The sequence below is a fragment of the Gymnodraco acuticeps genome, unplaced genomic scaffold, assembly GCF_902827175.1.
Source record: "Gymnodraco acuticeps unplaced genomic scaffold, fGymAcu1.1, whole genome shotgun sequence".
In the NCBI taxonomy this organism is placed as follows: Eukaryota; Metazoa; Chordata; class Actinopteri; order Perciformes; family Bathydraconidae; genus Gymnodraco; species Gymnodraco acuticeps.
In genome coordinates, this window is record NW_022990021.1 from 4,225,542 (window position 1) to 4,338,626 (window position 113,085).

Genomic DNA, 113,085 nt, shown 5'->3' on the forward strand with positions numbered 1-113,085 from the left:
AACATTAAAATCACTATGCTGTAACTATTTTGCTCTAGGCAACTCAAGGGCTTAGATAATGTGATTACTATATGAATAATGGTCCAAAATAACATAAAATGCATAGGGTTTTTTGTTAAGTAACATACTTTCGTCGCCGGCCAGCCGATACATGCAGCGCATTAATGGCGCGTTTCCACTGCAGCGGGTAGCTCGCTTTAAGCGTGCCGAGCCGTGCGGGGCCCGTTTTTGGTTGCGCTTCCACTTAGTTTTGACCCGGGGCTACTTTTTCACCTTTTTTCTGGCCCGACTAAATCGTGGTTCTAGGGCCAGGAACAACCAGGCTGAGTCGGGCTGAGTATGCTAAACTAGAGAGAGAATCGCTGGCAAGGGGGCTACAACTACAACAAGATGAACCTATTTGACCATGATTTAATTGTAATACACGTTTCAAAATGATGCCGAAGTAACAACATACTGATACCGGTTAGTAAAAACCATGAATTAATGCTTTGACAAGTCTGCAGACAGACGGCAGGCGAAAAACCCTTTTAAAATGCGTGTTTTCTAAATGGAGCTTGGCTAAGCTAACGTTATATATGCTCCGACCGTCCACACTCACAACAACGGCCTATACAGACATAAATAAACCAGTGACTGTATTCGCCATGACACAGGCAGTCTGTGGTTTGTACTTGTTTAAATGTTGTCTAGTTTCTGAACAGATATGAAGAGCTGTGCTCTGAGTGCTAAGAGCTAACGGCTGTGTTGTTTTTTGGGGCGCTCATTGAACATGACGTCACGGCTCCGCCTACACTGCGTTACTATAGTAACTACCCCAGTTCCTAAACTGTAATGGAAGCGCAGCATTAAAGTGAGCCGGGCCTTAAGGCCTAACCAAACCGAGCGAGGCCTGCAGTGGAAACGCGCCATAAAGTGGGCCTGTCTGTCAATTAATCCCCGGGCCACTTTTTCCCCCCCAGTCCGCCCCTGCGTCCGGCCGTCAGCGAACCGAGCCGGTCGCCAGCGGGCCATTGACGACCGGGCTTGGTTCGCTGACGGCCGGCACCGCCCTTTATTTATTTAACTGTGTTTAAACTGCATCATGTAAGTTGCGCTGACAGGCGACAGAGGTCCACAGCTTCCCCGCAGCGAGGCTGCCCCCGCCCTCCAGTTGACAGTTCACGAGTGCCCCCCCGTTGACAGTTCACGAACGTCGGCACACTACTCAGATTTTTTTTTTTAAATGGCACTTCATATCAAAAAGGTTGCCGACCCATGGTATAGTTTAATGTGGACCAGGAACACCTCTTTCCATCCTGCTTCAAACAGGGCCTGGTCACACCTCTTTTTAAGACCCAGAGAGGAATGGGCAAAAAGCTGAGCTTAATTTCATTGGCTACTTACCAAACATAAGCACTAACCGTGTAAATGACAAATGAGTCAGTCAAAAACGTTGATCTTAAACTAGCAAGAGAGAGGTGTAAGAGAAGAAGAAGTGTTTAACTGTAAAATATGGTTCTCTAAATGCAAATGTAGCTGGTTGCGGTGTGGTTAAAACACAAAAACGATGTAGCTATGTTTTAAGGTTGACTGATAAGGGCTTGAATAGTCATCATTACGTTTGGGATAAATTGTCTATAAAAACATGTCACACCCACGTCCAACTGGCTCCCTCATTGTAAAAATGCATCACTTAAAAATGTAGCCACTTATTGTGTGGATGTTCAATTAATGTTAATTGGTGATGTTGATTGAAGCAATCCATGCCTCATGTTGAAGGAAAATGTCTCAAAGACAGTCTAGGCCAGGGGTGTCCAAACTACGGCTCGGGGTCCAAATGCAGCCCGCAGACCATTTTGAATCGGCCCTCAGCAAATTCTAAAAATATAGTGTAATATGGCCCAAAAAGGATGTGCCTGTCTTATATTGCACTTCTTAAATATATATGTAAATATATATTACACAGTAGTATTCATGTGTTAATAAGCCCACTTTTCAAATAAATTCAGTCAATTATTAAAGTTTGAAACATTTTCTAACACATCTTAGTTGATAAAGAAAAAGGCTCAATAACTTATATACCAAACAAGCTTGAAATATACCCTTCATATTTCCCCTTATAAGCAAACTGAGGGATGAGCTGCCAACAAAATAAATGAAACCCTATGGAGCAGTGGCAGTTCTAGACCAATTTGACTGGGGGGGCCACTGGGGGGCCAGTTATTTTCTGAGGGGGGCACAATAAATGCAGGACGAAAAAGAGAACTAGACAGTATGAAGGAATTGCGCATAAGAAAACAATGCAATACAGTTATTGGTATTTGTTTCAGTACACTTATTTATTTCAGATAGATCTTATAGTTATTACTGTTAGCTTCAGCTTAAGTTATAGTGCAATGTTTGCACTAACACCATATTTATATAAAAATAAAGGCAATGAACAGTTACATCTCTACTTTACATAAGGGTGTCTGCACAATCTCACATTACAGCAACAAAATCCTGCGGTTTTTGGTGAACCGAGTACCAGAAAATATACATTTAAAAAAAAAAAACGTTTCATTGTTAGGGGGGCCACAGGGGGGTCAGAGGTCAGTGTTAGGGGGCACTGAAGGCCACTTCACACATCAGACAAATGAACATCTGAAGAGCTACCTGTGGGACTTTCTACTCAACAAATTGTCTCTGAATGTCTTTTTAACCTCTAAAAAGGCCTATCCAAACCACATGAAGTTGGATCGTACGTATCACCTCTCTTACCATTCAAATGTCGAAGGGTCATTTTAACAGTCCCCCTGGATTTTCCCTAGATTGTGTTTCCATAAACACACAGTAATGTCACTACAGTTGTGTTGGGGTTATCTTTCTCTCAGATACCATTGTGTTTTTTGTTTCTATCTTGGAAAAAGTCACACATAGAACCCTGCTCTAACACTCTTTTATTTATTTTGGTTAATTCAATCCAATAATCACTTTTGCAAAGGTTCCTTTTACTGTACATTATAATTATTTACATTGCAATTATACAGTACATTTCCTAATAAAACGTAGAAGTGTCCAGGAGGCCTAATTAAACTAGCTGTGAGTAATGCCAACTAAACTACGATTATGCAACTTTTGGATCTAGGGCTGCTAACAACTCTCATTGTAGAAGTCTTTAAAAGTTGTAATCTAGCTTACTCATGCTGGCTTCTGTTCAATATTTAACCTTGCTCCATTTCCTGGCTCATTTCCAGATTCTTAACAATGGCATGGCATTGCACAATCCTGCCGAGCATGGGAAAATCCCAGACACGTCCTACACTAGTTAAAAGGAGTGAGACGTGAAGATTCAGTCACACTCTCAGTCACACTCTCACTGGATTCCTCCAGAACAGAACTGAATAAGCACTCCAACTGTAGGAAACTATGGCAAGCGGTAAAGTGTGTTTCATGGCAACTCTGTGCTCCCTGGTCATCCTGTCAACCTTTATCGGCAGCACACAGTCAGGTGAGTTCTACAGATCAAGCTACAGATAATACATGTGCAGTTTTTTTGTGTAATATCTGGCAAGTGTAGATGCATTTATAAAAGGATAAGGAAGCAAGTTCTGTAATTTATTTAGCTTGTGTTACATGAAGTACCTGCAAATCCTAAAGCTCTGAAAACAGGCATATTTACCATTATATGTTTCAGGGTAAAATCAAGGTTAATAAGCTAATTATTAAACCAGAAAAATGTTATAATGTATTTTTGTTCACAATGTGTTTGCAGCGAGCTGCTGCCTGAGTTACACCAGTCGTCGATTGCCATGCCAACGGCTGCTCGACTACACCGTCCAGACCATTAACACGTCCTGTGACATCAACGCTATTATGTGAGTAAATGATTAAATCTCTTTTCAGACTACAATTCTGCACTTCAGTAGTAACTGCAGAACAGGGAGCAAGTCAGTGTATAAACTTTATTATTAATTCATCTGCAGACATGTTTCTAAATTGAATTATCCCTATGACATTATACTACATACCAAGGTGATGTGTCAAATAACGTAACATATTTAATTGCTTTCTTGAGTTAATGGTTGGCTTGTTTGCTTTATGACCTAAAAATATTTTTTTATTTCATCTAATAATCAGTTAATTGACAAATCATTGTGGCCCTACTTAGAAATAGTGACAGTGGACCTAAGTTAAAAAAGTTTGGGTGTCCGACATTTTTTTTGAAAAGGAGATGATAGGAAGATATAAACAAGCAAACACTCCGGAGAGTGGGATTTTAAATGGTATATCTTATATCTTTTTTTTCATTAAACATATCCTTCTGTCAGAAGAGCAATGTATTTTAGATTCAAACTGCAGTTAACATGGTCATTGATTTTGCTTTCTTTATTAATTATTTTGACCACTAAACAACCTAACAGTATGTGTTAAGATTATTGACCTTGTTCAAAATGTGCTTTATTGAAGACAGAAGCGAGTTAAACAGTTTAAGCAAATACATCCTGGTTATTTAAGGTCACACATTAGAGGGCAGGCCCCGGACGTGACTTAACAAAGCATTAGCGGGTTAGCTTCTGAATCCCAAGTGCACCGACTTCTCGCTTGTCTTTCCAGTCCAGTTAGATGACTCAAAATCAATCATTATGTGCTGCAGGATTCGCCCCCATATGTAACTTTTGCAATATGTAGAGTATAGAGACACTAACAGGTTAATACACAACCTAGAAAGGACCTGTTTTTCTGGTGAACTGCATTCATGCTTCTCGTGTTTGATGAAGTCTTCACTTTTTTCCACAGATTCCACCTCCCAGGAAGGTTTGTGTGTGCAGACCCTTCAAGCATCCGCACTCAGAGACAGATGAAATGTGTGGAGTGAGTATACTCATTTGTCTCTAACTTCAATAAGTACTCTTCCGAATATTGAACTAAAATAATATTGTGTTTTCATTGTTCTCTGCAGTGAAAGGAGGAAGAAGAAAGGAGGAAGAATATCCGTGAGATCATAGCAAACCGAACCTGAGGCCATGACACATGAGCTGTATACGAAAGTTACTGTATGAAGGATATAACTAATATTTAAAAGCCTTCGTACACCGAAGTACCCTGATAGGGATTATCATGTCATTTTGTTAAATTATTATATTACATCTTATTATATAAGATTGTGTGTTTTATAAACAGGTAGTAACTGATCATCATTGGAGAAGTATATTTTTGTAAAGACATTTTAGTAAAAAGGAATTGAGAGTAAAAGTTTGAATTGTAATTTATATTGTCAAAGGATTAATAAAAACAGAGATGTTTAATAATGCATTTGTCTGAGTTTCATAACATTCAGCATATCCACATGTTACATACCACCCTTTTTAATAAAAACTATTATTATATCTGCTGCACATTCTAAATGTTATCCTAGTTTACAGTGTTAAATGAGTAAACCAAAGGTCAGCATTTTAAATCAAGATGAGCACAAATGCAGTAGACATATTATAACAGTAGATAAATCACAATGACAAGAGAATAGAGTTGAAAAATCAGTTTTCTGATAATTAATAAAGTAAATAGGCATAAACGATAAAAACTCATTTGAAATATAAGATTTAAAAAATGTTTTTAATAGAATAGCTTTAAAATCATCTTATTCCACACTGTTTGATTGTATCATATTTGTTCTACACATTGTTCTAGCTCTTCATTAATATTTAATTCAACAATATCCTAGAGTTTCGCACAATTAAAGGGCACTTATTATGCAAAATCCACGTTTTCATGTATTTTATACACAAACATGTGTCCCCTTTGTGTAAAGATATTCTGAATGCTTCAGGAAAAAAGATTCCCTCAGTCTTTGTCCTGATATATTTGCATAAAAACCTTTCTGAAAATGAGATGATCAGATTTTGCCCACTTTATGATTTCATCATAACGATTGTTTGGCTTGTGTAACTATTAGCCAATAACGGTAACACCCCCCCACCTTATCATCTGGATCTCATCTAATCTAATCTTAACTTCATCTAAAGTAAAAGACAGAGAATCAGCACTTTTGAAACAGGGCTGAAACAGAGGGGTTTATGGGATGCTACCCTGCATGATGCGTTTGGTATTTCGAGCCAAACACTTCAGAGACATGTTTTGAATATATCAGAGACCCATAATATATTGATGAAAAACAGTATATTAGGGGACCTTTAACATTTCCCATAATTTGAAGTCTACAGTTTTTGTATCTCTTGAAACTTTAGGAGAAGTAAAGTCCTGTAGGTTTGAATAAAGCTTGACTGTAAAACATGCATTTTTAAGCGTTATGGGATGAACAAAAACGTAGAAAAGTAGAGAGCTCATTTTGTGCTAACTGCTTTTAAGATAAAATCAAAGAAGTTAAAATAAAGGTTTAAATTCAAAATATACATTATTACAAGAGACAGTTTTTCAAGTGTTGCGGAAAACTGTCAAAGAGTGAAATCAAACTGTGGCATCCTAAAAGATGATCATAATCATGACTATCTGTTCACTGCCCCATTCTAGAAGTGAAAGGTAGGGCTCACCTGCTTATGGAAAAAACACATTTCACTCATACCTAGTCATAACTTGGTCTTCCAGTTTGTGTGTATGGAAACTATTGAAATTCATTTCCATTTCAGTTAAACCAGTAAGAGCAGCTGATCCACAGTAGTTGGTAGGTAAATGTAATCCCAGAAACCTTCTTCTGGTATACTTTGTTACATTTTTGAAAAAAACAACACATTCCAATACGACTCCAAATATCACATAAAGAGGATTGTATTTCCTTTCCATCATGGTTTGTCCCCCACAGTGAGGAGTAATCTGTCCTCGTTGATATCTTCTCTGTTCTTCAGAGCCTGGTAGAGTTTCACCCAGAACAGCTCGGAATGCTCTTCAGCTTGAGGCCAGCTCAGGTAGGTCTGCCTCTTCAGCAGCTTCCTTATGCGGTGGTAAGCAGACAGCTGAGAGGTGGGAATATCCTCCAGAAACACCAGAACCAGCACGTCCTTCTGCTCATCAAACAGGCGGAAACTACACAGAGGAAACAGACGGATGGAACAAATGTATTGTAATAACCTTTTAATACAAATGTTATGTCAGTAACATATCAGACATTTCTAAAATTTCATTTCATAAAAAGATGAATCAAAAGCAATTATTTTTGATTCTTTCAAAGTTTCAGACTTGGTTTAGGTTTAAGATTATGACACTGTTCATGGTAAACATGGTGTTTGAAATTATGTTTTTCTTGCAGAGATTTGAATGTTTCTGTCATTTTAATAGAGACCCCAACAGTAAGGGAGGCTTTGGACTGCCATGTGTCTTAGCTCAGATACGTTTAGAGTCAGCTTGCATGTTACCTGGCCACCTGGATCTCTCTGGAGCACCATTCACTCTCAAGATATTTGCGACTGATGACACAGATTGTCTTCCTGCTTCCATAAATGGCATCTGTTATGTTGTCAATAATGGGTTTACCTGAGGTAGAGTAAAGGAAAATATTAGTAGATAATAACATAGACATTCACCTGATTAGTTCCTCGGATGGTGTAGTTAAAAAAGTACTATAGTGACACCTTCTGGGGAAAAGATACAGTACAAAACTACTGCAAAAATGATCTGCCACTTAAGATACCGTGTCATGGAAATACAATTCTATTAACCAAATGTATGAACCTATTTTTATTTATTTTTTTGAATTCTCAAACATCTTTTTGGCCAATTCTGACAGCTCTTCTTGTTTTTAGTAATTGTTGCCCCTTCTGCCTTTCTGTTCCTCCCCAATCCCCTGCATCTCTATTGCAATACCCCACCCTTCTCCCAGAAACCCCACGACTTTCCTACTCTTATAATAGTTTTCTACACAACCATGTCTCATTTACCAATCAATCTGTCAGAACACATACAGTACCAGCCCCCATGTTACCCAGTCAGTTGCCAGATTAGCAATGTTGCTCTTTGCCCTTTTTTCGAAATAAAGACCCCTGAAACCGATCCTTAATCTGAACACTGCCATAATTCTCGACAAACCACCTGATAGAATAACATTGCCATTCCAAAATAATTAACTAGCATGGCTAAAATATTAGTTTAGTGCCTGGTGCAAAACGCAGTCTCACCTGGCTCGAAGTCTCGATGGTGCAGACACAATTTGAAGCCCTGCTCTTCTTCCAGTTTTGGCACCAGCTCTTTGATGACCCATGGCTCATCATGGGTGTTGTAGGAGATGAAGGCGTCATACTGATTTGGAGCGTTCTTGTTTTTATACTTTGTTTCAAAGAGCAAAGCCAGGAAGATGTAGTAGGCGTAGGCCAGTTGCCACCTCAGGAAATGGTAGGTGAAGGTCACCACCATAAACAGGAGTATGCTACATGTGGTGGTGATAAAGTAGATGAATTCAATGTCCACTGTGCAGGAACGTACGTCTAGGTCCAACAGTTTCTTACCTTTAAGGCCTTTTGGATAGTTGCACTCAAAGTTGGAGGCGTCAACCACTTGTGTTTGCGGGTCATTAACTGCCCATTGGCCAAACCAGACATTATCACAGTCACAGGTGAAACTATTGGCCTCAAGATCAATGTAAGCGAGAGCCGGTAGGGACTTTATAACTTCCATAGTGATAACTGAATATTCATTATGTGTTGCCTGTAGAAACTCCAGGTTTGTAAGGTTGGCATCAATAAGGAAATCTAGAGACCCAAGACTTGTTCTAGATATGTAGAGGCTTTTAAGGTTGCCAATTTGGAAAAACAGATCCGGAGAAAGATATTTTAGGTCATTTGAGCTAATGTCAAGTGTTTGCAGTTTAGGCGTGTAATTAAACATGTCTTTGTGGAAATGCAGAAGTTGCATGTTCCTTGCACTGAAATACGAAAGGTTAATCAAACCTTTCAGAAAGTTGCGAGGCAGATGAGACTTCAACCTTCTGCGTTGCGATGGCATAGCCAGTGTCTCCAGATCAGACAGCTGAGAAAATGGTGGATCATGCAGATCTTTATCGTTGGGGTATCGAATGTGATTCTCCCTTAAATCCAATCTTTTCAAATGTATTAGATCATTGAAAGCAAGTTCGAATGTATATTCTTTTAAACTATTTAATTGCAGCTGAATAACAGCTAGATCCGTCAATCCGATGAAGGAGCCATTTGCAAGTTTCTTTATTTGATTGTCATGTAATGACAAATTCTTGAGGGATTGCAAGCCATTAAAATCCCCTCGCTGAATGGCGCAGAGTTTATTTGCATTCAAATGCAGTTGTGTAAGATTTGGTAAGAACTCTGTGAAAGCATCTCCTAAATTGTAGATGTAGTTTTCCTCTAGCTTTAAAACTTGCAATCCTATTAAATCCTTGAAAACACATTTTTGTAGAGCTGAAATTTGATTCTGATGAAGGTAAAGCTCTCTGAGCCCTGTCAGATTGGTGAAATCGTCACACTCAAGTCTGCTGATGTTATTCCTTTTGAAAGACAGCTTTTCAAGTCTTGGTAGATTGCTAGTGGCAGCTGGAACAGAAAAAAGCTTATTTTGACTCAGATCTAAGATCCTTAAACCTTGAAGATATGTGAAGGCCTTGTCTGAAATTTTTCGTATTCCATTATGTGATAAATCTAACTCTTTTACATTAATACACCCCTGGAACAAATTTGACCCGATAAAAAAGAGGTTGTTACGTTGGAGTTGGAGTTTGGACACTGTTGGGATGGTGCAGGACATATTGATTAGTTTTGTACGGTTTGATCGTTTCATAGCATTCATCGTCAGAGAGGTCAGTGAGAAGTTGAAGAGCTCTTGTATTGTTTTCCTGTTCTCAGGAGTAATTTGAAGCCCACTTATATCAAGAGTGGACACTTGACTAAGAAAAGTCTTACCAACTTCCCATATCAGCGGTTGTTTTTTATAAGTGCAGCCGATGTTCAACAATTTAAGGTTTGGAAAAACATCTGCAGTGATACTAAAGACTGAAAAGCGATTCTGAGACAAATGAAGTTGTGTAAGTTTTAGAGAGCGGTTTGTCATTTCCCATGACTTGAAAGTGGGTAAATTGTTGTCTTCAACTGACAGCATCTGTAAATTTGGCAGATTCTGTATTACTGAATTCAATGTTGTTATGTGATGCAGTTTGTTTCTGGAGATTTCCAAAAGCGTTAAGCTTGTTAAGGACCTAAACGAGGTGGATGACACCGCTTTAATTTTATTATTATTCATTCTGAGCTCTGTGAGATTGCTCAGACCTTCAAAAAGATAATCTCCAAGTTGAACAAGTTGATTATGATTTAGATTCAAAGTTTTGAGGGAAATCAGATTTCTGAAAGCGCCTGTGTCGATCTGAGAAATAGTGTTCCGTTGAAGCTCTAAATGCATCAAAACAGATAGATTTTTTAAATCTGACACTTGCAATTTTGGAATTTTGTTCCTAGACAAGTCCAAACCTTTCACGGTTGCGGGAATTCCTCGAGGGACAGATTTTAGTTTTAGTTCATTCGTGGAACATATGGCAGTATTATTAGTGATTCGGCATGACTTAACTGAAAATCCTGTGACTGGAGCAACAATACTACTGATATTCAGCAAAAATAAAAAATAACTTAGTTTGAACCACTTGGGTCCTGGTTTTGACATTGATCTGTCCTCTTTTACTCTAGCACCCATTTTTTTATTTTTGCAAAAAACAAAAAAATGTCTATTGTCCACCTGGTGAAAAAGTCAGCAGAATGTGATCCTGGAAATTCCAAAACAAAAAAAGGACATCAAAAACAGAAACAAACAACAAATAATCCAAATTCAAACACTCATACTCCACATAAATGATCACCACAAATAGGTGCAGTACGATAACTGGACATCTGAACTCCGAGAGTTCACTTCGTCTTATAAATGTTCTAGCAGAAATAGTTTCTGATACTCACTGTGATTCACAAAGAAGAGCTGATTAATAACTGATGACGTAGCCACAGATTCTTCTACTAAAATGAACGTCCTTTGTTAAAATGAAATGTTCCTCTCAAATAAAAAGAGTAGAAATGTTATCCTTTACCATGCAATAGACTGTGTACAGGACAAACATGTTCATCTCCAGCAGAAACTCCTTTCCTCTGACTCTTCCCTGTCCTCTTTTGTAGGAATCACACAAGGAAGTGAGAGTGGAAGGAAGTGCGGCTGTTTTTTCAAAGGCATCCTAAATTATATATGTACAGTATTTCATGCCCCTGAGCTTTTTTTGGAAAATCAGAAATGTGTTTTGAAGAGTTGTCTTTTTCTCAAGAATTACATTGTGTTAATGATGTGTAATATGCGCATCTCTGCTTGTCTAGCGGACATCTATCAGTGGATGTCTGATCATCACCTCAAGCTGAACCTTGACAAGACTGAACTGCTTTTCCTTCCGGGAAAAGATTGTCCCACTCTTGACCTGACAATCAACATCGGCACCTCTGTTGTTTCCCCGACTCAGACTGCAAGGAATCTGGGTGTGATCCTAGATAACAACCTGTCCTTCACTGAAAACATCGCTGCTACAACCCGTTGCTGCAGATACACGCTTTACAACATCAGGAGGATACGTCCCCAGCTGACCCAGAAAACAACGCAGGTTCTGGTCCAGGCTCTCGTCATCTCACGCCTAGACTACTGCAACTCCCTCCTGGCTGGTCTACCTGCATGTGCCATCCGACCTCTGCAGCTCATCCAGAATGCAGCGGCTCGTCTGGTCTTCAACCTTCCTAAATGTTCCCACACCACTCCGCTCCTCCGCTCCCTTCACTGGTTTCCGGTAACTGCTAGAATCCATTTCAAGACAATGGTACTTGCATACCATGCTGCGAATGGATCTGGCCCTTCCTACATCCAGGACATGGTTAAACTGTACAACCCAGCACGTGCACTCCGCTCTGCATCGGCCAAACGGCTCGCTGCACCCTCACTGCGAGGGGGACCCAAGTCAGCAAAAACATGTGGGTTTGCTATCCTGGCTCCAAAATGGTGGAATGAGCTCCCCATTGACATCAGGACAGCAGATAGCTTGCACATCTTCCGGCGCAGACTGAAAACTCATCTCTTTCGACTCCGCTTCGAGCGATAGAATTACTAACAAAGAACTACTAACAGAGCACTTATATACTAATAAAGGACTGGAGTAGCACTTGAAATGTTTTAGCTCTATGAAACCTGATGTACTTATATGATTCTGTTTTCTTCAAGGTTGTATCTTCCTGGTCGAATGTACTTATTGTAAGTCGCTTTGGATAAAAGCGTCAGCTAAATGCAATGTAATGTAATGTAATATAATGTATGTAAACACATTTCTTAGAGAACCTTAAATGCACATTAGTTCTAATTTCTCTATTCCCTTTTTTACTTCTTATTTTATGTATCATGCACTTTTGGTGGGATACACTTCTTCTATTCAAACAATGAAGGGCCTAAACCGAGTGTGAGAAAATCCAACTGAGGAATCACACTTCCTCTTGATGCTGCTTCGTAAATTAGTACCTTCCTCAGCATTGGAAAGTATTGATTGTTGAGAAACTTCACTGCTCAAATTCATTAAAACAAAATGAGGAAGAGATGTTGTGCATTAATAAACAAAGGTGCTGTAGAGGGAGACTATGGATGGAGAGTCGTATAGTGTTATGCCTTCTCAGTTAGCACACAGAAAGGATTCAGTTTTCCATCCTCTTTGTCTAGTTTCGTTAAAGCCCCCTGTCACACTGTCTACTAAAATGAACGTCCTTTGTTAAAATGAAATGTTCCTCTCAAATAAAAAGAGTAGAAATGTTATCCTTTACCATGCAATAGACTGTGTATAGGACAAACATGTTCATCTCCAGCAGAAACTCCTTTCCTCTGACTCTTCCCTGTCCTCTTTTGTAGGAATCACACAAGGAAGTGAGAGTGGAAGGAAGTGCGGCTGTTTTTTCAAAGGCATCCTAAATTATATATGTACAGTATTTCATGCCCCTGAGCTTTTTTTGGAAAATCAGAAATGTGTTTTGAAGAGTTGTCTTTTTCTCAAGAATTACATTGTGTTAATGATGTGTAATATGCGCATCTCTGCTTGTCTAGCGGACATCTATCAGTGGATGTCTGCTCATCACCTCAAGCTCAACCTTGACAAGACTGAACTGCTTTTCCTTCCGGGAAAAGATTGTCCCACTCTTGACCTGACAATCAACATCGGCACCTCTGTTGTTTCCCCGACTCAGACTGCAAGGAATCTGGGTGTGATCCTAGATAACAACCTGTCCTTCACTGAAAACATCGCTGCTACAACCCGTTGCTGCAGATACACGCTTTACAACATCAGGAGGATACGTCCCCAGCTGACCCAGAAAACAACGCAGGTTCTGGTCCAGGCTCTCGTCATCTCACGCCTAGACTACTGCAACTCCCTCCTGGCTGGTCTACCTGCATGTGCCATCCGACCCTCTGCAGCTCATCCAGAATGCAGCGGCTCGTCTGGTCTTCAACCTTCCTAAATGTTCCCACACCACTCCGCTCCTCCGCTCCCTTCACTGGTTTCCGGTAACTGCTAGAATCCATTTCAAGACAATGGTACTTGCATACCATGCTGCGAATGGATCTGGCCCTTCCTACATCCAGGACATGGTTAAACTGTACAACCCAGCACGTGCACTCCGCTCTGCATCGGCCAAACGGCTCGCTGCACCCTCACTGCGAGGGGGACCCAAGTCAGCAAAAACATGTGGGTTTGCTATCCTGGCTCCAAAATGGTGGAATGAGCTCCCCATTGACATCAGGACAGCAGATAGCTTGCACATCTTCCGGCGCAGACTGAAAACTCATCTCTTTCGACTCCGCTTCGAGCGATAGAATTACTAACAAAGAACTACTAACAGAGCACTTATATACTAATAAAGGACTGGAGTAGCACTTGAAATGTTTTAGCTCTATGAAACCTGATGTACTTATATGATTCTGTTTTCTTCAAGGTTGTATCTTCCTGGTCGAATGTACTTATTGTAAGTCGCTTTGGATAAAAGCGTCAGCTAAATGCAATGTAATGTAATGTAATATAATGTATGTAAACACATTTCTTAGAGAACCTTAAATGCACATTAGTTCTAATTTCTCTATTCCCTTTTTTTACTTCTTATTTTATGTATCATGCACTTTTGGTGGGATACACTTCTTCTATTCAAACAATGAAGGGCCTAAACCGAGTGTGAGAAAATCCAACTGAGGAATCACACTTCCTCTTGATGCTGCTTCGTAAATTAGTACCTTCCTCAGCATTGGAAAGTATTGATTGTTGAGAAACTTCACTGCTCAAATTCATTAAAACAAAATGAGGAAGAGATGTTGTGCATTAATAAACAAAGGTGCTGTAGAGGGAGACTATGGATGGAGAGTCGTATAGTGTTATGCCTTCTCAGTTAGCACACAGAAAGGATTCAGTTTTCCATCCTCTTTGTCTAGTTTCGTTAAAGCCCCCTGTCACACTGTCTACTAAAATGAACGTCCTTTGTTAAAATGAAATGTTCCTCTCAAATAAAAAGAGTAGAAATGTTATCCTTTACCATGCAATAGACTGTGTATAGGACAAACATGTTCATCTCCAGCAGAAACTCCTTTCCTCTGACTCTTCCCTGTCCTCTTTTGTAGGAATCACACAAGGAAGTGAGAGTGGAAGGAAGTGCGGCTGTTTTTTCAAAGGCATCCTAAATTATATATGTACAGTATTTCATGCCCCTGAGCTTTTTTTGGAAAATCAGAAATGTGTTTTGAAGAGTTGTCTTTTTCTCAAGAATTACATTGTGTTAATGATGTGTAATATGCGCATCTCTGCTTGTCTAGCGGACATCTATCAGTGGATGTCTGCTCATCACCTCAAGCTCAACCTTGACAAGACTGAACTGCTTTTCCTTCCGGGAAAAGATTGTCCCACTCTTGACCTGACAATCAACATCGGCACCTCTGTTGTTTCCCCGACTCAGACTGCAAGGAATCTGGGTGTGATCCTAGATAACAACCTGTCCTTCACTGAAAACATCGCTGCTACAACCCGTTGCTGCAGATACACGCTTTACAACATCAGGAGGATACGTCCCCAGCTGACCCAGAAAAACAACGCAGGTTTCTGGTCCAGGCTCTCGTCATCTCACGCCTAGACTACTGCAACTCCCTCCTGGCTGGTCTACCTGCATGTGCCATCCGACCTCTGCAGCTCATCCAGAATGCAGCGGCTCGTCTGGTCTTCAACCTTCCTAAATGTTCCCACACCACTCCGCTCCTCCGCTCCCTTCACTGGTTTCCGGTAACTGCTAGAATCCATTTCAAGACAATGGTACTTGCTTACCATGCTGCGAATGGATCTGGCCCTTCCTACATCCAGGACATGGTTAAACTGTACACCCCAGCACGTGCACTCCGTTCTGCATCGGCCAAACGGCTCGCTGCACCCTCACTGCGAGGGGGACCCAAGTCAGCAAAAACATGTGGGTTTGCTATCCTGGCTCCAAAATGGTGGAATGAGCTCCCCATTGAAATCAGGACAGCAGATAGCTTGCACATCTTCCGGCGCAAACTGAAAACTCATCTCTTTCGACTCCACTTCGAGCGATAGAATTACTAACAAAGAACTACTAACAGAGCACTTATATACTAATAAAGGACTGGCCAGTTGAGTAGCACTTGAAATGTTTTAGCTCTATGAAACCTGATGTACTTATATGATTCTGTTTTCTTCAAGGTTGTATCTTCCTGGTCGAATGTACTTATTGTATGTCGCTTTGGATAAAAGCGTCAGCTAAATGCAATGTAATGTAATGTAATATAATGTATGTAAACACATTTCTTAGAGAACCTTAAATGCACATTAGTTCTAATTTCTCTATTCCCTTTTTTACTTCTTATTTTATGTATCATGCACTTTTGGTGGGATACACTTCTTCTATTCAAACAATGAAGGGCCTAAACCGAGTGTGAGAAAATCCAACTGAGGAATCACACTTCCTCTTGATGCTGCTTCGTAAATTAGTAACTTCCTCAGCATTGGAAAGTATTGATTGTTGAGAAACTTCACTGCTCAAATTCATTAAAACAAAATGAGGAAGAGATGTTGTGCATTAATAAACAAAGGTGCTGTAGAGGGAGACTATGGATGGAGAGTCGTATAGTGTTATGCCTTCTCAGTTAGCACACAGAAAGGATTCAGTTTTCCATCCTCTTTGTCTAGTTTCGTTAAAGCCCCTGTCACACTGTCCCGAAATTGACACCCGATGGACACACGATAAAGGAAATGTTCTAATTCGGCTGTGATCGTAGCAACATCGGGCCATTCGTGAGGGCATCTTAAGCCATCGTATGACCGCCGGTGGTGTTTCTCAGGCTCCGGCAGCAACTTCGTGAGCGGCAACTTCGTAAGTCACTGTGAGGGCATCTTGTCAAGTCGTGTCATCTTCGTGTTATCATCGGTGCATTCGCCCTCACTCTGATCGGGGCGAATGCCCGATGGCACCGATGATAACAAGATGCCCTCACGATGGCCTTACGAAGGGCAAAATTGACACACGAATTCAACACGAAAATGAACCTTCGCAAGATTCTTCGGCTATTTTTTGGCATGCCAAAGATTTTGCCACCGCTCACGAAGTTGCTGCCGGAGCCTGAGAAACTCCACCGGCGGTCATACGAAGGCTTAAGATGCCCTCACGAATGGCCCGATGTTGCTACGATCAGAGCCGAATTTGAACTTTTCCTTTATCATGTGTCCATCGGGTTGTTTTATTGCACAACAAAATCATGTAAACATATTATGTAAATAACCCAATTTGTGTTCTGTGAAACTGAAAAGGATATAATATATTATTTTGAAGGCGAGTTGACAGGAAGTTGTTGTTGCTATGGAAACAACAACATGACGGAGAAAACGTAATATCTTCTACATATAAAGACGGAGAAAGTAAAGAACAAAGTCTGAAAATATCAGTACAGTATCATAGTAGGCTACTATAACATAATTGTTTTTGTTACTTTCGTTGCAGTTGTATGTCTTATGTAAATGTTGCCTTCGTGTGGTGTTCGGGGCCATCTTCGTGCGAAATTCACAATTCCATATTTGTGTGTCCATCGGGTGTCAATTTCGGGACAGTGTGACAGGGGCTTAAGGCAAGACTTCTTCTTTAACCTGCATGCAGCACTTTTTCCCGTAATACGTTTCTGCTTATTGAGGAATTTATATACCACTTAAATACCTCACATCTGTTTCAGCAAGACCTCTGCTCATGTTCAAACATTCTTCACATACCCGACATATGCATGTACAGTACAACATATCCCACATTTTTCTGAGATTTCAAAATTACTCTGAATGTTTTTAAGGCACGTCTGCACGAGATGCTTTCTGACACTATGGGTGTTTGTAAGTGTTGGTAAATATGATGTCCTCTATTGTTTGTTTTTATGTTGTTTTTATGTTTCATGTGGAACTAAATTGATGCAGGTCTCCCTTGTAAAAGAGATCCGTGATCTCAAGGGACCTATCGGTCTAAATAAAGGTTTGAAATGAAATGAAATGAAAAATCAATTTATATGTTTCAGAAAAAAATCTCAATATTATGACACACTCAATGAGGAAACGTTTTTTTGATGTAGCCTTCCCTGCTGTCCATCACATGATTTAGACTGAGCCACATTCACGGAAATCACTGTGCTGATCTGAATTGAGTTGGAAACTGAATCTAAGTAAAGCTGCTTTCTCATGATATGCAAATTGCTCTTTGCTCACTGCCTCTCAATCTCAATCTTTATTTATTCATAGCACATTTAAAACAACCTTCAGTTGAACAAAGTGCTGTACAGGCAATAACTACAATATAAAATAACACAATGGGAGTACAATAATAAAACAATAATTAAAAACATGATAAAAAGCACAATAACTAGAAACATATAAAAACACATACAAATGTAAAAATGTAATGTTCAACTAGTATTAAACGCCAGTGCAAAGAGGTGAGTTTTTAGCTGAGATTTAAAAAGTTCAATAGACTCAGCAGTCCAGATATGTACTGGAAGGCTGTTCCACAGTCTGGGAGCTGCTACACTGAAAGCCCTGTCACCTGTCCTAGCATGTGCTGCTACATACCCATTACATACGTAGTTTAAAAGTACAGAGGCCAGTATTTTTTTATGTTTTCATCTTAGATGGGAGAAAGACTAATAGGATTGAGCAGCGCAGGATGGACCCAAGTGCAGAGTTCAATGTTCAAACCGAAAATAACCATCATTCAAGGCGACTGGATGTGCAAAACAGACAATAACTCTCTTTTTTCATCTTAGATGGGAGAAAGACTCTCCACAAGGTGATATATGTAAACATTGTAGGACTGAATCAAATACAGTGGGTCACATGTGCCACACAGCGTGTTTATTTATCATTTTTTTCCTCTTTTGTGAGGTGATCAAATCGGTTGGGGTTTGTAATAGACGGTTGTGCAGTAGCTCAATAGAGTTGCTAGCCACCATCTTGGAACAGTGCTTTGCTCTTTCATGTCTCACTGCCCTCATATGACAGTTACAGACATCTTTCAATAGGTAGGTCTACAGTATAATACTTACTGATTATCATGAGCAAACTTAACACAAAATACAACGAAGGGAATTGTTGTGCATTTTTTGCAGGTAAATGACAAAAACATATTTTGAGTTGCGGTTTGTTATTGAGACATTTCACAGCAAAACAGCCCTAATGGCAAGTTTATTTATATAGCACCTTTCAGCACACGGCAATTCAAAGTGCTTTACAAAATAAAAGACATTTAAGAATAAATACAGCAGAAACACATAATAAAATGGCATTTAAAAGCAGGCATTAAAAAGCAAAGATAATAAAATAAACACAACATGTATAGAATACATGAATAAAAGCCATACTGCAGTGTGGATATAAACAGCTCACTCAAATGCAGCGGCAAAAAGATACGTTTTTAGTATGGATTTAAAAGTATTAAGAGTTGCAGCAGACCTGCAGGATTCAGGATGTTTGTTCCAGATAGTCGGGGCATAATAGCTAAACGCTGCTTCTCCATGTTTAGTTCTTACTCTTGGAACAGAGAGCAGACCCGTCCCAGAGGACCTGAGACTCCTGGATGGTTCATAGTTTTGCAGGAGATCGTTAATATAATTTGTTCCTAAACCATTCAGTGCTTTAAAAACCAGCAGCAGTACTTTAAAATCAATTATTTGACGGTCTGGAAGCCAGTGTAAAGACTTCAGAATTGGACTGATGTGATCCACTCTTTTAGTGTTAGTAAGGACTCGAGCAGCAGCGTTCTGAATCAGCTGCAGCTTTCTAATGGATTTTTTAGTGAGACCTGTGAAGACACCATTACAGTAGTCGAGTCTGCTGAAAATAAAAGCAAGCTTTTCCAAAATCCTGCTGTGACATTAGTCTTTTAATCCTAGATATGTTCTTAAGGTGGTAGTATGCAGACTCAGTGGCGGCTCCAGGGTATGGCTGGGGTAGGCTACAGCCATACTGTTACGACCCGCGCTCTACTCCGTGGTAGTGGCTCGTGGGGAGACTCGCAACATAAAATAATACACGCAAAAACCCAGTACTTGTTAATGAGAGTTTATTAGAAATCAGCCGTTTACTCACACAAGTGGAAGGGTAACAAAAGGAGGTCTGGAGGACTGGCCAAAAGGAACAAACAGACGGAGGGAACACGAGCCAGCCACACCATGAGCCGTAGGACCCAGAGCTTCCCCCCTAACCAGAAATCAAACATAAACCCTATGGGAAGCAAAATAAAGCTGCGAAAACTGGACTACCAGGTCCTCCGGGCTAAACATAAATACATCTGCAAAAATACAGCCTAAAGCTCAAAATGGCAAAGAGATAATGTAGGGAGAGAGTGTCTCCTGGCGTTAGGATAGGCGAGACCTCCTTCTCCTCCAGTCTCTCCTTATAACACGGCTGAGTGGAATTAGAAACACCTGGGCAGAGGCGGAGCCAGGGGTAGACCAGGTGCAGCAGGGAGACCGAAAAGACAACAAGGGGGGGAGCAACTTGGTAACATCCCCACCATGAGTTAGTGATTTTTTTTTTTAAACAAAACAATCACAACAATCAACTTTGAGTTGACAGGCGCGCTCACGGCTACGTTTGTCTTTAACGACCACTCAGTCCACACACCGAATATAAGCGTGACAATGCATAAAAATACTCAATTGCATCAATCTTTGACTTGTGTTACGCATCCTCCTCAAAAACACAAGGGGGTTGTGATCGGTAAGAACAGTGACAGGAATGTTTGATGACCCAACGTATACCTCAAAGTGGTTTAAAGCCAGAACCATAGCCAGTGCTTCCTTTTCGATGGTGGAACACACCCACTGGTGGCAATTGAATGTCTTGGAGCAGTATAACATAGGGTGCTCCACTTCACGATCAGTTCCACTACGTCTGCACGCTGCGCATCAGGCAAGTGTGCTAAATGAGACTCAATATTCACCAGAATCTTTGAGTTTCGCAGCCTCCCTCATCCCGCTCCGCAATGATCGGAGCCTCCGAGGTGACAGGGGTGTCACTTTCAGCACTGGACAGCGCCACCACACAGGCAGCGGCAGGTTTATTAACACCCAGGGGGCAAGCAAGCTGATTACGTGCCACAGGCACAGCACCGAGGCTTACCGTACCCGATTTCCCACCCTCACGCCACGGTGGATGGTCCCTAATCGGTCTGTCCAATTCCCTAGCCCTACAACTGTCAGACAGATCAACATCGCTAACGTCAACTCCACACTTGGACAGCTTAACGAGCACTCTGCCACCAGCTAAATCATTCCCCAAGATCAAATCTACCCCCTCAATGGGAACCCCGACAATTACCGGACCTGTGACTAGATCTGACTCAAGGTGAATATTATGCAAGGGCGAACCCACATACTGCATACCAAACCCCCTCACAAGAACACCAGAACCCACAGCTGCTGTATCCCTCAAAATGGTTACTGGAACCCTGTTGTTCTTCCCCGGTAAAGACACCATTCCCTCCATGAGAAACGGAGCAAAAACGTCCAGTTCTGACTTAAGAGATCCTGGCTTTGGCTTCTTCTCATCCCGCAAAGCATAACAATTAGCCACAATATGACCCTTTTTCTGGCAGAAGAAACACACTGGGCTATCCTTAGGACCCCAATTCACCTCCCTCGGCTTTTCCTCCGCACTTCTTGACATGCTGGCCCAGGTCGCGATTTATTGACAAAGGAAAAAGTGGGTCCCGAGGCCTGACCAGCTGAGAACCACTGCTCTAGAGACTTTACTGTCAGGATTATTATGTCATGTCACGTTTCTATGTCTAGGTGTGGGTGTTTTTCCGTTCTCATTGTCATGTTTTCCTCCCTGTATATTGTCTGGTCTCTTTTCCCTGTGTTTTCATGTCTGTCGTTAGTTTCCCTGGTGTGTCTAATTTCCTGATTGTTTTCACCTGTCACTTCTTGTGTGTCTCCTGTGCTCATCAGTGTCATCCCCGCCCCTGATTGTTCCCACCTGTGTCTACTGTAGTTACCCTGTGTTTAAATTCCCCTGTCTCCCAGTGTTCAGTGTCAGTTCGTCTTGTCTATTGTCATGGTAAGGTCTATGCTCCTGGTACTCATGAAAGGTTTTTGATTCCTCACTGCGTGAGCGCCTTCATTTTTTGTTCTCTGTTTTTTGTCATCTCAACTAGAGTTTTGGTGGTTACCTTTTTGTTCATTTTTGCCAGTCATGGAAAAATAAAGTATCTTACAATACTTTACCTCTGTCTCCCTGTCTGCAATTGGGTCCAACATCCTAAGTGCCTGAGATCGTAACATTTACCCCCTTCGACGAGCACCATCGATCAAACAGAATCCCCCCAGACCCTCCTGCAGGGGTTGGGTTTTCAGCATGTCAACTTTTTCACCTGTGGGGAAATTGCAGGATTGGCTCCAGGTCACCCTTTTTATTCACTACAAGACAAATGTGCCTTTTTATTTCATACAGTTACATTTGGATTGAGACAGAGGAATAATCTAAACCTCACGCGTGGCGTTTCACTGTCAAGGGGGGCGATATAGCGTGTATGTAATTACATTGCAAATACTGACTTGAGCCCCACCACTGTATGCAAGGCTGTCCCTGGCCAACATGAGGCCCCACGCAAAGTTATATGATGAGGCCCTCTGTTTCGCAAGCGTCGACGGGGCGGGGGGGCGTTTGCTAGTGGAGCCTTGCAGCGGCGAAACCGTGCCGTGCCACACTAATTGCGCCGCATAAGCGCATAGGTGCGCCGCATTTTCGGCTCAGTTGAGGCACCCTCCGCAAGATGAGGCCCCCTCCGCAAGGTGAGGCCCCCTCCGCAAGGTGAGGCCCCACGCAGTCTGCATGATCGGCCTGTGGGGAGGGACGGCCCTGACTGTATGGGTTAGCCCTACCATAGATTACCCAACAAAAATCCTCTGGAGCCGCCACTGTGCAGACTTAATAACTGTTGTAATATGACTGTTAAAATTCAGGTCTGAGTCCATCACTACACCTAGATTTCTTGCTTTATTTGTTGTTTTGAAGTCTGCCGATTGAAGCTCTGCAGTGACTTTTATTCATTCCTCCTTTGCTCCAAAAACAATAATCTCAGTTTTATTTTGGTTAAATTGGAGAAAGTTCCTACTCATCCAGTCATTGATGTGCTCAATGCACTTACTCAGTGTTGTAATTGGAGAATAGTCTCCTGGTGAAATTGTTATATACATTTGGGTGTCATCTGCATAGCTATGATAACTTAGGTCTGTCTTTTTCATTATTTGAACCAGTGGTATATAGATATTAAAAAGCAGAGGGTGAAAAGTCAGGAGGTTTTATATTTACCTTAGCAAAGCAAAACATAACAACGTTTTTAATGTACAGTTCAGCCGCAACTGATTAAAAGTTTTTTTTCCACCTCTTAAAAAATAAAACTGTCATACTACTTATAGTGTGCCAATTACAACGGTGGGAAAAAAAATGAAAATATGACACCATTTCCCAAGTCTCTGCAGTGCTAAAGAGTAGAGCCTGAAGTGCTGTTTCTCACTATGTAACCAACATCAACAACATCTGTCACCAGCAGAGGTCTCTATAGGGAAGGGAAACTGTAGCCATCCTCATTCTGACACTGCTTCATGGCATCTGTGCATTCATCTACCTGCTTATATGAGGGTCTCCCAGGTAAATTATTCAGAAATACCATTCATGAATTAATGACTCATGTAGCTCAGGCAATGCATCCTTACTGATTTAATTACATTAATAATGTTTAAATCACTTTGATTATATGATCAATTTACTAAAATATCTTCGCTTGACAACCAACTGGCAAACAATAATAATACGTGAACAAATACTTTACAGGAAACATTTCTGCTGTAACGGAAAAATAAAACGAAACTACTTTTGAAAAAAACATCATATTAAGTTTTAATGGAAATAATAGGTGCAACTCAGTGTTATTGCTGTGAACTGCCTAATAGAGTTATGTGAAATGTAATGACCTAATACATTTAATTAAAGTCAATGTTTCTGTTTTTTTCAGTGTTCTCATCTACTTTTTGACTTTCGCTCAAAAAATGAAGACCAAATACTTAAAACATTATCTAACAAGACTACTCTACAGCCACACTAGTGGATTTAAGAGGCTGTAATTCTCAGCATATACTGTACCTTCACTTGATGGTACAGTGCGGCTTTATTTCCAGAAAGCCATAGCAGAAATGTCAGCAACTTATTCAGACCATGGAACAAAGTGAGTTATATACTATACTGTAATCCTTTCCATGCTTTATACTCTGAGTTATCACAGTACACAGCTCAGCAGGTGGTCTCTCACTCTCCTTTTTGCTTCAACCCACTTAACCATTCTGCTTCAGCATATGATGTGAAATCACTTTACCAATATGCAAATGTGATAAAGACGTGTGGATCTACGGCTTGCTACGTATATTTAAATTATGTTGGCAATACTGCTTGTATATTACCCCAACTGGCTAGATAATGGCTGCTTTGCACAGCTCTCATTCTATGGTTAACGATGTGCCTATCCATGGTGTTTTTGCACAAGCATAACGCATTGTCCAGCGTTAAAAGCAGTGTTGAGGCAATTCCTTAATCATGGATTTTCTCTGAGGATTGTATTAAGAAATGTTACCTTAATGTTTAGATATTTAAATAATGATACCACTATAGGAAAATGTGGGAATCCAGGCTTATCCTTCATTGTCTGGGGACCATGCATGACTTTACTCCTTTCAAGTAGAGCGTGAAATGTAGATTTCAGGTATTAGGTAAATACCATAACAGACTTTCTGATACAGTGAACACTTAAATAAGTAATATGTCAACAATATTAGACTGCTTTAGTTAATATTTTGAATCACTTGAATCTGCAGCTGGCTGCCACCAGCTTTATACTGCGGTTCAGCTCATTGTTTAGCTGTTCAGTAACTTAACTGTTTCACTCTCACCACTAGTGTCAGGAGTCATAAGGTGTACAAAGGAGAATATCACACTTATCAGTTGGACAAACACCGGTTGAAATTATGATAATGTAGCTCTCTACCTGCTGGATGTGTCCCATGGGCAAATCTTGCTAAAATAATAGCCATATAAATTTGCTACCACTGCCCTCAAGTGGACAAAAGGAAATGGTTTAAAGCAGTGTTTCTCCAACTTTTTCATACCAAGGACCACATAACCAATAAAAAAAAACACTCACGGACCACCTAACTCCACAAATATCCAAAATCACATCGTTTTTCTAGAACAGATTACAAATCGCCTGAAAATGGTACAAACAAGTGCCAACATGTGTGATGAAGGTGTTGCGCTGGGCTATATCATGCAATTGAAAGTGAAACTTAAGCTCGCTCCATTGCGGAGATATTTCTGCAAAACTCAAATGTATTTATTTATTTCAAATGTGAAATGTTACCAATACACTCACGGACCACTAGGGGGTGCTCACGGACCACCAGTGGTCCGCGGACCACACTTTGAGAAGCACTGGAAAGGTACAGAGAAATGGAGGCATCAAGTTTTGCAACAGAAGCAGTCCCTATATCAGGGGTGGGGAACCTCCGGCCCCTGGGCCGTATACGGCCCGCGAGACCATTTGGTGTGGCCCTCGATGTAATTTATAAACACACGCAAAAAGTTAAAGAAATCTAGACCGCAAAATAATTAAACAAGTGAGTGCCTGTTTTTCCTGGCCAAGGTCAGGGTCCTTGAACACAACACAAGCCTAACGTGTCATCACCATGTTCACCTGGTATATGTGTCGTCTGACAGGGGTGTAGTTCGGGGAGTACCAGAACGCAGCTCCGCTCCGGCACTTCCAAAAATTGCAGTACCCATAAGGAGCCGTACACATGCTGCAGTTTTTGCGTGGCTGTGTCTTAGTTGTAAGCCCAGTGGCGATCTGTCATACTGATCATACAGTCAATAACTTTGTTGTTATTAGCATCTGGTTAGCTAGCTATGCTAACGAATATAAGAAGCTTTTTCTACAACCAGTGAGGTAAAGGCACATATTTATATGATCATTATAGTTATAAAAAAATAAGAGAATAAATTAAACAGGTATAAAATACTATATGACAGTAAAAAAAGTTGTTATTAATAAACAAGAATACAGTTTAAAAGGAGAGTGATTTGTAAAATATCCATAAAGAAAAAGAAAATCTGCTTACAGTTATGTTTCATCTGGATGTTGAGAGATGTATCCATAGATCTAATGTTGCTCTCAAAGTGCACCAGATTGATGCTTTTAACTTCAACATTTAAAAACAAATCTTCCCGGGAGCATGCCCCCGGACCCCCCTAGAGGAGGTTAGGTCCCCCCCACTTAAATCATGTTCACATGGATAGGAAACTAAATACATTTGCACACATCTTGTGTCCATATCTTTCTGTTTTGGTGGTCATGCCACAACTGTGCACGTGCATGCATGCGCGAGTCATGGTAAAATATCTGGATTAAGAGGTTGCTTTTTCTTTGCACAGAATGAAAGAAAGGTGAAATGAGTGGGCTGTGATTTTAGTATTTTTAAGCAGAGGTCAATAATTTGTACGGCCCTCGGAGGATGTTGAAAACATTGAAATGGCCCTTGAGAGGAAAAAGGTTCCCCACCCCTGCCCTATATGTATACACACACACACACGCGCACACACGCACACACGCACACACACACACATCTTTATATTTTGTATCTTTTTCATACACTCACGGCCTGAAACATCTTCTGAGAATATATTTCCTACATCTGCATGATTGTATCGCTCGAGCGGGAACTGTGCGCGCGAAGCCACCCACGGGGCGCGTGCATGGTTTAATCATATCTATAAAGAGGGAGAGCGAGAGAGGGAGAGTTGCTGAGTCCGTTGTGACTTATCTATCCTACTCTGCTGCTGTAGGTAACGGACCGGCTGCGCACACACCTACACACACTCCTCTCTCTATGTCACACACACTCATTCGCATACATACTACGAGGCGAACGGTTTGGCGCACTGTGAATGCGGGAAGAAAAGAGGGGACGAGACACATGTCAGACCGTATCGAGCAGGGGAATGTAGCCTACCGGAGTCCGCTGCACACACGCCCGGACTGTCCCGCACTGAGGGCTGCGCCGCGTTAACGGGACACGACTCCGGGCTGAGCGACGGGCGGGAGGATCACACCGGGATAGTGTTATTAGGGTGTCACCTGACTGCGGAGGGAGTGAGGCAGAAGGGCGGGAGGGTGCCCGGCTGACAGAGCTTTGTTTTGGTTTAACATCATCGCTTGGGCGCAACGGAGAGTCGGCGCAAAGTTTTCCTCAATGGCGCTGGTGATGGAACCGGTGAGCAAATGGAGCACAAGTCAGGTGGTGGACTGGATGAAAGGTAGGCTACAGAAAGAAACACTCGCTTGCCTTTAAGCATTCATTATCAAGTATAAACGACACACCTGTAAGAAGGACGTGTGTGTGTGTGTGTGTGTGTGTGTATGTGTATGTGTATGCGTGTGTACATGAATCATCCTGGCACCTGATGATCAGTGATGTAATGTGTGAGTGACAGGAGGAAAACCGGCCAAACTTCACAGGAGCAGGGGCGGGAAAAGGATATTGGAAGGGGAGGTGGTCCAAATTTAGGAAATAAGTAAAGCGAATAGCTTATAATGGACAGATTATGAGACCGGGCCCCTGGATACAGCCTAATAAGGCCTCCTATCGCTCCTATAGGAACAAGTGTTTACCATAAAATATCTAAATATGGCGGTCTGCCATAGTCTAACTTGACCATGCCACAGTTTCATAATGAACCAAAATGATATTTTTATTTCTAAACTGGGGCTCTGGCTGGCCCTTGGGTGGGTACATTTCCTCTGCAGCAATGTAGCACGACCGACTCTAATTTGGCTTTAAAGCCCATGAGCCCTCGCTCAGACCTCACCGCTTTCCAGGGCCCTGGACTCACTGACCTCTCTGTTTCCCTAAGGTGAGAGACGGGTTCCCAGTACATTGAAAAATCGTAAAAATTGAAAGAAAGGGCTACCAAAATGATAAAATGTTATAAAACATCAAGGGAAAAAATTAAATGTGGTGACAATCAAGCAATTGTCCCTTTAGGTCTGATATTTTGCTTGTTCATATTTGTATTTATATGTTAGTACTCTACATGCAGTGGCAATAACACACCGTCTTCCCCAAGGGACCTGCCAGAGTAAAAACCAAACTTTCAATCAGATTTATTATCCAACCTAATTTATTTTAAGTGAATAGCTCAGTTATAGTGATGCCAACACTTTTAGTACAAGCTCTACTAAAAAGTTATGTTAGGTTTGACATAAAAGGGACTATGTGAAGGTCATGCAGCAGTTTATAACGAGGTCTGTCTATAGGCTTACTTATTTTGGGGGCAGACAATAGTGCCAACATTTAACAGGGCTCTTATCAGGACATCATCATCTCAACCACATCTTTATTTTAACACAACGCTAAGATGCCTCACAGATCTTATCACAAAACCCAGCCTGATCAAAAGTCCCACACTCAACCTAAACTGAGAAAATGACTAATAATATGACTAATATTAGACATCATTGTTATTCATCATGTCTGTTTATTGCATAAAAAGCAGGTCAGGGATTTTATTGACTCACACATCGTGATAGAGATTTATTTACATGATGTTCTATTTCTCAGAGCCTCTTCGTTGGATGGGTTATCGGTTGGTCATGTGTATATGACATGTGTTTATGTCTGACCTGTCTCTATGTATGTGTGTGTATGTGTGTGGTGTATGTGTCTATGTGTGTGGGGGTGGATGGTGAGTTGTTGGTCTCAGACCGTCTGTGCAGAACAGCTGACAGACACACACCCACCCGCTCTGAACAGAAGGCTCCACCCGGGTCCTACATTTGCGCTCGCACACACCCGCAACACCAAACACACACGTGTGGCATGCTTCAGTATGGTATTTGGTTCATGTTGGGTCTCTTGGGTGTGTCTGTCGCGACAGAGGGGAACATGATATATGATATCTCTGTGTGTGTAAAAAAAATGCACAGATCACAACTGCACCCAGGCATTTGGGGCCAAAAGGTCTGCACGTTTTTGATTATGCGTCAATGTTGCATTAGCAAATCTGAAGCCAAAACAAAAAGCGAATGGTACAGATCAAGAGTAATATGCTATATTCTATATGAAATTACAAATGTTGATCCACATCCTGTTTTACATTTTTCACACAAAAACAATTTATTTCCTCACTTCCCTTGCACAAATGTATTCCCCAGGCATTACCAGGATTATCTAAATTGCCCCTCATGGGACTTTTCCTCTGGTATGGCTTGTTGGCTCGAGGCTGTCTTGAAAAGTCCTGTGTTGAAGGTGGCATGACAGCACCCTTGCAGTTTCCTGGAGATGTGGACTTGTGCTTGCCACTCTCTCTCCCTGCTGTTAGGGTTTTGGCTTCCTGGCGTGTCTCTGAACCAGGTGGTTTTTTCAGTTTGTCAGCGTTTATGATATACAGGGAAAAAGTATGTGAACCCTTTGGAACTTCCTGGTAGGGATGTCCCGATCACCTTTTTTTGCTCCCGATCCGATTCTGATCATTTGATTTTGACAATCTGCCGATACTGATTTTTCCCGATCCGATCTTTATGCAATGCATTAAGAGAAAAAAAAGGTAACGGATAACGGCTGGTCATCCAACGTGATGAATTCAGTTATCTTGGCTGTTGTTTTTTTGGCCTTTTCACTGTTCTGGGGCAGTTTCTCTTTCCTTTAATACGCCTCAGGTGGCGTATTAGATTGGTCGTGTTGAACGTAGCTCTTTTCTTTCCACCAAGCGGAACCTCCGCCTTACAAACATTGCATCTGGCTGTTACACTGCCTTCGCTTTCAATTTTATAATACTTCCAAACTCCTGACATTTTCTCTGTCCCGACTCCTGAGTCACCAGCTGAACGTAGCCTCTCGATAGCTTACTGCTACTATTAGACACTGCGCCCACTCTGTTGCCAGATTTGAGAGAAATAAGCACTATGAAAACAAGCCCAAAAGAAGCAACACATACATGATTTTGTGTAATTTTAAACCAAAACTAAGGCCTCAGGATGACTTTAAGACGTGAACATGGTCATTTTTGTTTTGTAACATTAAATAAAATTATTAAAAAAAATAATAAAAAATAAATAAAAAGATTCCCGATCCCCTATTTTTTTCTCCCGATTCCGATCTTTTGAAAATCACATGATCGGCTCCGATCACGTGATCGGATCGGGACATCTCTACTTCCTGGTTTTATGCATGAATTGGTCATTAAATGTGATCTGATATTCATCCAAGTCACAATTATAGACAAACACAATAACACACAAACATTTAAAATATTTCATGTATTTATTGATAACACCCATTGAACATTCACATCCCCGATAGAATTCCAGTGCATTTCTATCGTGATATGGTGGCTCTCTGACTGAACCACTTTTTTTTCTTTTTAAGCCATACTATATTACATTTACTTCAATATGGGTCATTGTCCTTCTGCACCACCCAACTTCCGTTTCTCAGTAGGATCCTGAAGAATTCTTAATAAACCAGATGAACAGAGGCTTCTTCTGTAATGTTTTGCTATGATAATAATAATAATAATAATAATAATAATACATTTAATTTATAACGCACTTCATATCTGAGTTCAGATCCCGAAGTGCTACAAGCATTTGGCATGGAACAAAAATAAAAACAGTACACAACACGGTATAATGAATACAAAGCAGTAAAAAACAAACCAACTAAATAAATAAATAAAAGTGCAGTAATAAATAAGATAAAAGTTCTAGGAAAAGGCTCTATTGAACAGATGGACACCATGACTGAGTTTTGCTTATAGGAGAATCATGAACTGAGATGTTAACTGGTTCCAATGATACCTACAAACCTTTAGCTGCTACTCTCAAGTACTTTTTTTTACCTCATTGTCTTCTTTCCATTATACCTTTGGAGTCATCTTTGCTGGGCGCCCACTTCGAGGGAGACTAGCCACAGTACTACATTTTCTCGAAAATGTGACTTAACTGGGAACTGATTAATAACAAAACTCTTGGAGATTAGTCGGAAACCAGCTTTATGTAAATCAACAGTTCTCAATTAGCTTTTTATTAAGTCTAGGGGTTCACTATACTTTTTCCAACCTACACTGTGAATGATTTATTCAAAATGGACAAGACAAAAAATCCAATAACTGTTGTTTGGTGCTAAGCAAGTTGCATGTAGTGGATTTATGAAAACTATATTTCAACCACATGTTGCATATGGACAGAGCGTTGAGAAAAAGCAGCGTGACTATTTGGCTGGAGCCCCCAAACAATTAGCTTCAAGAGACTGTAGCAATTAAAAAAAAACTCAAACATTTCTTAAATACGCCCAAAATGTGAAGCTAAAGAGGCAAACCAGGAAAGTAAGGAGAGAAACACACAGTAAAACAATGCATTTACAGTCACCAAAAGCCTCCCATTTTTTTCAATAGAGTAAATCACTAGCTTTTTTCCCCCCATGCAAAATCAACCAAGATGACTGGGATTTAAACTTGCATAATTAACTCACTTTTGACAGCCACCGGGGTTCTTTCATCTTGCATTTAAATTCCATGTACACAGTAAATGCTAGTCTTCCTTTGATTGTTTTTGGAGCCTAATGTGCTCTGAACAGATGACACAACACTACAGCGCCAGATATTTTTGATAACTTCCAAACATCCCAGAAGCAGGGACGTGAACAGGTACGGGCTATTGTTGCCCGGGCAACGGCCCGTTTGGCCTTTTCGGCTGACCTGCCCCTCTGGAGAGAGCGAGAGTTTATTTTTCTTTTTTCTGTTGTGGCCGAATCAACATGATAAGCCCACAATTAGTATTGTAGCGTCTCGCTGCGGGAAACACACTTTGTCAGCGCTGTCATCTGCCGGTGCGTTAAGACCACCTCAGTGTCGGATTTTGGAAACTTGATTTTGAGTTGTCTCATGGCAGTTAGGGTATAAGGGACAACCCTGGGGACTTTACTTCCTCTTGATACCGTCGGTTATTTACAAAAAAACACCTAAATATAGCCTACTTGTTGTTGTTGTGCTTCTGTCTTTCTGTGTCTTCTCATCTGTAAACACCCTCAACGCACCGCTCGCTCTCTTTTCTTGATCGCCCTCTCACGGGTGAACAGTTCAATGTCCCGCTTCATTGTAGGATTTCTGCCATGTCTCTACTTCAGTTTGACCATCTCTGTTACTAAGTTATGGAATACTAAATAACTAAGTAATTAGATACCTCACCGTCACTGCGCTCATAAAGAATGATAATAATAAGAATAATGCGTATTGAACGGGTTTCATTAATTAGTGAGTTTATTTAAGCTAATTAGTTAGAGGCCCTATTTTATCAGTATGTCTGCACAGAAATGGTCAAACTACATTAGAACAGAATTGTCCCCATTTTAACTTTAATAGTTACTAACATTAGATATTTTAATGAGACATGGACCGCAAAACATTTTTAAAATCAAGTCACCGAATGCAAGTACTCGCCTTAGCTTATTTTGTTATGAGATGTGAATCACTGTTCAATTTAGTTGATGTAATAATCGTTTGGTTTCTTTTACATTAAAAACAAGTTACCATTTTCAAAAGGTCTTGTGTTTTTTTCGGGGGGAAGCCCTTTTTCCAGTTTAGAGCAATAGCCCCTCCAAATGTCTGTGCACGTCTCTGCCCAGAAGTCATAGCAAAATCTAGTTTTATTAGATGACTGTTGTTGTGTGTGTGTGTGTGTGTGTGTGTGTGTGTGTGTGTGTGTGTGTGTGTGTGTGTGTGTGTGTGTGTGTGTGTGTGAGAGGGTGTGTGAGAGGGTGTTTGTGGGAGTTTGGCTCACCTGCTGTTGTGAAAAGTGTGCCTTTGTGGGAGTTAAGTGTGTGAGTCAGCTGTGAATCACACTTTTTCTGTGCCAGTCAAAAATATGAACTCACATACTGTACATACAGAGATGTGAGTGCATTATTGTACATATTAGGCACCATTTCACAACAAACAAAGACAGATATTTTATTGAACTTGTAATTCTAGAAAAACCTGGGTGGGTACATTGTAGCATTTAGACAGAAAAGTGACTCTCAACAAGGGGAGGTCTTAATAATAATAATAATAATATATTAATTTTATATAGCGCTTTTCTGGACCCAAAGACGCTTTACATTTGGGAGGGGGGGGTATACAAACAAAAAAACAAAAACAAAAACAGAGACAAAGCCAAAAAGAAACAAAACACAACAGAAAAGCAGTCAGGAGGAAGTTGATTAAGAGGGGGGGGGCTTTATAGATAAAGAGTTGAAGAGGTGGGTTTTGAGGCGGGACTGGAACAGGGTGAGGGACTCAGACTCACGGAGGTCTTGGGGGAGTGAGTTCCAGAGCTTGAGTTCCAGAGTCTTGTTCCCCTTCTCCAGTTGTCAAGGGTTACAGATAATTAAAGTATGATTGGAGTTGTAGTGTTGAGCAGAGATGCCAAGAGAACCCACGTTTTGGTACCAAGTTATTACACAATTCTGAAAACGTCACGGTGGTTTCTGTTAGAGCTGTGCAATTAATCGTATTTTAATCGCGATTACGATTATGGCTTGCGACGATTATGAAAACAGCATAATTGACAAAATACGATTATTTTGCTGGGTGCGCTTTCACCCCTCCCTAAAAGCCCACTCGGCCACGTGGGAGTGACATGTGTTGTGAGTGTTCAGCGCGAGCGAAAATGTCAGAACAAGAGCAGCAACTCGTTAAAAAGAAGGGTAAAACTATTTCCACTATTTGCAAGTACTTTGCCATTACATTCCACATCGCTAAAGATATGTGCCCAGTTAGCACTGTTAGCAACCAGGGCTTTAAGCAACTTGTCAACACGTTGGACAAGCGTTACGCGATGCCGTCTCGGTATTATTTCAGCAGGTCTGTGCTGCCTGCACTATATGACAAATGCCGTGGGGAAGTTGAGAGAGATGTGGCTTCAGCTGACTACTTTGCGACCACAACGGACCTATGGTCTAGCCCAGGGGTGCCCAACCAGTCGATCGCGAGATGTGTCTAAAAATAGAATAACAATATTCTGTTTTATCGTTAATGTCCTGTAACATAATCTTCCTGTGCCAGAATAATGCACTTGAACGCATCAAAGCTTTGTGATTGGCCGGCGTCACCCCATATGTCGGGGCGTGGCTGAGGGTCTTCAGTACAGGTGGCAATATCCTCACCTGCCTGTGCTCATCTCTGAAACCAGACCATGTAAACAGGCTGGTGTTTCTTGCAAAAAATCTTTAAGAGATGACATGAACAGCCCTACCAGCATTTGCCATGGTGGCCTAAACATTTTTATTTGGTCTTAAATTGTAGTTCAACATTTATTTCCTGTTACTTCTGGACCATGACGGTTGGCCAGCCTTCAACGTTTAACTGAGTGGAATATGTTGAATATGTTTTACCAAAATGTTGGCTATATGTTAAGGAGTTTTCAGTAGGTTGTGACAGTGCACTGCATCATATTTGATTTAATTTAGTCTAATTTATTTTTATTTATCATATTAATAATATATGTTTAGTATGGTTTTGGAAGTGCGCTCCAACATATTTGTTGATCTTGTTTATTGGTAAAATATTATTTGTTTTAAAGTTCAATAAATGTTCAATGAATAATCGTCAAAATAATCGTGATATCAATTATTGACCCAAATAATCGTGATTATGATTTTTGCCATAATCGCACAGCCCTAGTTTCTGTAGTACTGAAGATACAGTAGCTATTGGAAGCTTGAGACAGACAAAAAAGCTTGAATAAATACAGTAGGAAAAACATGTTTTCATTTTTCTTTTTTTACCGTGCATCAAATTGAATATCGTGATATCCCTAGTGTTGACACTGTAAAGAAAAAAACAGTTGGTCAGCAAGGAGAGAAGTTGAAGAGTAAGCTAAAAGTAAAAAGCAAACAGTCCTTAAAAAATAGCTACTTAATTGGTCAATAAAAGTTAGCTTAAAGGTAAATGGTTGAAATATTAAGTTGTAATGGATTAACAGTGGAAAAAGTTATCTGAAGGTGTTTTTGAAAAATCAACAAACATTTATGGTAAGTTAATAAAATAATGTAGAAATATATTAACAGTTGAAACTTTTTAGTTAGCTTAAAGTAATTAATTAACAAAATATGTTTTTTTACAGTAAAGCATATATGGTAGAAATGGTTAGGTACGAAATAAAGGGTTAAAATAGCTCAACTTAATGGATAAAAGGCTAAAAGCTTCAACTAAAATTAACTTATTGAATAGATAGTAAAATAGCTTAAATCAATACATACTGCAGTTGATGATGTGGTACTTGAGTTCTTATGAAAGGGCTCATTTGACAAAAAAGCAGTGAACAGTAACACAGGAATCTTATACTGCATCATTATGCTGTATGTATATATCAGCTGTGTAGCACTGTCAGTTTCTGTCTCACTCTGCGTGGGTGTGTACGTGCCCGCTGATGTCGCTCACAATTGGACTCATCAGTATTCAGGGAATTCACGCTCTCCCTCACTGCCAGTGATAAGCGATGCTGATTATCAGTGAACTTTTGCTACAGTGTACATCCCCCCTTCTGCTTCCCTGCCTCGCTCTGCTCTCTCAGCTATAGTAACACTCTGCCTGTGAGAGCCAACATTGTTTTAATCATTTTCAAGTCTTTTTTTCTGAACCCACCGCCATTAACACTCATTAACAGTAACACACACATGATGACAGGGAAAAAGTGCTCAGACACCAAAGTTGTTTGAAGGTATGAGCAGCAAGGTGTAGTTTTCAGAGTTGTATATTGTGTTATGGGTTATCTAATATAATGATCGTTGAATATAAGCCGCATTTTAATATTGTAGCTGATTCATTTTGAGCTAGATTTAATTATTTATCATACTGGTGGGTAGTTTGAAAGTGCATTATTGATTATTTTGGCCTCTTTGTGGGCAGGGAAAAAAACAACATGTTATCACCTTTTAAGTTGTTATTGGAAACTCACTGTTAACGGGAGGCATCTTGTTAATGGGTTTTTAAGGTGCTACAGGCATATTTATAATCTTTATTTAGATTCAGGCCAGCTGTTTACCCCTATATTCAGACTTTAAGCTTAGCTACACTAATTGCCTCCTGCCTTAAAACACACAGATAATATATACAAATATTTTACTCTGAACAAGTGTGCAGTAGAAGTGTCAATTAACCTTAAGTGTATCTCAAGTGACCTTCACCCAGCATTAACCTGTTAAACCCCTGGGTTTTTTTTCACGACGGTTTTCCTCTTCACACCGCAGCGGAGCAGCCTCTTAGCTCCGGAATCCGGTTCGTTTCAAGCACCAACAAATTGTCCGGCCAGAGCAAAAACACCACATACGTCACGCTTACGTTGAGGCGGGGGCAGGGGCAGGGGCAGAGACAGATCAACTCCTGAACAACAACAAAAAGCCCACGTTTTATCCAGTTTGTACACAACGATGGAGAAACTTAACAAGAGTTTCAGTGTTTCTGCCATAGACTGTATAAATAAAGGTTTCTGCTCATGGTGAAGCAACGTGTCTGCGTGTTAAGGTGGAACCTGAGAATTCACGTTGATCACCTCTTATTATTACATGGCTTAGTTGAATACTCGATTCTGATTGGTCAATTCAGAACACGTGACACGTTGTTAATACCGAACAGACAGACCGCTGTCAAGGACTTATTGACCGTTGTTAAGGACGCTCACATCTTCAGAAAGAAGTCCGGTCGATTTAACTGTATACCGTTGGGCCGAAAAGCAAACTGCATGCAGTTTGCTTTTCGAACTGGGACATGAAAAACAGCGGAGAATTAACGGGGCAGAAACCCTCCTTTTTACGCAGCGGTCCAGACATAGACATCAAACGGCGACACATATTCAGTTGTCAGTTACTTTGGCATTAGGGCAGGGATATCTAGATACTTTCCAAGGTTTGACATAATTAATTGTGTTACTTTTAAAGCAAGGAGCGATGTTTTCAAATCTGTAATCAAAAAGCTCCTCAAAAACGCAAGCAGTTCCTACCGTTGGCTTTTCAAACTGAAGACAAGATACGCTCTAACTGTTTTTCAAATGTAACAGTTTGAAAAGCAAGCAAACTGTCTGATTGTCTTTAGTTTTCCGCTGTCGTGTGATAGCAACATGGAGGATTTTAACATTAATTTTAATATATTTGGAGAGTACAGTAATTTGGAGTAATGGTTAGTGGCTGATGAGTCCCCAGTGAAGAAAAGAAAAAGACAAGAGGGACAAGAAAACAGCGGAGAAGTAACGGGCAGAAACCCTCCTTTTTACGCAGCGGTCCAGACATAGACATCAAACGGCGACACATATTCAGTGTGCAGTTCCTTTGGCATTAGGGCAGGGATATCTAGATATTTTCCAAGGTTTGACTTAATGAATTGTGCTACTTTTAAAGCAAGCAGCGATGTTTTCAAATATGTAATAAAAAAGCTCCTCAAAAACGCTATCGAAGCACTTCCTGCCGTTGACACGTTAGTTCAAACGGTAACAACGGACTATTTTTCTTAGCGGATGCATGTCAATTTAAATCAATACAACTATTTTTTAAATCAATAAAATAATTTTCTAAATCCATAAAAGCATTTCAATTAATATTGGGATTCATAATGTTACTTTGTTGAGAATGTGGCCATGTAATAAGCGGGATAATGTGCAGCAACTTGGTAATTATGGGGAAAAGAACACCTTCAAGCCGATCTAGATCCCTCCACTTCGCGTCGGGCTCCTGATCAGCCTGTCGGTGTTCTTTTCCCCATAATGACCGCGTTGCTGCACATTATCCCTTACTTATAACTCAATATAAATCTATAAAACTATAAATATTAAACTTTACTTCACGTGTTCATTTGAGAACAGCTGTTACATACCTGGGTGAAGGTTACAGTTCATTTAAATGAAAGATACAACGTTACTCCACACTCATGGTTCAGTCCACCTTAAGAAATAAGACCGACCTCAGAAGCAGTTGTGTTTTAAAAAAACCTTTATTGACACGAGTACACTTTTTTATAAGAATGTAGTCTAAACCACAGAAATGACTCCGGAAAAGCTGCAGATAGAGCCATAAGAAATGAATGCAACTGATTTCATCCGCGCGGTTTGGCTTTATGAAGCAGGCACGCAAACGGTTACGTCATGACGCAAACGATGACGCAACGACGCATTACCAGTCGGACTCTGGGCGGTGTGAAAAGAGCCAGAGCTAAACCGAAGAACTGGTTCTGAACCTGAAAAGCTCTAGCACGGAGCTTGAACCGGAAATGGAATTGGTGTGAATGAGGTAACTGTGTCTCAGGGGATCTTAATATTTAAGAACCTATTAATGTGTTATACCAGATTAACGGAAATAATCTCAGCTAACTGACGATACAAACCATTTTTACCAAAACAAAACACAAGTCTCATAAGAAGCATCTAAATGACCCCTTTGCGAAAAATGCTAACGGACATTGGCACAGAACTCAAGATAAAAGTACCCTTATTACTTATCGTAGCTGCACATACAAGATATCCGATTAAAGCTGAGGTTCCACAGATTATTTAGGTATATAGTATCATCACTGAGTGATCCGGACTCGCGACAGGGGAAGCAAATACAGACATCACAACACGTACCTTTACGGAGCTTCTAGGGAGATCGTCTCACCGTAGCTGTCAATCTGATCAAAAATACGTGTTCAATCGCATTAAAACGAGAAAAAACGCGGCTGAATCGGTTATACCATAGGTTTTTAACGTCTCTGTATACAAAAATGATTTAATTTATGATCCATAATTCCATTTTAATGTAAACATCGGAGAGCGGAAATGTTAGCTGCTAATGGTAGCCACCAGAGTGGCTGCTGCTTCCGGTCTAGGTTATGCGGCGGCCTCACACACACACACACACACACACTACCAAATAAGGACTATGTGGGAGTTCCCCTCGATTCCATTGGCTCTAACGGTCAGAAAGAAATGTCACATGTCAAAATCCAGCAAGGGGGGCCAGAGATATGGAAAATCCACCCAAATGGCCCCAGAAGAGGTTTTTTTTTTGCTAAATCTGTCTAAAAAGGTCAAATATCACTTGTTTTTCATCAATCTTGATACAGGGTACTTATATGTTGTACTTTGGATTCCTAAATATTTTAGTCTAGTAACCCATCATCCAAGGTTAGTTTTCACTATAAGTAAAACATATTTTTTGGACGGACACTATCATTTACAGTTTTTTTACCATGTTCAATCTGAATTTTCTTTCAAATAAAAAACATCTATATTGAATCTGACTTTTCTACATCCAACTCACAGGTTTATCATTACTTTGAGAAAAAAGATTATTAATTTAACCCTTTTAGAAGGGAAGATATGGTCATTTGTTCTGGGAATGTCATTTTCGAGCCTGAAACCTGAAAAACAGGCTCAGGGTTTAACAGGTTAAAGCCACACAAATCTCATCTGATCTGTTTGATGTCTTTATTCTTATTATGGTCTTGCATGCTTGTCAGTGGGAGCTGTGAGCCAAGTTATCACACATCAACTTGAAGTGTTCGGGGGTCCAGATAGTGGAATCAATTTGTCTAGATTCCATCAAAAATGAGATAATGGTTGAAAGAAGAAGGCTTATATTCAAATCGGATTGCTAGTAGGCCATCACATCTTTGTTTAGTTTTTGAAAATATAATGGATATTAGGTTCCAACTTGTTTTGAATTCAGATGTGGTAGCTGTGGAGGGGGAGGAAGCAATAGGAGGGTGCGGAAAGTGACAAATGCTGTTTGCTCGTCGATGGAATGTGTGTGTGTGTGTGTGTGAAATAGTTTGCATGCAATTTAGCAGCTGGCTTATGAGTATTTTTTCTCTTCCTCCTTTTCGCCTTCTTTTTTCTCTCTCCTTTTTTCTACCATATATTTCTTTCCACATCTTTGTAAGTGTTGTGATATATGGGTTTATTATAAAGCAGTGACTTGAAGCGGGGGAAATCAATGCTCATCCCTCAGAGGTATGTGTGAGTTTGGAGTGTGTATGTTTGCCAGTTGGCTGTTTGTTAAGAGGTTAGAAGCTAGATACATTCATTGTTTTGGAGCCAGGGGCTGCAGTTCAGCTGCTCTGTCTTGCTCTGCTTTCCTTTGACTCAGCAAACCCGGTCAGGCCAAAAGAACACACACACATGCACACTAACAATTATCAAAGCACGCACCCACCCACTTACACGCTCACACACTTGCAGATCTAAAGAGACTGTCCCACTCACAACACAGACATTACACAATCCAACAGAGAGTTAAGTCGTTCCTGGATGACTGCCTGATTACCCAACTATTACCTCTTTATTCCACTTTTTTGATTCTTGTTCCAGGTACAAACTTTGTGTTGAGAGCATTAACCTCTTTGGGGAGGGAGAGCCAAGAATGGATGAAACAATTGTTAGTAGGGATCGACCGATATGGCTTTTTCAAGACCGATACCGATTATTAGTAATCAAGGAGACCGATAACCGATATTTGGAACCGATATACATTTGCAGTAAAATCAGAAAATCTTGGTATCAAAATGTAGAATAACACAACTTCTTTGAAATGCCTTTTTATGTTTAATGAACTTTTCAACATCTTAAAACTGGTTTCCTGTCTGTGACCCTGAGTAAAGTAAATGAAGTAAAAATAAAATAAAAACTACTAAAACTTGTTCTGAACTTCTGATATTTGAGTCTCACTCATTTAGTAGTCTCAATTCAGCAGCACCAGATTGTGGTGCAGAAAGCAGAGTTGCTGCGAGGCTCCACTAGCAGCCGTCACAGTCCCAGTCGTCCCAGCGAGTCACAGTTTCTCCGCTGCGAGACGTTGGTGATTGGCTAATGGTTACACAAGCCAAAAAAATCGTTATGACATCATAAACCGCTTGCAACTTGTCCAGAACAGCACAGCCAGAGTTCTCACCGGTACAAAAAGGTCCGCACACATAACCCCCATACTTGCAAAACTACACTGGCTCCCGGTCCACTACAGGATCCAGTTTAAGGTTCTGCTCCTCACGTACAAAGCCCTGAATGGACAAAGCCCAAAATACCTCTGTGACCTCATCCATACCTAGACATCTACCCGCTCTCTCCGCTCCAGCCACGCTCCTCTTCTTTACATCCCCCGCACACGTCTCCGAACAATGGGAGACCGAGCCTTCTGCTCATTCGCCCCGCGCCTCTGGAACTCCCTCCCAGATCAGCTGAGATGTGCCCCTTCCACCGAGGTCTTCAAAACCGGCCTTAAGACCCTCTTCTTTCGGCAGGCCTTCCAATAAACTTTGAGCATGGTACACCTGGAGTACTGCCATTTTTGTATCGCTATCACCGACTTTTATTTTTGTACTTTATTTTATTTAATTTAATTAATTTTTTTATTTTTTTATTTATTATTATTATTACAATTATTTGTTTAATCTATCAAAGTGTATTAGTATCCTTTGTTGTTAAGCACTTCGAGATTTGTCTTGGCAGATGAGAAGCGCTATATAAATTAAATGTATTATTATTGTAAGAGAATATTTTAATCTGATCTGTTTATAGAGTCTCTTATTATTCCTTAGAGTCTGTGATACTGCAAACATCTGCTTGTAGTCACTCAAAGACTACTCTGTAGGTTGAGGTCACAGGTCAAACGCTTCTCCTATATCCGTGGGGGGTTTGAGACCTGGCAGCATCTCTTTGAGACAAGCAGACCATTGTCTCGCATCGGTTATTGATTAGGTAAATGGGCCGGCCTCTCCTCGTGTTGGTTAGATGTTTTGTGTCTTTTGGTTCAGAGATCGCTGGTGAAACACGGGACGGTGTGCAACTAAGTGATCTCCCCGGCCGTATGTAATTAATGTACTGTGATCAATAAACTCTCGGTGCTTTTGGCTAACAACGGTTCCAGACTCCTTCATGCTACCTCAACATTGCAACAACAGAAGTTTACCTTCACAATTATTATTATTATTATAAAGTGGGCAAAATCTGATCGGCTCATTTTCAGACAGATTTTTATATAAATGGATCAGAACAAAAAGTGAGGGAATCTTATTTCCTGAAACTTTCAGAATGTCTTTACACAGAGGGGACACATGTTTATGTATAAAATACATGATAAAATGGATTTTGCATAATAGGTGACCTTTAAGACTGCTCTACCCCACGGTCACAGCCTGACTCCAGTAACTCTCTTGTGTATTCCTCTGTAATCCCCTGTCTGTTTCTCTCTGATTGTCCGTTTTGTCGGGGTGGCACCTCTCACTCATATCTTGACACAGTGAATCTCCGCTTGCCCGCATGCCTGCTGTTTTGCTACGCTCACACATGCTGTCTCCATCAGGCTGCCTCTGCCTCACCCAGACTGATTTCTATCTAGTCCCATTCCCTGCAACCTTACACTACACCAGAAGTCTGTGTCCTGCGTTTTGCTTTCCCCTGTTGATTGTAAGAGAGCCAAAACCGCCCATATCTACCCTTATGGCATTTTGATATTGGGTCTCAAACCATATTTTCTGCCTCACACAACAAATATAAAGACAACAAGTGAAGACATAACATGCATTTTTGGCCCTAAGGTATCCATAAAAACAAACTGCATTTTAAACATTTACCTAATCCTATTGTGGGTTTAAACTGGAATCTACAAAACTACAGACAAGCTGAAATGTTTCAAAAACATGACACAGCAGCTGTTTGTATTATCGTCGACACACCAGAATAAGCATCATAAAAATGTGTCTAGCATTTTTCAAGGTAAAACAAACAAACAAACATCTGTCCTCCCTATAGGCTGACGTTGGAGAGGGTAACCACAGCTGAAAAGTAAGAAAGCTGAAATGTGTATCTGAATTGCAGCAATGAAAACTGATATTTGTTTCTGGAGTGCAGCCTAAAACACATCATTTAAAATATGATAGATTAGGTAAAGTCACAGGTCATACAGACTGACAACGTTATGGAATGGAAATCGTATATGATTACAGGCAGTATAGCCGATATAAACACTTTCAACCACAATGTAGCAGTATAATGTTGTTTCAGAAGATGAGTCCATAAAATATATTTAAACACTCCATCGACCTTATTTGATCTTACTTGCTTGTCATCTCGTCCTCTTTAATATTTGCTATTTCTAGATAGTGTGCTTTGGGCTAAACGGAGATGATGTAGGTGTGATGGTGGCAGATTGGCAGTTGAATAAAATCACATGGCAATAAACTGCTTTTGTAGTTGGAATAAGACTAAACCCAAAAAACCCTTGAACAGGTGCAGAGGATTATTTTCTTTTTTTTTTAACTCATCCTATTACGTGATCTCCCCCCACAGAATTGTAGATGTTGTTCCAGGAGAGACAGCCTCTTCAAATGTGCATTCATTGCATAAAAACATTCGTGACAATTTACTTTAATATTACATTACATGTTATTTGTTAGATGCTTTTATCCAAAGTGACTAACATACTCAATGCTGTGGACAATCCCCACAGGAGCAATTTGGGGTGAAGTGTCTTGTCCAGGGATCCACTGCACCATACAGTCCCCTGTCCACCATACAGTCCCCCATAATAAGTATGGCAAATGTGACAAACGTCTTCTACAATTCTTTAATATACACACTGTTCCTGAACATATCATACCTCTCAAGCCTCTATTGGACATGAGGTTGTCAAGAACATGACTCCAGATGAATGCTATGTTCATGGTTTGTGCTGCATAAGCAACAGTTTGCTAACAAGTAAAATCAACTTAAAAAGATCTTAGAGCACAAGTTAATGGTGTAAAATATTTTTTTTCCTGAACCCCAAAATGTGCCAGTTTAGATGATTACAAATGTGTTCCAAAAAAAAGTATTTTTTTGATTCTGTAACAAACTTTCTTGAATTTCTTGAAACAGATTAATTGTCTTTTGAGGTTCAAATATTTGTAAAGCATTTCAAGATTTACAGATTACTTTTTGGACAGAACGACCTGATAAATGTTTTTGCTGTGTATAGTGTATTTTTGTATTCTGTATTTTTCTGTGTACACAGTTTAATCAAAGCAAGATTTTCATCAACAACAAACATCATGTTCTGGTATCAGTACCTTGGAGATGAGAAATATTAATTTATGAATTTTCACTGCGGTCGTGATCTCATTTTGTAGCAGATATGAGTGTATTTATTGTGAGTAACTCTTATAATGTGTGCTCGCTCCAGGTCTGGACGACTGCTTGCAGCAATACGTTGGTGTGTTTGAGCGTGGAGGTGTGTGTGGGGAGAGGCTGCTGAGGATTAGCCATGCCGAACTGGAAGAGATGGGAGTTTCTCGCATCGGACACCAGGAGCTCATTCTGGAGGCCGTCGACCTGCTCTGTGCTCTGGTGAGTTTGTGTCTTTCTTCTGTATTTTCAATGCAATTCTGATCTCAACAGCCATCCTCACTGATTCAGCTGATGGTAATGTGTTCATGTTTTAAGTGAGTTCACAATGTTATACAGTAGATTGCACAAACTAAATCTTCACAATGCTGCTCCAAATCCTTGAGTTGGCACAATCACTTTAAATATTCTTCAAACTAAAGGATTATACATACAATGATGCAAGTGTTGTGTTTGCCAAAATAAAAGATACAACTGAAATTCTGTATGTAAAGAGCTGGAAGTGCAGACATTTACATTCATTGAAAAGTGAACGTCTATGTTTCATATTTCCTGTTGATATTGAATTGCTCTTTTTACTGCACTTTTAGTGTACAGTTTTACTATTATGCTGCTGAGTTTATTGTATTTTTGTAACTCTGGCCCAACATTTTCCTTCGGGATAAATAAAGTCTTATCTTATCTTATACATACAAATAATACCACTCTGTGGAAATACTCTGGTACAAGTAAAACATACCTAAATAGCAGTACAAAATTAATAACATAAAAATGTAATTTAAGTAGCCAAATGTGCAAGTACCAATCTTGCTTTTCAGAATCATTTATATATTATTGTATCATAATTATTGATAAACTATTGTGAACATTTATTTTATGGTGCAGCTGCTAAAGCTAATTATAATCATTCATATACTGTTGGATAGCTTTTTTAATTGCTAAGCATTCTGCAACAGATTCTCTAGATCAAGATGAAGTTCATATTTTTAGTTTTTACCTCAGGCAAATGTATTTTTTTTTTGTATGCTGGATTATTTGTATCCCAATGACTAAAACAATGATATGCCTACCCCAACTTTAACCTATACTAGTACATCATAATTTCCTGGTTGATTATATTGTGTATTAATAATCTAGGTAGTAACTTATTTTATCATATAAATATATATATTAGAAAGTAAAGTAATGTAGTATGTGGAGTAGGGCTGTGCGATTATGGCAAAAATCATAATCACGATTATTTGGGTCAATAATTGATATCACGATTATTTTGACGATTATTCATTGACCATTTATTGAACTTTAAAACAAATAATATTTTACCAATAAACAAGATCAACAAATATGTTGGAGCACACTTCCAAAACCATACTAAACATATATTATTAATACCGAATGAAATAATACCGAGACGGCATCGCGTAACGCTTGTCCAACGCTTGTACAAGTTGCTTAAAGCCCTGGTTGCTAACAGTGCTAACTGGGCACATATCTTTAGCGATGTGAAATGTAATGGCACCTGTAATATCTCTGTGTCTCTGCGAGCTCGTCGCGTAGGCCGTTGCTCTGTACAATGCGTCCTGAATCGATGACTGTGATGATGTGGTGGATGAAGTCAAGCGGGCATCTGCTTTTTGGTCTGCTTTTTGTTGTATTACTGCCCGGTCGTATTGCACTTTGTGGTTGTATTTCAGATGATTAAAGAGATTGGTTGTGTTAGCGTGTGGTGCCAACACAATCTGGTAACAAATCCTGTACTGTACTTTGTTTTGCTCCACGTCGGACTCCTGAAAGCCAAAGTACTTCCAAATAGTGGAAATAGTTGTACCCTTCTTTTTAACGAGTTGCTGCTCTTGTTCTGACATCTTCGCTTGCGCTGAACACTCACAACACATGTCACTCCCACATGGCCGAGTGGGCTTTTAGGGTGGGGCGAAGCGCACCCAGCTAAATAATCGTATTTTGTCAATTATGCTGTTTTCATAATCGTCGCAAGCCATAATCGTAATTGCGATTAAAATACGATTAATTGCACAGCCCTAATGTGGAGTCAGTGGAGATATAATGGAGTATAAGTATAAAGTAGGTTCTAATTGTACTATCTTACATTACTTGAGTAATGTAAGATAATTTATTTTAATCACTATTGTTCAACCCAAAAGTTAAGCTATAATAAGGTCTCGGTAGACTGGATTGGAAGGGAATAGTTGGAAGGGAATAATTGGCAAGTGAGAAACAAAAATGTAAGAAAATATTAATAAACTAAACCCAACTGGAGAACACGTGATAATTGGATTAATTAATACATTTTTAATTAAAATGTCGCCTTGGCTTCTACAAGTGAATCATATATGTGTTGATTGTTGTTTATCATATTTCTGGTTCACTGAATTTGCTGAAACAAACCGTTGATCTAAAGTTGAAAGATATGTTACAAAAAGTAATTTAACAGTCCCATTTCAGTGTCATCATTTCAACTTTAATTTAGGAAATTGTTTATTGAGAATAACTTGAGGAACAATCAAGACATGAATGCCAAGTAACTGAGAGATATGGAGGTCTGGGTTACTAAAAGTAAAAGTTTGTGCCTCGTTCAAATGTTGGTTAGACAAGTAAACAATAGTTCAGTGGCATTACACCCAAATAAGCCAAAAGTGAGAGGTTAACAATGTATGTTAAATAATTGGATACAATTCCTGCAAGTGGATGACAACCTGAATAACTAACACTAGTTAATGTATTCTAAAATGACAACAGTCATCGTGCTGACCTTCTCTGTAACAAATGTGTAATATAAGTCATTATTATGCATCAGACTCCTTAAGAAATGCTGGTAAACATGTTGACGAATAAGAACCTCATTAGTATTCATGGTGATTCAGTGCCTGGAGGTTTAGCTGATCTGTGTGTGTGTGTGTGTGTGTGTGTGTGTGTGTGTGTGTGTGTGTGTGTGTTTGTGTGTGTGTGTGTGTGTGTGTGTGTGTGTGTGTGTGTGTGTGTGTGTGTGTGTGTGTGTGTGTGTGTGTGTGTGTGTGTGTGTGTGTGTGTGTGTGTGTGTGTGTGTAGAACTCAGGTCTGGAGACAGAGAGCGTCAGGACACTGGCTCACAAACTCGGCGCCTCGGCCAAAAACCTGCAGAACTTCATATCCGGCCGCCGCCGCAGCAGCCAATCAGAGAGCAGGTCCTCACGGCGGCTTCCCAACGATCTGCTGACCTCCGTGGTCGACCTCATCACCGCTGCCAAGAGCCTGCTAGCCTGGCTGGACAGGTACAATGCTTATATATTTGCTTTGTTCCTCTTCAACATTCAAAATCCAAGGCTATATTGTCATATGCACAGTAGCTACAGTGTAGATATGGAAATAGAAAAACGTAAGTCCAAGGCTCCTCCAACAATGCAACATGAATATATTTAGGATATAAAAGAAATACAACCAATGAACCAATACAAATAGTGAAAAAAATAACAATAGAAATAAAATAGTGCTTGTAAACAGATATATTAAACATGCAGGGTTTTTGTTATATTACTTTTGTTATGTCAGCAGGATAACTATTTTCAAAGAAGGAATGAGTGTTAAAAAATGTCAGTTGTATGTGATTTCTTTTACTGTGACATGTCAAAATGTATTCCAAAAAAAAGGCGACACAGGTGCTTTAGTGGTTCATTCATTCATTTGTACCCAGATAGAAACAATTGGCGTGTAGCTCAATTTTAATTAGCTGCATTTGTTATACTTGTGTTAATGTAGGATTGTATGTAGATGTAAAATCTGTTTTATGTCAATTCTATGGTGCATTTCATCAAAATGGGAAGTATTGCACAAAGTCTGGTAACTTTTTGAATAAAAAGTAGAAGGAGGCAGTTATAGTTTGGTTTGGTTAGCGAGGAAGGTGTATCTTTTTTGACCACCTTTTATAATTTATGATAAGCTTCAGAATAATTATTGTTCTTTAGTAACTACAACAAGTTATGTTGTAAATATATGATATATGAAGTGCTGAAACGACTAGCCAACTGCTCAAGGCAGAAATGTTTATTATTGTTTGACATAAGATAAGGTTAAGTGAGCCTTTACTGATATCCGGAGGGGAAATTTGTGTTGCAACAGCAGAAATTACAGACGAATAGAGAAAGGTACAGAATCATTAATAATTAATTTAGTAAGTGTTTGAGATAAAAAAGAAATGGAAACTCTTCAAGATCCAGTTAAATTGAACAAAATCCATTCTAACATAGCCTAATGCAGCAATCTAACAATAATGATATGCAGCCTTGATGTATTAAATACATTATTTGGAAGGGTTATTATTCTTCCCTCAGTTGATCCAGCACCTGTAAAAGTTTCATATTGTTGTATGTTCAAAAGCTCCAATGCACAAAACACAACGTCTCTTGCAGCTGTTGGTTGTTGACATCTTTTGTGAAATACATTTTTCTCTCTCTCCCTCTGTTTCTTCTTCTCTCTGTCACTTCATTTATTCATGACTCGACACAAACTCCTGCACACGACACATGTCAGATAGGAAACTAAAGGTCTTTGACATCGGCTTCTCGAAATGCCAGGCACCCACATCTGTCCTTAGGCCACTGAGACACACAAAAGCATAAAGCCACGTCCGGAAGCACTCAGACCCATAGAAACACCCACGCACTTTGTACATAACACAAACATTTGCAGGCACACTCCCCACATCTGCACACACTGACACACACACACAAGGCACACACACGTTCGCCCACGCCTGATGATGCAACTGTAAATGGCAAAGCGACATTCAGAAAGTGATAGACTCAGCAGGGCCGGAGCTTCATGCTCTCTATTCTTCATTCCTGAGATATAACTATGTGTTCAGGCACTGTCAAATACTCAGTTTTATCTCTTAACCAAACAGGAAGAAAAGCATATTTTCCATCGGGCACACTGGTGAAATGAACAAAACAACGTATATAATCTCAATTGAGCTTTTATTCAAATGAAATCTCATCTCCTAAAATGTGGTTTCTTACTGCATAGGAGCGAGTAAAACAAGCATGCATTTTAGATGAGTGGTGGAAAGGATGAATTCAGAATTCAGTAATAGATCCTAACGATGGTTAGGGTTTCCTATATTACATTTCCTATATTAATACCCATAAGAGGGCTTACTTCTAGACTGTTTATCAGAATGCTGACATTAGCACAAACCATGTTAAAACTGAAGTGTTATCTCCCACTGTTAGCTAGCTAGACCTCCCGAGGATGCAGAAACGTGCAACATCAGTTAAGATCTGGGGAGAAAATGTGCAGCCTCTAATGACTTCAGAAGTCATTTTGCAACCTTTTGTATTAAGTAACAGCGTGGGTAAAGCACAGATCACCTTATTCCTGCCTCTGATACTCTAATGTGTCCTTTTTATCCCCACGCAGACATCACATTAAATCTGTCAGGGAAAAAAGTCAAATTATTTTTCCATGATTACTAAAAGCCTCTCTGAAGAACCAGCACCTTACCGTGGTAGAGAGGTTTGTGTGCCCTGATGAACCTGGGGGCTGTGTTGTCTGGAACCTTGTGTTCCTGGTAGGGTTTCCCATGGCAAATTGGTCTCAGGCAAGGGGCCAGACTAAGATTGGTTCAAAAGACCTCATGAAAGACGACACAAGAAGTGAGGATACCCGGCCCGGAGGAAGCCCGGGGTCCCCTTCTGGAGCCAGGCCCAGAAGGAGGACTCGTCGGCGAGCGTCTGGTGGCCGGGCTTGCCACGGAGCCCGGCCGGGCCCAGCCCGAAAAGGCAACGTGGGCAACACCTCCGCTTCGCCGTCCCGCGGGCCCACCACCTACGGGAAACATCGATGGGGTCGGGTGCGCTGCCAGAAGGGTGGCAGTGAAAGCGGAGGGTCTCGACGGACCAGACCCGGGCGACAGAAGCTGGCTTTGGGGACGTGGAACGTCACCTCTCTGGGGGGGAAGGAGCCGGAGCTTGTGCGGGAGGTGGAGCGTTACCAGTTGGATCTGGTTGGGCTCACCTCTACGCACAGCGTCGGCTCTGGAACCTTACTTCTGGATAGGGGTTGGACTCTATTCTTCTCCGGAATTTCTCAAGGTGTGAGGCCTCGGGCGGGTGTGGGGATACTCACAAGTCCCCGGTTAGGTGCTTCGTTGTTGGAGTTTACCCCAGTGGACGAGAGGGTCGCCTCCCTACGCCTGCGGGTTATGGGGAGGAAAACTCTGACTGTTGTGTGTGCTTATGCACCCAACAGCAGTTCAGAGTATACGGCCTTCTTGGAGACCCTGGAAAGAGTCCTGTATGGGGCTCCTGAAGGGGACTCTTTAATCTTGCTGGGAGACTTCAACGCACATGTGGGCAATGATGGAGACACTTGGAGGGGCGTGATTGGGAGGAACGGCCCCCCTGATCTGAACTGGAGTGGTGGTTTGTTACTGGACTTCTGTGCTAGTCATGGATTGGCCATAACAAACACCATGTTCGAACATAAGGATGCTCATAAGTGTACGTGGTACCAGAGCACCCTAGGCAGAAGGTCCATGATCGATTTCGTTATCGTATCATCGGACCTGAGGCCGTATGTTTTGGACACTCGGGTAAAGAGAGGGGCGGAGTTGTCAACTGATCACCATCTGGTGGTGAGTTGGGTCGAGTGGCGGGGGAAGCCTCTGGATTGACCTGGTAAGCCCAAACGTGTAGTTTGGGTGAACTGGGAACGTCTGGAGGAGGCCCAAGTTCAGGAGGCCTTCAACTTACACCTCCGGCGGAGCTTTTCGGGCATTCCTGTGGAGGTTGGGGACATTGAACCAGAGTGGTCGGTGTTCAAAGCCTCTATTGCCGAAGCCGCGGCGGGGAGCTGTGGTCTCAAGGTCCTAGGTGCCTCAAGGGGCGGTAACCCTCGAACCTCCTGGTGGACACCGGTGGTCAGGGAAGCCGTCCGACTGAAGAAGGAGGCCTTCAGGGATTTGTTATCCCGGGGGACTCCCGAGGCAGTTGCAAGGTACCGACAGGCCCGAAGGGCAGCAGCCTCATCCGTGGCCGAGGCAAAGCAGCGGGTGTGGGAGAAATTCGGAGAAGACATGGAGAAGGACTTTCGGGCGGCACCAAAGTTGTTCTGGAAAACTGTCCGACACCTCAGGAGGGGGAAGCAGGGAACCATCCAAGCTGTGTACAGTAAGGATGGGACGTTGTTGACCTCAACTGATGGAGTGTTAGGGCGTTGGAAGGAACACTTTGAGGAACTCCTGAACCCGACAACTCCGCCCTCTATGTTAGAGGCAGAGCTGGAGTATGACGGGGGATCAACACCAATCTCCCGGGGGGAGGTCACTGAGGTCGTCAAACAACTCCACAGTGGCAAAGCCCCGGGGGTGGATGAGATCCGCCCGGAAATGCTGAAGGCTCTGGGTGTTGAGGGACTGTCATGGTTGACACGTCTCATCAACGTTGCGTGGAAGTCGGAAACAGTACCGAAGGAGTGGCAGACCGGGGTGGTGGTTCCCCTTTTTAAAAAGGGGGATCAGAGGGTGTGTGCCAATTACAGAGGCATCACACTACTCAGCCTCCCCGGGAAAGTTTACTCTAAGGTACTCGAAAGGAGGGTCAGGCCGATTGTCGAACCTCAGATTGAGGAGGAACAATGCGGATTCCGTCCTGGTCGTGGAACGACGGATCAGCTTTTTACTCTCGCAAGGATCCTGGAGGGGGCCTGGGAGTACGCTTATCCGGTCTACATGTGTTTTGTAGACTTGGAGAAGGCGTATGACCGAGTTCCCAGGGAGTTACTGTGGGAGGTGCTGCGGGAGTATGGGGTGAGGGGGTCTCTACTCAGGGCCATCCAATCTCTGTACTCCCAAAGCGAGAGCTGTGTCCGGGTCCTCGGCAGTAAGTCGGACCCATTTCCGGTGAGGGTTGGCCTCCGCCAGGGCTGCGCTTTGTCACCAATCCTGTTTGTAATATACATGGATCGGATTTCGAGGCGTAGTCATGGGGGAGGGGGTCTGCAGTTCGGTGGACTAAGGATTGCACCACTGCTTTTTGCAGATGATGTGGTTCTAATGGCTTCATCGGTCTGCGACCTTCAGCACTCACTGGATCGGTTCGCAACCGAGTGTGAAGCGGCTGGGATGAGGATCAGCACCTCCAAATCTGAAACCATGGTTCTCAGCAGGAAACCGATGGACTGTCCACTCCAAGTAGGGAATGAGTCCTTACCCCAAGTGAAGGAGTTCAAGTATCTCGGGGTCTTGTTCTCGAGTGAGGGAACAATGGAGCGTGAGATGGGCCGGAGAATCGGAGCAGCGGGAGCGGTACTGCAGTCGCTTTACCGCACCGTTGTGACGAAAAGGGAGCTGAGCCAGAAGGCAAAGCTCTCTGTCTTCCGGGCCATTTTCGTTCCTACCCTCACCTATGGTCATGAAGGATGGGTCATGACCGAAAGAACGAGTTCGCGGATACAAGCGGCCGAGATGGGTTTTCTCCGCAGGGTGGCTGGTGTCTCCCTTAGGGATAAGGTGAGAAGTTCGGTCATCAGGGAGGGACTCGGAGTTGAGCCGCTCCTCCTTCGCGTCGAAAGGAGCCAGTTGAGGTGGTTCGGGCACCTAGTTAGGATGCCACCTGGGCGCCTCCCTAGGGAGGTGTTCCAGGCACGTCCAGCTGGGAAGAGACCAAGGGGTAGACCTAGGACCAGGTGGAGGGATTATATCTCTTCGCTGGCCTGGGAGCGCCTTGGGATCCCCCAGTCAGAGCTGGTTGATGTCGCCAGGGAAAAGAAAGTTTGGGGCTCTCTGCTGGAACTGCTACCCCCGCGACCCGACCACGGATAAGCGGGAGAAGATGGATGGATGGATGGATTACTAAAAGCATCTTCTTCCTTTTCACTCTTCATTCCCTCTTTGAATTAGTAACTTGGCCACAGAGACTACTAGAGTTTTTATAATATGTTTTGCTGATAGCATAAAAGTGGCGGTGTTTATCTTTTTTGTATTTTCAATCAATTTAGTGAATAAGCAGACTCTACATTTTGAACAAAATATGGGGGTAAAAATGGGTTGTATTGAGAGAATACTACAGTGGAGCTTTTTTTACCTGAAACTATATTACTTTTATTTATACCCCACACATTTGGACGCCCCCAATGTCATAGCATTATCTTAAGATTTCCTGGAGTTTTTTTACGTTTGGATCTTGACGGTTAGCAAACAATCCTTGTAGCCTCAGGTTCTGCGTATATATAGCACACAGCCTCAATACTAATGACCCAAATCACACACAAACCACAGATATAGCATTCACTAGAGGCTGTGGCTGAGTTTTAATCTGGGTCTTTAGAGCAGGGAAACGTCTGTGTGTGTGTGTGTGTGTGTGTGTGTGTGTGTGTGTGTGTGTGTGTGTGTGTGTGTGTGTGTGTGTGTGTGTGTGTGTGTGTGTGTGTGTGTGTATGTATGTGTATGTGTGTGTGTGTGTGTGTGTGTGTGCTTTTGTTGTTAATTTCATCAAACTGGTGCAACCAGTGGTGGAAGTGCTTTCCCTTAAGTAATGATCCCTTTTGAGATAACAGTTATTTTCTTTTCAAGCTACTTTGTACTTCAGATTCCACTACAAAGGAAATGTTGAACACTTGATCTGACCTAACATATTATACTTTGTTATAGGGCTGTTCGATTATGGCAAAAATCATAATCACGATTATTTTTGGTCAATAATTGATATCACGATTATTAAATACAATTATTAATTGACTTTGAAAACATCCATTTATTGAACTTTAAAACAAATACAAATAATAATTTGAACAGTATCTTTTTAACTGTTGATTACCCTGAACATATAATTCAACTGAAAAACCAATACAAAAATAAATGATACATTTATATTTACATTTAAATAAATAATATCAAAATAATAAATACAAATAAACAATATCAACAAATATTTTGGCGCGCACTTCCACAAGCTACTAAACATATATAAATATGATAAACAAAAATAAATGAGACTAAAATAAATGAGATCAAATATGTTGCACTGTCACAACCTAGCAAAGCAAAATAATCGTTTTTTTCGATTATGTTGTTTTCGTAATTGTGGCAGGCCAAAATCGTAATTGCGATTCAAATACGATGAATTGCACAGCCCTACTTTGTTATACATCAATCTACCAAACAGTCTGTCAGAGTATAGCTACAAATATGTCTTGATTGGTTGAGCAGAAAACTAACTAGCAAGTGTTTTAATAATCATTAAAGTTATTTTGCCTTTCAAAGATAAGTCCATACTTAAAAAATGATGTTCTATTCATAACATAGCTCCACCTCAACCAACTACAACAGTATAATCCTGCTTGATGCATGAGTTCTAAAGATATATATGAAAATAGCTAAATAAATAATTTTATTTACAAAACATTTCCAATGCAGGAATTTTACTACGTGGTATTATACTTTTTCTAAAGTAAAGAGTCGGAATACTTTCTGTCATTAAGCCTGAAGGTGCATTTATTATGATAATGACTTTTAAGTAACACTCTGTAATGTCTCTGTGTCTGTATGCACCTTGTTCACACCTGAATAGTCTATTATGTTACAACCGACCCGGTGCCTCATTTGTAAACATTGTGTCGGCACAAAAAAGGGTTTTAAAGACCCTCTCCTATCAGGAAAAAAAGATGCACACATCAGTGGAAACTCTATGCATACAAAATGTGGGAGACTTTGGGAATGAATGGTGCCAATGTCAAAGAAACATAATAAATATACAATAGTCTAATAACCCTCCTCATAGCTAATATCTCTCAACAGCATAAACCGTTTTGTTTTGGTTTGTTTGTTTCTAAAATTACAAGTAGTCAGTAGAGGAGTTTAAATTGGTGCTCTCAGGCCAGAATGGCTTATGTACCTTGTGCGCTAATGCATGATTCATCTGTCCCCCTTTCCTGTGTGGTGGAACATTACTGATGCATTTCCACTTTTCTGCTTTCTCCCGTATCTAAAGATATTTTAATGGATTTGGATTTAGGAGCTGCTACTAATTTGTCTTGTTTTTTAGCCTGTGGCCTTTCATTCACTTGGATGTATTTGTTTTCTTGGTCGCAACAGAGCTATTGACCTAAAGAGCAGCTGCAAACTGTGCCATTGTTTGTAAAGTTTCATATTTTGCATAAGTAGTTTTTACTTTTCAAATGTTCACATGTCTTTTAACGACAATTTGCTTTTTAAACCCTTCCTATTTTTGCACATAAAAAACAAATATGCATAATCTGAGGCCTATCAACTTTCAAAGTTAACTACAGGTTTAATTCCTTACTTTATTCAAGGGGTGTTAATATTCTTCTAATTTACAACAACAGTGATGAGACAATTAGTTGATTAAATGATTGAATCCTTCCAAAAAACGAACAATTTGGACTGTTTTTTATTTCAGTGAGTACATACATTTTCAAGCAAAAACTCCACACATTCTCTGTTTACAGATTCTTAATTTTGAAGATGTTATGCTTTTAATTTAACGTAGTTGTAAATGGAATATATTGGAGTTACAGCACAGCTAGCACTGATAGTGAAATTATTAGTTTTTAAGTCTTAAATGATCACACACCTTCCAGATTCTAACAACACATACTAAAAACCTTGCTCGTCATTGGTTCCAGTAAGTTAACAAATAAATGAAAATGTAACCAAAATACTTTAGATAGGAACCGCTTTCTTGACATTTAACAACCAAAAATAACAGAGATAATAAATAATTAAAATGTCATACCTGCTTATGATAAATTCAATTCACATACTACTCCTCTTATTTAGAACTCACAAACAGCGTCATTCATGAGTCGTAAAACAAATTCTTCTAAATGTGTGCGCTTGTTTATATGTGTTTATGAGTATCTTTCTCTCTTAACAACGCTCCTTTCAATCCCCCTGTACTTTATCTAATGCAGCAAAGACATTTTGAGACATACTGCTGTGTTATCTGTTCCTCCCAGGTCTCCCTTTGCTTCAGTGGCAGACTACTCAGTAACCCGAAATAATGTCATTCAGCTCTGTCTGGAGCTCACCACCATTGTACAGCAGGTGTGTGTAATTTGTTTGTGTGTGTGCGTGTGTTTTAAAGGCTGATGGCTTTTGGTTGTCATAGAATGCTGTGTGTGGGTGTGATGCAGCAGCCTTAGACTCGCATCCCCGAAGCAAGACTCAATTATTTGCTATGTAAGCCCTTACAGTCTGTCTTTTGTGTGACTGATATGTGAGTAAATCAAGATAAATGTGTCTGTTTGTGTGGGCGTTTTTATACTAGGGTATAGAGTATGCAGGTGCAGGGTTCAGTAATGTGAGGCTCAGACAGTATACAGAGCATTTTGACAGTGTGTGTTTCTGAGCATTTGCAAGACAGGGTGTTCTGCTCACGCTACATTAAATTCTGCTTTTCCCCCAGGACTGTACGGTGTTTGAGACAGAGAACAAAATCCTTCATGTGGTGAGTCCTGCTTCCTCAGCCAGCTGTCACTTATTTGCTCTGCATGCAGGGGTGGTAGTGTCCTGTTTTATTAAAAATGTCCCACATACCCTTACTCCTAACTCTGCAATCACCAAAAGTCAAGCTGCAGTTGGACCTAGTAGTGCATTATAAAAATGTACATCTTGTAGTATTTTAAAGCAATAGTTTTACATTTTGGGGAAATTGCTTTTTTGCAAAAACTCAGACAAGAAGATCAATATCCTTCTATTCAATTTGAAGCTACAGCCAAGAAGGGATTATATTATATTAGCATCAAGTCAGGAAAGAAAGTGAAACAAGTACCATGGCTCTTTCAAAAGTTTGAGAAAACAGCAAGGGGCAGACATCACCCAGTTAATCAGTGAGGACGCAGCTAAAAAAATGTATAGTTCTTCCTTCTTTTTGAGTTGAGAGAAGATGTTGCTACAATCTGAGGGTTACACAAGTAACCAGTTTACCATATATTTTTAAGCAAATAAAAAAGTAAATTATTTATGTAAAGGGTTATCTAAAGGGTTATGAGATTGCATTTCGGCCATTGTTTTTCACCTAATTTTGGTATACAGACTGACCGTTTGCCTGCAAAGTCTGGTTGCGTGATTGGTCAGTACACAGGGACTACCAGCGGTAATATTAATATAGTCTTGTATACACATAATTGAAATAGCCTTAATGATTGTGTTACATATTTGGAGTGAGATATATGAGTGAAGCAAAATGGACAGATGGAGAGTTATATTGATTTTCTCATCAAACTCTTTGCATGATAGCAAATAAACATTGTCCAAAATGTGTATATCTGCCCAGGAATATATTAATCTATACGGTTTTAGCTTCCAATAAAATGGATGTATAAGCATTTAAAGAAGGCAGAAGTAACAAATCCTTCCAGAATAAAAAGTCCCTGTTACCTTCTTAGATCAATGGTTCCCCTAATACAGTGGTTCTCAAAGTGGGGGGCATTCGACCAATCACAAACATGGAGAAGCATACTGACAGCGCAGCGTCATACTTCCTATGAAAAGTCAACTATAATATTAGACATATGAAGAAGTTAAACTTTAAACATCCATGACTTAAACACTTTATCCAGGATAAAAGCCACATAGCAAGATGAATACAGCTGGTAAAAGAAAAAGTGTTTGAATGCATACATTAACAGGTTTATGATATCACTGCCCCGTCTAAAACACGAGTGGATCTGACTTTAATTACATTTGTCTCGAGTGTTTCGTCAACTTAATGTGTTAAAATAATACTTCTGCATACAGTATGTGACACTGTGAGTGTTGCACGGCCAGATACGGCTCAGCTGACTCAGATAAGAAAATATATGATACATTATGAAGTGATATGCCGCGGACTGTACTTAATGTTACTATGATCCGGTTACTTATGTTGTGGCAGATATTTAAGTAAGCTTTCTTAACGCTAATCTTATAATAGTCAGATTGCTCTGAAGATGGGAGGTGATATTCTATTAATGTTCACGTTCACACAGTCGGTGATTTTTGCTGGCCGTCTTTCCTGCAACGGCAGCTTTTCTGTATTTCCTTTCTCCTGTAATATGACTTGATCGCTTTAAACTCCGCACACTGAGCTCTGATTGGTCAGCAGGCAGTGCTTTCACTGAGTTGAGCTCTTAGCCTGCAACCTAACCTGGTCCCGACCAGGTTAGCCGCTAAGCATAAGTTACCATGGAGATCAAGCCTGCTAAAAAGAGAACCAGCTTCGTAGGACCGGAAAGCCAGAGTTTTCCCTGAATTTAGCCGGCTAAGCGAAAATCCTGCTTCGTAGTATACCCCCCTGGTCTTTTCCCCTGTGTTTTCCTGTCTGTCTTTAATTTCCCTGGTGTGTCTAGTTTCCTGATTGTTTTCACCTGTCACCCCTTCTGTGTCTCCTGTGCTCATCAGTGTCAGCCCCGCCCCTGATTGTTCCCACCTGTGTCTTGTTTTGTTACCCTGTGTTTAAATTCCCATGTCTCCCAGTGTTCAGTGTCAGTTCGTTTTTGTCTATGGTCATGGTCAGGTCTATGCTCCTTGTCTTTTGCCTTGGTCAGGTCTATGCTCTTTTGTAAATCGTGAAAAGTTTTGTTCCTCACCACGTGAGCCATTTTCTTTTTTGTTGTTCTCATTTTTTGTCATCTCATCCTGAGATTAGTTGGTGACCATTTTTTGCTGTATTTTGGAAAATAAAGTATCCTACCAATACTTTACCTCTGTCTCCCGGGTCGTGCAATTGGGTCCTACCTCCTAAGTGCCTGAATTCTTAACAGAACGAACTGACCATTATGGACCCAGCCGACCCAAGAACACTTCACGCCGCTCTGTCAGCACACGGCGTGAAAATGTTTCACCACGAGGAACAGCTGGGTATAACCACCCAGAGAATACAAGAGCTGAGAGGACGCCAGGCAGAGATTCAAGAAAACATCTCTACACAGCTGCAACAACTGGCTGAAAAGATGAATCGTTTGATCCCTCACCTACGGACTGCTCCAGTACCAGCCCCAGCAGCCATGGTTCCGGCTTCACTACCGGCCCCAGTAGCCATGGTCCCGGCTCCAGTACTGGCTCTTCGGCCGATGCCAGCTTCCTGTGCCCTGTCGGCTTACCGACCGTCTCAAGTCTCCTCTCAAGTCCCCTGTAAAGGTCCTTTTCAAGTTCCCTCTCGAGTCCCCTGTCAAGGTCCTTTTCAAGTTCCCTCTCGAGTCCCCTGTCAAGGTCCTTTTCAAGTTCCCTCTCGAGTTCCCTGTCAAGGTCCTTTTCAAGTTCCCTCTCCAGTCCCCTCTCGAGTTCCCTCTCAAGTCACCTCTCGAGTTCACTTTCAGGTCACCTCTCGAGTCCCCTGTCAAGTTCCTTCTCGAGTCCCCTCTCGAGTCCCCTGTCAAGTTCCTTCTCAAGTCCCCTCTCGAGTCCCCTGTCAAGGTCCTTTTCAAGTTCCCTCTCCAGTCCCCTCTCGAGTTCTCTTTCAAGTCATCTCTCGAGAGCCCTCTCAAGTCACCTCTTGAGTCCCCTCTCGAGTCTCCTGTCAAGTTCCCTCTCGAGTCCCCTGTCAAGGTCCTTTTCAAGTTCCCTCTCCAGTCCCCTCTCGAGTTCCCTTTCAAGTCATCTCTCGAGAGCCCTCTCAAGTCACCTCTCGAGTTCCCTCTCAAGTCCCCTCTCGAGTCTCCTCTCGAGTTCCCTCTCAAGCCACCTCTCAAGTTCCCCCTCGAGTCCCCGCTCAAGTTCCCTCTCGAGTCCCCTCTCAAGTCACCTCTCGAGTTCCCTTTCAAGTCATCTCTCGAGTGCCCTCTCAAGTCACCTCTCAAGTCTCCTCTCGAGTTCCATCTCAAGTCACCTCTCAAGTCTCCTCTCGAGTTCCCTCTTGAGTCTCCTCTCAAGTTCCCTCTAAAGTCCCTACCCAATGTCCTGTGCCATTGGAGACCCCGCCGACTACTCTTCTGCCGGGGGTCCTGCCAATCCTATGTTCTGTGCCGTTGGGGGCCCCGACGACTGCTGTTCTGCCGGCGGTCCTGCCAGTCCTATGCCCTATGCCGTTGGAGATCCCGCCGACTACTCTTCTGCCGGGGGTCCTGCCAACCCTATGCCCTGTGCCGTTGGAGGCCCCCGCCGACTGCTCTTCTGCCGGGAGTCCTTCCAATCCTATGTCCTGTCCCGTTGGGGATCCCGCCGACTACTCTTCTGCCGGGGGTCCTGCCAACCCTATGTCCTGTCCCGTTGGGGGTCCTGCCGACACCTGCTCCGCCGAGTTTCCTGCCAACATTGTGTCCTGTCCTGTTTCGGGTCCCATCGACACCAGCCCTTGCTCCGTCGTGGGTCCCACTGACACCAGCCCAGGTTCCGTCCAGGGTCTCGTCTACGCCTGACCCGCCAGGGTTCCACCAGCTCCTGCCCGTCCTTGTGCCCGGCCTCCTGAGTTCCCAGCGGCTTTTGCCCTGGAGCCCGGTCTCCTGAGTTCCCCAGCCGAGGACTTCACCATGAACTCTGCCTTGCCCCCGGACCGTCCGCCCGAGGACTCAACCATGAACTCTGCCTTGCCCCCGGGCCGTCCGCTCGAGAACTCCATCATGGGCTCTGCCTTGCCCCCGGGCCGTCCGCCCGAGGACTCCATTATGAACTCTGCCTTGCCCCCGGGCCGTCCGCCCGAGACCTCCATCATGGACTCTGCCTTGCCCCTGGGTCGTCCGCCCGAGACACCCATCATAGACTCTGCCTTGCCCCTGGGTCGTCCGCCCGAGACACCCATCATGGACTGTGCTTTGCCTCTGGGTTGTTGTTCGGGACCCGTCCTCCGGACCCCCTCCACCCACCCTTTTTGGATTTTGGATTTTTTTTGTACGTCTGGAATCCGTCCCTTGAGGGGGGGGTTCTGTCACGATTCTTGTGTTGTGTCACGTTTTTAGTTTTGTGTGTCTGGTAGTGGGTGTTTTGCTTTTCTCCTTGTCATGTTTTCCTCCCTGTGTATTGTCTGGTCTTTTCCCCTGTGTTTTCCTGTCTGTCGTTAGTTTCCCTGGTGTGTCTAATTTCCTGATTGTTTTCACCCGTTCTGTGTCTCCTGTGCTCATCAGTGTCAGCCCAGCCCCTGATTGTTCCCACCTGTGTCTTGTTACCCTGTGTTTAAATTCCCCTGTCTCCCAGTGTTCAGTGTCAGTTCGTTTTTGTCTATGGTCATGGTCAGGTCTATGCTCCTTGTCTATTGCCATGGTCAGATCTTTGCTCTTGTCTTTTGCCACAGTCAGGTCTATGCTCTAAGTGCTCTTGTGAAAGTTTTGATCCTCACTACGTCAGCGTTTTCATTTTGTTCTCCATTTTTGTAGAGACCATTTTTTGTTGCTCATTTTTGCTGTTCTTGAAAAAATAAAGTATCTTACAAATACTATACCTCTGTCTCCCGGGTCGTGCAATTGGGTCCTACCTCCTACTGTAAGTGTCTGAGTTCACACCCAGTGGAGTGAGTGGAATATGTTGAATATGTTTTACCAAAATGTTGGCTATATGTTGAGTTTTCAGGTTGTGACAGTGCACTGCAACATGTTTGATATTGTTTATTGGTATTTATTATTTTTGATATTATTTATTTAAATGTAGATATGAATGTATAATTTATTTTATTTTGTATTGGTTTTTCAGTTGATTACCCTGAACGTATAATTTAACAGTTAAAATTATTTGTTTTAAAGTACGGTAAAAGTAGTGGATGTTTTCAAAGTCAATGAATAATCGCATTTAATAATCGCAATTACAATTATTGACCCAAATAATCGAGATTATGATTTTTGCCATAATCGAGCAGCCCTGCCTAATAGTTCAATGGACCGTTTCCACAGCAGTCATTTTGACTTGTCAAGTACAGGTGTTACTAATACAAACACTAATTACTGCATTACATTGCAGTAATTGAAGGGACAGGGCCCTTGTTAATGTCATTAGTTCCACCTGCGCCTCTTCCTTTTATGGCAAGTTCAAATTTCTGCAATAGAAAAAGGTCTGACAGTGAGAGAAACAAGCCAGCAAGGCTGTCCAGTTTCAGGTCGGGTAAAATGTATTCTGAAAATGCTCCAGAAGAAAATAAAAACCTGTGGTGTGAATGGAGGAATACTCCAAAATATCATACGGATGATGTATGTTACTGAGGTCACTATGAATATCATAGGATTCTTATTCAAATGTGTTTAGAGCCACCACTGTGGATTATCAAGAAAATGATGTCCGCTGTTTTGATTCTACCTACTTTCTACCAGGGTAATGGTCCCAAAAACCGTTAACAGCATTCAAGTTCTGTTTGGTTAACACCTGCATTATAATTCTGAGCAGGTAGATATTTCAGAGATGGAGGTTTGAAAGCACTGGACAAGTAAAAACAAAACTAAATGCATAACTAAGTACTTGCTGCTAGGGGGAAATCATGTTCTTTTATTGTTATTCAGGCAGACAAATCCTACAAATGCTACAGAAGGCACCAGTAATAAACCATCAATGTGTTAATAATGGCAGATTCCAATTCTGAGACATTGTATTTATATTAGGAAAGCAAATATGTTTATTTCCTCAGTAAAACCCAAGAGCAAACCTCAAATAAAGAAACAAAATATGTGGTCTAAGTTTGACAAAAACAAGGAACAGGATGTTTTTGTTTTGTCTTTATCTCTGTTTTTTTAAAAAGCACCACTGCTGAACCTGTTTTATAAAAGCTCTGTGTGTTGTTATTTGTCTTCTCTCATTTTCTTCTTCTTCTCTCTAGTGCAAGACTCTGTCGGAGGTGTGTGAGCACATTGTGTGTGTGTCATCTGACCCGCTTGTTTCTCAGTCAGCCCACCTCGAGCTGGTTCACCTCACCAACATCAAACCCTCAGAAGGCCTGGTAATGACTGTGTGTGTGTGTGTGTGTGTGTGTGTGTGTGTGTGTGTGTGTGTGTGTGTGTGTTCTGTTTTTCTGTATGCTGGTATTTATGTTATATCTATATTGTTGCCTATGTGTACAATGGCATTGTTATAGGATAAGGAACCTATATGACTTTATAGAATTACATTTGTATTCCATTTTTTATTCTGTAGACTTGAATCAAATTTTGATTAGATGTACTGTAACATATTTGCCAGGATATAAGAACATCCTGATATTGACAGTAATATGGCGGTCAAACCTTTTGTTCATTTGTATTATATTATATTGCAGAATCCAGACAACTGCTTAACAACTATTTGATAAGGAGTTTTGGAAAAACAACGTTTACAAGATACAATTCCTGACAGTATGTTTTTGAAATGTTAGCCCTTTCAATGTGGATCCAGTTTCCAGTTATCTAGGTTTGTCAAGTTCCATTGAATCCCAAACCTTTTATGTCTCATTTGTTTTCTCAAAAAGTAATAGTTAACATATTGCAGCTTCTGATTTTAGCACACTCTGTTCTTAGGCTGGTTAAAATGACAGGCAAGTTGTGAACATTATTCCGGATGCCAGTAAAAACGTTAATGTTTCTGCCCTTCCAAGGAACAAAAGGTGAAAATATATTTTGCGTTTTAGTTATTTTAGCCTTTAGTCATTGTTGACAGATACACCTAATGAGATACGATAATGCATTTGAAAGGATTCAGATTTTACAAGTGGATAAGATGCTGGAATTGAATGTTAAACAATTGCAATACTTCACCTACTGAGCTAAACTTCCCTCTGTCCATCAGGGAATGTACATCAAGTCAACCTACGACGGCCTCCATGTGATCACAGGAACTACTGAAGGGGTAAGAGGATTAGAATCCCATTTTCACACTTCCACAAACTAAACCACAGCCAAACAGTGTGCTTTATCTGTGGCAAAAACAAAATGCTTTTCACAAACATCAATGAAGAGGATTTCACACCACACCAGGGGTTGTAGTGTGTAGAAAACATAATCTCACTCCAAATATATTCAACATTTGGTTTCCAGTCCAGAAGGAACACTCTCCAAGGTTCTCTTTTTCCAGCAAGTTAAACTTCAGTATGTTGCACAACTTGCCTCCACTAGTATGCAGGGATCAATACACTTGGATCAATTCATCAGCGTTTATTTTCTGTCACTGTAGTCCCCAGCTGACCGCTGTAAGAAGATCCATGCAGGAGATGAAGTCATTCAAGTCAATCACCAGACTGTGGTGGGTATATTATCATGAAAGTGTGCATGTGTGTCTGTGTGTGTGCGTGTGTACTACGATATCTTCCACATTTGTTATAGATGTTGTGTGCATGTGTTTGAGAGCATAAAAGTGCACTTCTTTAACATAAACAGTGAATTTACATTTCTCACATAGGTATGGTTAATTGAATGGTAAAGGACGATTCCTTTTATATATCCACATTAATAACTCAATAATTTGGCTTATTGAAATCTTTGTTTTACTTTACCTTCTGTCGAATCAGGAGTTGACTCCGGTTGCAATTATCTGTCTAGAACTTTGTAATGTCTGTTTACATCTAAAATACAGATTGTGCCCTTATTTGACAAGGTGCAAATGCACAAAGCATGTTGCATTGCAATTAAAAAAAATCAGAGCCTCTAATCTTCTCTGCACCTCTTTTTGCATTTTGATCAGATCTCAAGTCAATCCGGTAAATTACATTAAGATTGTGTGTTTGCCTTAATTAGAATTACTTAAAGATCATAGAGAAAGAGCTGGGAACAACACAATATTTTGATGACTTCAGAGTAGCCATTTTAATGTGTGTGGAGTTTTGTTATTTACAAATATCCTATATCAACAATGTTGGCATGGTTTAGTAAACAAAAGAGAAGAGAGAGATATTATAAGATGCTTTTGTTTTCAAATTGAAGGGCAGGTTATATCATATGACAGCTCTAAAGATAGACTTACCACCTCCACACCCACTTGATTTGCACAGAAGACTCAACAAGCAAGATCTAATCACGACTTGGACAGAACTCAAACTGCAAGCTGAATACAAATATAATGCTGTGATTGTTGTTCATTATCCAGATAATTATAACTGCAAGCGGTTACCCTCTCAAATCCACAGGTGGGCTGGCAGTTACGCAACCTAGTCGGCTCGCTGAGGGCAGATAAAGGCGTTGTGTCCCTGACCCTGAAGAAGCGTCCACAAAGCACGCTCAGCTCTGCTCCTGCTCTGCTGAAAAACATGCGCTGGAAACCCCTAGCACTGCAGGTGGGGCGAGCTCTACCTTTTATAGACTTTATTAAAACACTGCACTGGCCCACATTACTCCCCGAAGCGTTCCCACTCCCCACACAACTGCAGCCAAAGCGTGTAATTAGGTCAGAATTCTGTGTCTCAGAATGGTGTTGTTTGCCAGGTGAACACTGGCATGAATGGTAGGAGAGAATTGATGGCCACCTCCACACATATTCCCTGTGCGCCCGCAATTATATAATGGATATCTGTAATTAACGCTGATTATCAGGAGGAAACATATAGGAAATCAATTATCCCCTGCTCTGCATCTGTGCATGGTTCACTTTTTTACAGTTTTTTCATAAGCCTGTCTACTAGAAATTATTTTATACTACTAATTTTACATACATTTTAAAGGCAATGTAAAACCTACCTACAAATATGTTTTTGTTTTCTTGTACAGATTTTTGTTGGTAAGGCAAGGCAAGTTTATTTATATAGCACCTTTCAACACAAGGCAATTCAAGGTGCTTTACAAAAATGAAAGACATTCAGACAAAGGTATTTACAAACAGTCATTAAAAAGAAAAGATAATAAAAGAAACATTAAAAGAAAAAATACATGAATAAAAAGTACATGAATAAATGAATGCTAGTGTGGCATCCTTAGACAACAAAATGCTTAATCAAAGAAGTAAACATTAATTTGTTTGCCTAAGCATAGCCATAAAGTTGTCAATCATCTTTTACTTGTGTCAATCAACATTATGCAGATACACTCAGTAAGTATCTGTATATTTGTACGACATGGCAGTTGTGTTCATTAAAACTGTTTTTGTCAATGTCTGACTGCATAAGAAACACAAGAGGACACGTTGTAAACAAGCAGTTTAATCCAAAACACTTTATAAGGAGCTACAGTACAACCAAATATAATGGCATCCCAAATGTCTGAACTGAATAAAATTAAAGCAGTTTAAGTTGTTCTGTGAAATTGTTTATTCAGTACAATTTGGCCAAATGTAATTTATCTAACCCAGTGTTTAGTTTAAAACCTGTATCTTGCATCAGATTTATTTTTAATGATTTCACCACAACCTTAGCAAGTTTGTTCATTATTGGCAACCAAACATTCTAAAGGTTTAGCAGCTAAGGCTGCTCTAACTGCCACTGTGGTACATAAATGGCTTGGGTTTATTTTGCCGTCAGTTGGTCAGCAGCGTTATGTTTTCAGGTTGTCAGCCTGTCCGTCCCAATCACGTGAATGCTTATTAACTTCTTTGGGAAATGTCTTTACATTTAGCAAAAACGACACACAGGGTTACACTAATTACATTTTGGTAGTCAAAGTTCAAGGTCACTGTCACGTCTGTCCCATTCCTCGAGAATGTGACATATGAGGAACGATTGGACTTAATTACTTCAAATGTCATTGTGACATTGTCACATTGTGACATTGTCATGTGACATCATTAAACTTTCTTTTTGGCTATAAATCAATAATTAATATGCTTAAAACTTACACTGGACACTGGCACCTTGGACCCATTACTTCTGGTGCGCTTGTCACATCAGCTACCTTTTTTTATGAACTGTCCTCCAACATAAGTATGTTTTTGCCCCCTATTGGTCTGGAGTGCAACTGCCCAGACACTTGCTCAACAACAACAACTGAAACCAGCAATATTGGCACCAGATTTATTTAAAAACAGATTGCAATCATGGTCAAGTTCTTTTGATAATTTCTTAATAAAACTGATCAATTTGACGCATTAAAAATGTCCATAAAAGTGTATCAAAACAGTGACAGAGAAAATGAATTGTCCTAACCATAGACTCCTTTGCCTTCTGCAGCCAACCAGAAGCCCAGGCAGCAGTTCTGCCACACCCTCAGACACACCCACCAAGAACTCCGCCATCCAGGACCTTTACATCCCCCCTCCCCCTGATGAGCCATACACACCCAGGTACGCTGTAGTCTTAGAAAGAAAAAAGAGTGACAGCAAAGAGGAGTTTTGACTTTAATGTAAATTACTTTGCCTGTAAATCTGCCTTGTCCGTAACTGTAGAGATGAGACAGGAGTCTTGCCGGGGGATGAGGCATCTCGTAACCAAAGTAGCGTCAGTGTTGCTAAGCGCTCTGAGTCACCAAACTCCTTCCTGGATCAAGAGTCTCATCTGCGAGAAGAGGAGGAACCTGTGTACTGCACCACACCTACATATGGTACGCTCCAGTGGTGAGAGATTGGGTTTAATCTAATTCTGCTGCATTGAGCCACTTCAGAAAACAATCATGAGGCTAAGAACCCATCTGCTGTCCTCAGGCGGTCCATGAAACATTTAAAAAAAAAAAGTGATGAAGTTCTACATTGTAGGTTGTGGAATAATACATAAAACCTTGCCAGAAACCTTGTATCACATATCAGAATACATCTCTAATTTAAAGGTGAATATTAAGTTGTATTATTGTGTTTACTTGTAGGCAGGCTGAGGCCCATCTCCATGCCTGTGGAGTGTAACTGGGTGGGCAACTATGAAGATCCAGCCAAGCTTAACAGAGAAAGTCGCAGAGGTGAGTGGTGGCGTGTGGAGTGTATATGTGTGTGTTCCCCTGAAAAGCCTGTTAGATTCAGTTAAATGTTCCCGTTTCTCTGCATTACCAAGAGATCAGTGTGTGTGGAGATCAATGCACCTCCATCCTTTTCCTCTAATTCTCCCTGTGATTAACATCATAGAGGAAAGAAGTGGGGGGGATTAGAAGGTAAGGAGAGAAAAAAGGAAAGGTAGACAGTTGCTACAAAGGCATAGAAAATGAAAGGCAGCCATGAAGGGAGAAAGAATAAAAGAGAGGAAGCGAGACCTCCACCTGAATCACTCACGCAGTTGCCATGGCGACGCTGACAGCAGCTCTTCTCGGTGTCTCACTTTGCTCTGGCCGCTGCCTAGCAACCAGGGGAGGACAGGGTTGGATCCGTGAGGAGAGAGAAGAAGTGAGACCTGAGTTTCCTCCCCCGGTGGGACCGCTGAAGAGGTAGTTGGTCGGAAAAAAATATGTAGACTTAGAGTCAGTGAACCAGAACCAATTCAATAAACACTCAAGTCACACTTAGACACACATGCGTGGACATGTTCTCTCACAACAGCATCTTGATGGTGGAAAATATGGAACCATCAGTCCACCTAGCATATCTCAATAAATACTCTCATCAAACTTAGTACAATTCTACAATTTGACACGTTTTAAGCAACCAACTATTTTCTGGTAAGCAACATTTTGGGATTGAATTCCTCTTAAAGGTCACATATCATGCTATTTTTAGGCAATAGCATAGGTCTCAGGCTACCACTTTACAATAAGACTACCCTTATAAAAGGTTATGAATAGTTTGTAATTCATTTATTAATTAGGTTGTGAACACTTTATAAATCATTAATAAGCTTTTATAAGACATGAGATAAACAGGGCAACTGTGACCGGTTGCTTGCCAAATATTGAGCCCACATGTATCTGTACTGCTAAATCTTATATTGGCTACTTATGGCGCATTTCCACTGCAACGGGGTAGCCCCGTTTAAGCGTCCCTAAGCGTCCTCGCTCAGGCCTCGGGCTGCCTCGCTGGCCGTCCGAGGCCGTGGCGCATTTCCATTACAGTTTAGGACCTGGGGTAGCAACGCAGTGTAGGCGGGGCGATCGGCTTTGTTTTTGTTCACATTTCGAGTTGTTCCGTCGAGCTCCCGCTGGATTTGATCATCCCCAATGAGATGTAGGAACGTCGTCACCTCCTCGGTCGACCACGGTGTGCTTTTCTTATTAGACGTAGCCATTTTTGTAGCTCATCCGTTTACAAAATGCTGTTTATAAAAATGCTGCAAGCTTGCTTCTAAATATATATGCGACGCTAGGGATGAACTCGCGTGCGATCTTGTGACGATTCTCTCTGACCAATCAGCAGTCGAGAGTGTTGACGTCACTAGTTCAGCCCTGGCCCTGGTCTGATAGAACCACGATTTTATGGGGCCGGAAAAAGAGGGAAAAAGTACCCGCTAGCCGGTACTAGGCTATATGGAAAGGCCACCAAAAACTGGCCTGGCCGCTTGAGGACGGTTAAGGACGCTTAAACGGGGCTACCTGCTGCAGTGGAAATGCGCCATTAGCTTACTTCATCTTATTCATCAGTAGGGATGGGTATCGTTTGAAATGTATCGATTCCGATTTCGATTCCGGTTCTGCTTATCGATTCCGGTTCTTATCGATTCCCCGTTTCGATTCCAAAATTGTAAAATAAAGAGGTCAAACGTTTAGATAACAAAAATATATTTATTCTTAAAAGCTTTAACTGAAATTGTTACTAAAAAATATACATGCAATACAAATGTATTGCACAATAGCTGTGCTTTATTTTAACTGAGCTATGCCTGTGGCAAGCTATTAACAGGCATTACACTTTGCCTTTTCTTTTTCTTTTTTAGTGTAGTGGAGCCTCACTTCAGAGTGTTTACCGCGACCTATCTTTGGTGTTATGAAGTGACTGAGCTCGTGAAATGTCTACGGGAGGGCGGGGGAGCATCGCTGCGGGGCAACTGTGAACCTCTGTCGCCTGTCAGCACAATTTTTATGATGCCGTTTAAAAAAATGAAGGGCGGTGCCGGCCGTCAGCGTACCGAGCCGGCCGTCAACGGCCCGCTGACGACCGGCCGTTCTGTGATTCTCCAGGTCCGCCCTGTATTCCACCGGGTCACCGCAGCACCGCGGTGCAGACGGACCCGCTGGAATACAGGGTCTACCGCGTTTAGGAACCGTTAAGCAGAACCGAAATTGTGTATTTTGTATGGGTACCCGGTACCCGGCATTTTCTTATCGGTTCTCATCTGGAACCGAGTTTCGGTTCCCAACCCTATTCATCAGCCAGCATCCTTGGTATCTGTTGTTCACTGAGTTGATTCTCGCTAAGTAGCCAATATAAGGCTTAGTCATCTTGCCAAATAGTGAGCCTGTGTTGATGTATGAAAACTATGTTAGAACTGGTTTATAAATGGTTCTTAATGATTAATAAAGTGTTTACAACGTAATTCATAACCTAATTATAAACCCTTTATGAATCCCTTATAAGGGTAGTCTTATTGTAAAGTGGTACCGGTCTAAGATATATTCAAAAATATAAAAAACATGTCTAAGTGTTTTGGTCAAAAAACCAAACAGATCACCCATTCTAGCCATGCCTCTTATTCCTCTATTTCTCTTCCTGTTCCAAAAGTGCTGATTCTGGGTATAAACAGGTATCTCTTGAGAATGAGACCCTGTGTCTCAATGAGATGTTCACCTTTATAATTAAAGGCTAAATACAAAATAAACAAAAGCTTCTTTTTAGCTTATGCCGGCTCATGCGGGACATGGCAGATATACTGTCTAAAATGCTGCGGTGATGAAACGCAAGGATTATTAGATCAAGGATTATTTCTGAAACAGTATGGAGCTCAAAGGCTTTCTCTCTTGCCGGTTATACCGCATGGTGAGTTCCTTTTTATTTCCTGCTTCTTCACACACATGCTCTCTGCAGTACAGTTTAGCTCTGATTGTTAGCGATGCTAATGTAAACACCGATCATAGTACGTCCAAAATAGTTGGGCATTCTTTCTGATAGCAACGTTTCTGATGGTGCTGTTGGTCCGCCGCCGATTTGATGTCATATCAGTGGAACATCTGGATCAGCTCCGTTGTACCCCTATTTTTAGCGTTTGGGTACCGAGGAAAAGAGAGAGGGTTTTATTTTCTGACGCTGCGTGAGTTCCCTGACGCACACATATTTATATATAAAAGATATAAAAAAGTGCATTTTGCATGATAGGTCCCCTTTAAGAAGTGATGCATTTAAAGTTAATTTACCCTCAAATTTACCCTCAAAAAAAAAATTTTTAAACATCAACAGTTATTTATCTTTTAGAGAAACTATTTTGCCCAAACAAAGATAGTTAGAGTGTGTCGTTCTCAAACAAAAGGTATGTTTTCATGCATATTGATTGACATATTATTATATACATTATACAGATTGATGTGTGACACAAACTAAACGTTGACTAAAACTGTGTACTATAGTTCTCACTTGTGGTCCAAAACGTACTTAATGAAGGGAAGTGGGAATTGATGGGATGCATGTCAACATGTCAATATCCTTGAGGCAAGTTAGTGTGACTTTTTGTAACTTTCATATGCATTGTTTTTGAAGGCAACAAACAATTACCTTTGTATTGTTCTGTTATTAACAATGAACAGTCACAAACATCTTATCTTAGAGATGTGCATTTTCCAGTGTATATTTGATCTGAAGACATTTGTTCTGACATTTTTTAAATAACTGTTTAGCTCAGGAATAATGTAGTGGTTAAAGGTGAAAATCTATGTTTTAAGTGTTTGAGTGACACATATTGGCACTGTGATATATTTGTAGATAATAATGTCTACAGTATATTAACCCAGCTGAGACTCATGATAGGTAGAAGTAATGAAGAACATAAGACAGAATATCTAATATAAGATCAATACCTAGTGTTTCGAATTTGTTGTTTTGGTTAACAGTAAAGTCAACCTATCCATATGTGAATTCGACACATTTTGACTTTAGGTTATTTTGTGCTGATTTGTTTGGATGATTTCACAGAAGCGTCCCTGATGCGTTACGTGGGAATCTCCGGCGTGGACGAGAGGACCAGCTCTGAGGACTACTCCTCCCACACGGCTCGCCCAGGCAAACGGACCAATGACACGGCCAAGCGTGCAAAGAGACGGAGCCACCACAGCCAAAGCCCCTCCCACTATGTCCTGCAAACAAATCAAAGAGATTCCCCACCGAGAGAGCCGGCCTCAATTTATCATGTAAGTCACTTGTTTTTCTCTTTTTTATAACCATTATTTTTGATTTACAACATATAGGCCAAGGACTTTCAACTGTTTGTTTATAAGAACTTAAACAATTGTAACATCTTTAACACATCTAGTACACAACAGGTGATGCTCCACTGTTGAGGGAATATTTCGTTTTTTAGTATGCTGGAGACAGAAGAGCTTAAGAAGTACTTTGTATTTTTAAGATTTTCCCCCAGAAATAGAACAAGTTTACACTTATTATTTTTGCTGCTCTTGGACAAACAGGACTGATGTCACTATAACACAACATATTATTTGTCGCTCACCGCTAATAGCAAAGAGCAGTTTTCTCGGCATGAGCACTTAGCATCAAATATGTAGCCACAAATTGATAAAGCAAGAGTCCTACCTGCATTCGAATATTGAAAAATAAAGTTGATTCTCCGTTATGTTGCATGTAGTAGCTTTAAAATGTAATTATGTAGTTGCATAATGTGGCTCAAATAAGGGAATGAAACTCAGCTGCCTCCCTGAAGTTAAAGCTCAAATGAGGTTAACCTATCTGTTTTGTTTTGATGCAGCCAGCCATTTTAACCCTCGTGAAAAAGTGTGATGTGTGAATGCCAACGTGTTATTACCCCCTGTCACGTTCCTGGCATCTTTCTGCCCTGCCTGTCAGTCCAAGCTCAGTTCGAGGCAGTCCATTTGGCCGTTGGTGACGTTATATGTCTTGACAGCAAATTAAATGTGTTTCCATGTGTGTGTGTATTTACAGTGTGCATGGTTGCTGCGATGGCAGATGGCGTGTCAGTGGGTGTGGGCGGGCCCATGTCATCTGTCTTGCTGAGCGTGGGGCTGTGAATGGCAGAGCTCCAGGAGTGGTCAGGTTGTGACATGTGTAATATTGTTACATCAGAGCTGATCTGTTGCCCCATCTGACCTTTCGAGGGAGGTCACATCTCAAATATGCTGACCATGTGAGTTTCATATTATAGACGAGAGGTTTTGCAACTTACAAATTATATTTGTACATGTTTAATGTGATATACACTTTCCAAGCATTTCCATTTACCGACAATGTAATCTGAGAAATCATAGAGAAAAGACACTCCATAGACTTTGAGAATTTATCTCAGAATCGTTTGGAGTTTTCTTTGGAACAAAGTAGTCCAATCATATTTCTCTGTACATCCATTGGTAGGATACAATCAGGATTGAATGGCTAATTTGGCACTTTTAATTGGATTCCCTTTAAGGCGCCAAATTACCTTAATGTGAACAGATGCTCAAAAACAGGAATGTAGCCCATGCTCGGTGCCTATACAGACCTGAAAACCCCTGTTTTACACGTTTGTCCTTCATGTTTTGCTTGCTGAAATGTTCTGTTTTAACCCAGAGGCCCAGTGCACACTTTCTCTCTTTTTCTCCATCACCTGAATATCATACTGTGCTAACCCCCCCTTCCTGTCCCTTTGTTCTATGTTTAGAGGTGTGAGAGTTCTTAAGTCCTCCATAAGGTCAACTTTGCCACCCCAACAAGAGTACCTGTCAGTGTGAGACAGAAAGATAACGAGGGAAAGGGTTTTCCTTTGTATTTAAGTGTCTTCTTTCTCTTCTCGTCCTTGCTCGCGATTATCTGTCATCTTTTATATCCCATGATTCTTTGCAGTAAACAAAGGGCACTGATTCATCTTGACAGCTCTCTCCCCATCTCACCCTCCCTCTTGTTCTGTTCTTTTGCTCTTAGACATACCAACAGTCCTCCTCTCTGCAGTCAAAGAACAGGAAGAAGACTAAAGGTAAGCGGAGAAGACGCCTGTTCAGTTTCCTTTTTTGGAGAGCCATATCACAGTCCTACACTCATTTACTCTTGCGTAGAAACATAGATGAATGCGTTCACTCCATTTGTAACAATTGTGATATATTTGCATGTGCAGCCGACCTGGTGCTTGAAGACTCTCTGGGTAGCAATTAATTGAACATAACTATTTAGAAATGCTCAATCGAACACAGGGCCTATCATTACACATGGAGATATGTTACTTGGACCTTTTATTGAGAGTCCATACCATGGTCCACAGAGTTGAAAATACAGTTAATAATTAACCATGTATTGACATTGCAATCATTTATACCTCTGTGGTTGTCAAATGTTTATCATAATAATTATAAAAGCATTAAAGCAGGGTTAGGGAGTTTTTTGGTAAGGGCAAAAAAATAACTGAATCCAAAAAAACAGCCCCTCTCTCTGCCCTAACCCCCTACCACAAGACTAGCATGGGCATATGCACATGCTTCATAAAGTAATATGTACTATAGGGGAGAGTGGTGTAAGATGAGCCAATTTGTACTTATGTTGTCCTCTAGGGAAGGAAACATTAGATGGAAGTCAAATGACAGCAACAACCTTTACTTCAGGATCTCTTCTGTCAATCAAAAGTATACTGTAATAATCTATGGTAATAATGCATCTATCACAAAGGGCCATGGAAATATGACTTCTTAAAAAAACTGGTCTTGTGGCTTCACTTAAGTTGATGTATTGAACCATCTAGGGCAGTTTTGGGATATATATTTTTTAAATCCTCTGGAGCAGAGAGATGAGCTGTGGATTATTGTTATTGATTCATGCATCAGTGTGTTTTAGGGTCAAAAACACTAAACTCACAACTTAAAATGAAAGCGTTTAGTTTATTTAATAAAAGAGCACATGTTCAATGTGAAAAGTGACAGTAGATATAGATTAGTTGCAATTTGGTTTTTCACCTTGAATTTCAGTACGATGGTAGGGGAAACACTGATCTACATGGATTTTGCTCTGATGGATTTTCCACCCTTGCCCTCAGTGGCTGCTCTCTCCATCTCCTCAGTCTTTCTCTTGGACATTCTTGGCATGAAGAATTTACAAAGTAAAACTATGTTAAAATAGCATTTTATACTACAGAGACTTAACTTTAGCGCCTCATGGGGGGTTAAGCTCAAACACTGGTTCAGTTTACCCCACAGCATGTGGCTCACTTTTCCCCAAAGCCACTTTTTGGGAAAAAAAAAGCTGTCTAGCTTAGTCATTCATGCTTATCATTAGCTAAATGATTCACATGGTTTTACACCATGATAAATAACCAACATGTTTATTACATATTTTTAGACCTGGATAAATGTGGTTTGACATAACAATAATTATACCTGCCATGTTGAAAATGCACTAAATGTACTTAAGCAAAACATGATTTATTGTGAAAAAAACACATTTACCACTTTAACCAGTGATTCTCTCCATCACAGCCAAATATAAATGATGGGTGCTTCCTGAATGTATGATCATATGACCACAAATGTGCACAGTTCCCTAGATAAAGGGAGTGGGTCAACTTACTCACTGGCTCATTTTACCCCACTCTCCCCTACTATTCATAATCCCCATTGTGATGTGATCCTGACATTGTTATGAACAGACAATTATAATTGTTTTGTTTTATTTCAATTAGTATAACAACATTTTATCTTCATATCTATATATTTACTTTTCTGATATCTACAGAAAAACAAATGCATTTTGAATGTTTTATTGTATATGCTGTATTTGTTGTTTGTTTCGCCAATACATAACCTTCAAAATAATGTAAAAAGGTAGAGAGAGCCTTTAACCGTCACTGTTCAAAAGCGATACTCAAAACTATCTTGTGAATGAATGATCAGATATGGATATTTTTAAATATGAATGCCCTGAAATAACCTTTGAGTGGCCAGAGTCTGCCTTGAGTGCAGACGTCAGAGGAAGTGCAGACAAGTTTTCTCTCAGTACATTGGAACAGTTATTATGAAAAGTTTGCCTAATGAGGCTGCATACAACTGCCGATCTCAGCTTTAAGTCTCCACAACATCAATTCATAGTGAGGAAAAATCTTTTTGATCACATTTTTGTGCTGAGAACCAATTTGCATTTAACACATCATGCTCATTACTCGGATTTCCACGAGTCCAGACCAAACTGCAAGGCAAGGCATCTTTACATCTTCTACATACTGTAAAACTAGTCCTGTTGACTACGTTATTTTAAGTTTGATATCTTCAATCAGACAAGATCATTGTTCAGGTCATTGGTATGTTTAATTGTTTGTGTTTAAGAACATTTTAAATCCCCTTAATCCTTCTGCTTTTGTTTTGATGGTTTTACTCCCTACAGTTTGTGTATTCTCTCCAACTTCCTGGTATCAGTTTATTGGCCTCTTTGCCCAAAGTTATTTTTTTCAATCACACTATCATGAATCAACATGTTGGAAGTGATTTTCCTTCACTTGTTTTACCATCTGCCATCGCGAGAAGCTTTGGAAGCTTTAGCGCCATCTGCACGTTTCCGCGCAACAGCTTTGTTTGTTTACAGCAATTAAACCAAAGTTTGAAAATGAATGTGATGATTATTATTTAGTAATTGTTTTAAGTGCTTGGAGTAGCCCCCTTATCAAACATGTAATGATATACTTGTTATTCTTTTTGGTCCTTGTCTGAGACAGTGGCTTGAATGAGAGTCTCTTGAAACCGACATTACATGTGGGATGATATCTTTAATTGTGGAGCTGCTGCAAAGAAAATAGTTGGAAAAATCGAAGACACCTTTGCACATTTTCAGGATGTAGTTAACTCTTTATCAGAGAGTATAACGTACGTTAAGACTTCAAGCTTTTCACACTGTTCGAGCTTTGGTTTGTAGTAGAGGGTTGGTTTTTTTAAGAGATACATTCCACAGAGATCTTTCCATTGCTCTAGGTCAGTGTTTCTCAAACTTTTTCATACCAAGGACCACTTAACCAATAAAAAAACACTCGCGGACCACCTAACTCTACAAATATCAAAAAACACATCGTTTTTCTAGAACAGATTACAACTCGCCTGAAAATAGTACAAACAAGTGGCAACATGTCTAATGAAGGTGTTGCGATGGGCTATATCATGGAATCGAAAGTGAAACTTAACCTCGGTCCATTGCAGAGATATTCCTGCGAGAGTGCGGAAAACTTAAATGTATTTATTTATTTCAAATGTGAAATGTTACCAATATACTCACGGACCACCAGTGGTCCGCGGACCACACTTTGATAAGCACTGCTCTAGATAAAAGTGGGATATTGAATTGCTTTTGCATTTAATGTTGTTAAACTTTTGCACAATATAAGTTTCTCTGCAGCCGTAACCGGGAGACAAGTGTGTTGTGAAAAATGTTACAGTGCTTTTGTGCCAGAAGTAAAGATAATTTTTATTAAATACCTCTTACCTTACTGCAGTGCAGCTGTGTTCAGTCAAACCCAGAGACTAAACTGTTAGCTAGAATTATTGCACTATTAGGATGTGGTATTTTATAACTGTTTTTATTCACACTACTTTAAGAGATTGAGCACTTACAAGCCTGTATCTTGCTTTGAATTCTCACTTATTTCATTTTTCTGATTTATATTCCTGTCCGTCATGCATCCTCTGTGTTGTTACAGGAAGAAGTTTGGCCTCTCTGAGTCGGAGGCGTGTTTCCTGCAAGGCGCTGGGCAGAGGAGACTGCGAGGGCTGGCTGTGGAGAAAGAGAGATGCGAAGGGTTACTTTTCTCACAAATGGAAGAAATACTGGTTTGTTCTGAAGGACAACTGCCTGTACTGGTACATCAATGAGGAGGTGAGTCATGTTTTTTATTTTTTATTATCTTTTCCAGCCTCTTAGTTAGTTTTTGTTTTGAAACTGAAATATATTTTAAGTAGCAGTCTTCAACAAGTGTCACGCACTTCATAGTTTTTAAGAGTGAATATGAAACAAAGAGCCAATGATGACATTTTTCTTTGATTTCTGCTTTGGGTAACTTAAATGGAGCTATGGACTATTTTTGGTTTTTAGTTAGTTTAGGTAAAAGTTTAAGCTTAACCCATACCTTTAATTTATTACCAAATACCTGCAAAACCAACATCTGCCTCAGCCAGATTTTCTGTTTGATACTAATTAGCTATTGTTAACATGCTTACATAACTGAGATGGTCACATTTGAGCATTTAGCTTAAACAACAGAGCTCTTGCTATCTATGGTATTTACAGCAATACACAATAAATCCTTGGGGAAAACCAGCAAGATGTTCCCTGCGCAACTGGTTGAGGTAAATCCATTAGCATTCCATAACAAATTAGCTTGAGGGTTTAGGATTGGGATGGGTCATTGTTCAGAAAATAAGATCTGATGAGAAACGTCAAAGTGTGTCTACATGCTATCCCTTAATTTAAACCACACTACTGTTCTTGGCAAGAAACCCTTTCAGCTGGTTAAGGTTAATGCAATTGATTGAGATGACCTCAAATGACCTCGAATGATTAAAGTTAGGGGAGGCGTGTGGTGCAGTGGGTTGTGCGTTCATGTTCGGATCAGGGGGTCACAGGTTCAAACCCCACTGCAGTCAGCATGTCGTTGTGTCCCTGGGCAAGACACTTCACCCCAAATTGCTCCTGTGGGGATTACCCACAGTATTGAGTATGTAAGTCGCTTTGGATAAAAGCATCTAACAAGTGACATGTAATGAGAAACGTCAAAGTGTGTCTACATGCTATCCCTTGATTTTAACCACACTACTGTTCTTGGCAAGAAACCCTTTCAGCTGGTTAAGGTTAGTGCAATTGGTTGAGATGAGGCATTGACCTCAAATGATTCAAGTTAGGACATGTTTGTTTCAAAAGATGTAGGAGGCTCATGTGACTTGTTTTGTGTCAGTTTGCGTTTCCTTGAATCTCTACAGGGGAAGTGTGAAATGTTACCACAACCATAGAGCCACAAAAGTCATATTTATGCTGAAAAAACCAGATTGTAAGGAACATTTTCCTTAATTTCTTTCCATTGGCTTATTATATATATATATTTCTCCTATTATCTTGTATTTATCTTTTAGGATGAGAAGGCAGAAGGTTTTGTCAGTCTTCCGGAGTTTAAGATTGACCGTGCCAGTGAATGTCGCAAGAAGTAGTAAGTGTGCTACGAAAACATTGCCTATTGAATTCATGTGTTTACTCCATGTGCAGTTCTATGCTCTCCTGTATACATGTGTCCCTGCACAAATAACCCATTTAATTCTCTCATATCTCTAGTGCTTTCAAAGCATGTCACCCCAAGGTCAAGAGTTTCTACTTTGCAGCAGATGGAGTGGATGACATGAACAGGTAAAGCAGCATGGACCACACATGGATGAAGGTTATGCAAAAGTGCAAACTCCCTGCTGGGTGGCATTTGAGCAGTTTCCTGTTAACTATCCACAAAGCACTAAACAACAAGGTTTTTTTCTTGATGAAGAGAAGGCCTGATATCAGTGATGTGTATGAAAAACATCATTTTCAAGATATGTTTGCATACAGTAGAGGCTCAAGTTTCCACCTGTGCAGAGAACTGTGCTGCAGTTTCAGAATCTACAATAGATAATTTAACCCAATATTTTTACAGTATTCCTCAATAGGTTAAATTGCAGTGGAAAGCTGTAACACGTTCTTGCAATTTCTTGGTAGAAATAAGTGTTTAAGCCCTTTGTAATGACTTATTCATGAACCTTTTGAGAAATGTGCTTATCCACTTTCTAGCTTGAGGTGAGATAAGAAGAAGTAATAGGTTAGCTAAGGTTCTCATTACAACCTTTAGCAGGTAAGAGCTAGCCTTCCTAAAATAAATCACAAATTCTTGTTTTTTTAAGATTAAACAAACACAATATTTATTCAAGATTAAACAATCAAACTATAAAAAGAGAGTTGATGGTAGGTGGATATGTTAGCTTTATTAGGACGAAGCCAGGCTAGCTGTTTCCAGTCTGTATGCTAAGCTAAACTAAGCTTACCGTCATTCATGTTATCAATCGTGTCATTTAATTATTGTCAGAAGCAAATTAGCAAATGTCCCAGAGCATTTAACTATTTCTTCATAATGGATGTTATGTGAAAATACAGTATGTGTGATTCACTGCAGCAGGCTGTTCTTCCGCTCTGTTAGATGGCTGAGTCGTCTCAATATGGCTGCCGTGGGCCACGCAGAGCGAGAGAGGATACGTCAGGAGCAGGGTGAGTTATTATATGAGATTAGACATTACAATGGATGCATAGATGGTAGTTCTGACTGTCCATGTGTGGGTTTCCTGAAGATTACTGGAGTGAGAGTGAACATGAGGAGGAAACCACCTCCAGCCCCAAACAGGACAGTCCCCCACCTCCATATGATACCTACCCACGGCCTCCATCAGTGAGTCACACACACACACAGCCGTATTACACACTCATCTGCTGTGCTTGAAGGCAACAATTGAGCTCAGTGCGCTTCCCCAGTTTAAGTTATTGCAAATTAGACTCAAGGGAGTGGTGTGGCACAATTTGGTGTAATTGATGCTATACATTTCCCTCATACTGCTTTGCTCCACATTATATGATTTGTGTTTTCGAAACTAGGATTTCAAACTACAGCTTTTACAATGCTGTTTTCAGTCAAATAGGCACACACAAGATAATAATATTTGAAATCCTAATCATTAAGTGCCATAAAAACCCTTTGGTGGTTGCCTTTTCAACAAAAACACATTACTTCTTTTGCCTTTCTGTTGTGTTTATTTTTTTCTCTTTCAAATAGGCTACTTATTCAATGATAATTTTAACCCTTCGTCAGATAAATTCATTTTGTCAAGAGTGTCATTACAATTGATTGAGACACCATTTTATTCTTTCCTCTTTCTCGATCAGATGAGTGCCTATATGGAAGGCCGAACTCGACTGTCTTCTACAGAGACGTGTCGTTCTCGCTCTTCTCAGGAGGACTTTCTCTGTGGCGACCCCCCCGGGTTGGCTGCAGAGCCACAGTACCACCCTGGCTCTCTAGGGGGAGGCACTACACACAGTGGGAGGAAACCAGGGGGCAGCAGCAGCAGCGACATGCAGTACAGATGTGATACGGTAGAGGTGTGTCTTGGTCTATCAAAAGTGATATATCACAACAATTCATATTGTGCGCCCTCTTCCTTTAGCACCACCATCAGGCCAAACTGTAGCTGTCTTATATCCTAATTTAGAAAATGAACTCAATATGAGATTTGAGAGTTGAACACAATGTAATTAAATTAAGTTATTGCCACACAAAAAGCTGATTCATCCTACCAGTAGGGACTACCAGTAGAGATTGGATTTGAACTACTACTTTTGTTCCTGACAGAATGTGACTACCAGTCTCTTAATTTTAATGTGTTTTTCATGGAGTGAGTGAAGTGAAGCATCTACATCAGAATAATTTGTTTTGTCAGAAAGAATTGTACGACTAAAAAGCTTTTGTGAATAATATATGAGCGCTTTCAAACTAGAGTGTTTATAGCGATCCCCAGTTACTTCCTTGGGTCCCAAGTCATCAATGTCTGCACAACTCTAAATACATTAAACAATACATTTACAATGACTCTTGGATAATGCTGGTCAAAGAGTTACCATGATACACATGGATGTTTTTTCTCTTTTAGTCTATAATCTGGTCAGTCAGAAACTCTACATAAGAATAAGACGCTTATAAAATGTATGACTAACATTACTGATTGTCTCCGTTACTGTTTGTCGTAGTACCGATCCAGTCCCGCAGGGGGCAGCAGTGAGATGGGGTCTCCGGGCCGCTCTACCTCGTCTCAGAGACGTTCCTGGCAGGACCTGATTGAGACACCGTTAACTGAGGCGGGACTGCACTACCTTCAAACTGGACCTCTAGGTAGCATACAAACCAGAAGATGAATCCAAGACTAGTTTTTAGATAAATTGCTTGAATCGATATTATTTTAGCGTGACAGAGCTCCGGCTTGTACCTCTCCTGTGTTACTATTAGATTCAGGTCACAGAGCCTGATATAGCCGGATATTTGACACTGATAAATAGATAGGGCAGGTTTGCTATCACTGCTGCCATTTGCATCATTGGTGGTCTTCCTCCAAAGAGAGCATTGCTCCAATGAGAATATAACACACGATATATGTTTAAAAATGTTGTGTTTGTCTCATAATTCTGCACAAAATGTATTAATTGAAGAATTGATGAAGAAGGTTTATGTTGGATAATAAACATCCTTAGTTGTTTCTACTTAATATTTTTCTTAATAATATTTAAGATATATCTGGTGTGAGTTCTATTTGTACAGATTTGATGTGTGTACAGAGCTCTATATTCTCAATAAGCAATACAATCAAAAGCTAATTGTTTATGTTGCTTTAAAAGAACAAAAACAATTGAACTTTGTTGTTATTTCTTATCTCTACGTTACAGAGGACGCCGTGTTTGCTGAGCCTAGTCCAGTAATCGGGAGTATGATGGCCGGAGCTGTTTACACTCTTCCTGCTCAGAGGAATGTCCCGTTGCCCATGGCGATGACAAGGCTAATTCCTATGGCAACCAAGGGAGGGAAACCCCGCAGTTTCACATTGCCACGAGATAGCAACCTACACACACTCCTCACGCCCCCTGCGAAAGAAGAACAGCAAACACACAACAGTGAGTAATCAGGAACATACGTGTACTGTGTTACCTGTGGATGGATAGAAGAAGAGATAGAGTACATGTAGCTTTGCGTTGTGTGGGCGGATGGATATCAGGAAAGAGCAAAAAAGGCAGAATGTGTCTCACATTGACTGACAGCCACGAGAGACTGAAAAAAGTACTTTTTTTTGTTGAAGATGTTGACGTCAGTAAAGGTGCAATAAATAAAAACTCTCTCAGGCAGGCACATTTCCATTTAAATCATCAGTATCGAGTTACATACACTCCAGTAATACACTCATCTAATGAGGCTAATGAGAGAACGGTGCCAAGATGAGCCCAGCGGCGTAAAGAGAGAAAAGTGCCAAACTAAAATAGTAAACAATTCAATATAATATCCATGTGAATTTTCATTTCCTCAGTCTAGCAGAGGAAGAACTTTTTCATCATTAATAACATGTCATTATTCAGTAGAAGGGTAATTGAGGTGTGCTTCTGTCCTCCAGTGGTTGCTGTGAGATACAACACAATTTCATATTCTGACGCTCTTTAGCTCTTAGCTTCAAAGTATTTGACAACAGTAAATTAAATAGCGCAGAAGGGTTTAAATCATTATTAGGTGTGTGATTTGGTCTTTCTTTCGACTGTGTGAAGGCGGCAGCGAGGGTGCATCCCTGGGCGACCTGTTCCGAGCGTGTGAGCAGGGCGGGGTCTGTCCACTGGGTCGGGGGTCAGACTCCAGAGGTCAGTCAGAGTGCAGGCAGTCCTTCCTCCGACGGGCCGCAGACCCTCAGCTCAACGAGCGCCTTCACCGCCTCCGCATCCTGACATCCACCCTGAAGGTTGGTTCACCCGCGTGCAGGACATATACAAACATAAATGTGCATAAACACACATAAGCATATATACTGTATAGACCAAAGCAAATTCCTCATATGTGTAAACCTTGTTAATAAAAAACGATTCTGATTCTGATATACAGTACATGGATTTGTATCACTTAAGCTGCTACACCAAAGTAAGAATTAATTGGCATTTTCAAATGCACTTTGACGTCGTTGATATTTTTTATGCAAATCAAATCTGGTAAGATTTTAATTTAGGTTATGATCAATAAGATTTGGCGACACAACGCATTTTTTAACAAAGTCAAAGAAAAATGAATACAGCCAGGATGTTCTGATGAAACTGCAGCTCCTGATCTAACATCTCACAATGGCTGCTCCCACTTGTTGCATTACTTCCTGCAACATTTATTAGAGAAACTTTGGCAAATAAGGCTTAAAATGACCATTTACTGTCAACATCAATCCCGGCGACAATTGATTCGCTTCTTGAATGCTTTTTTTTTATGTAGTCGTTTCTGAAATAATTATCTATGGTCAGTTGTGTATCAACTGCCCCTAGATAATAACCAGTACACAAACCGGATCAAACCTCTTTTTTTACATTTGATGTGAATTCTTAGCTGTAACCCACAATGATTTTTCTGACCATGACATTTGTACACATCTTTATACACACTGTCTCTGTCTTTTTACTTTGCGTGGTGTCAACTGTCCCAGTCTGTGTCCTCGGTTTGGTTTGCTTGTTATACCGCCATGTGGCATTTTGCTATAGGAACAGTGGTAATGTTTCGGGGCTGGGTGCCTGTGAATGGCTTTTTTCTGTGGCTGTTTTCCATTTTGTCTCTATAGAGTTTGTATCTTTGTTGTTTCTCCATTTACGTGGGCGGGAATGTGGGCAAGGGCCTTTGTTGCTTGTTCGTGTAGCTACAACAGCTTTTTGCAAGGGTCTGTGACTTTGTTAGCCCGTGTCTGATGATTCAGGTTGGGAGGAGGAGCTTACATGTTTGTCCCCTGTCTGGCGTCTCTCTGGCATACACTACGTTTTTTGGGGAGAGTTTTGGATAAAACGTCTGTCAAATAATGAGAGCATAAAGGAGACAGCATAGTCCTTCATGTGACCCTGGTAAACCATAAACTGCTGTTTGCAAAGTATGAGGTTGTGTGTGTGTGTGTGTGTTCAGGCAGCAGTGACTTATCCGCAGTGGTTGCTGTGGAAACAGCAAAGGAACATTTTCTCTCTGTCTGTAATATGCCGAAATTGAACTGAAACAACAAACTACAATCTAGTAGTGGAATGGTTCGCTGCATATTTACTCACATACTGTACTTAAGGACAGATTTGAGGTCATCAATTAATCAAAAATACTTTATCAGTCCAAGGGAGAAATACGATTTTGTGAGCATTGCACCATATTCTTATATGGTTAGATTATATTACCTATATATTACCTATATATATATATATGATATACACTTATACACCATACTTTTGCTTTTACTTCGATTGTCGATTTCAAAAGAAAGTGTTATAGTTTTACTTTACTACATTTACAGCTTGAGATACCTATCAAATTATATTTTTTCCATACAAAATACATAAAATGCTTATACAATATGATGTCAATTCTTATACATTATATAAATTAAGCTACTTAACAGTGTTTATAGGTGCAGTTGGAATAATTAGTTGATTTTTCAGTTAGTTGATTGACAGGAAATAACTGGCAACTATTTTATTAGAACCCAAACCAGTACTGGCTCATCTAAAGAAACAAGTGAGTGATCATAAATAACCCTTCCATATTTCACGAAAAAGCATTTGAGTAGTTGTAGTTGTCAAACTCTCCAGAATAAATTATCTCAAATCAAAATGTGAAAAATCCTTAGTGAAAAAATGTGTGAGTTCTTCCCAAAACTTAATGTATCCCATTAAGTGTGTGTCTTGCTTTACGTGTGTCTGCGTTTAAAAGTTTAGTGCTTAGAATTATAAAGCACGAGAAAATGACCCCACCCCCTTCCTGTGTTTCTGCATCCCCCCCATAGGACAGGGAGGGGGAGCTAGCGCTGATTGACAGGCTGTTGACCAATCCCCAGCTGTCGTCGGCAGAGTTCCAGGAGTGGAAAAGAGCCTATCAGGAGCTGTTCTCTCAGGAGCCAGACTCGACCACTGAATCAGACCCCGGCCCGCCCCTCACCCCCTCACTCTCTCACACACACTCGTACATTGAGACCCACGTCTGATGAGTTAACACACACGTTTGAGTTGCTCCGCAAGAAGCAGATGTTTTGATGTGACAGGGTTGCGATCAGTGATGGACTTTGTTAAAAGAGGAGAGTAAGGTCTTGAAATCCTTATACGCTTTCAGCTGTCAAAGTGTCAAAGTTCAACATGACAACTTTCTGAGAAGAAGCCTGTGTGGCCCTCATGTCACATACATCTATGAGCTGATTGGTTAAGCCACTCCGGCTTGAACCATAAACCGATTATTACATGTTGGCTTTTGTGCTCTTTAAATACTTACTTTAGACAATTTTCCTCAGTTTGTTTCTCCTGATGGACAGAGACCAGAAAAGTATATTCATGAGCCACCATTACCAGTATTTCAAAATGCTTGTTGTGCCATGTTTATACCAACTGCACATAGCCTCATTAACAGTCTAATAGCCACAGAGTGACATGCATTGTATTCTGTCAAGCCTTATACTTGATGTCTATGATTGTCTTTTCTGTACAGTGAGTATTACAACATAGAGGATTAGCACAGGGTTTTTTCAATTAATTAGTCTCAGTTTCTATCTTGTTATAGAGACTTTAGTTGTGCTGGTTTGGTATAATTACGTACTGTACTTTGCTGGGCTGGACATGAAGCATGCACATTCAAGAGCCTCCTGGTATAGAACCCATTTAAAGGAAAAGTCTACCCTAAAAACTCTTTAAACACCGCTTTCAAACAGCCAGTAATTACTTGTTTTCTTGCACAAAAAGGATATGAGGCCAGTTTCCGTATCATACTGTCACTTAATGTTCACTGTCAGTATTATTTTACTTCAACCAAGTTTTGTTAATGGTAAAATCTTGATCATTCATTTAATTTAACATCAACCTCCTTTAATTTTTTTCAATGTCTTTTTTACATCTTTTTGGAGACTGCAACAAGATTGATTCTTATCTAATTTCAGTCTATTAGACTCCTTTCTTTTATAAAATAAAAGATGCAATTTTATATTTATACGGGCAAAAAAGGAACATATTTGAATTGTCTAATTCATACATTACATTTCTCATATTTACTCATATTGCCAACCCACATAACCTATTCATTAACACAATGTATACTGGAGTCTGTTGAGGTAAAATACAAAGTTTGAACACCATGATATTTTTTTGAATTTGTATTTCATTTTAGAAGGCCCCACTTGAGTGCAGACAAGATGGCATGCATTTTACATGCAGGAAATACTTTCAAAGGGGACATTTTTTTTAATATAATTGTTTGCTCTAATAGGCAACCTTACTTTAACACTTGAAATGTGGTTACCATGAGAACTACAATTTTACGAGTCAACATAAAGTGGATGGTTTATTCCGGTTGTCATAGAAAGTCATCCTATGAAACACTTAACCACTCTTAATAGGCAAAGAAAATCACAAAATAAGTCCTAAAAGTTTCTGAACATCCACGATTATTCATATTTGATATATAATATAACGGTGTCTCTTGGGTGAATTGTTCCTTAGATACCATTGGGCTCCTGCATTCTGCATGCCATTAAGAGAATATAAGGACATGTTTGCATAGGAAATGAAATATGGAGCTATTAAAAACATATATCAGTTTGTTATTTGTACGCTGCTGCCAAGTGTCTCAATACTCAGAGACAATGCACAAAACTATGAAAGCAATCTTACACACACAAATAGAGACAAGCACACACAATAATAAACACACATGTTGACAGTTTGAATGCTCTATCTGTGCTGCTGCCAGTAGTTGGTTGTAGTAGCATGTCTTTGTTGTAGAATGTAGATAAACATGATATTCCTTTTCTGTTTTTGTGTTTGAAATCTCTAGATACAGTAGGTCTCTCTTTATAGAGTGCAAACTAAGTGTCTTGGATAGTGTTCTCTAATTATATCAGTCTTTTTGGAAAGTTGAGTAAAGATTATTTAATCTATGTTCAATTTATAAATTACAGTAAAATAACAGTATTCATTTATCATTCTAACTGTTCTGTCGGAAAGGGGTGGATCAATAAAATGTGGTCGTTTGGATAAGGGTGTATTTGTGGTTTGTTTTTGCTTCAGTGAAAGAGAGGAGGTTGACAGGATGATGAGCACCAATAACAGCTGTTGTATCTTCTCTGTCAACAAGGGAGGAAGAGAGCGAGTCAATGACAAACCAAATCCTTTGGTTTAGAAACTCTACTCTGCTGCTTCTCCCAATTGACCAATCCTAATCCCTGCCAATCCGTCAATAGTACCACAGCTGAACGAAACTTGGGCCACTGCAATACAACTTTTCTAAAACCTGCCTCATTGAGTTGAACATTTTGTCACTATAACAACAACTTCTGACACAGTTTTAAAGTGATTTCAGACAGGGAGTGATTGACTCACCTAGTAGTTAATTTTCATGATGGCGTGGGCGCGTGACACTGTCCCGCTGCCAAAGTAGAAATTAGCTTGTTTTTTGCCACGAGCAGTGCAAGTACTACCTGTCTATTCACATCTTTACAGATATAGTTACACTTGGTGCATGCAATACCAAAAAGATTGAAGATGTGAAGCACACGAAAAAAGTTACTTACATTAACTGTAGTGACAGAAATATATCTATGTAGATCAAAAGGAGACTGTAATATTCCTCAAATTATATGCATTTTACTTTCCCTCCAACACCATTCGAATTAATTTAGATTCAGACCCAGAACATAGGCTCAGTAGCTGACATCGACAACAGAAAATCCTCAAAAATGCTCAAATATCTTTAAGAAAGATAACTAAGGGTGGATGCTGTTGTACCAACAGTAATTGCCTTCTGTTTTAGAATGAGTTACATAACAAATGTAGATCTGTAAATAAAAGGATGCTACTGTCTTCAGATAACTCAGGTTATTGAAATAGAGATACAGTAAACAGACGGGGATCTTATCACTTTTGGAATTCAGTTTTATTGTTTTTTATGGTGAATTTGTATTTTTAACAAAGCTTTTTGTCATTTTTAGATGTTCTTTTACATAAGTATGATAATTACCAATGTGAATATTTAATTGTTGAATGCTGTAAAAAAAAAATACAATCAAATAGAGAAAATGTATAACCAGTTGTCTGTATGTTTAATTTAATAACTTTGCACATTCAAGCTATGATACAATATTTCCGACTTCAATATTCTCTACAGGATGTATAACACCCAATTAATTTTGAATCCAGCATTACCTTCAAACATATAAAAATGATGACGATATTTATTATGTATTTGGTATTTAGATTAAATAGAAGAAAGTACAACGTTCATGAATAAAGAACTCCCTGCAGGTACCAAGCTATTACCCACAAACTTGCATATGATTTTTTTGCTTGAGCTTTTTCCATTTGTTTGTCAGTGGAAATGGAAAACAAGACTGAAAAATGTATCTTGATATTCTTGGTTTGCTTTTATTTCTCTATCCATCATTAATAAATCCTAAATGTTTCAATACTAGTAAATAAACAGGAATGTCACATGCATCTAACCCTTATCTTATATTACAAATTCAGCATAGCTTTGCTGTCAAGATGTCCTCCCCCACCTTCATCCTTTTATCTACTGTTTTGACTTTTCTATTCCCTCTTATATGATGATAGCCTCCTCCGCAGCCTGGCTCAACCTTTTCCTGAATTCTCATTTGTTCGAGAATTCAATTCCCTCCTACTAAATCTGTTTACCCCTCCTCTGCTTGTTCTCATAATCCCCTTTATCTCTCTCCTTAGCTCTTGTTTTTTTCTCCTCTTAGAACACTGTCAAAAAACCCCATAACCTTTACCACCTTTCCCTGTTGCTTGTCATTTTTGGTGATCTAGGACATTTTATTACACAGATTAGGTTATTTTATATAATATATAGTTATATTACCAATCTAATCATCATTATCTTATTTCTTTATCATTTTTAGTTAGTATTTAAGATGCCTACTGTTGTTTTAATAATTATGAATGACTGAATACAAATGTAAATAGGAAAGATAGACATTCATTGGCTGTCCTAACATTGGCTATACTAAAATAATATATCAGCAGTTACTGGGTGAAAATCCACTCAATTATTACAAAGTTACCATTGAGTACATCATTTAATTGGTCGCCTGGACTGTGGTTTAGTACAGTAGAGCAATTGAACACCATCAAAATACATGAAACCAAAATCGTTCCCCTTTTTTAAATTTTATTTAAAATATGAATGACATATTTTCAACAATCTTGTCTCTTTTTCCTTGGAAAGACAGAGAATAGGAATACATCCCAAAATGTCAAACTACTAAAATAAGAAATATTAGAGTAGCTCAGCTTAGCATAGATCAACACTTGATGCAGAAGGAAACGGATAACCTACAGTAGCTCTGTCCAAATGTTCCTTTAGAACTCACAAATAAACACAGCCTTGTTTTATAGTAAACCAATGTCACCCCATCTAGTTTCAAATTTGACAGACCAATATGACACTTCAATCAATATTCCTAGAGTCCCAGGGGTGCCCAACCAGTCGATCGCGATCGACCGGTCGATCGCGGGGAGATTCCGAGTCGATCGCGAGATGTGTCTAAAAATAGAACAACAATATTCTGTTTTATCGTTAATGTCCTATAACATAATCTTCCTGTGTCAGAATAATGCACTTGAACGCATCAAAGCTTTGTGATTGGCCGGCGTGACCCCATGTGTCGGGGCGTGGCTGGTGGGCAGTGGGCACTATTTCGCTGACGTTGTCGGTGTCAACAGGAGTGCCAGTCCGCACACACACAAGACCGCAATTATGGCAGAAGCAAAAAAGCCAAACATATATAATTTTCACTCCGAGTGGGGGGATGATTATTTGTGTATCTATTCAAATTCAAAGTCCATCTGTCTCATCTGCAATGCGAGCGTGGCTTTATCGAAGAAGGGTAATTTAGGAGCGGCATTTACGACGGAATTCCCTCCTAATTCTGCCCTACGCTCCCAAAAGGTGAGGGACCTGAAAGGACAGCTAAATGCACAGCAGTCCATTTTCACCAGGCCCAACAACAAGAGCAAGGCTGCTACCATAGCATCTTATCGTGTCAGTCACGTTCTTGCGAAACACATGAAGTCTTTCCAGGCTGAAATGACTGAGGGGGCTGTTCAAAAATCCTAGGGGGCGACTTTTTTTTCACAACAACGAAAAATACTGGCAATGTAATGAATTGACACACCAAGTTTTTTTCATTCTCACTGCTCTACAATCTCTTTGCTTCTTTATTTGTATTCTGGATTGACCCCTCTCATTCTGTTCTTTTCCTCTGATCTTTAATAATAGATAGTACATTATTAGATGCCTGCACTTTGTTAGTCACGTTAACAGACTAACATTGATTTCCTCAATTTATAAATGGACAGGCTCTGTAATTATACCATAACCTTTTCTCCTCTATCCCTTAACTCGTCTTCCTATACAGATTTATTTACTTACTATCTACTCTAGTCATGTCAGGATTAAAGACAAATTAATCTGTTTTTTTTTATTTTCAGGATTGAATGTTCAAACCAAGACCTAAAACCTGGCATTCCATAAGAAAGTGACTAATATATAAACCAAATGTAATATTGGATCAAATACTACACCAAATGGACAGACACAGATTAAAAATCCGTCACTAGATGTCGCTCATTGTACCAATACGGTTTATATAATAACATATTATTATTATAGTAAAAGGGCTCGCTTTGGCAAAAACCTGATCCATACAGGCAGCCCTAAATAATAACAGGTAAGCATCATGTGTGGTGCTATCTGTAGTTGTCTTATTTTTTGTCGATTTCATCTTGTTTTCACAGAGCTGTGGAAATGAATTTCCCCCTGGGGACAATAAATCTAATCTAAACTAATTTAATATTCAATCCCACACTTGGCGATTGAGAACATACATTCGTAATTTACCTTGTTTAAATCACTTTTGTTCTAATACTATGGATTTAGTTGACACTACTAGCCGACTTTCTTTTGTCCAATATTTTGCGGGAAGGTACATTGAATTAGAAGCTTCTTATTATACATCCATGGGTAGAAGAAGAAGAAGTAGAGGTAGAAGAAGTAGAGGTAGAAGAAGAAGAAGTAGAGGTAGAAGAAGAAGAAGTAGAGGTAGAAGAAAAATAAGTAGAGGTAGAAGAAGAAGAAGTAGAGGTAGAAGAAGAAGAAGTAGAGGTAGAAGAAGAAGAAGTAGAGGTAGAAGAAGAAGAAGTAGAGGTAGAAGAAGAAGAAGTATTAGAAAAATAAATACACTAACGCTACAAACAGGCACAACACTGTTACTCTGTTTTACTGACATATAACATTTTATTTCACCTTGCTCTATGTTTTTTAATGCACATTCCGAAAATGGGGACACATGCTAACATTAATTAAGACTACAAGCTCACTTGGGGTTGAGGCTTGTTTACACGTTGCTTGACTGCCTGCCCACATATCTGATCTAATTATAGTAACGTGTGTTGGGGAAAATAATTATTTAAAGTTATTTAATAATTGTGACATTTATTTAACTTTTCGATGGCTGAATGATGCTCAAAGTGAGGGGGCAAATAAAACAACTTAGGGGGCGATGCCCCCTTTTGCCCCCTCGTGGCGCCAGGCCCGAGTCTTTCAAAGACGGCGAAGTTGTGAAAGAAGCATTCCTGGAGGCTGCCGACGCGCTTTTTGGGGACAGTAAAAATAACAGTAGCATTTCAACAGGTTTTTGATATAATAAAAACTCAAGTTAGATACCGTTATTAATCAGCTGTAAGTTTTTGTTTGTTTGAACTTATTCATTATAATTATTGTACAAAATGGTATAAGATAAAGATAAAGGTTATAGTCTATTATCAATTCAGGTTAAGAAACTAGTGTTGCTTGCATCCTATTTTAAAAGGCATTTATTTTTATACTCTACTAAATGCAACAAAAAAAGTGTTTGATTCTATTAATTTTGTCTTTTTTATTGCACTTTGGCAGCAGATTCCTGTGTAGCTTCAGATCTGAGTTGTCTTATTAGTAAGCCTAATTTATACTTTTGTAGCAACACTACTCAGTTTTACACAAGTAGAAGTGTGTATTTACCTGGTAGTAGGCTGTCAGTAATGGCTACGCCTGGACGCTTGTGGCGCGTTTCCACTGCAGCGGGGTAGCCCCGTTTAAGCGTCCCTAAGCGTCCTCGGGCTGCCTCGCTGGCCGGCCCAGGCCGTGGCGCATTTCCATTACAGTTTAGGACCTGGGGTAGCAACGCAGTGTAGGCGGGGCGATCGGCTTTGTTTTTGTTCACATTTCGAGTTGTTCCGTCGAGCTCCCGCTGGATTTGATCATCCCCAATGAGATGTAGGAACGTCGTCACCTCCTCGGTCGACCACGGTGTGCTTTTCTTATTAGACGTAGCCATTGTTGTAGCTCATCCGTTTACAAAATGCTGTTTATAAAAATGCTGCAAGCTTGCTTCTAAATATATATGCGACGCTAGGGATGAACTCGCGCGCGATCTTGTGACGATTCTCTCTGACCAATCAGCAGTCGAGAGTGTTGACGTCACTAGTTCAGCCCTGGCCCTGGTCTGAGGGAACCACGATTTTATGAGGCCGGAAAAAGAGGGAAAAAGTACCCGCTGGCCGGTACTAGGCTATATGGAAACGCCACCAAAAACCGGCCTGGCCGCTTGAGGACGGTTAAGGACGCTTAAACGGGGCTACCCGCTGCAGTGGAAACGCGCCATTGGATTGGTAGATCTCGGCAGACTGGCAACTTTAAAAGTAGCTCTCGGTTCAAAAAAGGTTGGGCACCCCTGTCCTAGACTAAGGTAGGTTAGCATAAATGTGGTACGAAGGAAGAAAAGCTAGCCTGGCTTGTTTTGTCAAAGTGAAACATGAACACAATCTGCCTACAAGCTCCTCTAATACTCAAATTGTAGGTGTGATTTGTATAATCCATACAAAAACCAAAGAGTCAAAATAATGCTCAGCTAATGATGTTAAGCTAACGTTAGCTTCATGATTAACAGTCTACAACAGTATCTGGCTTTCCATCAAATTCATAAAAATAAATAATAAGTAAAAGAGTAAGTTAAGAAAAAAAAAAAATGTATTTTGAAATGTACTTGTTTGAAATGTTCCTAAATATCCTGGAATAATTTACATCTGTTCTCGTCTACTGTATTTAGGCAGGACATTGATTTCATGTCTGAAACTAAATAGTTTTAGTTTCCTTAAAAGTTATCATGTGTGCTCGGTTTTCATAATTTTGAGACCGTTCTGCTATTAGTGAAAATTGTCTCACTTTCATGTTAAAATATATTATGCACTCTTTAGTCTGGTAGCGACAGCAGTGTGCACTCAGTCCCAGTGAGAGGTTTTGGGAGTTGGCTGATCTCTCTCCAATGATCTTTCTTCGTATCGTACTCCAACACACTTTTTACAGTCACCTCTCGTCCATCACTCCATCTCCTTCCACCAAACACCAGCAGATTCCCAGACATCATTGACACCATCCCGTAATTGAAGGAGCCAATGAGAAGTGGTCTGAGGCGGGTCCAGTTGTCCACCTGTGAATCATATTTTTCAATATCGCAGAAAGGCTCGTACATTCCCAGCAAGGCGTAGATTTGGCCTTGGGCGGTTGCTAGACGGTGACTGAACCTGGCGATGGACATTGACGCTCGCTTCTCCCAGACTCTTCCCTTGAGGTCCCAGAACAGTACTTCTCTGCTGCTCTCTCTTTGTTCATCCTGGTAATCACCATGGTTACTACCGTCCTGGTTGCCTGGCAGACCACCTGACACGTAGATGCCGTTATTAAGCACAGCAGAAGCGTGCCCGTAAAGGGGACAAGGCAAAGTTGCTCCTCTTCTCCATGTTCCTGTCGCCATGTCGTAAAACTCAACAGAAGCTACAGAGGTGTGTGTGTTGTCTTCTGGTTGTGTATGTCGTCCCCCGATGACATAAATAGCATCCTCCACAACGCAGCAGGTGAACTTCTCCCTCCTCTCCCTCATGGACTCTACTGTCTCCCAGCAGTCAAAGCGGGTATCATAGCGCCACACCTGGTTGGATGTTGACACGATGACATTCTTTTTCCCATTCTCATCTCCCTCTTTCACTTCCTCTCCTCCAATCACGAAAAGGAAACCTCCCACTGAGCACACGCAGTGATTTCTCAGTCGGAGCGGGAGACTGGAACTCAGAGATGAAAACGTCCTTCTTCTAGGATCAAACTTCAGCATCTGCTGTTCCGGCCAATCAGGGCTGGATCCTCCACCCACAAGCAGCACACAATTGGGCGAAGCTCTGAGTGTCGACTGTTTGCTTTGTCTGATTGGCTGAGCTGAACCCATCCTGTGGTACTCCAATGCTCGAGTAAGTTGACTTCTGACAAGAGGTGTGGCCATGGCTTTGTGGGTGTGGCTAAGACTAGTGAGGTCAGAGGGGGCTACCAATCCAAAGCGCAGATGACTCAGCAGAAGATTTGATTTCAGCAAAGGGAGGGGCCCATTCATATCCAGCCAATCCAAAGCAAGCTTTATGAGCTCCCGTTCTTTGACACCAGGTATCTCGTCTGCTTCAAGCACAGCCATCAGTGATTGGATATTCAGCCTGAGAAGGTCATCCCTGCTTTCCTGGAGCAATGTCCTCATCTCTATAGCGATGGTTTGATTGGCAGCTTCAAATGCATCTGGGAGGGAGTGATGCTCGGCCAGGTTAGCGTAGCAGCAGCAATTCAAAGGGCTCAAACCATCAGTCATAAAATGCTCGCATATAGACACGGCTGTCTCCACCTGCAAGTACCTGGCTGCTTCCAAGACATCAGGAAGTGACGGTGTTGATATTTTGAGCCAGCCAGAATACAGGAAGTCTAAAATGACGTCTAAACCCTCAGGTGTTATTGCCGGGAGGCTAACGGATCCCGCTAATCTCTCCAAGGTAGTCTCTCCGAACAGAGCCCAAAAATACTCACTGGAGCTGGCCAAAAGAACACGATGACAAGGGAAACATACACCCCCAGCCTCAAGGACAACATCACACATGTTTGTCTGAGCGCGCAGGCGTTGGAAACCAGAAAGAAGTCCGGTTCTGTGGGAGGAACTGTAGAGGAGGGAGTAGCTATCCATCCAAAAGATAATAATTGAAACGATAAGAGAATGAGAGGGAAATATTCAAAAAGGCGTCAAAAGGAGGGCTGGTAAAAGCTTTGTCAGAAGGTAGCAGGAGTGAGAGGGTAGTAAGGACATTGATGACTGTTATATGATATGTAGCCCAAAAGCTGCACTAAAAAAGGTTTGACAGAAAGAAAATCTGACATTTCTAGCAGAACCGCATAAGAGGTTGTTGAAAGCAAGGAACAGGAAATGATGAGAAAAGACAAGAGAGCTGAGAGGAAACGAGTGTAAAGTGCGTGTCCTTAGACGAGGTCTCTTCATCTGTGGTTTTGTCCTGCTCTGTCTGCTGCGGGTATATCCATATAACCATGATAGGACGTTTAAAAACTCTCCTCTACAATCGTAAACACAATCCTCTTTTGGCCCTTGCAACTTGTTCCGTCCCATGTCCTTCTGTCTCCTCTTTGATGTCCCAGCTCTGGTGGCTTTGTATTTGTCCGCTGCCCTTTCCTCTGTGTCCGGGAGGGAGTATCACCCAAATGCATGCATCCAACATACACACCGATTGAGCAAGCAGATGCATCGATGAACACACACGCACATACACACAGGGAGCCTGGCAGGCTTTTAGTGACTATCCCAGTGGATGAACTCATCGGTGAATACAGCTGCTATAGTCTGCAAACCAAGATTCCAGGGCACGGTTGCCACGGCACCTATCTGTGCCCTCATCGCTAGGCTACAGGAATAGAAACACAGACACTGGACACAGGAAGTTTTGCCAAGCTGTCAAAACATTTTACAAGTGTCAAAAGAAGCATTCAACATTTGGTGTTAGAGTAAGCCGTGACTTTATGGTAGGAATTTAAACTTCCTATGACCTGTACTGCTATAAAATGATGCAGATTGATGTCATGCTATTATTTTTATGCAGATGTAGTGGCAGTGATAACAAAGTTTCAATATCAAGCGAGTAGCATTTATGATCAGCTGATTGATGTTGAGCTACTGTGGGATTATACTGTCAGTCCGATACATGGTTACAATTTCATACATTTTTTATTGAGTTATGGTCTCTGAAATAATGTTGGCTCACATTTACAGATACGATACGATATTACTTTATTTGTCAGATCAAGTCTGAAATTTGACTTGCGTCACAGCAGCTCCATGTCCAACATCAACAGACAAATATCCAGACACAAATACATGAAACACAAACAACAAACATTTAACATAACAGCACAATCAGTGAGAGAAAAGCTGCTCAAAGAGCCTTCAGCGTGCATTTGATTTGGATCAGAGAGGATGTTGTTGGACAGCCTCACTAGGTTGTTATGGCTGAGTCATAGAGTCTCTGACAGGGTTGACCAACAATCTTTGAGCAGATTTTTAACAGGTGGAGCAGTTTTGATTTTAAAGCTGCTGACAAACATTTGTACCAGGTAGTATTGATAGATATAGATGAGTGTTTATTTGTTTTAAGGAAAGGTTACACCAGTTTAAAATTCAGAACACAGTCTACTGGCAAAAAAGCAGATTTACCCTTTTTGAAACTGCCAAGTATTTACATCATTCCCACACACATGCTCCTATATGGTTGTTAATACACTAGCATTTCTCTCTCCATCATGACCTGCTGGATGCTAAACTTAGCCACAGTACAGCTGCTCTGTGTGTTTGTCTGTTTGAACATGTGATGTAATGGAGTCTGGTGGTGTGTATGACGGCATGTGGGTGCGCCGTTAATACACATATCTGTATTGAAACTGTTGGATTTGAAGGTTTAACTGGGGATCAATGTGACTCCATGCTCAAAGACACCCCTGACTCCCACCTGATATCCTGTAATACCTATTACATATGCACATAAAACAAGAATATTACAGTGGGAAATATGATGACTCTTCGGGCATCATTTTTCATCACAGTAAACGTGAGGTTTTAATTTCCTCTTGTCAGAGTGTTCAGGGTAATTATGATGGATATTTTTATCATGAATGGATGCATTGTGTCACACTGTGTTAACTGTCAATCTCCTGACACCTACAGGGAAGAAGGAAGCAAACAAAATAATCCCCTTTAAACATGTCCTTTCGCCTTATTTGTGGTGTCTTTGTTAGATGGTACATTGGTCAAAAGCGTTTCAACAATGTAACTATACACGCATAATGGCACATCATTTAGTAGCAATACATTTTATAGATTTTAAAATATATGAACGCGTAATTGGAACATTTTACTAAATAAATAAACAAATTAATGGTGCTGCTGGTTATGCCAAAAGTTTGGGGATTAATTAAAAGTGTGTTTAATTTTTCCTTAACAAAACTTTTATATTTGTCTTCAAATGTTGGGCAATACATCCAATAGTTGTATATTAGTGTGGACAAAGTGATGCAATAAAGGAATCAACACGGCCACCTGTAGAGGCAGATGTTACAAAATGTTAATTAGATAAAGCAAGTATTTCATAATTATTAGAGCAAATCGAAAACATATAAAATATCAAACCACTATTCTCCTTTACTGTAATAGTAGATATAGTAATGAACATAACATTGGATAGAACCATATTGTTTTATTGTAACATTTTCACAAAGATACCAGTTTTTGGGAATCATAACAATAGAACAAGTAACAGATTAAAATCCCCCTCCCTAAAAACAGTACAGTTGAACTTAACTCCCATCGCATCATTTCAAATTGTTAAACATTTAGAAATTATAATATAATTGAAATTCTCACAATGAATCAGTGCTGAATAGTTTGGAGTTTTGACAGTATGGAAAATAAGTGTCATCATAAAGAAGGGGAATCAGAGTTGGTTTTTTGTCAAGTGGATTCCTTAAATGTACAACAAATGTCAACAAAAGTCCTTCTAAGCCAGCTACTTTAGACATAAAACACTCAAAAAAATGTTAAAAATAATTATTCTGAACAAAAACTCACTTACTTAAAGTCTGAGTTAGGTTGAGTCTTGTCTGCAGCAAAAGCAATCCAGAATATCTTGCTTTATCACATTAACGTTTTGTACAAACTATGATTCAAGTTTGAATTTACAGTAGTGACACAACTATCTGACATGGTAAGATACATATGTTTGCAATGCTTTAACCTTTAGAGGACTGATAGAAGAGGTAATGGATGATTGCGTGGTGGTGGTTTTGGTTAAACGCTGAACATTTTCTGCAGCCATTGGCTTCTCAAAAGCTGTTATTGTTCAAACATGTTGGGATTAGATAGTAGTTTGCTCAGTCTTCAGTGGCAGTGGGCGAGTCTGTTTATGAAGATTATCTCTCCTTCGCCTGTTTGGGGATCCTGGAGGAAAGACAGACAAAAAGAGTGTGAGGTTTTTTCTGTCTGGGATTCACGGGGTCTCAGAGCTGCTGACCCGTGATAGGCAGTGAAAAGCAAGGATGACAAGGGGGGTGCCAGGTTTCAGTGATTCAGCCTAATATAAGATCTGGTTGATCTATCAGCTGTTTTTTCTGTCTGCACTTATCTATCTCTTGACCTTTTTTGATTTCTGTTTTCCTCTTTCTTGATCTCCCCTTACCATCTGAAACATTTGCTGTTTATTTCCATCTCATACAAGACTTCTTATTGCAGGTATTCACGTTTCAAGTGTAACACCAGTGGATAGAGTCAAGGAGCTACATTTTTGCTAGTTATGTAATGTTACACTAGACTAGAGCATAGTGAATAAATACAAGAGGCTGAGAGTTAATACAATAAAAGCCTGGGACTTTTGTTGGTAGCTTTAAATGTTGCATTTCATGCGTTGATGCTAAATCATGGTAGTTAGCTATGCTTTCTCTTTAAAGTTGAAATGGTTATGCTAGCTTCAAGCTATGTAAGAAAGGTTTTCAATCTCATTCATTATTAATCGAGAAATTACTTGCTCTTTTATACAAATATTTTATATCAGTTTTCCATCAGAAATCTGGTTTCATTTTTCTAATGTTAGCTACTTATGATGCAGTCTAGAGACATGAACTAAATGTACTTTTAGTTCTCACAGGGATATATTATGTTGCTAAAATGAAGTTGGCACCCCTGTTAACAAACTTTACTAAGACCACTTCAATCTAAAGAAGATGTTTTGCTACAACTTAGAATGTTACTTTAAACAGTTTGGTATTAACTTTGTGTTTGTGTTTGGCACAACTATCAGCCAACATCAGACAAATCCACACTAATGCTCTTGTGGATGAATGGGAACAAATCTGCTGCCTGGGTCCAAAATCTGGTAGAAAATCCTGGAATCAATAGAGTCGAAGATGTAGCATCTCTTAATGCCAACATGGTTTGGGGAGGATATGTTCATGCAGGTGTAATGCTAGGGTGTCAGCATACGTTAGGCCATGTTGTATATAAGACATGGATTGATCAAACTGCCACTTAGAATTGTAAAGTTTTTCCTGATTTGTAACACTTAATTCTCTGCTTTCCTTTGGTTGCTGATGGTTTTTTGTCTCCATCAAATACACATTCAAAGTCAGGCGGATTAAGTGTTCCTGTTTTTATGGGTAGTTTTATAACTTTTTTGGTGTATACTGCTGTTTACCTACTCAGAAATAGCATGTAGTATTGTTTTCTGACTCTGGAAAACAGGTTAATTACTAATATAACTTGAACCACATACTCATGTATCTCCTACACAGCACACCCACATAGTTTGGGCAGGGCAGAAAGTGTTTAGATATTGTGGTTTCTGTGTCCCGCTGAGAAACAGAACAGACAGAACAGTGCTCACACTCATTTTCTAAAACACACACACTTCTAAAAGGTTTCAAAATAGAGCCTGACTCAAACCCTCCTGCCCACACACAGAGGCATAAACACACACGCCTCTTGACCCAAACAAAGACTGTGCAGCCCAGAGTGCCCCCCTGTGGCGAATTCAACCACTGCAAGTCGTTTTTCTGTTACAAAGACATAATGGCATCGTGTTCAGCAGTTTCGTTTCTTGTTGGGTAATAATGATGTACCAATATTTCCTGCTTGAAGCTACATTTTCCTCATATAAAATGTAAACAACATTTTTGTTTTGTTTCACCTAATATGCAGATGTAAAAGAACATTATGTATTGTACCAAGATTCAATATATACTTATGGACATATAATATTAAACGAACAGATAGTAGTTATTTAATTTGTCCAGGATTTTTATGAAATTATATGGGTGAAACAATAATCTGCAAATGAATATATAGACCTTTTGTAATTTATAAAGGTTTAATTAAATATCTTATGCTTCTCAAATATGAGGATAGGATGCATTTCCTTGTTTTGAATGACATTAACATAAATATTATTTTGGCTTTGACTGATTAAGACAACATTTCTCACAAGTTTCGGGTGATAAAAAAGTATCTACTGTAGGACTCTAGGATATGAAAACCTGTATTTCTAGTTAGATAGTCATTCAACTTTTCAGGGATTGGATTTGCATAATTCACAAAGACGGGGCTACTGAGTTTGTGAACTCACTATAGTGCTTTTTCACTTTTGTGTGTTTCTGATTTGCATTTTTCTCTTTCGTTCTGACTACTGCACAATAGAGCTGTGTCAAATATTTGCAAGTAAGCTTCGACTGTGAGTGATCAGTAGGAAAAATTGTGTTTCCAAATAATAATATCAACAGATGCACAAATGACACAACACTCCCTGAAAGTCTTGTTGTCTATGTTCAGGTTTTTGTCTTAATTTTCCAAAAGATATATACAACACTATTTTGGATTTAAATGTTTCATCTTTACTCTACCATATCCACTACTACAGAAGGCTTAGACTAGAAAATAGATGTTAAACCTAAAGGCTTAAGACTAAGTACTAAATACTGTTCATTCTATAAAGATTATAAATAAAATACTCATTGGGTAGCTTTGTTTAAGTACGAGGGAAGAAGATTTGCAATTATTTTTATTACTGAATAGATTTGTTAGGGTTAGGGTTAGTTTTTAGTTTTTCATTTTGGTTGCGCTGGATAGAAAAAATGTAGCAATAACAATTAAAACAAATTTGGTTTAGGGTAGATCATTTTTAAATGATGATTAGATACTGGACAAAAAAATGATTATGTTGTGTTCATAATCTTGTTAATTGCAGCGTAATTCCAATATCAGTTGTTCTCTAACCAAGTTTAAGGACCACATGTTGTTTAGCTCCTTTTCACAACATGCTGTGAGAGGACACACAGACTAAGTCTTTTGGTAATCTGTTTGTACCTTCTAATTATATTTCTTTATCAATTAATTTATAGTGGATAATTAAGTTCTCACAGTGTAATATAGTAGCAAGATCCCTCTTGTGTCCTGCATTTCATTTGCTTAAATATGTACCAAAATATTGACTTGAGTTTTTGGGCAGCAATTGATTTATTTAGTTTCTGTATAACTCCCAAAACCCTATGTAGATTATTGATAATGGAGTATTTTAAAACAAATATTTTACTATAACAACCTATCTGGTTTGATTGAGGTCAGGAGAAAAAAAACATATTCAAATGTATAAATATGATGTTATTATTATAATCTGAACATGAAACATAGAAAGCAATGAGTACATTTAGGGTTTGGGGTTGTTGATATGGTTGCCACCTACATGTTATTCCTTGGTGACCCATCGTAGTTCGCTCTTGACATTCTGCAGCTCTGATAGGTTAACAGCAGGCCCGGGCAGTTTCACGGCGCCCGGCATCGCCTTCTTCTCCTCCGGTGTGGGGGGTGCAGCGCTGGGCTGCTCTGGTAAAGGAGCCTAGGGATAAAATAAATAAATAAGCAGAAGTATTATTATCAATACTGTTATTTGGAAGATGATGATTCGATCTGACTGCTTTTTGCACATTTGTGCACACATGTCTGCACAGCCCTCCACTTTATAATATAATACACTGTAGTTTGCCATATATACTCATTGTCCTAAGTGTTTTTGTCTTTTGTTTTTAAGCTTTTAAGGTTATTTGTATAGTTACATTTCAATTTGGTGTAAATACTTTAGCATCCATTTTTAATTGTTTCTTAATAATACTTATATTGTATTATCCTTATATATTATTATTTTTTACCTACTATTTTTTTTAAATGTTCACACGACCAGATACCAAAGCAAATTCCTTGTATGTGTAAACCAGGGGTGCCCAACCAGTCGATCGCGATCGACCGGTCGATCGCGGGGAGATTCCCAGTCGATCGAGAGATGTGTCTAAAAATAGAACAACAATATTCAGTTTTATCGTTAATGTCCTGTAACTAGGGCCGGGACTCGATTAAAAAAATTAATCTAATTAATTAGAGGCTTTGTAATTAATTAATCGAAATTAATCGCATTTTTAATCACATATAAATATTTGACCTAAGAACAGTGAGAAGCAATTTTTTTCACATGGATTTTAGTATACCATTAGGCGCATTCACACCGCAGTACTTTTCCCACAAAGGTTCATGAGAACTCTTTGAACCTGGGGGTGGATTAGGCAAATGAAGCCGCTGACGTCACTTCTTCTTCTTCTGCTTTGGGTTTACTGGCAGGCCGCAAACCACTTCACGGCGTATACTGCCGCCCAAAGTCCCCGGCCGGAAGTCCCCGGAGTTGGGGACTGGCTTCAGTAGAAGCTGCTGGGAGTCCCAGCAGCCTTCCGAGTAAATCGCCAGAACGCCGACACCTCCTCATCTCCACCGCTCCCATGTTTTATTTTGTGTTGCCATAAGTTAGTCTCTCTGCGTTTCTGCGCTGGGCTAATGCTAATAATGCTAATGCATGAAAAAAAAATGGCGGCTTCACAAAACTTTTTGGGAGTTTTACGGGGCGTGGTTTGCAATCCGCCCAGCCAATCAGAAATATAGCTCTTTTCTCACAAGAGAGCCGTACGAAAGTCCCTGCTCTCTAGCAGCTCTCTGCTCTCTAGCAGGGACTTTCGTGGGGGTAAAAAGGTTCTCATGAACTAATTTTAGTACCGGCTCTTTTTGGTGTGAACGCGATAAAAGAGGCTAACGTCCACGCTAGCTTCCACGCTAGCTGCTATATGTTTTGCATTGAGGTGATACTTGAGGCTTGATGTGCTGCGGTGATATGCGAATTCCTTTTTGCATAATTTGCACACAACCGTGCTCTTATCGACGCTTCCATCCGTCCGTTTTTTAAAACAACATTTCCCACTGTTGTTCACTGTGGTTTGTTGTTGTCTGAAGTCATGAACGTTAGTTGGTGCTCCAGTATAATCGGTACGCCTGAAACTCATCCAGTGAGAAACGTCCCGCGGTGCAAAAATAAGTGCGATTAAAATGCGTTAATTTTTTTAACGCGTTAATTTTTGTGTAATTAATTAATCTTAATTAACGCGTTAAAGTCCCGGCCCTACCTGTAACATAATCTTCCTGTGGCAGAATAATGCACTTGAACGCATCAAAGCTTTGTGATTGGCCGGCGTGACCCCATGTGTCGGGGCGTGGCTGGTGAGCAGTGGGCAGTGCACTAGTTCGCTAACGTTGTCCGTAGGAGTGACAGTCTGCGGACTGTCACACACAAGACCGCAATTATGGCAGAAGCAAAACATATATAATTTTCACTCCGAGTGGGAGGATGATTATTTTTGTATCTATTCTAATTCAAAGTCCATCTGTCTCATCTGCAATGCGAGCGTGGCTTTATCGAAGAAGGGTAATTTAGGAGCGGCATTTCAAAACAGTGCACAAACGCTCCGAGACGGAATTCCCTCCTAATTCTGCCCTACGCTCCAAAAGGGGAGGGGCCTGAAAGGACAGCTACATGCACAGCAGTCCATTTCCACCAGGCCCAACAACAAGAGCAAGGCTGCTACCATAGCATCTTATCGTGTCAGTCACGTTCTTGCGAAACACATGAAGTCTTTCAAAGACGGCGAAGTTGTGAAAGAAGCATTCCTGGAGGCTGCCGATGCGTAATAAAAATAACAGTAGCATTTCAACAGGTTTTTGATATGATAAAAACTCAAGTTAGATACCGTTATTAATCAGCTGTAAGTTTGAGTTTGTTTGAACTTATTCATTATAATTATTGTACAAAATGGTATAATAATGCAAACTTCAATTGATTATAGTCTATTATCAATTCAGGTTAAGAAACTAGTGTTGCTTGCATCCTATTTTAAAGGCATTTCTTTTTATAATCTACTAAAATGCAACAAAAAAAGGGTTTGATTCTATTAATTTTGTCTTTTTTATTGCACTGTTGCAGCAGATTCCTGTGTAGCTAGTAAGCCTCATTTATACTTTTGTAGCAACACTATTTTTTATATAATGGCAAAGAAAGGGTTCAGAGTATTTTCTTTTTTTCCTGTGTCATATGTGGCAGCACTGTTCAATGTGTCTTGAAAACATTACCCACTGTAGTATGTGACGTGTGAATAAACTCCAACTCTGTATCAACAACACTGTTGTGTAACTTCAGTTAAATACTTGTATGTGTGTAGATTAGAAAGAGGTAAGATAAAGGATCTGCAGTATTTTATGAAGTGTTAATCGTACAAAGGTCAGTTTTATACAAGTAGAAGTGTGTATTTACCTGGTAGTAGGCTGTCAGTAATGGCTACGCCCGTCTATTTGGACTGGTAGATCTCGGCAGACTGGCAACTTTAAAAGTAGCTCTCGGTTCAAAAAAGGTTGGGCAACGTACCTGGCAATAAACTTGATTCTGATTCTGATTCTGATTAGTTCTTCAAAATTCAAAACGCTCAGTTACTTTATTAAAACAGTAGTTTTAGCGTTTAACATTACCACTAAGACGGTATGACAATTGTCTTATGTACCTTTGTATTAACTGTCAACATTATACTCTTATTTTTAAAGAGATTTGTTTTATAGGAATGTGTTTTACCTTGTGAAAAATAATATGCCCTAGAAGTGTTTAATTTGAGATAACATATGATGTTAAGTCTGCAAAATAACAACAGAGCCTAAAGGCAAACCTCCAAATAGTTGGTGAGATACAGTAGTTGCCAAGCCTTAGCTTAAGCTAAATGTAGCAATCCTTCCAAACGTGTTTCTTTTACAGTTGAACCCTTTTGATAATTACCAGCCTAAGTTAGCAAAATGGTTTTAACCACCATCTCAGACACTCACCACCTAAGGTTTTACGTTTTTTGGTTTGTAAATAGGCATCACATTAAAAAAAAAAAAACTGGTTTTGAGTCTCAAATGTTAGATTATATTTATTCTTAACTTCATCATAATTCTTGTTATCTGTGTGTGTATGGCAGCATATGTGTGAGTAACGTTGATGAAAATTAAGCAGTAGCACATGGACACGTTGGAAGTGTGTTTTGTAGGTTAATGCAATCCAAAAATACTCCACTCAGACTACTTATATGTCATATTATATTATGTTACTTGGGTAAGTTGAAAAATAGATAATAAAATGACCACAATTAAGGAAATGTATGTCGTTCCCAGACAAAAGCTACATTGTGACATTTTCTTTTATTCCAACTGGGTAATGTTTTCTTTCACTGTCCTGTGTTTGTGTGTGAGTGTAATCTCTGTGTTCTCTTACCTCTTCTGTATCTACTGTCTCCTCTCTCCTCTTGACAGGATGTCCCGCCCCTGGACGCAGAGCTCCCATCGGGATGTTCAAATTAGCCTGACGGACAGAGAGATCACTTTAAACACATTTCCTTTCGCCGCATGTGTGTGTATGTGTACACCTGCTGTTCCTCAAAACCCCTTGTTTTGATTATAGCCACTACTTCCTGGTTATCATGATGTCCCTAAAAAGGGCGTTATGTGTTTATGAAAATGTGACAGAAAACAAACACACACACACACAAACACATGCAAACCACACATACACAGCTCAGTGATTTGCCTGCTTACTTGATGTTAAACTGCTGCCTGTCCCTAGTATCCTGTCACTTGGATTTTCAAGTGTTTTTGTTTTTTATTGTACTGTAATGTACTGTATTGTATATATTCTCATATTGTACAGCTGTACAGAGAGTGAGTGTGGTCTATGTCACTGAGGACGAGGGGCTTTACTTTTTTTCCAGAGTATAAGGTTTAAAAGCCTGGAAGAAACCGCCTCAACCGCAGCACGTTTGCTCAGATTTGTATCTCTGTAAAGTGGCTTTGGCTGGGGTTGTTAACTGTCTTATGCTTAGCGAGCTGTCAACAATCATCTACTGACGTTTCAACTAAAGGTTAAAAGAATGTTTCACCCTATATTGGATATAAAATCATAATTTGACATTTATGGAAACAAGTTTATTTGCTTTCTTGTAGAGAGCAAGATGAGAAGATATCACTCTAATATTTGTCTGATAGGTGAAGCTAGGGCCAGAATTAGCTTAGCATAGCATAAAGGTTTGGGAAAGCAGCTAGACTAGCCATGTCCTAACATTGATGGAAATCTAACAGCACGTTTAAAGCTAATTGATAATATGTTATAACTTACCTAACCCTTTCACACTAGCTGTTTCCACTTGCATTCAGTCTTTATGTACGAGAATCTTATCAACTATCTCAATCCTATAGAATTATTTGAGTTAATTTACATTCAACACTGCTTATTTTTCATATTTATTATTTCCATCCAAATGATTACTCCGTTATCCTACTTTTAGGTGCAACATGTAGCCAGGGCTATGTTAGTTAAATATATGTATTGGAAAGTAAAAACCATGAAAGTCCAGTGTAGACTTTATGATCCACGCTGGAAACATTTGGGAAGTGTATTGCACCTTTTATTGCTTGCCTTTTGGAGCAATAAAAACATGATAGGCTACAGGTTAATAATATGGGAGAAGGCTGAGGTAAGAATAGAGATTGTAGGCTGTATGCCGATCAATCCGACAAATACATCTTGGCCTATATTTGTCAAATAAACAATATTTATTTGTAAACTAATTTATTTAAAGCTGACTTTTAGAGGAATGGAAACGTCTCATTGGATAGCAGACCAATCAATGAAAGGCTTTATTACGCACCTGTGGTGTGCTTGAGTAGAGATATAAAGCAAGCTGATTCATTCCTTTTATTGATTGGAACTGCCAGACTGTCCTTATTTGTCAGCTAAAGTAAAATTCACATTGATTTAACTTTTTAGTGGGAATTTATGGAACCAGTCAGCCAAGTGTTTTGTTCTGCTCAGGCCATTTGGTTACGGAGTATTCATGATATTATCAAACAATAATTTGATACCCCTCCGCAGTAACTCTGTTGAAGACATTTGGATTACATGCAAAATAGCTGTATTGAAAATCAATGTAGGAAAGGCGGTATATTGTATATGTGAAATATAAAATAGATTTAAAAACAACTAGATATAGAGCTTTTGAAGACGAAGGGTTATATTTATGAAAATTATTATAATGTAAATCTGTACAGTTGTTTTTGTTTGTGATTCATTTGAACTAATGGTGGAGTGCTGAGACGAAGAAACCTCATGTTTGTACTGTACTTTTAAACTGTACTAGTTTAAAAGTCGCCTGTCCAGATGCCTATCCCATGGTTAGACATGAAAATGAGCACAATGAGAAGAGAAGGAAGAAACCCTCTCCCACATGCACGCATAAAGCCATTACATCTCAAATACAGACATTTTTTACACACACAGTGATACAGGCAACTTTCCATCCTATGCCTCGCTAAAACTCAGCACTTATAAAGCCTTGATACTACTGTAATATGCACTGTCTGAACGCTGTACTTGCCTTTGCCAATAAATACTTAAATCTGGAAACTTTATTTTCAACAAGTTAGAGAGTTATTGTGCTTGTGTGGTTGAAGCTTTAATGCAATAACTTAGTGTTCTTGTTGTGTAATTGTAAGTAAAACATGATGTTTTTGAAGTCATAAAACAAAGTTACATTTCAATGCAGGAAAAACACATTTACGCCTTATTGTGCACACAAATATTTTACCTGAAGGGCCTTAACGTTGGACGAAGGTTTGGACATAATCCCCCCCGGTAAGTCCACTGACCTCGAGAAAGCACAGATCACAGACATTCAGCTGTGTGTGTATGTGTGCGTGAGTGTGCGTGTTGGGGGCATTGGGAGTCTGTTTCTGTGGTTTTAAAGGGACGGGATAACATTTCAGTTGCTTAGCGACTCTTACAGAGAGAAGCAGGTAGAGGAACTGTTCTCTGAATCATTCATGAGAGGGAGAGAGCAGGGAATGTCAAAATAAAACAGCTTTCAGCAAGTGTTTGAGTGAGAACATTTGCATTGAGCATAGAATACATGGCAGGAGAAGAAGGAAATGTTAATTTGGTCACCTTTTACTGAGCAGCAGCCACAGGTTCATAGGTTATTAACCACACTGGATTCAATTCAAATCTCAACAAAACACATGAACTCCCATTATGGTGTAATGTTGTTAAAGATCACAGCATATTACAAGACAAGGTTAATGGTTAGTGATCTAACTGTAGCTAGCATCTATCACTAACTTAAAACTTTGAAAGCCTAAACCCGAAGTGGATATTTAAGACCCTTTTAAGAACATGTTCCTTTCACAATGAGTTAGCTGGTTATTTTTTCTCTTGTTTAACAGATCAAGTGGTTCCTAATCGTAAAAGTTTGCATGGCCTATTTATCTTATCTACAAAGTGGCTCAGAGCAGAGCAGGGAACCAAAGAAAGTCACAGGCTCTCCGGCAGCTGCGATCTATGGCAGCCCCTTAGTTACCGTTGCCAGGGTGCTGTTTGTGTACACACAGTAAAAGCTCTGCTGTCCTTGACATGAGAGCAAAAGCCGAGACACCCCAAAATACACTAGCACTAACTAACACACACGTGCTTACACATTGCGATGATATTTAAGTTGGCTGGGAGTAGCAGCTGCCCCCTGATGCCCCCCAAATCCTCACAAGCCTTTCACTTTTACCCATACTGTGTGACTATGTGCACACTTACACACCCTCCCTCCACATAATCTCATAAACTCAGGTACAATCATTCTTTGAATTATTTAAATCCTCAATTATTAAAACCTCAGTGCCTCTAACAGAAAGGCTCTTTGAGGTACAGCATGTTGGATGTTGTGAGTGTGACAGCATGTTTCAATGTGTTATCTAGCTGTATATGAAAAGTAAACAAATACTTAGAGTTCTCGAGCTATAAACTGAACAACTAATGCATTTATTAAGAAATGTGTCCTTTGCTTAATTAATAATAATAAGGCTGGTGATGTGAGTTTACAATGGCTAACATGAGTTTAACTTTTTTGGTTGTGAAATATCTTAAGTATTGGTTGGATTCGACTTCAAATATGATCCCTAGTTAATAAAGTTTTACTTTACTTTAGTTGAAATTACTCTGGTTTACTAATCTAAAAACACTTGCAGCCACAACAGGTTTGAGGTTTTACCTACTTATTTGCAAATATTAGCATACTACCAGGCTAAACTAAAATGGGGAATCAGGATACCTTGTCATTGTAAGCACTATGTCCTAAACAAAGCATGGTTGGTGACTGTTTGTTTTGTGTTCTTCACACAATTGTTTTGACAGATGTTCAGTAGGTACCATTGAGAATGGAGTTGAGTGCCACAGGCAGGAAAGGACTGGGAGATGGATTAAGAAAAAAAGTCAAATGGAAATAATCCAGTGTTCAACTTCAACTTCTCAATTGCATTACAGTATATGGAAACTTCCGGACTTTTCCAATTAAAAAAATAATGTTACAAGTAGAATATTACAACAAAAATATAAACCTTGTTTGCCATACTCAATGATTCTCAAACACACACTCTCACCTACACAAAAACAAATCATATAACTTACCTATTGATGACACAATACTGTATTATCTAATGCTTGATTTGAAAGGGTAGGAGTTCTCACTTGTTCAATAACAATTTTCTACCCATCTCTCAAACACGTGTTATCATCTCCGTCTTTTTCTTTCTCCTATCCTCTTCTCTCCACCCTCTCTTTTTCTCTCTCTCGCCCTGCCTCGTAAGTGGTGGAAGGATTCCTCTCATATCTGGGATTTGTTCTCACTATAAATAGAAGAGTGTTACACAGAAGGGACCTGCTTTCCATCCACACACACCGTTGGACACACATGAGCACGCTGAGTGACGGACCAAAACATTGTCAAACATCACTTGGATATCTTAACTTTAAGCATATATTTTTTTAACTACAGTAACAGTAAAATGCTAAAAAGAGAGAAACTATTTAAAACTGGCAGACCACACTTTAATCACATATTGCACATTAAAGCATGGAGCACTCAAACACAAACGTCGGTGTAGATGATACTCACAAATGTATGCTATGTTTCTTTCTGCATCTTCATTCAAACCTGACACTTGAATCTTTAAAACACCAGTGACTAAAATGGCCCTGGCCTATTTCTGCTCTGACACTCAAAAACTCAGAAACAAACACACATATACATATGCTAGTATATCTAAGCTATACAGTGATACATCTACAAGCTCAGAGGGGAACTGTGATCTCACAGAGTTAAAGGTGTGAGTGTGTATGTGTGTGTGCTCTCTTACCTCCTGGCGTGCGTGGCTGCTCTGCCCTGCCTGCGCTCTCTCTGAGGTCCTCTTTGGCTACCTGACCTGTTTCTGCTCGTCCTGATTGGCTCAGAGAGACAGGAAGCTCCTCCCTGAGAGGAATCTGACCCATCATGAGAGAATTAGACTACATTTTCAGCCACTGTGTGTATGTGTGTTTTTGTAAATAGATATGTTCCCTCATATTCTTGTCAGTTTTTCTACCTACCTTTCGTATAGGAATTTACAAATTCTGTTGGAGTTGTCCACCTTCATGGCATCAAACCACAGTTATTACATGAAACTAGTCCATGTGTGCATGTAGTAAAATGAACAGACGCGAGCTGTAGCCTTGTTATAAATGTGAGACTATGCAAATGCATCTCACACACACACTGGTCCTACTGTACTTGTTGGAAAGGACAACCCTCACATATTACAGATTAACACCATCATCACTTAATCTGTTTATTGTGTTTTACAACATGCTACAGCTGAATAGCCTGCTATTGATTCTAGATGGCAGAAGTTTTTGCAGTAAACTGGGACATTGTAAGTGCAGAAGTCTGAAGCTGCTTTTCAGGTGGGTTTGTGGATATGGATCTAAACAATTGTGATACAATAGTTTTCTGTTAGATGCACACATGTGGACTAGTTGTTGCTATTTTATGGCCTATAGGCAAACAGTGAACCTAGAGGGGAATCTATGTCTGTGCCTCTGTATACATCAATGATCTGTCCACTGTACAGTTGACTGTACAGTGAAAGACTACAGTCGCATAACTTCTTGATTATGATATGACAACAAAAACAGCTATGCGAGGTTAAGTAAAAGACCATGCTTTAACTAAAAATAAATATGTTTTTAAAGTATTTTTCATTTTACACAGTATAAAGCATCAGATAATGGATGGCCGAGATCTTACTGCTCCATAGTTTCTCTTCCATAGTGTTGTATTTGTCAGATAGTTTACATATTTTTTCTTCACGGTCAACTTTTATACTTTTACTCTTTCAGTTCTGTTTTATCTGCTATTTTGAGATGTTTATATTGTATAATTGTTTATTTTGTACTCTTTTTTTATTTCTAATTATGTGCAATATTTTCTTATAAGATAAGTGGAATATATATTGCGATAAAAAGTGTTAATTGTGAAAACAAATCAAATGCAAACAATAACGCTAGTGCATACATGGACAGTCTGATAACATTTCTAAAATGGTAATTTTAATTTAATTGCTAAATGCAACCAGCAACCCTTTTTGGGATCACACTTATAGCCAAATAAGGCCAGGGGCATACAAAGGTGGTGCCACTTCCTACAATGCTTAGAACTTTGGTTGGACCAGACTCATCTTTAACCTCGGCATTCATTTATATCTCAACCGCTTAGCTGTAAGTTTCATGATCTCATCTTGCACAATAAGGACTTTATTGCGTTGACAAAATAAACACCTAAGGTACTCAACCATGGGCGTAGGAAGCATCCTCAATGTGGGTGGGACAATTTGATGGGGGTGTGGGCAGGTTGTGGACCTCACCTCCGGGGTCCAGGGGCATGCTCCCCAGGGAAGATTTTTTTTTAATTGTTGAAGTTAAATGCATCAATCTGCTGCACTTTGAGAGCAACATAGGGACTAAATCATACATCTCTCAACAACACCCATGTGAAACAGAACTGTTTAAAACAGACTTACTTTTTCTTTATGCATATTTTTACAAATCACTCCCCTCTCTCGTTCACTCTCTCTCTCGCTCGCTCGCTCGCTCACACAAAATGCGCTCGTCGTGCAACACACACAGCCAAGGTATGACACACAAAGACCCAGAATAACTTTTAATGCTGTATCCTATTATTTTCGATGGCTTTATTGTATGATATGACAGATGAACAGATTGCCACTGGGCTTACAACTAAAGACACAGCTACGCAAAAAACGCAGCATGTGTACAGCTCATGTTTACGGCTCTGAGAATCTGTCTTGGTACAAAGTATCAGTGAAAACATGGTACGGAGTTTCATTGATTTGGGCATTCTCACAATAAGCAAGTGGAATGGATTTGATAATGAAGCACTGACACAGCGCTCTACAGAGTGCGGCGAGTGGATAGACCGATGCACGGACTTTCCACATGGTAAAAGTGGGGGGGGTCAAAACTAATCATTTTAAAAGTTGGGGGGGACTTGTCCCACCTTCATATAATGGCTGCGACGCCCATGTACTCAAC

The 113,085-nt window shown here is 40.2% G+C and overlaps 5 protein-coding genes across 13 annotated transcripts; 2 read left to right on the plus strand and 3 right to left on the minus strand.

Moving 5' to 3' along the window:
* The first annotated feature begins 3,316 nt into the window (after positions 1-3,316).
* Positions 3,317-5,263, plus strand: LOC117544721 (C-C motif chemokine 20-like). The gene is made up of 4 exons (XM_034214070.1): positions 3,317-3,472; positions 3,737-3,839; positions 4,762-4,836; positions 4,925-5,263. Exons 1-4 carry the CDS (start codon positions 3,391-3,393, stop codon positions 4,968-4,970), a joined length of 306 nt encoding a protein of 101 aa, XP_034069961.1. The 5' UTR covers positions 3,317-3,390; the 3' UTR covers positions 4,971-5,263.
* Positions 5,213-11,106, minus strand: LOC117544720 (toll-like receptor 13). 4 transcript variants are annotated; one of them, XM_034214067.1, is made up of 4 exons: positions 11,006-11,106; positions 8,091-10,690; positions 7,332-7,449; positions 5,213-7,002 (listed from the first exon to the last, which is right to left on the minus strand). In XM_034214067.1, the coding sequence occupies exons 2-4, from the start codon at positions 10,618-10,620 to the stop codon at positions 6,762-6,764; spliced, it is 2,889 nt and encodes a 962-aa protein (XP_034069958.1). In that variant the 5' UTR covers positions 10,621-10,690; positions 11,006-11,106; the 3' UTR covers positions 5,213-6,761. The 4 variants fall into 4 exon arrangements, with proteins under 4 accessions (XP_034069958.1, XP_034069956.1, XP_034069957.1 ...); XM_034214065.1 differs by having other exon boundaries at positions 10,878-11,073; XM_034214066.1 differs by having other exon boundaries at positions 8,091-11,074.
* A 15,227-nt stretch (positions 11,107-26,333) lies between these two features.
* cnksr2a (connector enhancer of kinase suppressor of Ras 2a) lies at positions 26,334-108,085 on the plus strand. 3 transcript variants are annotated; one of them, XM_034214010.1, is made up of 24 exons: positions 26,334-26,869; positions 43,774-43,937; positions 46,782-46,984; positions 55,686-55,773; positions 56,135-56,176; positions 62,441-62,560; positions 63,382-63,441; positions 63,766-63,834; positions 64,715-64,861; positions 66,683-66,795; positions 66,898-67,052; positions 67,311-67,400; positions 71,485-71,699; positions 73,438-73,489; positions 77,177-77,352; positions 78,603-78,676; positions 78,799-78,870; positions 79,685-79,752; positions 79,833-79,930; positions 80,422-80,637; positions 81,283-81,424; positions 81,973-82,197; positions 82,837-83,024; positions 105,936-108,085. In XM_034214010.1, the coding sequence occupies exons 1-24, from the start codon at positions 26,806-26,808 to the stop codon at positions 105,981-105,983; spliced, it is 2,889 nt and encodes a 962-aa protein (XP_034069901.1). In that variant the 5' UTR covers positions 26,334-26,805; the 3' UTR covers positions 105,984-108,085. The 3 variants fall into 3 exon arrangements, with proteins under 3 accessions (XP_034069901.1, XP_034069899.1, XP_034069900.1); XM_034214008.1 differs by lacking the exon at positions 105,936-108,085 and adding an exon at positions 85,074-87,546; XM_034214009.1 differs by lacking the exons at positions 64,715-64,861; positions 105,936-108,085 and adding an exon at positions 85,074-87,547.
* On the minus strand, positions 93,576-95,375 carry LOC117544699 (kelch-like protein 34). The gene has a single exon (XM_034214011.1). It carries the CDS (start codon positions 95,373-95,375, stop codon positions 93,576-93,578), a length of 1,800 nt encoding a protein of 599 aa, XP_034069902.1.
* On the minus strand, positions 96,461-110,960 carry smpx (small muscle protein X-linked). 4 transcript variants are annotated; one of them, XM_034214012.1, is made up of 5 exons: positions 110,856-110,960; positions 108,263-108,318; positions 105,898-105,984; positions 101,974-102,126; positions 96,461-98,684 (listed from the first exon to the last, which is right to left on the minus strand). In XM_034214012.1, the coding sequence occupies exons 2-4, from the start codon at positions 108,296-108,298 to the stop codon at positions 101,977-101,979; spliced, it is 273 nt and encodes a 90-aa protein (XP_034069903.1). In that variant the 5' UTR covers positions 108,299-108,318; positions 110,856-110,960; the 3' UTR covers positions 96,461-98,684; positions 101,974-101,976. The 4 variants fall into 4 exon arrangements, with proteins under 4 accessions (XP_034069903.1, XP_034069904.1, XP_034069905.1 ...); XM_034214013.1 differs by having other exon boundaries at positions 108,263-108,323; positions 110,856-110,889; XM_034214014.1 differs by lacking the exon at positions 110,856-110,960 and adding an exon at positions 110,615-110,826.
* Positions 110,961-113,085: the final 2,125 nt, after the last annotated feature.

Bases quoted from the DNA above. Each gene is read 5' to 3' on its own strand.
- LOC117544721 (XM_034214070.1), top strand. From the start codon at position 3,391: ATGGCAAGCGGTAAAGTGTGTTTCATGGCAACTCTGTGCTCCCTGGTC. The intron at 3,473-3,736 runs GTGAGTTCTACA...ATGTGTTTGCAG, and splicing joins TATCGGCAGCACACAGTCAG to CGAGCTGCTGCCTGAGTTAC. The intron at 3,840-4,761 runs GTGAGTAAATGA...TTTTTTCCACAG, and splicing joins TGTGACATCAACGCTATTAT to ATTCCACCTCCCAGGAAGGT.
- LOC117544720 (XM_034214067.1), bottom strand. From the start codon at position 10,620: ATGGGTGCTAGAGTAAAAGAGGACAGATCAATGTCAAAACCAGGACCC. The intron at 7,450-8,090 runs GTGAGACTGCGT...ACTCTACCTCAG, and splicing joins CCATCGAGACTTCGAGCCAG to GTAAACCCATTATTGACAAC. The intron at 7,003-7,331 runs GTAACATGCAAG...TCCTCTGTGTAG, and splicing joins AGAGAGATCCAGGTGGCCAG to TTTCCGCCTGTTTGATGAGC.
- cnksr2a (XM_034214008.1), top strand. From the start codon at position 26,806: ATGGCGCTGGTGATGGAACCGGTGAGCAAATGGAGCACAAGTCAGGTG. The intron at 79,931-80,421 runs GTGAGTCACACA...TTTCTCGATCAG, and splicing joins CCTACCCACGGCCTCCATCA to ATGAGTGCCTATATGGAAGG. The intron at 82,198-82,836 runs GTGAGTAATCAG...GACTGTGTGAAG, and splicing joins AGAACAGCAAACACACAACA to GCGGCAGCGAGGGTGCATCC.
- LOC117544699 (XM_034214011.1), bottom strand. From the start codon at position 95,375: ATGGATAGCTACTCCCTCCTCTACAGTTCCTCCCACAGAACCGGACTT.
- smpx (XM_034214012.1), bottom strand. From the start codon at position 108,298: ATGTCCAAACCTTCGTCCAACGTTAAGGCCCTTCAG. The intron at 105,985-108,262 runs GTAAAATATTTG...TCTGTCCGTCAG, and splicing joins CCAACGTTAAGGCCCTTCAG to GCTAATTTGAACATCCCGAT. The intron at 102,127-105,897 runs GTAAGAGAACAC...TTTTATCCCTAG, and splicing joins AGACAGTAGATACAGAAGAG to GCTCCTTTACCAGAGCAGCC.